At 32.6% G+C, this 117,664-nt stretch overlaps 8 protein-coding genes and 5 pseudogenes across 8 annotated transcripts; 12 read left to right on the top strand and 1 right to left on the bottom strand.

Annotated features, from left to right (window-relative positions):
• Positions 1-3,461: 3,461 nt before the first annotated feature.
• Positions 3,462-5,102, top strand: LOC114726114 (pentatricopeptide repeat-containing protein At2g46050, mitochondrial-like). Its single transcript, XM_028912675.1, has 4 exons — positions 3,462-3,505; positions 3,673-3,834; positions 4,230-4,603; positions 4,915-5,102. Exons 1-4 carry the CDS (start codon positions 3,462-3,464, stop codon positions 5,100-5,102), a joined length of 768 nt encoding a protein of 255 aa, XP_028768508.1.
• A 5,246-nt stretch (positions 5,103-10,348) lies between these two features.
• Positions 10,349-16,807, top strand: LOC114726113 (TMV resistance protein N-like). Its single transcript, XM_028912674.1, has 8 exons — positions 10,349-11,006; positions 11,153-11,480; positions 11,607-12,260; positions 12,767-13,039; positions 13,130-14,423; positions 16,081-16,239; positions 16,474-16,574; positions 16,670-16,807. The coding sequence occupies exons 1-8, from the start codon at positions 10,516-10,518 to the stop codon at positions 16,805-16,807; spliced, it is 3,438 nt and encodes a 1,145-aa protein (XP_028768507.1). The 5' UTR covers positions 10,349-10,515.
• Positions 16,808-22,034: 5,227 nt separating this feature from the next.
• LOC114726111 (pentatricopeptide repeat-containing protein At1g31430-like) lies at positions 22,035-22,448 on the top strand. The gene has a single exon (XM_028912673.1). It carries the CDS (start codon positions 22,035-22,037, stop codon positions 22,446-22,448), a length of 414 nt encoding a protein of 137 aa, XP_028768506.1.
• Positions 22,449-22,865: 417 nt separating this feature from the next.
• LOC114726110 (pentatricopeptide repeat-containing protein At2g20540-like) lies at positions 22,866-23,498 on the top strand. Its single transcript, XM_028912672.1, has one exon. The coding sequence runs from the start codon at positions 22,866-22,868 to the stop codon at positions 23,496-23,498; it is 633 nt and encodes a 210-aa protein (XP_028768505.1).
• A 3,636-nt stretch (positions 23,499-27,134) lies between these two features.
• On the top strand, positions 27,135-27,857 carry LOC114726109 (pentatricopeptide repeat-containing protein At2g20540-like). Its single transcript, XM_028912671.1, has 2 exons — positions 27,135-27,342; positions 27,463-27,857. Exons 1-2 carry the CDS (start codon positions 27,135-27,137, stop codon positions 27,855-27,857), a joined length of 603 nt encoding a protein of 200 aa, XP_028768504.1.
• A 4,452-nt stretch (positions 27,858-32,309) lies between these two features.
• On the top strand, positions 32,310-33,848 carry LOC114726121 (UDP-glycosyltransferase 13-like; annotated as a pseudogene).
• Positions 33,849-47,577: 13,729 nt separating this feature from the next.
• On the top strand, positions 47,578-49,302 carry LOC114726108 (UDP-glycosyltransferase 708D1). The gene is made up of 2 exons (XM_028912670.1): positions 47,578-48,354; positions 48,637-49,302. The coding sequence occupies exons 1-2, from the start codon at positions 47,578-47,580 to the stop codon at positions 49,300-49,302; spliced, it is 1,443 nt and encodes a 480-aa protein (XP_028768503.1).
• Positions 49,303-60,804: 11,502 nt separating this feature from the next.
• Positions 60,805-66,559, top strand: LOC114726103 (alpha-dioxygenase 1-like; annotated as a pseudogene).
• A 1,518-nt stretch (positions 66,560-68,077) lies between these two features.
• LOC114726105 (probable metal-nicotianamine transporter YSL7) lies at positions 68,078-70,461 on the top strand. The gene is made up of 6 exons (XM_028912665.1): positions 68,078-68,282; positions 68,367-68,521; positions 68,641-68,738; positions 68,832-68,966; positions 69,038-69,227; positions 69,324-70,461. Exons 1-6 carry the CDS (start codon positions 68,093-68,095, stop codon positions 70,425-70,427), a joined length of 1,872 nt encoding a protein of 623 aa, XP_028768498.1. The 5' UTR covers positions 68,078-68,092; the 3' UTR covers positions 70,428-70,461.
• A 7,619-nt stretch (positions 70,462-78,080) lies between these two features.
• On the top strand, positions 78,081-80,432 carry LOC114726104 (probable metal-nicotianamine transporter YSL8; annotated as a pseudogene).
• Positions 80,433-97,239: 16,807 nt separating this feature from the next.
• On the top strand, positions 97,240-102,456 carry LOC114726101 (probable metal-nicotianamine transporter YSL5). The gene is made up of 6 exons (XM_028912664.1): positions 97,240-97,918; positions 99,401-99,555; positions 99,832-99,929; positions 100,036-100,170; positions 100,549-100,738; positions 101,090-102,456. The coding sequence occupies exons 1-6, from the start codon at positions 97,510-97,512 to the stop codon at positions 102,191-102,193; spliced, it is 2,091 nt and encodes a 696-aa protein (XP_028768497.1). The 5' UTR covers positions 97,240-97,509; the 3' UTR covers positions 102,194-102,456.
• Positions 102,457-103,292: 836 nt separating this feature from the next.
• Positions 103,293-108,754, bottom strand: LOC114726106 (DNA-binding protein RHL1-like; annotated as a pseudogene).
• A 1,658-nt stretch (positions 108,755-110,412) lies between these two features.
• Positions 110,413-115,620, top strand: LOC114726100 (septin and tuftelin-interacting protein 1 homolog 1-like; annotated as a pseudogene).
• The last annotated feature ends 2,044 nt before the right edge of the window (positions 115,621-117,664 follow it).

The following is a 117,664-nucleotide window of genomic DNA, read 5'->3' as shown; positions in this document are numbered from 1 at the left end:
GTAACTGATCCTAATGGCTGAATTTCAGTCATAATCTTTATTGGAAAACTTCAACAATATAATGAAAAAGGGACCCTTGTATGGGGAGCCATTACAATTTTAGAATGTTGGGTGTTAAGTTCTTGGAGCTACGTGACGTTTGCAATGCTATCCCTTAATCAAACTTGTCGGTCTTCTTGCTTAGAGGTTAATTTCTAGAAGTTATGGATGCATCTCATACTTTTATGGTGAATCAATCGTTCCCATCTTGTAGTAAATATTTGTCATTATGATTGAAGCCAAAAAAAATAAGAAAGAAAGCGCGAAGTGTGCAAGATTGGACGATGGTGGTGATTATGCAAAACTTGTGACGGTGCGGCCTTTACTACCGCTAATTGTGTAAGAGGTCCAATGTTCAAAGAAAAGTTCAGTGTCTGTTATAGCGGTTGTCGGTGACAGACCGCTGCTAAAACACATTAGGAATGCAAGCAGTTATAAATGGCATTAATATAACTAAAAATGATAAGTTTGATAAAAAATTTTCCTCTATTATTTTAGTTAGTTAATTAACAAGTTGTTGAACTAAAATAATAACAAATGTTGAACTGACATTCACAAATTGAACTAGAAATGATAAGTTTTGTAACTTTTTTTTGTCATATTTGGGTAATTTCACAACATTTGCAAAATGTCAGTCAAGGCTCAATTCGTTTCCTATTATTTTGAAGTGTTAGCTGCCTGAATTAGAATTTCATGTATTCATGCTTTTTTTTTAAAGATTTTCTCAAACATTCATTACAACCCAATAATTAATTATTGAATGAGGACATCGGGGAAAAGGACTGTACACTTGAAACATATTTATTGAATCCAACTCCTTTAGCTATTAGTATCCTTCAGAATTATTATTTATTTCTTATAAAAATGATAAAGGGAGTATAACAGAGCTGGTGCTACTATTGCAGCGGCGAATTCAACTCCTTTACTTAGTTTTGAAGAACTTCGGCCGATACTTGGTTTTGAAAACTCGAGGCTGCTGTTTCATGTGGCTGACAACTTGGATCGGTTGGGGTGTGGGACAAGACTACTCTGGCTTCTAAGCGGGGGAGGTGGCGGGATAGAAGGTAAGGTGGACAACTATTTATTCAATCTTAACCAATAACTTTATCTGAGCGTTATTGACGCCACGATATTGTGTTGGGTGTTGCCCCCAGCTTGAGGGATTTTATCATTGTTTTTCTATCTTGTACCTCACCAAGTAACATAGTACTCCTAACATTTGTTCCCATTGTGTGCGCATGTAATGCATATGTTGTCTCAGCTAACAAAACCATTGCATTTAATCATCCAGTAACTAATGTATTATGTGTACATATAGTTACACGGGAGAATATACATATGTCCAAGAAAGGGTCGGTGGATGCCACCTGTCACAGTGATGATAGTGATGTTCCGGGTGCCGCTGTTGAAATTATCGCCGTAAGTTGGGAATAGCCAGTGAGGGAGTTAAATAAAGTAATGAGAATGTTTGAACTGCATAGTGCTTAGTGCATTTTATTACGTGCATGTTGCAGGATGCCACGGCTAAGGAGCGGGGGGAGGGAATATCTTCTCACCAGTCCATCAGCCACCAGAAGGAACGTTGCTATCGGGTGACCCTCTTTGGATTGACCGACGAACTTATTGAGCGGCGGCGTCGTTTGGTACAAAAAAAACGGAGGGCAAGGGAGATGAGGGAAAATTTTGATGAGCTCATTTAAAAAATTGAAGAAGTGGAGTTAAAATTTTTTTGATTTATTTTAATTATTCTTTTATCTTACATGTTCTTCTTATCAAAATTTTATAACCCTACTTCTTCAATTTTTTAAAATGAGCTCATCAAAATTTTTCCTCCCCTCCCTTTTTCTTTATTTATCTCGTACCAAACATATCCTAAAGATGTTTAGAACAACTTTATGATTTAAAGAATAGATTCTAGAAAAAAAAAAACATTATGTTGAGAATAGTTTTTGTAAAAAAAATAATTTTGATAAAATAAGAGTGTTTGAATAGTTGATATTAAAAATACTTTTTGATGTGCAGATTACTACAGAAGATATAAATTAATGTAATAATTATATAAAAGATATATTTTAATTTATATTTTTTTTGAAATAATAAATTTTTAAATAATTTTTTTACCAACATGATAAATCATATTACCTCTGGTCCTAATTTATTAGTTATATTAATGAATAATTACTATGTAAATAAAAATAAAATTAAATACATTTTTAGAAAATTGATAATTTCATATTAAAATTATAAATAGTGAGCACTATAAATAACTCCACTGAACCTTCCCTCTTTTTTTTTTTGGCAACACACCTTCCCTCTGCTTTTTATAGGCGTCAGAATCTTCTTGTTATGATAAAAGAAAACCAAATTTTCTCTCTCCACCTGTCCCAAAAACACAAAAAAGCGAAAATTTTTCATTTCTTCGGAGACCTTAGTTTCTCATACTAAAACTATGGTTTTAAGCCAAACCGGTTTAAAACCTAAAAGTTTTTTTTTAAGTTTACCAAACACCTCCTTAATATAAAACTAACTTAACTTATTTAAAAAAGTTAAAGAAGTTAATAAATTAACTTATTTAAAAAAATTAAAGAAGTTAATAAATTATCTTAAAATATTTATATTTATTATTTAGTTTTCTCCAAATTACTTCTCTTGTTTTATTTATATGACACTCCCAACATGTTTCACATGTATTATATTAACTCTCTATTAAAATATAATAAATTTTCAACTTTATCTCATTTAATATATACATGTTTAAAAAAAATTAACCTTCTATATTATAATAATTGAAGGACCTAGTAGTATATTCATAATAAAAATTTAATGAATTGACTTATAAATAAAACTAAAAAAAAACTGCATCTCTCTTCTTTATAAATAAGACTAAAGGATTAATTTGTTACTCTTATAAATTACTTCTTTAGTCCTTAATATAAGACTTATTTAACTAATTTGATTAGATTAAGAAAGTTAGGTAAGTTAATTATAAAAAATATGACATGTTTTCCTAAAGCACCATAATAATCTTTTTTAATATCTTTTCTCTCTTTTCTACTTGACTATGGTTGGGAGGTTTCTATAAGGGTACTTTAGAAAAAAATTGATAAATATGAGAAATAGGTCTTATATTTAAGACCAAAATCAATTCAACAATTAAATCTTATATTAAAGACCAAAGGAGTAATATTTAATCTAATAATACATGATCATGATCATGTAACAAATATTATAATTAAGTGATTTAATAACTCTTTAAATTTGTCTAAATTACGCAATTAAGTCTTATATCAAAAACTGAACCGCGAAGGAAGCAGTAAATTTCCTCATTTCGCCATCAACGATCCCGTCTATACAAAGAAAAGAAAGGGACTCTGCGAGGACCCAAATAAATTGCAAGACAACAATACGTTATACGACAACAAATGGAGCTTCTCAGAATGATTAACTTCGCAGTCACCGACGAAGTGTAGCCGAATTCCTACAGTGCTCTGGATTTTCAAACCCGCAAACTTGTGGGAATGGCATGACCAGCTTGAGCAGATGGAGGTGTTAGCTGGCACAATTCATCCCTCCTCGGAAGGAAGTCCAAGGTTCTTGATACTGACGATTGATAATTATATTGGTCTTCTTCAGCGCGCTGCTTGAAGGGATTTACAAGACCAACGAGCAAGTCAACTATGTAAACTACAATCTTATTACCCCTGAATCATCAAAGCGTAACTTCTCTCAAATCCTGTGTGAACTACAGTCTTGCATTGTGGAGGCATCTCGTGAATGTATCAAGTATCAGACATGGTGTGCAAGAGTAAGATGTGCAGGGATTTTTACATGCGCAGGGGAGCTTTATATGAAGCAAGTGGGCAATTTTATATCCTTATACTTTCAACAAAATGGTTGAGATCCAGTATTTTTTTTTTATATAGGGTTGATGGCAAGGATAATCTCTTTGTTCTGGATCTTATTTACTTTAGGAGAATTGAGCATGAGTAAGACAATATTCGTTAAGGGTAACTATTGCTCCTAGTTTTTACCAAGTGTTCCAAAGAGCTCAATATCCATGTAATGTCAAAAATTTATAAATTAGATTTCTACTCAATTTATGTCATTATCATTCACATTTTCTATGAATATCTGCGTTGTTGACTCATTTCTAATACTGACGAGTTTCTCACTTTATAATCATCTGTCAGCTTTAAGCAGCTCAAGCGAATCCATGCCCTCTCTGTGACGCTTGGAATTCTACCCAATTTCCAGTCTTTGGCTTGCAATCTTTTAGAAACTTACAAGAATCTGGGCAAGCTACGAGACGCTCAAAATATCTTCAACCAGATTCAACGTCCAGACATTGTGTCTTGGACATCCCTCCTTAATCTCCACCTCCACTCTAATCTTCCCGCCGAATCCCTTGCTGTCTTTTCCCTTTACATAGACAGTGGATTCAGACCGGACAGCTTTTTGGTTGTCGAAGCTTTATTGTCATGTGGTCGTGGCAAGGATTTGATCAGAGGAAGGGCCATTCATGGGATGATCTTAAGGAATCATTTAGACGTGAATTCTATTGTGGGTAATGCACTGGTTGATATGTAGTGTCAAAATGGGAAAATTGAAGTGGCAGTCTTAGTCTTCGAAAGAAAGAGATTAAAGGATATCTTTGCTTGGACTACTCTATTTAATGGGTATATTTTGTCCAATGATGTGCATTCTGCACGTCAATTGCTCAACGAAATGCTTGAAAGAAGTGCGGTTTCTTGGACATCAACGATAACTGGTTATGTTAAAGGAGGAGCTCCAGTTCAAGCTCTTGGGGGGCATACTCTCAAATGTTGAAATCAAAGGTAACTCCAAATGAGGTTACCCTTTTGTCACTTTTGACAGCTTGTAGTCATTTAGGATTAGTCCTTGAGGGAAAAATGTTGTTCAACAGAATGAGTCATTACCATCATTTGAAACCCAACATTCAGCATTATGGATGCCTAGTTGATCTTCTTGGCCGAGCAGGGTTTCTTGAAGAAGCAAAAGATGTGATTGAAATGATGCCTATTGAACCTGATGCTGCAATCTGAAGGTCCTTCCTCACAGCTTGCTTAGTCCATGGGAACTTGAACTAGGCTGTAATAGCAGGAAGGATGGTGATTGAGCTAGAACCAAGTGATGATGGTCTTCATATGCTTCTGTGGAATGCTTATTATGTTGCAAACATGTGGAAAGAGGCGTTAGAAGTAAGGAAGCTGATGAGAACTACTAAGGTTAGAAGAAAGCCTGGTTGTAGTTGGGTTGAAGTGAATGGTATTGTTCAAGAGTTTCAAGTTGATGATACATTGCTCCATTATAGCTCTGAGTTTTGCTTATTGCAAGAACTGAAAGAGCTCTCAAAAACCGAGCTATTTTGAAAAGCCTTGATTTTTAGAAATGACTGGTGGTTAGGTTTAATTTGTAGATTCATTTATTATATCTAATCAATGTGATATGAGTGCGCACTAATATTGATATCTACAAGAATTTTCATCTTAATAAAAATTAATATTAGAGCAATTTTAACTGAACTCTTTGATACCTAAAGAATATTAGAACTATTGTTTGGGATTTTGGTTTAAAAAATATTATATCTAATTTTCTATGACTTCTTATAAATAGAATTTCAAAATACTATTGAAAATAATTTGTGTTATTTATAAGTCACATTCTGAAATTTTGTTGTATTTAAATTTTTTGTATGAATGTAGAATTTTACCTTTAACTTATTATTCTGTAAATTTGGTTCCTATAGGTAAAATTTAAAATTTATTAAATTTTAAGACATAGTTAATGATATTTATTTATTTTTGTTTTAACAAAATATGCTGTGAATGATTTATAAATAGGACTAGAAGAATATTATAAAAAAATGAAAAATAAGGGGAGTATTAAACATATTCCAACACTATAAAATCTAAATGCTAGGTGTACGAGTAAGTTTGCCCAAACTCGTTGATACCAAAGGGATTTTGCTCAGGTGAAATTTGATTAGAGTGCAAATATTATATTAGGGTAAAAACCGAAGTCGATCATGCAGATAAACGATTTTAGTGGTTTAGATATAAGCAACGCGGAATGAATGGGAAATGATTAGGAAAACTTTGAATATGATGATAATTAATTATTAGTATTTAATAATGATTTGAACGCATAAAATTACTTATCTTATCAACTACACAGTTACTTATTACTTCTTCACACAGGAACAGGCCAGCTTATGCCCAAGCCAAACGTGAGAAGGAATCGATTATCAATATAAGGCTGAGGAGATTGGTGCGCGTATTTCAACTAACACCTTTTGCCTACCATTTTCTTTTTTGAGGTAATTTTCATCACTTAAATTTTAGTTTTTCACTATTTATTTATCACACGGTCACTGTTTATAAGTCCCTTGTATACAAACAAAATTAATAATTTTTTAATATTTGCCCTTATTAAAAAAACTATTAAGAATATGATTTATATTTTTTCTTATTTATTTGTTTTATCTTTCTATAAATTTATTAAGTCAACAAATAGGAATAAAATTGAAAAACATCAAGTCAACTGCCAGACTTTTTCTTTACAAAACTCATTTGTTAAGAGTACGCAACTTCGAATTATAATTTTCTAACAACTAACGGTTTTCGTTTCGACAAAATCTGTTACATTTCCATAATTAATACTTTTGTCCTATTTACATAGAAAATTTCGCAAAAAATACATTTATAGTTTTTTAATTTTACGTAAGGATTTAATTTGTTTTGTTAACTTTAAAAATATATTTTTAATCATTTAATTTAAAAATTATCAACAAAAAGTTAATGACATTGAGATTTTAAATGTTGATTAAAATATTCTAAGATACTAACATATTAAATTTAAATTTTAAAATAACCATAATTGTTCGAAAAAAATCATCACTTAAAATTGATAATAATTTTAAGATTAAAAAACTAAAAATATATTTTAAAGTTAATGGATCAAATTCAAATCTTACACCAAATATATACTTTTGGCTGAAAAATTTTAGAATGGAATGTTTTCATTTTTAAAAGACATTAATAATTTATCAAAAATTTTAATATAATTCTTTTTATTTTTACCTCGTTAATTATTTGTTAATCTTACTACATTAATTATCTCACACTACCTCCCTCTGAAAAAAAAAGTATTTTTAAAAGATAAGGTGCGTTTTTTAGATATTTACTACTTTTAATTAATTTTAATCACATATAATTCGATCACTTGTATCCTGTAAAAAGAATAAGTTGAAGTAGAGTATTAAATATTAATATCGATATAATGAAGATGAAGAATAATCTATTAAAGGGATGAACATTCTTAGATTAATAATAATTTAATTAGACATCTCATGTGCCGAACCAATCGAAAAATTTGTATGCTTAAAGTCATTAACAGATTAAGGCCATCCTCTTCATATATAAGACGTATGTGTGAATTAAGAAATGCAAGAATAAAGTTTAAGCATATTTTGCTGATTTTAGGTGTAACGACTCCAGTGATTCAGTTTTAAGCATATCATAATCACTTGAATAGTAAAAGGTTCAATTTAAAATCATGTAAGTGATGGTTTTATTTAATAATGCATTAATTTTAATTATGGAATGGATGGTCAATAATAAGTTTGCGGGTAGGGCTTAATTGCTCATCACCCAAAACGAACGAATATTATACTAAAATGGATGACTTTGTATTTTACTTATTTGAGTAGATTAAAAAAATTATTTAAGTTAGTTATTTGTAATAAATAGATGTTATTTTTCTTAAAATATCCTTATTAATCATATCTATTAGTTAGAATTATCATCTGGTAAAATATTTAATATGTGTAATTACTACAAAAACTACTTTATGAAAAAATAGATAAATATAAGAAATAAAGTAAATTGAAGTCTTAAATTTAAAACTAATTTAAATATTAAACTAGTTCTTGTATTGAAGATAATGCATATATAAATAAGATATTCTTGGTGGATTTTGCAGGTTCGCAGTGTATCAATTGGTTTGAATTTATTATGAATATCATTTTGTCTTCGGTCCCCAAAAAAAGAAATAAAGCGTTCCAACGGATTCGGTCCCATGCTTCATTCGTATTGAGATACTCTCATTCTTTACAGCTGGGGATTTGCACTTAACGTTAAATATAACATTTTTTTATATTTATTATTATTTTTAAATTAATTTACTTAACTTATAAGCTTATACTACCAACAGTTCTTGATATAAGATTCAGTTCAGTAATTTAGGAATATTAAGAAAGTTACTAAATTATTTAATTATATCACATGTTACGTGATTCTCTAAAAAAGTTTATGTAGATCATTAGATCATATATCAATTTATAAGTGAGGCAAATTTGTGTGGAGAAAAATGATAAATACAAATAGTTTAAAGTAATATAATAACTTCTTTAATTTTTTCAAATTAATGAACTGAGTCTTATACTAAGAACCGAACATAGTATTCCCTCCAATCTTAAATATAAGATCCATTTTATAGTATAATTTATACTATAAAATAGATCTTATACTTAAGACCGGAAGAGTATAATTTATTGTTATACATGAGTATCTTGCAATTTACAAATTTATATTATATTTCGAGAAAATTGCAGTAAAGTTTCACTCAAGAGAATTAAATATAAAAAGATTTTTTGAAATCATCAAATTATTTTGAAGTCCCAAATTGCCCTTTTTTAAAAGTATGAATTGACAACTGAAAGAACAGTCATTATCAATTTAAAAGGTAACGATTAACTATTATCGCTGTAGGTATTAATAACAAATTGTTTCAACGCATCACAAAAATGTAATACATGAGTGGTAAATAGCTGCTGCAATAGTTATTAATCATTACACCTTAAATTGTTAACTACTACATTTTCAGATGTTAATGCATATTTTAAAAAAAGATGATTTTAAAGGATCTTTTTGTAATGAGGTCCCTTAGGACTTTAGAATAATTTGATGATTTCCAAGGATTTTTTGTTTTTAATTCTCTTAGGCAGGAGTTGATTGTAATTTTTCCTTATATGTTTCATAATTAATTAATTAATTTAATTTTCTTAATATATTTAAATTAATTGAATAGAGCTATGTTTAAGTAAACAATGACCAATGAAAATGTGATAAAAATGGTGAAAAGCCTAGAAGATCTTGTTCTTTAAGTAAATTTCAAAGTTCAATATATAAAGAATCTAGGTGAGAATTATTATTTTGAAAAAAACCTAGGTGAAAAATTCGTCTGTACAGAAAATGCTGATTTGGTAATATAAATAAAATTGTATTGAGAAAATGTCTCTTGATTTTAAGAAATTTTAAGGATATCGACGTTTGCTGTAACCATGATATGAAGAATTATCTTCAGGCAAAAAAAAAAAAAGATATGAAGAATTATCAAGCACCAACTAAAATTAAAGTTTTGTTGGTTATGAGCAAAAGAAAAATCTGTTAAGCGACAACACATACGAGCTACCGAGTTAGGAACAATAATCATAATAAAAATTCATATATCCATATTAATATATGAACTTTAACAAATCATATTCTTTACTTATTATATGTAATTTTTAAGGAATATAAATTTATCAGAAATTCAAAATTAAAAAAAAAACTCAAATTATTATGGTCACTCTCAACAAATTATCTAAGTGACAGGTTTTTTTTTAATACATTTTCAACGCTTGCATGCACGCAAAGGGATCAATGTCGAATTTGAGCATAGGGAAGTCGTTCTATTTGCAAATTTAATTTATTACTAATTTTGGCTCCATATTTGCAAATTTAGCTTATTTTTACTTGAAAAAAATATATAAAACTAATTTTGGCCCCATTTCCATGAATTCTTTCACCCAAACCAAAAGGAGTTATCCCCAGGATTACATGCCATGAACATATGAAGCCAGGATTGAGAGGAAAATTAAAAGACGGAAGCATGAAAAACGAAAAATTGTGATGCATGAGGGTTTTGCCCCTGTAATGCCACAATTGCATGGCAGGTTACTACCCTTTCATCTTTCTGTCAGCTCTCAACTTGTGAGTCTCTCAGCTGATATCAGAGTTCAGAGGCATACGTAGTTCCTGGCAAACACTGGCTCCTGTGTTGCTCTTGAAATTAACTCGAACTTGGAGGGGCTGGAAGTAAAAAAGAGGAGGGGAAAAAAAAAAGATAAGGGAAAAGTCTTTTGGTCAAGTCTTCTCAGTCAACCGTTGGTGGGGAAAAGTAGTTGTCACATTCAACTATAGAAACTGATAAGTTGTGGTGGATGGTGAATTATAATTACAGAGAAATGAAACGAAACTTCCTTCCTAGATCGCCGTTGCTGCTGTGTAAGTTCTGCCGCAGGTTAGTAAACTTTGATTGATTACCCTCCTATCGAACTTTGAGTCTCTCAGCGGACGCCAGTGCCATCCGTAGTTCCTAGCAAAGTAGCAGTACCAGTCCCAGCGTTTATTTATCATGGCAAGTCAAGGGCTCCTATCCCCCTCCTTTTCCGGTGAATGGACTTACGATGTATTCCTTAGTTTTAGAGGTGAAGATACCCGCACCAATTTTACTGGCCATCTCTACAATGCTCTCAAGCTAAAGGGTATTCTAACTTTCATTGATGATGTGGGTCTCCAAAGAGGGGAAGAAATCACTCCAGCTCTTCTCGAAGCCATCCGACAATCGAGGATTGCCATCATCGTTTTCTCCAAAAATTATGCATCCTCTACTTTCTGCCTTGATGAACTTGTCAACATACTTCACTGCGTCAGAGGAGAAGGTCGGTTGGTCTGGCCGGTTTTCTACGATGTCGATCCATCAGAAGTCCGACACCAGCGTGGGAGTTACGGACAGGCGTTGGCAAAACACGATGATCGATTCCAAGCCAACAAGGAGAAAGTGAGGGAGTGGAGGGAGGCTTTATGTGTGGCAGCTAACCTATCTGGCTGGCATTTCCAACATGGGTACATTTCACCGCAACTTTCTGTTTTTTTTTTCATACTTATTTCTTCAAAAAGTGGAACTAAAATAAATCCTGATGTAGGGAGTGTACACTAAATTTGACTACTAACTTTGGATTCACTTCACATGATTTTCTGCCCTGTCGCAGATCTCAACCTGAATATGAATTTATAAATGGGATCATTGAAGAGGTATCCAAAAAGATCGATCGCGTTCCTTTACACATAGCTAATCACCCTGTTGGACTGGAATCTTCTGTTCAAGAAGTGATCTCACTTCTGGAACTTGGGTCTGATAAGGGGGTTAACATGGTAGGGATATGTGGAATCGGTGGAGTAGGTAAAACAACAGTTGCACGGGCTGTTTATAACCTCATCGGTGATCAATTTGAAGGTGTCTGCTTTCTTGCTGATGTTAGAGAGAAGGCTATTGGCAAGCATGGACTTGTGCAACTTCAAGAGACGCTACTTTCTCAAGTAGTTGCAGAAAAAAATCTCAGACTTGGAGATGTTCATAGAGGAATTCCAATCATAAAAAGAAGGCTCTGCCTGAAGAAGGTTCTTTTGATTCTTGATGACATTGATAAGCTTAAACAGTTGCAGGTACTTGCCGGACGACCTGATTGGTTTGGATTTGGCAGTAGGATCATTATCACGACGAGAGATAAACATTTGCTTAGTGCTCATGGGGTACAAAAATTATATGAGGTGAAGGGGCTAAATTTCAATAAATCCCTTGAATTGCTGAGCTGGAATGCCTTTAAGAATAACAGGGTTGATCCAGATTACATGGACGTTTCTCACCGTGCAGTCTCCTATGCTGCTGGCCTTCCGTTGGCTTTGGAAGTAATAGGGTCTGACCTATTTGGTAGAAGTATAGAAGAATGGAATTCTCAGCTAGACAAGTATGCAAGAATCCCTTGTAAAGAGGTCGATGAAATCCTGAAAGTAAGCTATGATAGTTTGGAAGAGAATGAGAAGGAAACTTTCCTTGATATTGCTTGTTTCTTTAATAAATTAGAACTGACTTACACCAAGGAAATGCTGTATGCACATGGCTTACACGGAGACATTGGAATTAGAGTCTTAATGGACAAATCTCTCATCAAGATGGATAGTTCAAATTGTGTGAGAATGCATGACTTAATTCAGGACATGGGCAGAGAAATTGTTAGACAGGAATCAACATTTGAGCCTGGCAAGCGTACTAGGTTGTGGCTTGATGAGGACATCGTTCATGTTTTGGAAGAAAACACGGTAAATTAGAATGGTCTCCATGGTTTTACCTTTTTCTTTTTATGAATTATTTCGGTGAAGATGAAACGGACCGTTGTTTTTTTAAAAAAAAAAAAAACAGTTTTTCTTGCCACTTTATCATGCTGTCAACATTTTCTTGAAGTGCGACATACTCCTCTGCTCGTTAAAATAAAACCTAATTATCTAATTTGAGTAGATTAATGATGTTGGTTAAATAAGTCAATATGATACGTTTTTTCTAAAAACACATAAGTATCTTCCTTAATTCGCTCTTTCTCCTACTTGATTATTGTTAAAGAAGTACCGATAGGGTTAACTTGAAAAAAAATTGATCAACATGTTAAATATGTCTTGTATATAAGACCAATATCAACTTCCCAATTAGGTTCTATATTAAGGACTGGAGAAGTATTATAAATTAAATTTAGTTAGTTAGTTAATGTGACAATATGGATATGACATTCCTAATAAATCTCTGAGTTTTGTTTATGCTTTGGCATTCAAAGGGAACTGAGAAAATTGAAGTCATTATGCTTCACTCATGCAAATATATAGAAGTGCAATGGAGTGGAGTGGCATTCGAGAAGATGAAAAACCTGAGAATCCTTATTATCGAAAATGTACACTTCTCCAGGGGCCCCGAATATCTCCCTAATACTTTGAGAGTATTGGACTGGAGAGGATATCCATCATCATCTTTACCATCTGATTTTAAGCCCAGGAAACTTGTCATACTCAGCCTACCTGAATGCTGCCTTCAAATTTTTAAACCATCAAAGGCATGTATTAGATTTTATTTTTTCTACCTACGTTCATATATTCTGCTGGTCTTATATATTAGTGGTAAGTTAATTTTGATCATTTTGCAGGTGTTTCATTCTTTAGGTCTCATGGATTTTGAAGGTTGTAAATTCTTAACACAAGTACCTAACCTATCTGGACTGCCTAACTTGGGAGCATTGTGTCTTGATAATTGTACAAATCTGATTAGTGTTCATGAATCAATCGGGTTTCTTGATAAGCTCAGATTGTTGAGTGCCCAAGGTTGCACTCAGCTTGAAATCTTAGCAACTCGCATCTATTTGACTTCTCTTCAGACTCTGGATCTCAGGGGTTGCTCAACGCTTTGGAAGTTCCCAGAAGTACTGGGACTCATGGAGAATATAAGAGACATTTATTTGGATCAGACTGCCATAAAAGAACTTCCATTTTCAATTGAAAACCTTATTGGATTGAAACGGCTATACTTGAGGCGTTGTCCACAGCTTAGACAGCTGCCAAGCAGCATATTCTCAATCCCCAAACTCGAGGTGGTGCTGGCTTACCGAAGTAGAGGATTTCAATTATTTAGAGGGTATGAAATTCAAGCAAAACAGAGGCCAGAAGTGTCTTTTGCCACGATTCAACTCTATTCTCTACCAGATTCTAGCAATCAAAGCACAAGGGACGCTCAGTTCGATTTTTACCTTAATGGTTACTGTATAAGCAAAAGCGAAACAAATTTCTTTCAAATATTTCCTCTTCTAGAAACTTCGGTTAGTTTTGTTCGGCTTTCCAGCACTAGCATCGGATTTCCTCCTTTTAGGGGCCGCTCTACTATCCTCCCAGTGATTGAGAACCAAAAGACAATATTAACAGCCTTCTATGCAAGCAGGGAATCATCAGTTTCTTTCTGGTTCTGTGAGAATTTCCCAAAGATAGGCATATATGTGATTGGGGGATCAGGCACAGAAATAGACTACTCAATCTTGGACGTTAGGCTGAGAGTGTTTGTCAATGGTTCTGAACAACTTGTTTATTTGGGTAATTACATAGTTTGTGAACGAAAAATGGCAAAACATATGATTTGGTGTGGCTTGCGATGCAAACACAATAGGGTGATTTCAACTCATAAATGGAATCATGTTCATGTTTCGTGGGAGTTGAAATACCTCAGGCCATATGATCCTCGGGTAATTTCGGACGACAATGGAACCCCAACAATCGAAATAGATTGGTCTGGAATTCATGTCTATGAGGAAGAAAACAGCAGCATTGAAAATATGCGGTTCACAGACCCTGATATCTCTCTGTCTCAGGTTGAAACGATGAGGAATGACTATATAATCTGTTTTCAGGACACATCAGATTACTGGGAAAGCGAGTTGCTCACACTGATGAAAGGTACCATCTTTTTCTCTAGCTTGATTTAATCACCTTGCTTGTATCTTGTTCATCGCTTGAGGGATGCGTTCTTGCTGGCAGACCACTTTAATAATGAGTTATTAATATAAATGAAATCAGTTTCTTTGCTTGCTTGAAACCGGTTTTTCGCTCAATGCTAAAATTGTTACCCTTTGCTGCAAAATTATCCTGTGTTTTTTACACCCCTTCTCAACTAGACTCAAATAATTTCCTGTCAAGTTTGATTCATGAATTCAGTTATTAATAGAGCTAATTTAGATTTTTATGTGCTTTATGTAAACACAAGAAGTATGATTCCAGCTTGCAATTTCTTGTGAAGATGAATGCTCTTTTATTGATAAATATTCTAACTAATTTGCTAGTTGAGTTTGAGTCAAATTTTGAGTCTTTGAAATTAATGAAAGTATGCCTGCAGGCATAGATCTATGTTCCATCTTTTGCAGGACAATATCTTTATCAGTTACATAAATGAATATATCGGTTCATGTTTTTTCTTTTTCTTTTTTTTCCTTTTCTTTTTTTGGCCCATATATCAGTTTATGTGTATGTATTGTTATCGTATACTGATCGAATATGCGCTAATTAGTAGATATCAATGTAACTGATCTTAATGGCTGAATGTCAGTCATAATCTTGGGAAAACTTCACCAATATAATGAAAAAGGGACCCTTGTATGGGGAGCCATTACAATTTTAGAATGTTGGGTGGTAAGTTCTTGGAACTACTTGACGCTTGCAATGCTATCTCCTAATCAAACTTGTCGGTTTTCTTGCTTAGAGGTTAATTTCTAGAAGTTATGGATACATCCCATACTTTTATGGTGAATCAATTATCATTATGATTGTTACAAAAAACACGTTTGAGAGGAGTGATAAAGATTGAAGCGGAAAAAAAGAGAGAAGCGGTGTGTGCAAGATTGGACAATAGTGGTGATTATGCAAAACTTGTGACGGTGCGGCCTCTACTACCACTATGTAAGAGGTCCATGTTTAGAGAAAAGTTCAGTGTCACTTACAGCGGTTGTCGGTGACAGACCGCTGTTAGAACACATTAGGAATGCAAACAGTTATAAATGGCATTAATAGAACTGAAAATGACAAGTATTGATCTGAAAATGATAAGTTTGGTTTTTTTTTTTATTTGCTATTATTTTAGTTAGTTAATTAACAAGTTGTGAGTTGGAAATAACAAGTGTTGAGCTTACACTGGCAAATATTGAACTAGAAATGATGAGTTTTCTAACTTCTTTTTTTTTTCACAAAAAAAGCATATGGGTAATTTCACAATATTTCCAAAATATCTGGTGAGGCGTCGCTTCATTCCCTGTTATTTCTAAGTGTTAGCTGTCTAACTTGGGATTTCATATGTTCATACTTTTGTTTTAGAGATTTTCTCAAACATTCGTTACAATTTTCTTTTTTTTATCCAGATAAAAAAAAATTGTATTTATTATTGAGATCAAATAGTGAAACCCAATAATTAATTATTGAATGAGGACATTTGGGGATGAGCTCTACATTTGAAACATATTTATTGAATTCAACTCCTTTAGCTATTAGTATCCTTCAGAATTTGTTATTTATTTCTTATAAATATGATAAAGGGAGTATAACACAGCTGGTGCTACCATTGCAGCAGCGAATTCAACTCCTTTACTTAGTTTTGAAGAAGTTCAGCAGAGACTTGGTTTTGAAAACTCGAGGCTGCTGTTTAATGTGGCTGACAACTTGGATCGGTTGTGGAGTGGGACAAGAGTACTCTGTCTTCTACGCGGGGGAGGTGGCGGGATAGAAGGTGAAGTGGACAACTACTTATTCAATCTTAACCAATAACTTTATCTGAGTGTTATTGACGCCATTATGTTGTTTTGGAGGGATTGTCATTTTTTTCCCTATCTTGTACCTCACCAAGGAACACAGTACCCCAACATTTGTTCCCATTATGTGTGCATGTAATGCATATGTTGTCTCAGCTAACAAAACATTGCATTTAATCAGCCAGTAACTAATGTATTATGTATACATGTAGTTACACGGGAGAAGATACATATGTCCAAGAAAGAGTCGTTGGATACCACCTATCACAGTGATGATAGTAATGTTCTGAGTGCCGCTGTTGAAATTATCGCTGTAAGTTGCAAATAGCCAGTGAGGTAGTTAAATAAAGTAATGAGAATGTGTGAACTGCATAGTGCTTAGTGCATTTTATTACGTGCATATTGCAGGATGCCACGTCTAAGGAACAGAGGGAGGGAATATCTTCTCAGCAGTCCATCAGCGACCAGAAGGAAACTTGCTATCGTGTGACCCCCTTAAAGTTGCCCCTCCAACTTTTTGGGCGGCCGATTTGGGAGGATATTTAGTAAAACTAAACCATGATTAAGAGAATAGTTTATTAAAAAAAAAGTTTAAGAATAGATTTTGTTTTTAAAAAAAAGTGATTTTGATAAAGAAGGGTGTCTCGATGGTTGTTATTAAAAACATTTTTTTGATGTGCAGCTGACTACAAAGAACATAAATTAATATGATAATTACATAAAAAGTATATTTTTATTGTTATTTTTTTGAAATAATAAATTTGTAAATAATATATTTTTTTGCCAACATAATAAATCATACTACCTCTGGTCCTAATTTATTGTTTATATAATTAATGAATAATTACTATGTACATAATATAAAAGAAAATTGATAATTTCATATCAAAAATATAAATACTGAGTATTATAAATAATTCTACTGGACCTTTCCTCTTTTTTTCTTTTTTGGGTAATAAATCTCCCTTCCCTTTTCTTCCATGCGCATCAGAATCTTCTTGTTATAGTAAAAGAAAAGCATAGCACTTGCACATACTGGCCACATTTTCTCTATCCATCTTGTCCCAAAAGTCACGAAAAAGTGAAAATTTTTCACTTCTTCCAAAACCTTGGTTTCTCATACTTAAAATGGGTGGTATTTGGATGGTTTTCAAGCCAAATCATGGTTTAAAACCCAAAAATATTTTTTTAAAGTTTGCCAAACACTTTTTTAATATAAAACCCATTTAATTTATTTAAAATGAAAGAAAAGTTAATAAATTATCTTAAAGTATTTATATTTATTATTTAGTTTTTTCCAAACTACTGTTCTTGTTCTATTTATAAGGTACTTCTAACATGTTTCACATGAATTGCAGTAACTCTCTATTAAAATATAACAACTTTTCAACTTTATTTTATTTAACATATACATGTTTAAAAAAAATTAACCATCTATATTATAATAAATGAAGAACAAAATAATATATTCATATTAGAAATTTAATGAAATGACTTATAAATAGAACTAAAAAAAAGGTATCTCTTTGCTTTATAAATAAAACTAAAGCAGTAATTTGTTACTCTTATAAATTAGTATATAATATAATAATATATGATCATAATCATGTAACAAATGTTATAATTAAGTGATTCAATAACTCTCTAAATTTTTCTAAATTAGTCAATTAAATCTTATTAAAAAAAAACTAAAGCTCGAAGGAAGCAGTAAATTTTCTCGTTTCGCCATCAACGATCCCATCTATACAAAGAAAAGAAAGGGACTCTCTGAGGACCTGGATAAATTACAGGACAACAATACGTTATACGCCAACAAATGGAGCTTCTCAGAATGATTAACTTTGCAGTCACCAACGAAGTGTAGCCGAATTCCCACAGTGCTCTGGAGTTTCAAACCCGCAAACTTGTGGGAATGGCACGACCAGCTTGAGTGGATGGAGGTGTTAGCTAGCACATTTCATCCCTCCTCAGAAGTAAGTCCTAAGTTCTTGATACTGACGATCGATAATTATATTGGTCTTCTTTAGCGTGCTGCTTGAAGGGATTTACAAGACCAACGAGCAAGTCAACTATGTAAATTACAATCTTATTACCCCTGAATCATCAAAGCGTAACTCTCTCAACTCCTGTGTGAACTAGAGTCTTGCTTCGTCGAAGCATCTTGTGAATGCATCAAGTATCAGACATGGTGTGCAAGAGTAATATGTGCAGGGATTTTTTATTTTGAACAAAGTATATGTTAGATATGATTAGTTTTGATGATATCAAATAATAGAGCAAAAAGTTTACATAAATTATTTATCTCATGCTTTGACTAATTACTGTATTTAATATCTTGACTAGTTTCCTCAAGCAAAGAAAGGAGCTATTATGTTGGACTTTGAGTTATAGAGAATGATCAAGAGGAAGAAGAAGAAGAAGAGATTGAGAAAAGAAGAACTTACAAAATCAAATAGAAATATCAAGATTCAAATTCATAAATTTGATATTAGAGATTGCTATGTTCAATTAGAAGTTTGAATGACTCAATCGGAAACTAAAATGCACAAGCTAGAAGTTATATCATTATATATTGAGTCACCCTTCATATAAGCATTGAAAATAAGCTTCAGAGATGATTTCATGGGCATTACTCGATCAACAACTCGAGTATACACTTATCGATCAATTTATTGAGTAAACACATACTCTGTTATGCCCTGTTTTTCGTTCAGCTCTGACACAGGTTCGGTATTTCTCTAATATCTCTTAAACCACAAATCTGTTTGAGGTGAAACTTGATTTATATAAAATTAGACTCAAAACACGGTTCATGGACGCCAAGATCAACTTCAAAGACTTTCATATGAGGGAGATATATTGTTCAAAACATTGCAGTTAGGTTTAACACCTTTATTCTGACCTTCAGTCACTATGATGAAGATAACTTTGTGAGTACAATGAATTTTGGGGTGATTTTTGTTACATTAGAAAGTAGACTCAAAGATCTTTTTGGGGATAGGTCATTTGTAAAATTTGGAGTTGAATTGGAAGATTCATGATCACTTAAAGTTGACCTTCGTTTTGCTTGAATTCGAATTCGAATTTATTGAGGCAAAGACCAGAAGTTCTACATTGATCGATTAAGCTCTCGAGCAACATGCTACTCAAACATATTATTGAGTAAAAGCACTAGAAGAAATGAGAAAATGAAAAGCCACTATCAGATGTCACTCGAGCCAGTTATCGAGTAAACTAATGTTCGAGTTGATGATCAAGCAACTACATACTCGATCACTTTATTGAGTTCCTAGTACTATCTCTTCAATTCTTCTCTTTTATCTTCATATGTATTACTAAGGTGCTCAAGCTATAATCTATCTTTGAAAATCTGAAAGCACAAGTAATCAATAACATTATTGATTAAAGGTTAATTGATAAAGTTATCGAGTTACTGAGGAATATTTTTTTTTACATCTGCAACTTTATCAATAACATTATTGATAAAGGGATTTATCGATAAAATTATCAAGCAAATTTGAAAAGTTTTAATCTCCATATTTGTTAAATTATTGATCACGTAATCGATCAAGTCATAATTGATAATGACTCAGATAATTTGGTAAGCTTCCTTAACTCAGGTATTGTGTTAAATAGTTTATGTATTATCGATCATTTCTTTATCGATAACTTGTTCGAACATTGTATGATAATTTACTTCTGGTTAATTGATAATATGTTGGGTGAAAGTATTCTTTCAAGATCTTTAATCGATCAATCATTTATTGATCAAATAATCGATCATCAACACCTTCACTGCACTTATCTGTTTTGAGCTATTTTCATATCACTTTTCGATCATTCATTTATCGATAGAATGATCGGTCATCAAGACCTCTGTATTTTCTTTTCACATAACTTGATCAATCAAGGTCTTTCCCTAATCTTTTCTGAAAACATCTTTCAACAAACATTTATCGATCACTTAATCGATTAATCATTAATCGATCATCATCTATTTTGTAACTTCATTGTGAAAGTTTCTTTAAAATCTTTTTCCGATCACTTTTTCTATCAACCATTTATCGATAAGGTATTCGATCAACACACTTTGAAAATATATTTCTCTCATACTTAGCTTTATCGATAATATGATCAATCAAACATTTTTTGATCATTTGTTCGATCATTAAACCAATTTATTTCACAATAGCTATTCACAATAATCTTCAAAATCTTTTATCTCTTTATCTTGAAGCTTTTTTTAGCCTTCCTTTGACACATAACTCTCTATTGAAAGAATACGAAGGCAAACATAACTTGAAAAAGATAGTTCTTGCATAATTCATTTAGAGTTCACTATATTCATGTTTTATCATTTATCGATCATGTGTTTGATCATCGTATGATCCATAATCTATTCGATAAATGCATATATCTAATTCAGTCTTTTTTCTGATATTTAATCGATAACTTGATCGATTAAGGGATTATCGATCCAGACATCGATCAAATTATTTCAGGTAAAGAGTCACAACGAATTTATGACATGAAGAATAAACTTTTGTCAAAAGCTTCCAACGGCTAGTTTCAACTGTCATACTCTTTGAGTCAAACGGGAAGAAGATGCTCAACGGTCAAATGCCTAATATCATCTATAAATAGAAGAGCATTTAAAATGAGAAAAAGCAAGAGAGTATGAGCTTACAACATCAAATGCTAAAATGCCAAATCAACATATTTTGATTTAGAGCTCTAAGAGAAAACTACATTTCTTTGTACTTCAAAAACTATAATATATATATTCGTAAGATAGAGAGGAGAGTTTTCCAGATGTGCTTAAGAGTCATCTATCACTTCTTTGAGAGAAGAAATATTCAATCTTCGTTATCATTATCAGATTATATCCTTACGGTGTGTAAGGGGGAGTATTTACCTCAATGTGAGGTTGTTGTTGAATAGATTGATTAGTCTAAGGATTGTAAGTGGCGTCACAAGTACCTAGATCAAACTTGTGGTTATAGCGATTCTCAAGTACTTGTGTTAAACTTGAGGGAGATAGTGGATTGAAAATCTCAGGAAGAGCCTGGGGACTGGACGCAGGTTAGTGAGAACCGAACCAGGATAAATTACAGTTTGCATCTTCTTTTCCCTTACCTCTGTATATTTCCCACTAAACTATTTTACTATTGTGATTACGCTTATGTCAATTTATTGTTTTTATATTCAGAATTTCTTATGAATTTCATTACATTATGAAAAGGTTTTTAATTTTAATTAACATCCAATTCACCCATCTTCTTGGATGATCAACCATTCTTATAGTACATGCACAGGGGAGCTTTATATGAAGCAAGTGGGCAATTTTATATCCTTACACTTTCAACAAAATAGTTAAGATCCAGTGATTTTTTTTAAAAGGGTTGATGACAAGGATAATCTCTCTCTTCTAGATCGTATTTACTTCAAGAGAATTGAATATGATTAAGATAGTATTCGTTAAGGTTAACCTTTGCTCCGTGTTTTTACCAAGTGTTCCAGATAGCTCAATATCCATGTGATGTAAAAAAATTTATAAATTGGATTTCTACTCAATGTATGTCATCATCATTCACATTTTCTAGGAATATCTACATTGTGTTGAGACCGTCTTCCCTTGTCTCATTTCTAATACTGACGAATTTCTCACTTTATAATCATCTGTCAATGATCGATGAACTATAAATGCTTGCAAAGATCCCTAGAGAAATGTACCAGCTTTAAGCAGCTCAAGTGAATCCATGCCCTCTCTGTGATGCTTGGAAGTCTACCCAATTTCCAGTCTTTGGCTTGCAATCTTCTAGAAACTTACAAGAATTTGGGCAAGCTACGAGATGCTCAAAATATCTTCAGCCAGATTCAACATCCAGACATTGTGTCTTGGGCATCCCTCCTTAATCTCTACCTCCGCTCTAATCTTCCTGCCGAATCCCTCGCTGTCTTTTCCCTTTACATAGACAGTGGATTCAGACCCGATAGCTTTTTGGTTGTCGGAACTTTATCATCATGTGGCCGTGCCAATCATTTGATCAGAGGGAGGGCCATTCACGGGATGATCTTGAGAAATCATTTAGACGTGAATTCTATTATGGGTAATGCGCTGATTGATATGTATTGTCGAATTAGGAAAATTGAAGTGGCAATCTTAGTCTTCGAAAGAAAGAGATGAAAGGATATCTTTGCTTGGACTACTCTGTTTAATAGGTATATTCTGTCCAATGATATGCATTCTGCATGTCAATTGTTTGACGAAATGCCTAAAAGAAACGTGGTTTCTTAGACAGCAATTATAATTGGTGATGTTAAAGGAGGAGCTCCAGTTCAAGCTCTTGAGCTGTTTTAGAAAAATGGAGGTCTGTCCTAGCGCAGCTACAATAGTGGCAGTACTCTTTGCATGTGCCGATACTAGCGCTCTTAATTTTGGTCAGTCCATCCATGGAAATGTCAACAAAACAAACCTCGAGCTGGATGTCACAGTGAAGAATGCTTTGATGGATATGTACTCAAAAAGTGGGAGGCTTGGGTTGGCTTGGCTATAAGAATATTTGATGAGATCTTGGATAAGGATGTATTTTCATGGACAACAATGATATCAAGCTACACATGTCATGGACAAGGACAACATGCTTTGGAGGTATACTCTCAAATGTTGAAATCAAAGGTAACTCCAAATGAGGTTACCCTTTTGTCACTTTTGACAGCTTGTATCCATTCAGGATTAGTCCTTGAGGGAAAAATGTTGTTCAACAGAATGATTCATTACCATCATTTAAAACCCAACTTTCAACATTATGGATGCCTAGTTGATCTTCTTGGCCGATCAGGGTTTCTTGAAGAAGCAAAAGAGATGATTGAACTGATGCCTATTGAACCTGATGCTACAATCTGGAGGTCCTTCCTCACAGCTTGCTTAGTCCATGGGAACTTGAACTTGGCTGTCATAGCAGGAAGGAAGGTGATTGGGCTAGAACCAAGTGGTGATGGTCTTTATGTGCTTCTTTGGAATGCTTATTACACTGCAAACATGTGGAAAGAGGCATTAGAAGTAAGGAAGCTGATGAGAACTAGTAAGGTTAGAAGAAAGCTTGGTTGTAGTTGGGTTGAAGTGAATGGTATTGTTCAAGAGTTTTATGCTAATGATACATTGCTTCATTATAGCTATGAGCTTTGCTTATTGCTAGAAGAACTGAAGGACCTCTCAAAGACCGAGCCATTTTGAAAAGTCTCAGTTTTTAGAAATGACTGATGGTTAGGTTTAATTTGTAGATTCATTTATTATATCTAGTGCTTAGAATCAATGTGATATTAGTGCACACTAATATTGATATCTACGTGAATTTTCATCTTAATCAAATCAAAATTAATATTAGAGTAATTTTAACTAAATTCATTGATACCTAAAGAATATTAGGACTATTGTTTGGGATTTTGGTTTAAAAAATATTATATCTAATTTTGTATGACTTCTTATAAATAGAATTTCAAAATACTCTTTAAAATAATTTGTCTTATTTATAAGTCACATTCTTAAATTTTTTTGTATTTAAATTTTTTGTATGAATATAAAATTTTACCTTTAACTTATTATTCTGTAAATTTTGTTCTTATAGGTAAAATTTAAAAGTTGTTAAATTTTAAGATGTAGTTAATGATATTTATTTATATTTGTTTTAATAAAATATGCTGTAAATGATTATAAATAGGACTAGAAGAATATTATAAGAAAATGAAAAGATGAGGGGAGTATTAAACATATTCCAACAATATAAAATCTCAATGCTAGGTGTATGAGTAAGTTTGCCCAAACTCATTGATACCAAAGGGATTTTGCCTAGGTGAAATTTGATTAGAGTGCAAATATTAGTGTAAAAACTGAAGTCGATCATACGGATACATGATTTTTGTGGTTTAGACATAGGCAACGCGGAATTAGGGGTGTTCATGAGACGAGACGGGACAGGAACGACCCGTCTCAGTCCTGTCCCGATAATTGGGATGGGACGGCTTTTTCGTCTCGTGTCCTGTCCCGTCCTAATAGCGTCTCGTCCTAATTGGGACAGGACCGAGACGTCCTATCTCTTTTTTTTTAATTTGAAAACTAACAATATAAGAAATGTAGAAACTTATAATAAAAACTGTGAGGAAACTATAAAAAAATGACGAAACAATGACAAAGAAAAATATTTTTTGTAATCATGAGAGACAAAAAATAAATAAACCTAAAATATTCACTACAAAGAATATTATGTAATCCATACAAAAACAACTTATAAACAAATAAAAAATAACAATTGATAAATATCATTACCAAAATACTATTACAATAATAAATAAAATAAATATATAACAATTAAAAATAAAAATAATATATTGGGACGGCATACTTCCGTCCCGCATTCCGTCCCGTCCCGAAACAATTTTGTTTTATCCCACTTTCGTCTTGTCCCAAAAGCTTTTGGGTGGGACACTGGGACGGGACACAGTTAAACATCCCTACACAGAATCAACGGGAAATGATTAGAAAAACTTTGAATATGATGATAATTAATTATTAGTATTTAATAATGATTTGAGCGCATAAAATTGCTTATCTTATCAACTACACAATTACTTATTACTCCTTCACGCCCAACCAAACCAGCTTACGCCCAAGCCAAACATGAGAAGGAATAGATTATCGACATGAGGCCGGGGAGGCTGGTGCACGCATTTTAACTAACACCTTTTGCCTGCCATTTTCTTTTTTGAGGTAAATAAATATTTAAATTTTAGTTTCTCACTATTTATTTATCACACAGTCACTATTTATAAGTCCCTTGTATACAAACAAAATTCATGATTTTTTTAATATTTGCCCTTATTAAAAAAAGTATTAAGAATATGATTTATATTTTTTCTTATTTATTTGTTTTATCTTTCTCTAAATTTATTAAGTCAACAAACAAGAATAAAATTGAAAAACATCACTTATTTATTTTATTTTTTTCCCTGTATTTTAAGTCAACTGCCAGATTTTTTTCTTCACAAAACTCATTTGTTAAGAGTACGTACGTAACTCCGAATTATAATTTTCTAACAACTAGCGGTTTTCGTTTCGACAAAATCTTTTACATTTCCATAATTAATACCTTTGTCCTATTTACATAGAAAATTTCGCAAAAAATACATTTATAGTTCTTTAACTTTATGTAAAGATTTAATTTGTTTTGTTCACTTTACAAAATATATTTTTACTCATTTAATTTAAAAATTAGCAACAAAAGTTAATGACATTGAGATTTTAAATATTGATTAAAATATTCTAAGATACTAACATATTAAATTTAAATTATAAAATAATTATGATTGTTAAAAAAATCATCATTTAAAATTAACAATAATTTTAAAATTAAAGAACTAAAGATATATTTTTACATTAATGGATCAAATTCAAATCTTATACCAAATACTCCTCCGGTCCTTAAGATAAGATAAGACCTAATTGTTGAACTGGTTTTAATCCTAAATATAAGATCCATTTTTCATGTTTATCAATTTTCTCTAAATTATCCCTATAGATACTCTTTCAACCATAATCAAGTAGAAGAGGGAGAGGGGGTACTAAAAAATATGATTATGATATTTTAGAAAAAATGTGTCATATTTTTATAATTAACTAACTTACCTAACTTCCTTAATCTAATCAAATTAGTTAAATGAATCTTATATTAAAGACCGGAGGAGTATATACTTTTGGTTGAAAATTTTTTAGAATGGAATGTTTTCATTTCTAAAATACATTAATAATTTATCAAATTTTTTTAATATAATTCTTTTTTTGCCTCGTTAATTATTTGTTAATCTCACCACATTAATTATCTCACACTACCTCCCTCTGAAAAAAAAAAGTATTTTTAAAAGATAATGTGCGTTTTTTAGATATTTACTACTTTTAATTAATTTTAATTACATATAATTCGATCACTTGTATCCTGTAAAAAAGAATAAGTTGAAGTAGAGTATTAAATATTAATATCGGTATAATGAAGATGAAGAATAATCTATTAAAGGGATGAACATTCTTAGATTAATAATAATTTAATTAGACATCTCATGTGCCGAACCAATCGAAAAATTTGTATGCTTACAGTGATTAACAGATTAAGGCCATCCTCTTCATATATAAGACGTATATGTGAATTAAGAAATGCAAGAATAAAGTTTAAGCATATTTTGCTGATTTTAAGTGTAACGACTCCAATGATTCAGTTTTAAGCATATCATAATCACTTGAATAGTAAAAGGCTCCATTTAAAATCATGTAAGTGATGGTTTTATTTAATAATGCATTAATTTTAATTATGGAATGGATGGTCAATAATAATTAATAAGTTTGCGGGTAGGGCTTAATTGCTCATCACCCAAAACAAACGAATATTATACTATTTTGAATCCTTAATAAAAGATTTTGTTTGACTTTTATTTTGACTTATTGATATGTATTGTCCAAATGGGAAAATTGAAGTGGCAGTCTTAGTGTCAGAAACAGAGATTAAAGGATATCTTTGCTTGGACTACTCTGTTTAATGGGTATATTCTGTCTAATGATATGCATTCTGCATGTCAATTGTTCGATGAAATGCCTGAAAGAAACACGGTTTCTTGGACAACAATGATAACTGGTTATGTTAAAGGAGGAGCTTCAGTTCAAGCTCTTTAGCTCTTTCAGAAAATAGAGGTTCATCCTAGCGCAGCTACAATAGTGGCAATACTCTCTGCATGTGCCGATACTGGCACTCTTAATTTTGGTCTGTCCATCCATGGAAATGTTAACAAAACAAACCTTGAGTTGGATGTCACAGTGAAGAATGCTTTGATGGATATGTACTCAAAAAGTGGGAGGCTTGGCTTGGCTATAAGAATATTTGATGAGATCTTGGATAAGGATGTATTTTCATGGACAACAATGATATCAGGGTACGCATATCATGGGAAAGGACAACATGTTTTGGAGGCATACTCTCGAATGTTAGAATCAAAGGTAACTCCAAATGAGGCTACCCCTTTGTCACTTTTGACAGCTTGTAGCCATTCAGGGTTAGTTCTTGAGGGGAAAATGTTGTTCAACAGAATGATTCATTACCATCATTTGAAACCCAACATTCAGCATTACGGATGCCTAGTTGATCTTCTTGGCTGAGCAGGGTTTCTTGAAGAAGCAAAAGAGATGATTGAACTGATGCCTATGGAACCTGATACTGCAATTTGGAGGTCCTTCCTCACAGCTTGCTTAGTCCATGGGAACTTGAACTTGACTGTAATAGCAGCAAGGAAGGTGATTGAGTTAGAACCAAGTGATGATGGTCTTTATATGCTTCTGTGGAATGCTTATTATGCTGCAAACATGTGGAAAGAGGCATTAGAAGTAAGGAAGCTGATGAGAACTAGTAAGGTTAGAAGAAAGCCTGGTTGTAGTTGGGTTGAAGGGAATGGTATCGTTCAAGAGTTTCATGCCGGTGATACATTGCTTCATTATAGCTATGAGCTTTGCTTATTGCTAGAAGAACTGAAGGAGCTCTCAAAGACCGAGTTATTTTGAAAAGCCTCGGTCTTTAGAAATGACTGATGGTCAGGTTTAATTTGTAGATTCATTTATTATATACTTGTTTTATTATGAAAGGAGTGTACATGTAGGAAACATAACATACTTGTTTTTTCCCCCCTCAATTAAACGCAAAAATCCTTCTATTAAAGACTTATTTGAAATACTGGTAGGTGCTAACATATTTATAGCTTATCTGAGTCTCCAACCATATTCACCGTGTTCATTTAGCTTGATTCTGACCGTTAATCGAAATTAAAAAAATTTAAAACTCATTAATTTGATTAGTGAAATAAAAAAATAGAGACGAATCATAACAAATGATAAAAATTAGAAACTAAGAGAAATTTAACAACTCTATATGTGTCCAAGTATGCCGACATATATGAATGGTATTTACTCATAGAAAGTTTGAAATTAAAGGGGGCAGACAATAACTTAAAGAGAAATAAATAAATAAATAATCTGATGGTCTTTCTTGTTTTATTATAAATCGTAAATTTGATACTTGTGAATAAAAAATTACTTTGCCCAATTTTTTTGGACAAAAATCAAAATATATTAATAATAAAATAAAAGATACTCCTCCGGTCCTAAATACAGTAGGACCGGAGGAGTACAAAGTCAAGTCAGAAAACCAGCGAATAACGGACAAGAATTAAGACAAAAAAATTTCCTAATTCTATCCTAGAAGCTAATTTTACACAAGAGAGAGGGGAAAAAAAAGCAAGTAAAGATGAAATAATATTAAGGAAAAATTGATCTGCAAGTCCTTATGATTTCATTCAAATTTAAATTAGGTTCTTGTAGTTTTTTTTTTATCCCATTCTTATAATTTATTTTGGTAGTGGTGTTAGTCCTTCTGTCAAAAAACCTTAAAACCGCCGTTAATTAATTTGAGTTAACATAAATGAAGTGTCCTAAATAAAATCTGACTAAGCACACACATATAATCTTCATTTGCCTCCTGGCACGTGAAAGCAACTGGCGCAGTGTTGTGAGTCAGTTTGGGGCGAAGGAACTATTAAACTTCCAACTCAATTGACCTCACAAAGTCCCTCGCAGGGTCACTCACTACCCTGTTCTTTGTTTCAAAAAACAGGGTAATATTTTGTGGAGCATTTGTCGCGCTGGAGAAGACAAGCCCATCTCATGTGTGAACACCTTATTTACTAACTTGACCCCTTAAAGCTGGAGTTCATATCAAGAGCTACTCTATGATGATTCATAAGATTGTTTCTCCAGCTTTTCCATCGCACTTTTATTATATGTTCGTTCATAAGTGACATCCAAGAAGCAAGTGTGTGCGCGTTATATATTCCCCACCCTGAGATACATAAAAAGTGAACCGCACATGAATACAGATTTTTCATCTTGTTCTACTTCTCCGCAGAGTTTGAGGGAACAAACTACTGAAATTTTTCAAGAGATTATATATATAAAAATCAAATGCAGAAACAGAGCATATGTTTTTTTTTTTTTCCTGGCATTGAGGCAAAGCATATGTTGAACTCAATGTATGTGTGTATTGAATAATGAATGGTTTGTTAAGAAGTAAGAAACGAGTTTGGGATGGAGCAGGTTAGTGTGGGGTTTAAATAAACCTTGTTACAAAGAAAGAAGGAAAAGCGTAGAGGCGTGAATTATCCTGGACTAGCTTCATCAATTGCTGATAGGCGGTGAACGCAAAGAACTAGGTAACGAGGGGCTCTCCAAGAAGACTTTGTGAAATCCCTTGGGTTCCCGTAGTTCCTTCGCCCGAAACTGACCCACAGCACAATGTGCTTAGTCAGGTTTTATTCAGGCCACTTCGTCCCCATTAACTCAAATTAACGGCGTTTGTAAGTTTTTTTTTTTTGGACAGGAGGACTAACACCACTAACTAGAGCCGGGAAACCGGGCCGAATCCGTCATGCCGGCCCGTTTAGGCCCTGAAATTATGAGGGTCGGGTTTAATATTTTTCCCTTCAAATAAAAAATAAGTCCTTGAGGGTTGGCCCTAAAAGGCCGAGGGCTTAAAAGGCTAGCCCTGGAGGGTCACGGGCCGGCCCTTTTAAGCCCTTTTATAATTTTTTTTGGTTTTTAAAATTTTTTATATAATTCTAATATTATTAATTTTTTACATTGTTAATAATATTTCAAATATTTAGTTATTATTATCATTTTAAAATTAAATTTAGTTTTAGACAATAATTTATCCAATTAAATTTTTAAAAAATAGGTTAATTTAGACTTTAATAATAATTTGATTTATATTATATGCGTTGATATTTTTAAACTGTATATATATTTGATAATAGAGTATTTTTATACTTATATAACATGTGATTCTATAATTTGAATTAGAAATTCATGAGTTTCAACAACAATGTTTCTCACATTAAAGTAAAATAATAGTTAGATTGCAAAATTTAAAAGTAAAATTTCTATAAAGAAAAAAACTTGATTTTTTTTGTTACAAAAGAAAAGCATATTTATGAAGAAGAGTAATTAATTATAGTAATGATGAAGTTTCAAAAGATTAATGATAGTGTTTATTTATTACACAATTGCACTATAGATAAAACTTTTGGATGTTGTTATCTTATTATTAATGAATGTTTTAGATGTTCTTGGATGTTGATAGATATTTATATATAATGATATTTTATATTTGTGACTTAATTTTATTCATATTTATGTCTTTTATTAATAATTTCATTGATTTATTTTTATTTTTTATAAAAAATATGATAAATATAAAAAATAGCATTTTTTTTAAACGGGTCAAAAACCCGCGAGCCGACCCTGAGTCCTGTAGCTTAAGGGCCGGGCCTAGCAAAATGGGATATTTTTAAAATTTCAGTCCTGGAGGGCCAGTCCTGATTCCCACCTCTACCACTAACAGAATAAACAATAAGGATGGAATAAAATAAAAAAACTATAAAAACCTAATTTAAAATTGGATGAAACTATAAGGACTTGTAAATTAATTTTTCCAATAGATTATCAATATGAGGTTGAGGAGGTTGGTGCACGCATTTTAACTAACATCTTTTGCCTACCATTTTCTTTTTTGAGGTAATATCTATCACTAAATGAGTATCTTTCTAAATAAATATTTAAATTTTTTCTTATTTACTAGTATTTGTTTTATCTTTCTCTAAATTTATTAAGTCAACAAACAAGAATAAAATTGAAAAACATCACCTATTTATTTTATTTTTTTTCTGCATTTTAAGTCAACAAAAGTAAAATTTAAAAAGGATTATTAACGACACAAAAAAATGAAAAATCGAATCGAACCAATCGATTCACACCAAAAACTGATAAACCGGCCACTAGTCCAACTTTACTAGTGTTCATGGTCGTGATGTCATCTTCACTCCTTGCTCCATCATCGTCATTCACACTCCATGGTTGTCCATACTAGTTATCTCCATCTTAGTATTCAACTTGGCTTGTATTGCTAATGGAAGGCGAGGAAAAAGAGAGGAGAGAGAAAGAGATCCACCTTGGATGGAAGGTAAGGAGGAAGAGAGAAAAGAGGGAAGACTTGAAGGGAAAGGAGACGAGAGATTGGCGTGCAGATGAGAAAAATAACAAGCAAATACTGCCTTTGTTTTTAATTATAAAATCTTATTTATAAACTAAAAATAAAATCTTATATTTAAAATAAAAAATAGTACTCCTCCGGTCCTTAATATAGGACCCAATTGTTGAGTTAGTTTTGGTTCTAAATATAAGATTCATTTCTCATATTTATCAATTTTCTCTAAATTATCCCTATGGATACGCTCTCAACCATAATCAAGTAAAAGAGGGAGATGGGGTATTAAGAAAGATGATTATGGTATTTTAGGAAAAACATGTTATATTTATTATAATTAACTAACTTACCTAGCTTCCTTAATCTAATCAAATTAATTAAATGGGTCTTATATTAAGGACCGGAAGAATATATGATTTGACAGGTGCGTGTGGGAGGAAACAAAGATGAAAGACCGGAAAAAAGTAAAAAACTGAAAAAGTAAAACAAGTCACGTGAGGAAATGAGGATAGAGAATGAGAAATGAATATACAAAAAATAATTAATTTTTTTTATGATAATACATAAATAAAAAGAAAAGAAAATAAAATGTTACATATTACTTTTCCAATCCTTAATATATGACTCAATTATTAAGTTGATTTTGGTCCTAAATATAAAACCAATTTCTCATATTTATCAATTTTCTCTAAATTACCCTTATGGATACTCCCTCAACCATAACCAAGTAGAAGAAGGAGATGGGGTATTAAGAAAGATGATTATGGTGTTTTAGAAAAAACATGTCACATTTCTTATAATTAACTAACTTACCTAACTTTCTTAATCTAATCAAATTAGTTAAATGAATCTTATATTAAAAACCGGAGGGGTATATTTTTTTGTAAGATAAGCTTTGCACACATTTTAATTAATTGACTCCCGGGAAGATCTATAAATAGGAAAATAGTATGCCCTCAAGAAACCACCATCTCCGACGACCAATCTGGACACACCAAACATGTCTGCTTCTAATGCTCACGTCGCTCTCCTTCCCAGCGCCGGCATGGGCCACCTCACGCCGTTTCTCAGACTCGCCGCTCTTCTTGCCCATAACAACGTCCGTGTCACCGCTTCTCTCTCGCTTCCGATCCTCTCTTCCTCAAGTCAACCTCCTTGACTTCCACCTTCTTCCTCTCGATCCAGCCACCGTGAATTCCTCCGACCCGTTTTGGCTCCGATTCGAGGCTATTCGCCGCTCCTCTCACCTTCTCTCTCCTCTCATTCTCTCCCTACAGCCCCCTCTCTCTGCTTTCGTTCTCGACATGACGTTGATTTCTCCTGTCATTCCTGTCACTCGTGCTCTTTCGCTTCCTTCCTTCATTTTCTTCACCTCTTCTGTTAGAATGCTCTCCTTCTTCTCATACCTCCCTACTTCTTCGTTCGCCGGTGATGATGATGATCATCTTTGCATTCCAGGGATTCCACCGATCCCCAGATCTTCAATCCCTCCTCTGCTTCTCGTTCCCGATAGTCTCTTTGCCAAAATCTTCTTCCAAGACAGCGCACACCTCTCGAAACTTGATGGGGTTTTAATTAACTCCTTCAAAGGGCTAGAACCAGAGACCATAGAGGCCATTAATGGCGTCGAAAACCTCAGAAAATTACTTCCTCCTTTTTTTGATATCGGTCCATTCACGCCGTGCGAGTTTGAAAAAGTAGATACTGGCAACTCAGTGGATTCTCCATTAAAGTGGCTAGACGAACAACCTGAAGATTCGGTGGTGTACGTAAGCTTCGGCAGCAGAACGGCCCTCAAAAGGGATCAGATCCGAGAAATAGGAGAGGGGTTGGTGAGAAGTGGATGCAGATTTCTGTGGGTGGTGAAGGATAAACCAGTGGACAGGGAAGAAGAAGAGGAAGTAGAAGAATTAGTAGGACACGGGCTGATAGCGAAGTTGAAGAAGAAGGGTCTGGTTGCGAAGACATGGGTGGACCAGAGAGAGATTCTGAGTCATCGGTCAGTGGGTGGATTTGTGAGCCACTGTGGTTGGAACTCTGTGATCGAAGCAGCTTGGTATGGAGTGAGAATTCTGGCATGGCCGCGGCATGGAGATCAAAGGATAAACGCAGACGTGGTGGAGAGGAGTGGGTTGGGATTGTGGGAGAAGAAGTGGGGTTGGGGACAAGAAGTGAAAGGAGAGGAAATTGGAGACAGAATCAGAGATATGATGAACGATGAATCCCTAAAGAAATCTGCAGCACAGCTGAGAGACGCGGCGAGGGAGGCCGTCGGTGATGGAGGAACAAGCAAAGTTGCGTTTCAGAGACTAATGGGAGAATGGAAGAAGGTGTCTGCAACTGCCGTCTGAGCGACTGATAGGGTCAACGTTGCTTTATTTTATTAAAATAAAATAATTAATAATATTGCGTAATTTCACTGAATTTATTTCTGTTTCCAATATTTCCAGCTGGATAAATTTTTTGCCGCGCCGAGCTCACGCATTCCTTTTCTATTTTTCCGGAGAATTACAACGCTTCAAGAAAGAAAAAAAACTAACAAACAAATTTTAGAGGTTATGATTTTCTACTCTAAAATTATCATTATCCGGTATTTAATTGTTATTGAGATTTTTCAGTAATTATTTTTCAAACTTTATTGTAATTCTCTTTTTTCTTTTTCCTTTCTTGCCGACAAACTCATGCATTCATCCAATTATACGGTTATACCACACGCATTAATTAATATCATTTCTGGTACAAATACATCCATGCAGGGGTTAATATTCAAAGTGGACAAAAATATAAATTGAATGTTAATCTATATGCATAAATACATGCATGCCATCATAAAAGAGAAAACTCGACTCAGCATCCTTCACAACAAATCTCAACACATAGGTATGTGCCCCATTTTGCCTAGTAATATCCAAATCCTATGAGCTGACCAGAAGACCACAGATATCTACATAGCCAAAAAAACAGGGAAAAAACTTCTCTACATTTTCAGAAAAGATGAACTTCATAAAACCATTTTTAAAAAAAGAGAAACGAAACACGCTACTTACTTCCTCATCAAAAACCACCATATCCAACCACCAAGTGCCTAGATTGACTGGCAACGGAGTCGTTCTAGCTTAACCAGAGGTCTCATGTTCAAGCCCTGGGTATGCAGCAGCGATAATAACTCAGTGAGAGTGAGGTGCCCTCCGTAGTAAGCCCACATTCTTGCGATCCGGATTAGTCGATTGACAAAGGCGGCGGATACTGGAGGTAAATCACTGGGGAAAAAAAAACCACCATATCCAGCAAAAGCAATTTCTTCAAATAGCCACAATCACGATCATATACATCAAAATTAATACACATAAAAAACCTGTCAACTTTGACAATGACTCTCCATAGCTCAACCGAGGAATACACAACATCCAGTCTTTCATATTTTTCGACCATTATGAGCAACGGATGGCTGGGATGCAGAAATCCTACCAAAAAAGAGAAGAACTTCATGAAGTTATGAAAATAAAATGGAATGCCCGGAACAAAAAATTGGAACTCATGCAAGACAGTGACTAGAACGATATAAATACACAATAAACCATTAAATTTTTTCCACTAACCACACAAAAATAAACCACCAAACTGCATTAAGGTTCCATCTACTAACAATGATGGTACAAAGGACTAATATAACATAAAAGGAGGAATTGTATAAAGGAATAGAAAGTTAGTACCTGGCCTAAAACTTTTCCCTTCAATTTTAACGATGGAAGTAACGCAGCAAAATGCTAGACTCGCCACTCATATAGCATGCCTTACAAAGTAACTCTCCTACATTACATAGTGGGCAATAACTGCCATGCACGTGTCAAATTTAAAAAACAAGAGGGAACTCTCTATGACACTTAGGGGGGTGTTTGGGAATTAGGAGAAGTACTTTTTAAAAGCACTTTTTCGTAAATTGAGAGAAACTTCTCCATATATTTACTATATATATCGTAAAATTACTTCTGAAATCATAGTTTGATCTCCATTCAAATACCTCCTTAGTCACATAAAGTTAGTTGTTACTGTTTAATTAGCTATCACTGTTCATAACACAACAATTTGAGTGATTAGCCATTGAGGATGATAATAGGGCTCGGCCTGTAACTGATTTTTATTTGTAATATAGAGATAGATTGATGCATTAAACTGTTAAAAAATTTTAAATTTTGTTCTTATCAAATTCATGTCTCTATATTTACAAATTATTTTCAAATCTCTTCATTTTTTCTCTCTTTCTAATGAGAATTAAATAAGGGTGAAATTAAAAAATAAATATTAAATATATTATAAGTGACTTATATCTAGGATCAAAACTTTTTCACGTAAGTAATTTACATTTAGGATTAGAACGGTATAACTCCAGCTCACATCCCACATTTTAAAAGAGAAGTGCTTAGGTAGCATCATAGGATTATGCTCCAATAAATAAAATATGTATATTTTGATAGACTAGTTTCTGTCGCAATTTACTTAGTTTATTCGGCTGGACAAAAATAAAAAAAAATAAAAAACACCTCTATAAATCTGCATCACATATTATAGAATTTAATAGTCACTCCCCACTTTCCACGTTTTCCCATGATCATGAGTGCACAACTTTTCCCATAGGCCATAATCAAAACAATGGGTTGAAACTTGTACGTTTGAATTAGCTTTTAGATAATGGATTCTGAAAAATAGATTTGCGGAAAAACTAATATTGATAATTGAAAATGTTCTGACAGTGGTTATAATTAGAATAACCATTTTATGTTTAAATTACTCCAAAAAAACATAAATTAATATAATAATTACAAAAGAAGAAAAGGGTTTGCGGTTGAAAGAAGGAAATTTTTTGTATATTAAACTCTGCCGACGCTATTATTTTTCTCAAAAGCCGATCACCATTATAAGTTTATAGAAAACAATGGTTTTGGTGTGATAATCAATTTTTGAATTTTATAAGGTGTTTGGCCCATGAAAAAAAAAACACTTTCCAAACACAGAAAATCATGGGACTCCATTTAAAATACATAAAATAAAGGAATAATTAATATGCAAGTCCTTGTAGTTTCAACTGGTTTTTAATTAAGTCCTTATAATTTTTTTTCTTTTTATTAGGTCCTTATACTTTCACATATTTTTAATCAGGTCCTTATAATATTTTTTCTTTTTATCAGGTCCTTATTGTTTTACTTTGTTTTGTAATTAGGTCCTTGTAGTTTTTATTCTTTATTTTATAAATAATAAAATTTTAAAAATAATAAATTATTGTAACAATCTTATGTTAATATTCTTTTAAATTTTAGTCAAACAAATATATTATTTATTTTCAATTCTAATTTTTATAATTATAAGATTCAAATTACAATAATAAATTTTTCTAAAATTAAAATATAATTATAAATAATTTATATTTAAGTACAATTATTATTCTGATTATTTATTAATTACTAAATGATTATATTAATTATTTTGTCTAATTATGTAATTATTAATTTAAAAATGAAATTAACTTTTAAAAATAAAGTTAATAAATAATTTTTTAAAAACTACAAAGGACCTAATTAAAAAATAAATAAAACTATAAGAATCTAATAAAAAGAAAAAAAATAGAAGGACCTAATTAAAAACACACAAAAGTAAAAGGACCTGATAAAAAGAAAAAAAATTATAAGGACCCAATTAAAAATCAAATGAAATTATAAGGACCCAGAGATTAATTATCCCTAAAATAAATAAATGAGGCTTGGTTCTATACAAACTTATATTTATCTATTTTTTTCAAAATAATTTTTATTGCAAAATATTCTGCGGCTGTCTATTTGCGGTTCCCGCAAATTTGACGCTGTCCTATTACGAATGTCTAGCTATGTTTTTAAGGAAAATTGTAATTAAGTTTTAAATCAAAAAGTTAATCATTTTTTAAGAAAAAGCATCGCCATGCATTTATTGACTACTCCTCTTATACTATTTATAAAGTAAAAAAAAAAGTTTTGATCCTATTTATAAACTGGTCAAAAAACAGTTTTCATATAAATGTATAATTTAACTTTTTATTTATTATTGTGTTGATTTTATTTTTAAAGAATATAATCTATCTTAAAGGGTAATAATATTGAAAAATTGTTAAATTTTAAATAAGAGTTAATAACATTTAAAATTTTTCTTAATATACGTGAAAAATGTTGAAATTGGTTGAAGTTTTTTTTAAAAAAAAATGAAGGAGATAAACATGGTGAGAAAAAAATTAGAGGGAGGTGGGATTTTTTTTGGGAGGAGGGAGAAATAATTTGATTTATTTTGATCAGAGTGCCCATGCGAGCTTTTTAATATTACAATTCTGCCTACGACATTTTAAAATGTCTTCCCTTTAGGCCAAAAGAAAACCATTGTTTCCCAACTTCTTCACTTCAGCGTCGTCCCCCCCCCCCCCCCCAAAAGTCCACCAATTTATTGAATTAAGTTTTTTGTAATATCTAAAAAGCTAAGATAACTTCAGCGTCCCAGTTAAAACAAAAAATTTTCATTGCTTACCATCCAACGTCTAACTGCGTGCTCCTCAGCTTTCTCAAATCTTTTTCTATTTTTTCTCTTCAATTTTTTAAATATAAATTGCATTTTTTCTGACAAAATTTAAAGGAAAATTTGTAACAAGGTCCTACCTAAGAGAATTTAATATAAAAGATATCTTAAAATTATCAAATTATTTTGAAATCCTAAGGAATTTCATTGCAAAAGATTTTATTTATTTAATTATCAAATTGCTCTTTTTTTTAAGTATGTATTGATAACTGAAAGAGCAGTTTTTAAGGTGTAATGATTAACAACTATCATAACAAGTATTAACAGCACATTTTCTCAACATATGACAAAAATGTAATGCAAAAGTTGTTTATTAATAATTACACCTTAACTTGTTAATATCTTCACTTTTAGTTATCAATGCATATTTTTTAAAAACATATATAATGGCAATTTGATAATTAAACAAATAAAATCTCTTACAACGAGATTTCTTAGGACTTCAGAATAATTTTATAAATTTAATAGATTTTTCTGTATTTAATTTTTTAACGTAGGACCTCATTATCATTTTCTCAATTTTAAATTGCATTTAAAAAAACAATCTAAGACTCAAAGCAAAAGCTTCCATAAAATACAAGAATAAAAAAACAACAGAGAAATCTAAATAAAATTATGAGAATACATATATTTGTCAACTTTTAACTAGCTCTTCATCTTAACATAATTTCCACTTCCCCTCCCCTCTTTTTTTGAGCCAAACAAATAAGCCATAAACTATTTTAATAAATAAAATTATTTAAAAAAACAATTGTAAGACTAGAACATGTGATTTACAATTTTATATTTATATATTTAATATATTTAATGAGAATGAAAAAAAAACCAACGACAAAACAGAAATAAAATTAAGAAATAAGTTTTAAAAAATAACTCTTGAATTTCAAAATCCAATAGAAAAATATGTTGTCATTTGTTTTTAAGTATAATTAGTTTCTATTAAAATATAATAAATAAGGCTGATTTAAAATTTTAAAGTTTAAGAAGTTGTTTTTTCTTTAATTTTCTCTAAAATTAAAAGAAAAAAAGATTTGGACATTTTCCAAGAACAAATTCCACGTTCGAAGGATTACACCCGTAGTCCCCCGGGGGACAACATCCTCTAGGTCGACAAATATGCATTGAAACTCACGCATCTCACACACAGATCAACAATTCAGCGGCGTGTTCACGTGTCATCGGAGTCTCTATGAAATTTATGGAGAGGTAATAAAATTTAAAATTTTTTTTATTCTTGCAAAAACATGTTAAGAATAACTTGTAAATAGAATTATTAAAAGTGACTTATAAATATAATTAAAGAGTTTATATAATCTAGCATTACCAACTTTGGATCCTTAGCTTCTTCAATAATGAAATGGCCACCCAATTGCCTCCTCATGCAAGAAATCCCCCTTTCGGTTCAATTTGGATTTGTCTTGATATCCAATGTATTTTTTAATGTACTAATTATTTTTCTCTTACACGTTTTTTCACACATTTTCTTTTATTTTTTTATTTATTATAAGGATATATTTAAAAATAAAAATTTATTTCTGACTTATTTATTACTGCCTCCGGTCCTATTTATAAGAGTTAGTTGACTAATTTAAGGAGATTAATGAAAGAAGTTAAGTTAGTTATTTGTAATAAATAGGTGTTGTCTTTTCTAAAATATCTTTACTAATTAAATGTATTAACTAAAACTATTATTGTTAGAAGGACTATATTTAAAAAAATGCATAAATACGAGAGATAAAATAGATTGGGATCTTATATTTAGGACCAAAATAAAAGTCAAATAAAATCTTATATTAAAGACTGGAAATAGTATTTTTTAACTAATTTTAATTATTTATTTATTATTCGTGAATTAGTTATTTAAAACTTATAATGAAAATAGGAGAGAGTAATTAAGAGTGGAGTGAATCGCCTGTAAATTAATAAGCTAAGCCGAAGTGGAAGTAGTATGATTTTTACTGGGAAAGAAAAATGGATTCTTCTTTGGGAAAATCCCAATTAGATCTATCTAAAATAATGAAATTCCAATCAAGGCTTATACTTTTAACGAATTCCGAATTAGGCTAAGAGGCCTTATTAGGGATTTTCAAATGTTGCTAAAAGACCGGAATGCCTCTTTGTAATCAAAAAGGAAAATTGAATGTAGGTGTAAATCTAATTTTAGTTTTAATTATTCTAGTAAATTTACTGTGACAACCGCTCTTTCAAAACCATTTTAGATTAAATCCAACAATTTATTTGAATGATTAACCATGATAGAAAAGAAGAAACCTTAAAATTTTAAAATCGCTATCATGGTTAAAAGAAATAAACTTATATTACGAGCCACATCAATCGTTCACTTGGGCCTTGGACTTTCAAAGTCCAGAAATATCATTCAACCGTTAGCCCAAACCAAACTTACACTTTCAAACACACGAACTGATAAAACGTTTTAATATAAGTCATAGAGCCCATTAGTGAAAAATCAACACTATCAAATCAGTGTAATACGCAAAGTCTAAAATGTCTCGGACCTCCTCACGGCCCTATCATACCAGATAGTAGTAATTAAAAGTATTATTTTACATCATGATAGTAGATGAGCCCTATGTGGCAATATATAACAAGTCAGCACATATAACAAAAGCAGGGAGGCTATACAAGCTGTAAAGCACACTATGCCTCCGGAGCCTTCCCTGATGGGCCACCACCTGAACTATCGCCTGAAAATGTTAAACCACGGGGTGAGACAAACGCCTCAGTAACCAACTTTCCAACTCATCATACATACTAACACGTGCTCGTAAGGTGTCAAGTGGGACAGTTATAAATTCTCGAGAACTATAGATATATCCATAGAAATATAATTTCAATCATCCAAACCCTCACTATGGGGGCCAACACACAAGCCACATAAGTCTATCCCTCACTCTGGGGGATCAATCAAACATATGGGCCTATCCCTCACTCTGGGGGACGAATAAGAAGCCACAAAGGCCTATCCCTCACTATGGGGGACGAAAGAAGAAGCCAACCAATGTGCACCAATGGCGGCCTTACCACGTGGTAGGATAGGACTCAATCCAAAATCCAAATAACAACCAATCATTCACAATATAATAAAAATGTCTCAATCTTTTCTCAGTATAATCCATAAGATATAAATCATATATCTTTTCCAAACTTCTCAATCACCATTCCAAAAATCCCACAAGACAATTTTCAAAGCTCAAAAGATATAACATATCTACTCAAGTTCCAAATATCAAATATTATTCTAAAAATAGCAAAATACTCACAAACAACATATTAGCACATATAACAAGTGGAAAGTGGTTACCTCTCGCCAAAGCAATACTTAGGATTACCACAAGGTCAATCCTTTGCTCAACCAATAATTAATCTACACAATTAATATAACCACATATTAATATAAATTAATTAATTAATTAATTAAACTTCTCTATATTATTTAAATTTTTACTCTAAATTCCTGCAACTCTCATAACCCAAAAATTATTAAGTATTTTAGCAACAATTTAAAATTTCTAACAACCCCAAATTATTTATTTACCACCTCCAAATTATTTATTTTAATAAAAAGGATTTTCAACAATCTCCAAATATAAAATTATTATGTTATAAACTCTAAAAATCCTCATTTAAGTTTAAACCTCAAAATCAAACTATCAAAAATTCAATAATATTTCAATATTTATAAATAAATAATCTAATCAAAACTTTAATGGTATAACTACCATATATATATTTCCATAAATAATAAACTTTTTAGCTACAATAATTATTTTAAAACCTCCAGTCACCCAATAAATAAAAATAAATCGATAAAAATCTTAATAATATGTTAAACACCTCAATTAAATTATTCAACTTAATTTTAATCGGTAAAATATGATATAAATCATATATCACATATTTTTCAACTAGAAAAATCCATTTAAGCACTAAAACCAACAAATGGACCAATCCAAACCGATTAAAATCTCAATAATATATCAAACAATCCAAATAAATTATTTAACTTAAATTTAATCGGTAAAAATATAATATAAATCATATATAACAGGTTTTTCAACTAGAAAAATTTATTTAAATACTAAAACTAACAAATAGAGAAATCTAAACCGATTAAAATTAACAACTCATTAACTTCTAAATTTCTATAGTCATCTTTTGTCAAAACTCAGTACTTAGATCATATATAAGTCTCAAAAATTTTTCTAATAACTACAATAATAATGTAAATATGAAGTTTAAAATATACAGGAAATATTTATAAAGAAAGTTTGATAAAAAGAAGTAATTTTATGTACCTAAAATATCTGCAAAGCTTGCCCTCTCCTTCACCGGTATGCTCCTCTCTCTCAAGCACACTCCAACTCTCTTTCTCTCTTCTCCTCTTTCTCTCACACATTCTCATCTGCCCCTTACTCGCTCTTTTATCTCCATCTTCCCAACTACCTTTTTCATTTTTTTCTTCTAGCATTAAATCCTTCTCCCCAAAGTCTTCATTCCTCCCATTTTTTCCACACGTCTCTCCCAAATTTCCACCGTAACATTTCAACTTTCCACCAAAAGTTGGTGGAAAGTTGACTCTATATATATATATATATTTTAATTTTTTTTTAAAATAATAGGATATTACATTTACTAATGAGGACGTGGTCTTTCTTAGATTTTATGTCAAAGGTGTGTTTTTTAATTGTGAACCTTATGTCAATTCTAGAATTTATAGCCTTTTATTTTTTTATATAATAAAAATTTGATATTGAATAAATGTTGAAGACCGGAAAATTGAAGATGAATTAATGAGTCTCACTGTAAGTTGTGAAATAGTAAAATTAATTTTGATAGATATTCAAGAATTCCATGAATCTTTGATTTGGTCTTTTTCTCATACAAAAAAAAATATTTGATCTTGTTAATCTTTTACATTTGAAATCGTAAAATTTTTATTAGTTCCCATATTTTTGCAATTCTATAGATATCTAGAAATTATGTATTTTTTTATCTTAAATTTTCAATTATTTTTTATGGGCTATAATCGTTATTTTTCTTTTTTTGTTTTTTATATGATAATGTTTTTGGCCAAATTTTCATGTGATAATGTTTAAAGAAAAAAACATGTTAGTTAAATTCAATTAAAAGAATTAAAACTAAAATTAGGCTTTTTAATTATGAAGGGCATTTTGGTCTTTTAGCAACATTTAGAAATCCCCAGTTAGGCCTCTTGGCCTAATTAAGAATTTGTTAAAAGTGTAGGCTTAAATTAGAATTTTGCTATTTCAAATGGATTTAATTAGAATTTTCCCTTCTTCTTTCCATTTTGGAAACTGAGAATGAGAATCTGCCGGCAAGTATTGTCATTCATTCTTACGAGACCAATTATAAAGATTAAATAACTAATTTAATAATATCAAGAAAATAAGTTGAATTGATTATTTGTAATAAATATTTGATTAATTTTTTTAATATATTTTTTAATCACGTGCATTATTTAGAACTACTCCTATATACAATTAATATGAATATTTTAAAAAAAAATTAAAAATTTAAGAGATAAAATGAATTGAAATCTTATATTTAGAGTGAAATCCAAATCTCCCAATGAGGTAAACTAAGAAGCACTACCTCCTGTCCGAAATATAAGAGCTAGTTGACTAATTTGAAAAAATTAAGAAAGTAAGTTAAGTTAGTTATTTCTAATAAATAAGTATTGTCTTTCCTGAAATATCCTTACTAATCAAGTGTACTATCTCTGTCCTTAATATAAGACCTTGTTTGATTTTTATTTTGGTTCTAAATATAAAACCCCAATCTATTTTATCTCTCGTATTTATATATTTTTCTCAAGATAGTCTTTCTAGTAATAGTAATTCTAGTCAATACATTTGATTAACAAGGATATTTTAGGAAAGACACACCTATTTATTACAAATAACTAACTCAACTTCTTTCTTTAATCTCCTCAAATTAGTCAACTAACTCTTATAATTAATTAGGACCGGAGGTAGTATTAAGTAGAACTATTATTATTAGAATGATTTCTTTGAAAAAAAAGAATAAATATAAGAGATGAGGTGAATTTGGGTCTTATATGTAGAATCAAAATAAGAGTCAAACGAGATTTTATGTCAAGGAGTAAAAGTAGCAATATACTACCTCCGTCATAATTATAAGAGCCAGTTAACTAATTTGAGGGGATTAAGAAAGTAAGTTGAGTTAATTATTTGTCATAAATAGGTGTTGTTTTTCCTAAAATATCCTTGCTAATCAAGTGTATTGATTAGAATTATCATTGTTAGAAGGACTACTTTGAAAAAAAAAATGTATAAATACGAGAGATAGAGTGGATTGAGGTTTTATATTTAGAATCAAAATAAAAATCAAATAAGATCTTATATTAAGGAGCGGAGATAGTATTATGCTATGCGAAGGAGATGTCATATTTTATAGAATGGAAACTAACTGATAACAAGGAGCTCAAAAGAGAAGAATGAAAATTCACGGTATTTTATCTGTGGTAGGTATTGTTTTGTGGGTTTCCAAATTAAGTAAGAAGTACATTAAATGCTGCTTCAGTGACGTTATATGTTTAAGATGTGTGCAGGAGGTAGGTAGAACTCGTATTTATGCTGGTAGTTAATGTGAGAATACGTGTATCCACCTCTGAAGTTTAAGTCGCTTCACGCCCAACTCACAGCACGTGGACGTCAACAAATCCATTTATCATTATGGATCCTTACATTGTTATATGGGAAAATCGTTAAACAAAAAAAAAACACGCTGAAATTAACAAAAATGGTATGCTTGAACCTGTTTACAAAATTATTGTCACAACCAATATTAATGTTATAACGGGTTTTTATTTATATTTTTTTATTTTTGAAATCTTTTTTTGGCCATTTTTTTCTTATTACATTACTGATCAAGTGTACTATCTCTGTTCTTAATATAAGACTCTGTTTGACTTTTATTTTGGTTCTAAATATAAAACCATAATTCATTTTGTTTTTCATATTTATATATTTTTCTCAAGATAGTCTTTCGAGTAATAGTAATTCTAGTCAATGCACTTAATTAACAAGGATATTTTAGGAAAGATAACACATATTTATTACAAATAACTAACTCAACTTCTTTCCTTAATCTCCTAAAATTAGTCAACTAGCTCTTATAATTAGGACAAGAGGTAGTATTAAGTAGAACTATTATTATTAGAATGATTTCTTTGAAAAAAAGAATAAATATAAGAGATAAAATGAATTTGGGTCTTATATGTATAATCAAAATAAGAGTCAAACGAGATTTTATATTAAGGAGTAAAAGTAACAATATACTACCTCCGGTCCTAATTATAAGAGCCAGTTGACTAATTTGAGGAGGTTAGGAAAGTAAGTTGAGTTAGTTATTTGTCATAAATAGGTGTTATCTTTTCTAAAATATCCTTACTAATCAAGTATATTGACTGGAATTATCATTGTCAAAAGGGCTACTATGGGAAAAAAATGTATAAATACGAGAGACAGAGTGAACTGAGGTCTTATATTTAGGATAAAAATAAAAGCCAAATAAAATCTTATATTAAGAAGCGGAGGTAGTATTATGCTATGCGAAGGAGATGTCATATTTTATAGAATGGAAACTAACTGATAACAAGGAGCTCAAAAGAGAAGAATGAAAATTCACGGTATTTTATCTGTGGGTAGGTATTGTTTTGTGGGTTTCCAAATTAAGAAAGAAGTACATTATATGCTGCTTCAGTGACGTTATATGCTTAAGATGTGTGCAGGAGGTAGGTAGAAATCGTACTTATGCTGGTAGTTAATGTTATCCACGTGTGAAGTTTAAATCGCTTCACGCCCAGCTCAAAGCACGTGGACGTCAACAAATCCATTTATCATTATGGATTCTTACATTGTTATATGGGAAAATCGTTTTAAAAAAAAAACACGTTGAAATTAACAAAAATGGTATGCTTGAACCTGTTTACAAAATTATTGTCACAACCAATATTAATGTTATAACGGGTTTTTATTTATATATTTTTTTATTTTTGAAATCTTTTTTTTGCCATTTTTTTTCTTGTTACATTCCTTTATCACATAATTAAATTATTAGTAATCCAAAAGCCCAATTTTCTTTTGCATTCAAAGCAAGTGAGCTTTCACATATACTTCTCTAAACAGGAGTAGCTCACTGTATAAATAGAACTAAACTTGCCTCATATTCATCTTGTATATAGTTTATATCCTAAACTCGGTTCCCTAAGCTAATCCAAAGTGTCAATGCATTTAATCCTCAGGAGGGATTACGCTTGAGGGGGAGTACTGGGCTTATGAGGTTGGTGCGCACGTTTTAACTACCACTCTTTGTTGAACGAGCGTGAGAATATTTAGTACGCCCTTCAGAGTACAGTGAACATCACAAAATACTTCTTCCATTCAATACCTGAAGAATATAAGATTTAATTTGTAGTTTAAATTAAATGATAAAGTATTGCCTTTCTGGTCGCATTTCCGAAACCATCGGCAGCATCCTTTTTTGGACAGAACATCAGCATCATCATTGAATAACCTTTACAACAGAACAGGCGTCAATTTATTTTTATTTTTTTTAAAAAAAGGATTTGGATATGTTCGAAGACGAACCCATGTGTACAATCTTCGTCCACATTCCGTACCAAACCAGTTTCAATACTTATCGGTTTAATGAACATCTTAAACTTATTAGGTTTGGATCATTCAGATCTTAGTTAAATAATTCAGATTTTAAATTTTTACTTAATTATTTTTAAATAGAAAAAAATTATTTGTTGAAAGAAATTAAATCTGAATCATCTAAGTGAAATCTGAATAATGTAAATCTAATAAGATTAGAGTACTCATCAAAGTAATGAACATTTTAACTAGTTCCCATTCAGAATTAGTTTCTTTGCTTATCGCATTAATGATGAGCACCATAATACTCATCGCTGCGGTGAAATCTAAACCATTCAAAATCACTTCTAATAATCTAAACTTAAAATTTTTAACTAGTAATTATGTACCTATTAAAAAGAAAATATTTTTCAAAAAACAAAAATATTAAATATTAAATCTTAACCATTCATATTAAATTTAAATAGTTGAGATTTGATGAGTATCATAATATTTATTACTGTGATTCGCATTGAAATTGGTTACCTGAAACATGAAACTAGTTTCATTACTCATTAGCAGTAATGAACAACATGATACTTATCAAATCTTAACCATTCAAATTTAATATGAGCAGCTGAGATTTAATATTTAATATTTTTGTATTTTAAAAAATATTTTTCTTTTAATAGATACATAATGCAAAATAAATATAATTTCTTACATGTAAGTTTTTTAAAAAATAAATTTTTATTTAAAAATTTTAAATATACATCATTAAAACTTTAGATTTCACTGGATGAGTATCATGATACTCAACAGCCACCATCAGTGCTGAAACTAGCCTCGGGAAACATCTCCCGCATTTATAAATATGCATTGGAGTTTGAAAGGCGTGCATGTAACCAAATCAAGAACCCGACACCATATTCGCAAAGTAAGCCAACAGAGTAACATGTCATCGGGGTCCGACATCGTTCATGTGGCCTTCGTCCCGAGTGCAGGTTTCGGACATCTCGGCCCATGTCTCCGACTCGCCGCCTTGTTCCTCCGCCACCGACACTGCCATGTCACTCTGATCACTCCCAAGCCCACCGTCTCCCTCGCCGAGGCCCACCTCATCTCTCGCTTCTGCTCTTCATTCCCCAGTCAAGTTTCCCAAATCGATTTCCATCTTCTTCCTTTTGATCCTTCCACTGAAAACTCCTCCGATCCTTTCTGGCTCCAGTTCGAACGCACACGTCGCTCTGTTCACCTTCTCATCCCCATTCTCTCTTCTCTTTCACCTCCTCTCAATGCTCTCATCCACGACATTAGTTTGATTTCTCCAATGATTCCTGTCTCTGAAAGCCTCGCTGTTCCTAGTTACATCTACTTCGTCGCCACGGCAAGAATGTTCTCGTTTTTCTCGCACCTGTCTGTTCTTGATGCGGCTAATAAACAAGCCCAGGGCCACCCTGCTTCGTTTATCGGCGATGCTGTCGAGATCCCAGGGATTGGTTTGCCAATACCCAGATCTTCGATCCCTCCTCTACTACTTCAACCAGGAAGTTTGTTCGAGAAAATATTCATGGAGGACAGTCCCAAACTGACGAAACTTGATGGGATTTTCATTAACACGTTTGACGAAGTGGAAGCTGAGGCTATGGCGGCCCTCAATAGCGGAAAAGTAGTTCCAGGGTTGCCTCCTGCCCATGCCGTTGGCCCTTTCATGCCTTGTGAGTTTGAGAAGGTAAACTGGAATCTGTCAAAAACTACTCCAATAATCTGCATTTACAGAAATTGCTTTTTATATGTGTTATTTTCTGTTTTGCAAACTGAGAGCCAGGGTAAATGTTTCTTTTCTACAAGCCCTTTTGGCCTTCAAAAAGCAGAATCCAAACATAACTCTCAACAGGAAGTGAGATGATTTTTGTTATGAACTATATATAATTATTATAGCTTGCATCAGGCGCCAGAAGAAGAAAACTCAGATAGTTTATGAACTATATATAATTATTATAGTTTGCATCAGGCGCCAGAAGAAGAAAACTCAGATGGTTCACTAATGAAGTGGCTTGATGGTCAACCAGAAGGGTCAGTGGTGTATATTTGCTTCGGCAACAGGACGGCGACAACGAGGGAGCAAGTAAAAGAGATGGCAGAAGGGTTGCTGCAAAGTGGCTACAGATTCCTATGGGTGGTGAAGCTCAAGATGGTTGACAAGGAAGACGACGAAGATCTGGAACAAGTGTTAGAACCAGAAGTAATGAAGAAGATAAAGGAGAAGGGTCTTGTGGTGAAGACATGGGTGAACCAAGGGGAGATTCTGGGCCACTCTTCAGTGGGAGGGTTTGTGAATCATGGAGGATGGAACTCCATAGTGGAATCCGTATGGAATGGAGTGCCTGTTCTGTCATGGGGTCAGAACGGAGATCAGAAGATAACGTCGGAGGTGGCGGCGGAGAGTGGGGCCGGAATATGGCCGGCGGAGTGGGGTTGGGGCGGAGAGGTAGTGGTGAAAGCAGAGGAGATAGCCAAGGCAGTGAAAGAGATGATGAACAACGAATCTCTCAAGTTGAAAGTGTTGCAACTCAAAGACGCTGCAAGGAATGCGGCTGCTGTTGGAGGGAGCTGTGACATTAAAATCAAGACGATAATTAAGGAATTGAGGAGGAGCAAGAAGAAGACTGTTCATTGATTGACGAACAGTTACAAATTTCCTGTACTTTAATCTCCTTTAATTTGATGCCTGCAGCAACAAATTAAATATCATGCATCTTCCATCATACTCCTTCCGTTTCTTATTATAAGAGACAAATAACGGAAGTATGTTGATCAAAAAAACAGTTAAAATTAGTTAAGAACAATTAATGTGTAAAAAGTATAATTTTTTTCCAAAAATGCCCTCATTAATAAGGAGAGAAAGCATAAGAGAGAATAATTAAATTATTAAAAGAAAGAGAAGTGAGAGGGAGAGAGAGTGTGAGTTGGAGATAATAAATATGAGTAAAATAATAAACCAACACAAAAAAGTAGAGACAACTTGTAAGTGTCTCTTATATATAGGAACATACCATAAGCATCAAATGTCTCTTATAATAAAGAACGGAGGGAGTATCATATTTGTTTGACTTCTTAATCTAAGTTAATTAAATATCTCATTACATTACAGATTAGGGGAATATCGCAACATCCCAAATTCAAAAAGCCTAATTCGTGGTGAAAAATTTAAAAAGATGATTAACTAAATCATTTAAGGCTAAGAAATTTGGGGGAAAATCGAAAATATTTATTTCTCTAATTATACGCGTTATTAGAACTACCTCTTGGTTGGGCCCTTAATATACATTTAAAATATAAATATTTTGTCTAATTATACGCGTTATTAGAAGTTTAGAACTACCTCTTGGTGGGGCCCTTAATATACATTTAAAATATAAATATTTTGGAAAAGGGAACCTAAACATGAAAACTCGGCCCAGCCTGGGTTTTTTATTGTTGTTTTTTTTTTTTCCTTCATGAAACTGGTTGTGTTGCCGAAAAATTGCGGAAAAATCCTCTATTAGAATATTTATTGCCTAAAAGTATTTGAAATTTGTGAGCTCTTAAGTGGTTGCAACTTTTTATTAGTTATGTCCAACGTATTAACCATATGCAAATATCTTTCGTTTCACATTAAAATAAGATGCGTGCAACTCATTTTTAGCATATATAATTTTTGTTTAACCATATAGAAGTTAAAGCTATATATAACTCATTTATGAATTATGTATAAAATTTTTTCTAACCAATAAAATTTTTAATAAAGGATTTTCCCTTAATTTTCCCTTTTTTTCAAGCACTTAACACGCGTCATGTCCTAGTTAGCTAGAGAGTAGAGAGTTTTTTTAAAAAATATAAATTACCTCACTAAGTTTATTATGTAAATATAAATATAATTTATATTAAGGACCAAACTGCTAAGAATCAAAGTGTTTTATAATTCTGAGGCAAAAAAAAATTTATAATTCTAGTAAAATATATTAAAAATATTTTATAAATACTCCTCTAATTTATTTATAAGGCACTTCTAACATGTTTTACACATATCAAGAAAAATTTAAACTACATTAACTCTTCATTAAAATATAGTAACTTTTCAACTTTACCCCTATTTAATATATACACTTTTAAAAAAATAACTATCTACACTATAATAAATAAAAGACAATATAGTAAATTCATGGTAAAAATTTAATAAAGTGATTTATAAATAGAACAAAAAAAAATCCTCTCTCTTTACTTTATAAATAGAATCAGAAGAATAGAACCAAATGGAAGCACGCGCACATCTATTATATACTTGTACGCATGAAGTGTCATAGATTAATTCAAATAACGGCTTCTCAGAATGGGTCCGTGCAGTCAAAGAGCTTAAATTTGATTAATTAATTTAGTAATTCTTCATTGCATCCTAATTCAAACAGAAATAACACAATTATAAAATTTAAAGGCACAATTTGTCACATAAATCACTTTTTTAAAATATGGAATAAATCACTTAAAAAAGAAGAAATGTGCCGTAAATTTTTGTATCTTATTCCTTGTTTGTTCACCCACTTCCAGATGCTGCCACCATCATATTTAAATTTTTGTATTTTTATGATTGTAAATTAATTAATTATTATAAATATCATCAACAAATTACAGAAGTCACGTCGATCAACAGAAAAAAAAAAACAATAAAGAACGTGGTGGGTAAGGTTGATAAAAAAATATTCAAAGATCGGAAGGTCCGAATTTATTATTAAAAAAATATTAATTTATCATATCATATGATTATGTTGTAATGTCCGCTTTTCGCGCTCCCAAACTGCCTCAACAATGAGTCATATTGATAATGACTCTTAACACTTTTGTTGGATTAAACGAATATGACCATTTGGCATTTGTTTATTTTAAAATGTTAATAATTAAAATGATGGAAAAATTAAAAAATCCTCTTGAATAAATCCAACGATATAAAACTTCAATTTGATTCATATATATAAAACTTCAATTTGATTCAAATTTATATTTCTTTCCTAAAATATTCATACCACTATACCTACTAAGAGTATCGATAGTTTTAACAAGCATGATTAAATATAATAATTTAAAAAGTTAAGGGAAAATTAATTTGCTACTCCTTATAGTTTGATCAAATTTTGAATAAGGTCCTTATAGTTTTTTTTCTTTTTAATTCCATCCTTAATGTTTATTCCGTTAGTGATGTTAGTCCTTCTGTCAAATAAACTTGCAAATGCCGTTAATTTGGGTTAACAAGGATGAAGTGACCTGAATAAAATCTCATTAAGCGCCCTCATGTATCTTCGTTTGCCTCGACGCCCGCAAATGCCAATGGGTTCTGTGTTGTGGGTCAGTTTCAAGGCAAATGAACTGCTGAACATCCAACCCAATCAATTTCAGAAAGTCTAGTGTAGGGCCACTCATTACCCTGTTTTCGGCTTCAAAAAACAGAGTAGCATTTTGTGGAGTATTTGTCCGGTTGGAGAAGACAGGCCCATCTTATGTGTGAATACCACATGTACTAACTTGACCCCTTAAAAACTAGAGTTCTCAAAGGTTACTCTATCATGAATTTTTAATATTATTTCTCTAGCTGCTTTTCCATTACAATTTTATTATATATTCACTCATGAGTGAAAGCCAGAAGCATATGTGTATAATATGCAACCCCCATCCTGAGATATATAAAAAGTAAACGACACATAAATACACATTTTTAATCTTTCTCTGCTTCTCCATAGAGTTCGAGGGACAAACTATTGAGAGTTTCCAAAAGATCATACATATAAATCAAATGTAGAGGCAGAGCATTTTGTTTTTATGGCACTGAGGAAGGGTGCATGTTGAACTCAACGTGTGTGTATAGTTTGTTAGAGATTTGGAGTCATTAAGGGGGGTAAGAAACGGCTTTGGGATGAAGCAAGTTAGTGTGGGTTTATGTTAATGAGCCTGGTTGCAAATAAAGAAGGAAAAGCACAAACACGTGGGTCATTAGCTTTTGTCTTTTGATTGTTAAATTGGTCAAAATGAATAAAGAAAATAGAAGGCTACGATGTCGGAGCAACCCTGATACCCTGGACCAACTTCATCAATTGCTTATAGGCATTGAATGCAAAGAACTAGGTAATCAGAGGCTCTTCAAGAAGACTTTGTGAAATCGGTTGGGTTGGAAGGTCTGAGTTCTGACAATGGCGAATTCTACCTTGTCAATGAGTTCCGGCACTTCCATTGCTTTAAATTGACCCACAACACACCCCCCGTTGGCTTCACGCGTGTTTTTAGTCAGACTTTATTCAAGCCACTTCATCCCTCTTAACTCATATTAACGGCGTTTACAAGTTTATTTGACAGAAGGACCAACATCATTGACAGAATAAACACTAAGGAGATAAAAAGAAAAAAAACTATAAGGATCTAATTCAAAATTTGATCAAACTATAAGGATTAGCAAGTTAATTTTCTCAAAAGTTAATACATATTTATTATAAATAACTAAATTAATTAATTTTTTAATATTCATAAATCAAGAGCTGCTGAAAAGAAGTAGTTAATATATCGCGTTATATAAAGAAGACAAACCCCTCATTTGAATATCTTAGAATCATATGGAGAATAATATATCACACTCACTATAAAAAAACATGGTTTTAACGACGGAATTTTGAATTTAGCGACGGATTCCGTCGCTAATTACCGACGTAATTTTTCTGTCGCTAATTACTGACGGAATTTTTCCGTCGCTAACTCGATTTTTTAAAAAATAAAATAAAATGCCACGTGGCATCTCGACCAATTGCCACGTCATCACTAGGACCACCTCATATCTACTATCACGTGTGCTGCCACCTCACCTCCGCCTGCCACGTGTACGCCATATGTCACCACCACATAATTCCCTTCTCAAAGAGACTTCTCCATGGCTTGAACCTAAGACCTCATCTGTGCGCATGTACGGCTTTACCAGTTGAGTTGCAATGAACCTGTTGACTTATTATGTAAAATTAAATATATTATATTATTTTACACAAACAATTATATATACATATATATTATTAAAAACTAAAAATATATTATATGATAATTTTAATCATAACTATTTTAATGAAAAAATAATTTTTAAATATTTGTTTTACTATTTTTATAATTTTTTATTTTAAAAAAATATTTTTAATATAATTTTAATTTCTAACGACACTAATTTTGAATTTTATATCATAAATAATTTTTCATAAATATTTTTTAAATTTATTTTTTAATTAACATTGATAAGATATACAATTTAATTATATATATATATATATATATATTATATTACATTATATTATATTATGTATATGTGGTTTACATATTTGAAGAAAATCATTTACAATTAGTCAAAAAATCATGTTATTCAAAAAATTCAAAAAATAACTACTATAATAAAATCTAATAAATTATTCTATATGAAAATTAAATGATTTAAATAGATTATGATAAACAGTATTTTCCTACTTGTATATATATCCTATGTAATTTATTTTCTTAGAATTTGTGACGGAATTTGTGACTAAAACAAATTCCGTCGCTAATTTCTGAAGGAATTGTGACGGAATTTTCGTCGTTAATTTTTTGATGGATTAGCGACAGAATTGTTTGATAGAAAAAGATTCCGTCACTAATTCCGTCACTAAATACGGACTAGTGACGAAATTTAACGACGGACAGAAATTCCGTCACTAATCAACTATTTTTTTGTAGTGACTGCTCTTGTTCTATATATTTGCAAGACAAAGTGACAATTTATATAGACATAATTGACAAATAAATGAGTTGAAATTGATAAGGAAAGGTGTTGAGAGTAATAATCAGTTCACAATTGCAATCTTTCACGCACAAATCCTTTTGGGGAGAGCTCACTAGTAGAGATTGATTATTTGACAAGCTCTTAAAAGTTAAAAAGATAGTTACTCTTCCCGTCCTTAACATAAGACATATTTAACTAATTTAATTGGATTAAAGAAGTTAGATAAGTTAGTTAATTATAAGAAATACGATATGTTTTTTTAAAACACCATAATCATCTTTTTTAATATTCTTTCTCTCTCTTTTACTTGATTATGATTGAGGGAGTATCTACAGAGATAATTTAGGAAAAACTGTAAATATAAAAAATAGGTCTTATATTTAGAATCAAAATTAACTTAATAATTAAATCCTATATTAAGAACTAGGGAAGTATAAATTATTTGGTATTGAGAAATTCTTATTGGCGATGAGATCGATTCCAGCCTCTACACTTTTATAAGGTGTGAGTTGCATCTGGATGGTTTTTGTTAATCTGGGCCAGTTTTATATTGCGAAATTTTTTTAATAAAATATAGGGAGTATTTATTGATTTTTTTTAACTTGTTTTTTTCTCGTGAAGCGTGTGCCCGCCGGCCATCCGAATTAGGCGAACAAATCTTATCATGAAGCGGTTAATAGTTTAGCCTTAAAACCTATCCATCAATTTTATTATAATTTGTATTTTATTAAAACTGTGCTTTCAGAATTCTCCTCCCCCCCCCCCCCAAAGAGCTTTCAGAATTTTCTTAGTTCTTAAACTTTATTCAAAAAAAGACTCCATAAAACCATAATAAATTATAAGAGTAAAAATACAGAAAACATTATTAACTCAAATCAAGTCAATCCCGCAGCCACTCCTTTGTTTGAATTGATAAATAAAGTAAAACGAGAATCAATCAATAAATTAAAATTATTAATGATTTAGCCTTATTAATTTAAATAATTGTTCTGCTGCTTGAACTTTGCTGCTCTGTAAACCTATACATTACATTTATTTTATATATAATTTTTTATATAAAAATTAAGATTATTAATTTTTAATTACACGAACGACTTCATTTATATAGCAAGTGGTGAAGCAAAATTTTCTTATGATTAATTTTATCATCAATAATTCAACTGTAGATTTGTTTGTTAGTGTTCCAATTAGTTAATTACAGCGGTTTCTTTAATTAAATTACTCGTTAATCAATTTTACTTATAAGTTAAGAAGCAATTTTTCATCCATTAGATAAAACATTTTAAATAATCAATAAACCATTAAAACATTGTTTTCAAATTTTTACTTCATATATAAATATTTCTCCCATAGCTTAACGAAGGTATTAACAAATCGAATTTAATTAACAGGTTGGGCTAATTTTTAAAAGCTTTTAGTACTATAATAAGATCAGAAACACACACACACACACGGACACTTAATATGATAATATTATGCCTATTACATACTTAAAAATGAGAAAAAAAATAAATGATCGAAATATATCAATTAAATAATTAATCAAGAAAACTCATTCAGTCAAAAGATTAAAACTGGAAATTAAATGCTACACTTCTTTTTTTGATAAAAAAATGCTACACTTCTATTTATATTCATCCGATACTTTTATTTCACTATAATTAAGAAAAATTTTAAATCTCATTAAATTTATTTTAAAACTTTAATCATTTTTTAACTTTTATTATTTTAATGATTTGTTTCTATGAATAATAAACCAGTTACTTAATTATAAATGGGACCCAAAAAAAACTATTTTTCTGCAGTATAATGGGATGAGAAAAGCACAATAGTGTTCCCATACTTATCGGGAAGAAAAAAAGTTAAAAGCACAACAATACTCTATTGATTACAGGCGCAACTTTCCAAGTGAACAAAACCGATCATTAATTAATTAAGGGGCCATTTGTTGACCAAAACAAAAACAAGGTGTCAGTTTGCCCTCCAATTAAAAATGATCTATTGTTAACATATTAATTGTTTAAACAGCTCCATTTTTTTTTTGCCGGAAAACAACTTTAATTTATAAAAAGGGTTAAGAAAAATCAAATTTCAGGTTTTTATAAAAAGATAGAGGAGTAACTCTTAAGTTAAGAATTTAAAACTCTAAATTTGCGCCATTAATCAATAAACTGATCTCTTTTTGGTTGAAAAAAATTTGCAAATTTTGGATATGTTTTATATGGGATGAGATCCATTTAGTAGAACTTATTAATACAATTTTTTAATTTTCGTAAGTAATTATTTTGTATTGCCAAATATGTATTTGATAATTAGTATGAAATATAAACATAAAGATTTTTCAGCTCAAATAAATTATAGGGTTAATATAATCTTTAGCCTCTCAAATTGACTCTCATTTTGGTTTTAATCCCTCAGGTTTCAAACTATGAATTTTGGTCTCTCAAGAGAAAAAATGGTCCAAGCATTTATTGGATTATAAGAACCAATATTTTAAATGACTTGATGGACCAAAATCAAAATGAGAGTAAATTTGAAGGATTAAAGTATGTATTAACTCTAAACTATAATATATAAGTTTTATTTTGCTTGTTGGGTGGAAAGTGTAATTTCGTTCACCAAAGTTTGAAATCCTGAATAAGGAGTTATGATTAAATCTAAAGATTTTTTTGAGTAGAACAGAAAATTCTTTTATTTTTTCAAACTTATTGGTTCGTTAGTTTTCAAATAATCAAAATTTCTCATCATATAAAATTTCTTACTACTACTATATTATATTCTAAGTAATTAAACCATAAATCATAAAATAAACCAGAACAAGCATCGTAATAAAGCAACATTGTATTGCAAACAATGCAATGAACACACATTAAAAAAAAAGGGATTATATGTTTCGTAATGGGTTAAACAAATCGCTGGAGCCTGTGATGCTTTATCTTTTGAATCACTACTTTGTTCAACCCTAAATATAAAAACTAAATAATTAATTTATATAGATTTAAAAATTAATTAATTAAGTTAATAATTTATAAGAAATATATGTTACTATTTTTTTAAAAATATCCTCTTTAATCATTAACACTCTCATTAATGAAAACTTGCTTCAATCAATAGAATTGTTTAGTAAAAATTTTATAAATATGTGAGATAAAATAGATTAATATCTTATAATTAGGATTAAGACAAATCTCTCTAGTTCTTATATTTAAGATTGGACAGATTATAATTTATTTCAACCCATATATTGTCCTTTTTAATATTATATATATATGTATCATCTCAGATCTAGAATCACATCCACATCTTTGCACTATTGTTAAATATTCAGAAGAACTGCATCCAGTATTGTCAGAATTAATTAAAAGCGTACTCATATATTTTTAATTTGTAATTTGAAGATGTAGATCATATATAAGAGTATATTATATCTCATTCTCAGCGTTATTTTTTCTTCAGCCATAAAAATCAAATTTATATCTCAAGTTGTGAAAAAGAATTTTTAGGAACTAGTACTTGATCATTAATCATCGTGCGAGCACATATATTATTTAAAACATCAGCTACTTGTCTCTTGAAGTAAAAGACTAAAGGGTAATTAATGGAGGGAGTAGTCTTTTAAGATGTTTGACAAATTAGAAATAAGGATATTTAATGCATGGATATTTTAATAAAATATTGTGGATTAGATTTTACAATATAATAAAAATTATTAATAATAATTGTTTTAATCTATGTATGAAAATCCAAAGTCAGTAAGTCACACTCATCTTGAAATTGACAGAGTATATTAAATTAGATGTTTGGTGTGAGCCGCCCCCATTTGTCATCATCACAAATTTCTAAACTTTGAATTATTGACAGATTACTATTAAATATTTAATATTTTGATTATATTCCACGTTATCCATGGCACTTGTATATAATTGCATAGCATCGACGCATTAATTATTATATGCTAAATATCGCCCATTTCCCAAACGTAACTCTTACCGGGAGCATATCATATCTACAACTAGCTGGCAACATTGAAATAATTAATTAAATATTCCAAGAGGTTGATAAGATATCGTAAAATAATCTCCTATGGAATATAAGATCTATTTATTAAAATTTATTAGTATAAAGACAAGTAAGCACATTATGTAATAATTATGCGACAATTCATATTAATAAATTTTTAAAGTAGTTGTATATCATATTGCGAAGTATAATAATATTTAACGCAATATGTACAATATGTGTGTGTATGTGTTTTTTAATATTTAGTACGACATAATATAATTTTATATTGCCAACTTATTATTTCTTTGGTTTTTGGGTTGGAACTTGGAAGTATAATTTATTTGACCAAACTATGATTAAATTCAAGGAAAACATTTGTTTCAGTTCATAATGAAAAACCATTCAGCATTTGAAATTACATTAAATTCCAACTAATCTGACTTTAACTTGAGCTAGTTCTGGAGTGGGAGTAACTCCCTCAAAAATATTTTCTACTATAAATACTCAAATTTGAGATCTCTTCTTTAAATGATCACAGCCCTTTTATTAAAACTAATGCATGTTTGCTCATTTCTTCTTCTTGTTTTTTTTTTGGACATAGAGAAAATCTTATATCTATTATATCTTTTCAAACTAGCTTTCTAAATCGTAAAAATGTTTATATAGTTTTAGTTAATATTACACCATTATCCTTTGTTCAGAGAACCTAAACATAATATTGATTATACATATCTGATCACATCAAGTCGGCAAATTATTAATTTAAATTTATGTAAACAATTTCACCAAAAATAAAATGTTTAACCTAAAATAATTAAGCGAATGCATTTACAGAAATATATAATCTGCAGGCCAAAATCGAAAGTATGATTATATATATCTCTTTCATATCTATTTGCATTAATATATCATTATTTGTAGAAAACGTTGTTGATGAGTAATGTGTAAGTACCTCCAATAATACTCTCTGAATTCTGAGACATAACATACCAATCTAGAGCACTACTTAATTTTTTTTTTTTGAAACTTAAGTATGAGAAGGTCACTGTCTTTTTTTAACATTTCAAAATACAGAGCAAAACATTGCAAGTTTCCCCACTTTTCCCTTGGCCGCCCACGATATCGCATATTGGAAGTCGGGATAAGCAAAATTTTATTATAGGACTCCCTTTGTGATAAATACCCGTGAGAATACAATATTTTTAATACTATAGAAAATACAAGGTAACTTAATAGTATGCCACGTTATTAATTTGGATGATATTCTTCCATATTTCCAAAATACTAGTAGTATAAACTCGATTTATAACTTCATTAGATTTGGCTTTTCACTACTATGCTAAAAGGAGTAAAATTATTATACTGCTGAAATTCATGTATAGAACATTACCTCTTTCCTTTAGTGAGTGTTAGACTTTAATTTTGAAGATCTCGGAAGGTTAACCCAAAAAAAAAAAGGACTATTCGTAGTTTTTTGTCATTAATACCATTTCGATACCATAATCGCACACGACATCCGAAAAAAAAATACTACTCCCTCCGTTCCTTATTATAAGAGACATTTGATGCTTATGGCATGTTCCTATATATAAGAGACACTTACAAGTTGTCTCTACTTTTTTGTGTTGATTTACTATTTTACCTATATTTATTATCTCCAACTCACACTCTCTCTCCCTCCCACTTCTCTTTCTTTTAATAATTTAATTGTTCTCTCTCATGCTCTCTCTCCTTATTAATGAGGGTATTTTTGGAAAAAAATTATACTTTTTACACATTAATTGTTTTTAACTAATTTTAACTATTTTTTTGATCAACGTACTTCGGTTATTTGTCTCTTATAATAAGGAACGGAGGGAGTAGTATATAAAACTCAAAGCATGGTGTGCATCAATCTCAAAGCAATAACACGTGACGGGAGAGATCATGGTTTAATAAATGTAATCTTATAAATAAATACTACTTCATCTCTTATTATAAGATCCTTTTAACTAAATTACGCGGTTTAAGAAAACAGTTAAAATTAGTAAAAAAACAATTAATATGTAGTAAATACAATTTTTTTTACAAATACACCCTTATATATAAATGGGTAGATGTGAGAGAGTAATAGTAAGATAAATAAAAAAAGATAATATATTAAATCCATTAAACTAGGAGTAAAATAGATAATAATGCATTAAATGTTCAGACAAACTCAAAAAAAATTGTTATAAAAAAGGATAAACATATTAAAAAAATTAGATATTATAATAAGAGACGGAAGGAGTAAATAACAGTTATTGCTTGAATTAACATGGTGGTGTGTGTATATAAATATAGGTCCTTGTTGAGGCACCAATGTGTGTCCAAAGCTTCTAAATCTGATTGCTTCATTATTCTCTTCATCATGAGGAATCCAATTTGTGAATTGGTGGATATGGTAGTGAAGACTCTTTGGGGTTTCATTCTCAAGAGCCTCATCCACAAGGATTTCCATGAAGCCTTTCATAAGATGACCGTCATTGATCGCTGCCTCTTCATTGTAATAAACCCTAACCAACCATCTTTATTACTTATATATGTTGTCTTCATTAATCAATCTTTTTCATTTTCCCCTTTATCAAATTATAGTCTTTGTTTCTCCTTCCCATCATCATCATCTTCCTTTTCTGGCACTCTTATGTGTGTGGGTTTCAAATTTCTCAGTCTAACAAGGCTCTCAAAAATGCATAGTAGATATGACCTTTCTTCTAATATTTGCTCCCTATTTAAAGTCTTTTGACTCTTTTTTTTTTTTTTTTAAAGTTTCTCATGACGTTTTCTTGTTTTCAGGGAGTTCTCTTCATGAGATTTTCTCATTAAACTTGTATTTTAAATATTTTATCGTCTGTAATTTTTGATGCGTTATCTACTGTTATATCATATCATTCGGCCCAAACTTCAAAATGGCGCCAAATGATTCATTTTAGCCAACGAATGACATGATATTACAAGAGATCGATGGCCAAAAATTTGTCCCACACATGATGAGAGAGACTAAACTTCACCCACTGCTCGTCATCAAAAAATTAATTAATGCATATGCACATGATATGAAGAAGGCTAGCTAGCTAATGAAATGGATGATTTGTTGGTGAAGTTTGTGCACTACATAGACCGGCTGGGGATATGGCACCGGATGCCGGTGTTCATGGGGCTGATCTACCTGGCGGCCGGCGACATCTGCATCAAGAATACCATTTGCTGAACGTAGGGCTTAGTCCTGTCAGTGTCCGGAGCAACCCAGCCGGAGTGCCTTATAGGACTGACGATGGATCCTACACTGACCCCTTCATTGAAGATGCTGGCAGCCATGGATCATTCTTTGGCAGAAACATGCTTCCTTTTGATCAGCAAAATAAGGTGTGTGCATATATATATATATATATATATATATATATTATATATCTTCATGATCATATGATAATGAATTAATGATATATATATAGAGTTTGTTGAATTAATTATTAAACGAAACGAAATGAAATGAATGAATAATATTTGCAGCTTCAAGATCCTCATCCTATATTAGTGGCTGAAAAGCTTTTGGCTCGGAGGAATACTTACAAGGACACAGGGAAGCAGTTCAACATCATAGCAGCTTCTTGGATTCAGTTCATGATTCACGATTGGGTGGATCACTTGGAGGATACCAACCAGGTTGGTTTTTTTTTTTTTTTTTTTTTATTTTAAAGAAAAACTGTATCAATCTAAATATTATTCTTGCAGATTCTCTCCTGCACAGTAGCCTAACAGATCTAGGCAGAATTTCTATTAGGGTAGACATAACAAGAGAAAATCGAGACCTAGTGATTCTCACTTCGGAGGCTCCTACCTCGTTTTTAGTCTCTTTCATACAAATACGTGCGATCTCTTGTTCCAATAATAAATTTATTTGAAAATAAGTTTCTTTTGTTTTTCCTCCCAAATTTACTCATATTTAACACCATGAATTATAGCCAAACAAAGTAAATTGTATTTTAGAAAAAATATCCTACCCGGCGGCTTACAATGACAACTTATTTTTTTAAGGCACTCTAATGCGGATCCCTGAGGGAGTACATAATGTTAAACTATTGCAATATGACAATGAAAAAGATTTAGTCCACATATGCAACTTGTAATGCTGCGGGGGAAATAGTTAAAAAATTATTAAATAAGATTCTATATATATTCTGAGCCGGCCTTTTGTTTTCTTACAGTATTATTACATCTTCCTCTAGTCTTTTTGGCAAGGTACTTCTAGCATGTTTCATATAGACAAAAAAAAAAAAAACTCAAACTGTGTTAACTTTCTATTAAAATATAACAAGTTTTCAACTTTATCCCTATCTAATATATACACTGCACATTTAAAGAAATAATTATTTATGCTATAATAAATGAATGACAAAATAGTACATTTATACTAAAAATTTAATGAAGCGACTTATAAATAGGATCAATAAAATCTTCCTCTCTCTGTCTTATAAATAGGACCAAAGGAGTATGAAATAATTAATTCAGGATTTATCACCCCCGGTCCTAATTATAAAAGCTAGTTAACTAATTTGAGGAGATTAAGAAAATAAGTTAAGTTAGTTATTTGTAATAAATATGTGTTGTCTTTCCTAAAATATCCTTATTAATCAAGTGTATTGGCTATAGCTATCATTGTTAGAAAAACTACCGTGAAAAAAAAACATAAATATGAGAAACAAAGTGGATTGGAGTCTTATATTTAGAACCAAGATAAAAGTAAAAAAAAGTCTCATATTAAGGATCAAAGGTAGTATTATATATATTGGGAGTTGTTATACAGCATATGGAAGTATTTAATTTGCGGATTAATTATGTCTTATGAATTCTGGCAGGTTGAGCTAGTAGCGCCAAAAGAGGTGGCTGGCCAATGTCCTTTGAGTTCCTTCAAATTCTTCAAAACAAAGGAAGAAGCCACTGGCTTCTACGAGATCCAGAAAGGCCATCTCAACATTCGCACTTCTTGGTGGTATGAAGCTGTGACATATTTCTTTATTAAACATGCCGCATCCTTTAGATAGATATGTGCTCACTCGGATACTTCATATAAAATTAACTAACTTATTTAGGGAGATTGAAGAAGTTAACAAATTATTTAAAATATTTATATTTATCGTTTCCTCTAAACTAATTTGTTACTATTATAAATTTATATATAATCTAATGATAAACATAAGTACTTTAGAAATATCATATAACATATGCTCTAATTAAGTAATATAGCAACTCTTTTAATTTTTTCAAATTAGTCAGTTAGGTCTTATACTAAGGAATGGAGGTAATAATAAATACATGTGTGTGTACTTTTGTATAATAAGCAAGTAATTAAGCATATGGAGGAAAATGTGTATATGCCCATCAGGGATGCAAGTGTGATATATGGAGCCACAAAGGAAAAGGTAAACAAAGTGAGAACAGGGGTAGATGGGAAGATTAAGATAGCAGACAATGGCCTTCTTCCTCATGATGAAAATGGCATTGCTATCTCTGGCGATGTCCGAAATAGCTGGGCTGGTGTTTCAACCTTGCAGGCCCTCTTCATCCAAGAACACAACCTTATCTGTGACGCCATCAAGGTATCTATATCAATATATATATAAACGAAGTTTCTAATTAAATACATGACTAGTTTAATTAATTAATTAACAAATCTTGTTGGCTTAATTTGATTAATTTCAAATGTTGCAGAAAGAAAATCCAGAGTTGAGGGACGAAGAGGTGTATAGGCATGCAAGGCTGGTCACTTCTGCTGTGATTGCAAAGATCCACACCATTGATTGGACCGTGGAGCTTCTCAAAACCGATATGTTGTATTCTGGGATGCGTGCTAACTGGTGAATAATTAATCATACCCCTGCTCAAAAGCTCATATTATATTATTTAACTTAAAATTAAAATTAAGGTTAAAATATACATTTAGTCTTTTTAACTTCATACAGGGTTTTAATTTGATCCTTAACTTTAAAATGCATACTTTTAGTCATTTAGCCCTAAAATCGTTAATGTTAAAAGATGATTTTTTATAACAACCATGATTGTTTTGAAAATTAAACTTAATATGTTAACATTTGAAAATGTTTTATCAACATTTAAAATCTTAATATCATCATTTTTTATTAACAATTTTAGGATTATAGGACCAAAAGTATATTTTTCAAAGATAAGGAACCAAATCAAAATTCTCTATAAAATTAAAAAACTAAATGTATACTTTAACCTAAAATTAAATATCCCCAGAAAGATAGAGAGAGAGAGATTCAGTTGATGGAAGAAACTTGAACCCATTTTTTCAGGTATGGATTACTGGGGAAGAACTTCAAGGACAAGTTTGGGCATGTTGGAAATTCCATTTTGGGAGGTCTGGTTGGAATGAAGAAGCCAGATATTCATGGAGTTCCATACTCTTTGACAGAGGAATTCGTGAGTGTTTATAGGATGCATCCTCTTCTTCCGGACAAGCTTCAGATCCGAAACCTCAAAGGCGCAATAGGAGAAAACAAACAACCTCCTTTGAAAGAAGAGTATGTCTCTCTCTCTCTCTCTCTATATATATATATATATATATATATAATGCCTTTCGACTTCTTGATGTATGTGTCACTTTTTTTCATTAATTTCTTCGTTGGAATTAATGTATGGGTCGTTGTGATGATGACGATGGCAGGATCGAGATGGAAAAGTTGATAGGATTAGAAGGTGAACAAACCTTGAACTCAGTAGGATTGGAGACTCAAATGGTGTCAATGGGTCATCAAGCTTGTGGAGCCCTTGAACTTTGGAACTACCCACAGTTTCTAAGAGACCTCGTAGCCCATGATGTGGATGAAAAGCCTAGGCCAGATCATGTGGACCTCGCTGCCCTTGAAAGTACGTGGGGAAAAAAAAGCATGCTATGTATAAACGCAGGTTTTTTAATTAGTTATGATATAATAATTCAGGCACTGAAAATATACTGTTATATATTTATATGTATATGCAGTCTATAGGGACAGAGAGAGAAACGTGCCAAGGTACAACAACTTCCGAAGAGGATTACTTCTGCTTCCAATCTCAAAATGGGAAGATCTGACAGATGATGATGAAACGATTGTATCACTGAGAGAAGTGTATGGTGATGACTTTGAGGAGCTTGATCTTCTTGTGGGTCTCTTGGCAGAGAAGAAGATCCCTGGCTTCGCCATTAGTGAGTGCCTTCATCATTTTCCTCCTCATGGCAACTAGGTACGCATCTCTATTTATCTAAACTAAGCACATATATACTGATAAAGATGTGGCTAGAGATATTAAGTCTCACATTAAGTAGTATGAGATACTCTTCCAGTCCTTAATATAGGACCCAATTCTTGAGTTGGTTTTAGTCCTAAATATAAGACCCATTTCTCATATTATCAATTTTCTCTAAATTATCCTTATAGATACTCCCTCAACATAATCAAATAGAAGAAGGAGAGGGGTATTAAAAAAGATGATTATGGTGTTTTAGGAAAAATGTGTCACTTTTCTTATAATTAACTAACTTATCTAACTTCCTTAATCTAATCAAATTAGTTAAATGGGTCTTATATTAAGGACCGGAGGAGTACGAAATTAGGATATTTAAGTGGGTTGGTTCTATCATATCAACCAGCTAACTCTTGGGGCGGATTCCCTATTCCAGTTAGATACACATCATAAACTTGAACACGTAAGAGCTGATCAGTAAGAGTTGATTTTGTGCAGGAGGTTAGAAGGTGATAGATTCTTCACAACAAATTACAACGAAGAGAGCTACACGAAGGTGGGATTGAAGTGGGTGAACACTACTGAGAGCCTTAAAGATGTTATAGACAGACATTACCCACAAATGACAAGCACATGGATGAACTCTGAGAGTGCTTTCTCTGTTTGGAATGACACACCCAAACCTCACAACCCTATCCCCATCTGGCTTCGTATTCCTCATTAAGTAATTAATCAAAGCCCTTTTGCTTTGGCTTATATATGTCTTCATTAACTTCTTAGGTTTGTGTTTCAAGCTGTGTCTTCAGTTTTATGGGCTACCTACCTACTTGTCTTGTCCTCCTCTACTAAGGATGCTGCCGTCTTTCTGGTCCTTCCCATAAAATTTCGGGCTTCTAATGTATGATCTGAAATGCTTATATGTGGCATCTTTTCAATAATGTTATTTGATGCAAGATAGGCAAAATTGCACCTCTATCCTTCAATTTTGCACAAAATTTTTATTTTGGCCATTTAATTTTATATTACGAATAAAACTATTATAAAATAAAAACATTTCGTGGAACTACCGTTAACTACGTTAGAATAGACTTTTGTTTGTTTCCAATTAATTATAGCATCTTGTTCCAAATGAATTAACGCAAGATTCTCAACTCTTCCTTAACGTTCCGTCAAAACTAGAATCAAAGAAAACTTAAATAGACTAAAAAGAAAATAAAACTTAAATAATCAATGTCAATACAAACAAATAAAATCGCTATAATTAGTTAAATTACTCTTCTATTCCATTTCATTTACATTTAATATAATCTCCATATTTATAATATAAAAATTTTAATTTAGTCTTCCTTAATTTTTATTAAAATATTCCAGAATATTGTTATAAACTCATATGCTTAACTCTATACTACTCCGATTCTAATTATAAGCCGTTATTTAAGCTCTTATGATTAGGACTGGAGGTAGTATCTTCGGTCCTTAATATAAGATCTAATTATTGAGTTAATTTTAGTCCTAAATATAAGACCTATTTGTATATTTATCAATTTTTTCTAAATTACCCCTATGCATACTCTCTCAATCATAATCAAATAGAAGAAAGAAGAAGGATATTAAGAAAGATGATTATGGTGTTTTAGGAAAAAATATATCATATTTCTTATAATCACCCAATTTACCTAACTTTCTTAATTTAATCAAATTAGTTAAATAAGTCTTATATTAACGACCAGAGAAGTATTACTTAAACATTTGCATAAACATAAAATTCAAGTTAAATTATATCCTCTGCTATAGGAGGGGCGATGGATAATTTATCGTCTAAAAATTAACTAAAGATGGATGAACATATATGCAGAATAAAACTCTAATCCTCGTAGAGTTTTGTACCCAAAAAAAAACAAAAAGAAAAGAAACTGGAGTTATAAATCAAAACGGTGTGCTGGTCAATTCCACTTCCTCAAAATGGCCAATCAATTCAATTGCGTTGGTTTGACTCCTAAATTGTATGTGAAGCATCTATGAATGATATCATAGATAAATACCCAATAACCCTTCAAAGCATACTAACTTCTATTCGACCTCCATTAAAGATTCTGAATTTCGATATCCACAATCCCCTTGGATACCAACATCTATCTACATTGCTTGTAAAACACAGTTCAAGAACAGAGAAATGGCTTATAATGGAAATGGGGATACAGTAGAAAGTGGGTTTGATGGTATTGGGGAAGATGAACAAGTGCAGAAACCAAACCAGAAGGGCATGGAGTTCAAAGAAAAGGTTTCATTGGAGAGAGTGTTCGTGAGCCAGGTGGTGCTTCCATGGAGGAAGCAACTAACGTTGAGAGCCCTAGCTGTTAGCCTATGTCTGAGCATACTGTTTAGTTTCATAGTGATGAAACTGAATCTCACCACTGGGATTATTCCTTCCCTCAACGTCTCTGCTGGTCTTTTGGGTTTCTTCTTCGTCAAGACATGGACAAAGTTGTTGGAAAAGTCTGGCATGTTGAGACAACCATTTACTAGACAGGAAAACACAGTCATTCAGACCTGTGTTGTCGCTTCCTCTGGCATTGCCTTTAGTGGTACCATCTTTGTCCCTATTAACATGTAATCTTGTTAATTTTTGGAAGAGATTAAGTTAATTTGCTCTAATCTTCAATGAACAGGAGGTTTTGGAAGCTACCTCTTTGGAATGAGTGAACGTATAGCCAATCAAACTTTAGACAAGAGTGACTTCAAAAACCCTTCATTAGGATGGATTATTGGGTTTCTCTTTGTTGTCAGCTTTATTGGCCTTTTCTCAGTTGTACCTTTGAGGAAGGTATATATGATTCATCCATTGACTGACTTCACTATGCAAAATGATTCTTACATGTTGCTGATGCTTATATAATACATGACTTCATTACAGATTTGTTTTATTTGTGTTATTGGTTGCAGATTATGATTATTAACTTCAATTTGACATATCCAAGTGGTACTGCAACTGCTCATCTCATCAACAGCTTCCACACTCCTGAAGGAGTCAGACTAGCAAAGTAAGGCATTGTAATGGACCCTTAATAGTTCACATTTGACCTATGTGGGAATTTAGACATATAAACTGATATATATTCATATTCTACCCTCAGGAAGCAAGTAAAAGTATTGGGAAAATTCTTCAGTCTCAGTTTCCTATGGGGTTTTTTCCAATGGTTCTATACTGCTACTGATCAATGTGGATTTCAAGCCTTCCCTTCTCTAGGCCTCAAAGCATATCAGTACAAGTATGTTCTTACATATCTATCTTCAAACATTTATCTCTCTGTAACTAACCCTTTACTATTTTTTGTTTCAGGTTTTATTTTGATTTCTCTTCAATCTATGTTGGAGTAGGAATGATTTGCCCATATATCATAAATGTATCAGTGCTCCTTGGAGGAATTCTTTCTTGGGGAATAATGTGGCCTCTCATAGAAAAGAAAGAAGGCCAGTGGTACCCCCCCAACCTTGATGATACTGACATGAATGGCCTTCAAGGTTACAAGGTTTGTTTCCTATGATCAAGCAAAAGTAGTTCTGCCGTTTACATGCTTTGTGGTTTTTCCAACCTCAAATTCACTTGCCTTCCTCCTTAATTTCAGGTATTTATAGGCATATCATTGATCCTAGGAGATGGTTTATATAACTTATTCAAGGTTCTAGGTCATACTCTTATTGGTATCTACAAACAAATCAGAGACAAACGAAGAGAGAATGTTCTTCCTGTTGCAGATCAGAACTCACCCTCACCTACACAACTTTCCTATGATGATCAACGTCGAATCGAATTCTTTCTCAAAGATCAAATACCCTCATATTTTGTAGTTGGAGGCTATGTGGCAATTTCTGTAGTCTCCATGATCACAGTCCCACACATCTTTCCCCAACTGAAATGGTACTACATACTGGTGATCTACCTGTTTGCTCCTGCATTGGCATTCTGTAATGCTTATGGATGTGGACTAACGGACTGGTCTCTAGCATCCGCTTATGGAAAGCTAGCCATCTTCGCCATTGGAGCTTGGGCCAGTTCCTCACATGGTGGCATTCTAGCTGGGCTAGCAGCCTGTGGAGTGCTGATGAACATAGTCTCCACAGCCTCTGACTTGATGCAGGATTTCAAGACAGGCTACCTCACACTGTCATCACCTAGGTCTATGTTTTTCAGCCAAATTATAGGCACAACAATGGGTTGTGTGATCTCTCCTTGTGTTTTCTGGGTCTTTTACAAGGCTTTTAAAGACCTTGGCACACCCCATAGTGAGTATCCTGCTCCTTATGCTATAGTGTACAGAAACATGGCCATGTTGGGTGTAGAAGGTTTCTCTTCTCTTCCAAAGCACTGTCTTTTGTTTTGCTATATTTTCTTTGTTTCTGCCATTGTGATAAACTTGATTAAAGACTTGATGGGTAAGAGAGGTTGGTTCATACCACTTCCCATGGCCATGGCCATTCCATTCTATATAGGGCCATACTTCGCCATTGACATGTGTGTTGGAAGTCTGATACTGTTTGTGTGGGAGAAGATGAACAAGGCTAAAGCAGATGCTTTTGCTCCTGCGGTGGCTTCTGGGCTGATATGTGGGGATGGGATATGGACTTTGCCTGCTTCAATACTTGCTCTTGCTGGAGTTAAGCCACCTATTTGCATGAAGTTCTTGTCCAGGGCAACGAATGCTAGGGTTGATGCTTTCTTAGGTTCTTAGAGGTTTAGGTTTGGCTTCAAATTAATATCTTGTTCAGAGACTCTAGTTTATTAGTGCCTTGTAAATCTTTGCCTTTCAAACATTATGCAAAGTAAGCCTAGAGTTGAATAAAATGTGATTGTAAAAATGGGAAGAAACTAGCTAGAATCTTACACCAGAAAAGCACGCTTCCTTGGGGTGAGTTGGGATGTTCATTGTATGTATAATCTGGTTATAGGTATTGCATTTAGCGCTCTTTGTTCCTAGTTGAAGATTAGTGAAGATACGAGTAATTGTTTGGCAGTAACTCCGAGTATTTATTTTTTATGGGCTGATTACCTATTTATATTTTTCATCTTTTTTTTTTTTTTTTGGGAAAAAGCTGGGTTTCTTAATTTGCTGCTCCACCTCCTTTTGATTGAACTAAAAATAACAATTTTTATCCCCACATTAAATGAAGTTTTTTTCTTTCCATAAAGACATATGCTAATATCCGGTAAGATACTTCAAAAAGAATAAAAAAATCATTAACTTATTTAAAGCTTTATTAGGAATGCTTATTGAAAAGTGAAGTAAGCATTTTATGTTTTTGAAGAATGCGAATCACTATTAATTACATAAATATATTTATATCATTTTTATTTTTTTTCTAAAATTGTTTTACATATCAGTATTCTAAAAAGATTAATAATACCACGCAAAAGCCAGCAGGTTGTATTTCAAATACACAAACCGATGATGGTTGTTAAAAAGGAATTTCTTAGAGAATTGGGTAACAGTCAACTAAAACATCGTCCCCCATGCTTGCTACAACAGATATTTAATTCTCTACAATAAAACTCCCTTCGTTCACCTTCCATGCATCTCCATTTCTTTTCTATAAATCATTTCCATCCTTTCTTCACCATATCACAATGATATATATATCTCCCGCATGAACTGGTGGGTGAGAGGTGTGTCAACCTTCTTTAGCCATCACATCAGCAATTTTAGGAGGAACAACAGCATCCCTTTACTTGCTTGAAATTGTGGCATCATCCCTGTAATCCAGATCATAAGCTCAAGCAGTCCAATCTTCATCACTTTCATCCACATCCTATGTAAAACTTCCATGAGAGCAAATTAGTGTAACAGCAAGAAGAGGACGGGTATATGAGATTCTCAAGTCCTTCAAATGTGTTGTCAGATTATTCAACAAAAATATGTTTATGAATTTAATGAAACTCAAGTTTTGTACTTGTAATCGTCAAAGCCCGGCTTTATGTCTTCGAATGAAATCCATGAGACAAGAACAATTACCTATGAATCACCTGAAACTTCTTCAATCTCATCAAGTTCATCTTCAACCTACATTTTATTGGTACAATGTCAAATTACTTGATTCAAAGGCAAGCTTCTTGATTGACCGGTGCCAGGGACCAAGTCGTTGGCAAATTATTCGTCCTCTTAAATTAATGCTATGAATAAAGAACAATCATGGGAAACCACTGCTAAACCCATACCAATCTTGCGTTGTTAACCCTTTGCCGCCTTATTTCCACCTAAAAAAGTAGAAAACATAATAAGCAAACCCGCCAAAGCTTCATAAATGCAAGTACTTATTAACGATAAAGAAGTTTTGAACCACAACGTTTTAGACACGTCAAAAACATAAAAGCATTCAGTGCATTGGAAGGCTAGACTCAAATCCATTTAGATTTTCAGTCGGATATCCATTATACGACTATGAACATATCACATAAAGCGCTAGTAGTTTCTTGTCTGGAGCTGGGGATTTGAAGGCAGACGTTCCATCAGAAACAAATTTTTACTTCCTTTGACACTGCCAACAAAACAGGACTTCAATTCGTTGATCAAGTACGACGTCAAATCTTGAACAGATCTACAGTTTCTTTTTTCCAAATATAATATCCAAAGTAAAAGTTTATTAAACACTTAATGGTGACTCAATAATGCTGACATGAGCAAGAGTAGTCTATATGCATGAATTCTAAAATTTCAGCACTTGTGGATCCCCTATCAAGTGTTTGATGGCGGGGTGCGCATTAAACCCAGCCAAACAAGTGCCAATGATCAATAATTCTCCTCTATGCATATGGTCAGGCAAATACCCGTAGATGCATTATACAGAGCTTGAAAAATGAGCTGCATTGCCGACAACTTGTGAACAGTGCAGCAAGCCACAGGTTTTATATTTTATATTGATCTGAGATTCTTTTTTAAAAAAATTAATTTTGTCCCCTAAACATTTAGAGGGAAGAGAGGGAGAGAATAGTAACCAGCATCCTTGCCCTTGGTCTTTCTAACTCTTTCCTTGGACACTTCATCCTGCAACAAAAGCCAAAAAGACCTCAGCTTGCATTCTACCTTAATAGGAAGCAGTTTGAGCCTTAATGGAAAACCTATCCCCAAACAAAGTGAAAGAGATTCAGAAAAGTAGTTAAAGAAGAAGATGAGGAAGAAGAACCAGATCTATGATCCTCTTTGAACAAGCATCCTGCAAATTTTTGGTGGAATCTGGAAAACATCAATAACTTCAATTATCCAATTTCCGTAATATAACTACCCAAAAATGTATAAACTAGCTACCTTTTGATGATGAAAGTTTCTTTTGGGTTCTTGGAGCTTTCTGAAAAAGGAAGAGTTTAAAGAATCAATCAATCTGACCAATAACTACCACAATAGAAAGTAGGATATTATTAACGAAGCACTAAGGTTGTCAGACTGACAGAAGACGGACGTTCATGATCTAGTTATCTCCTGTTTGAAAGGTTCAATAGAAGAAATAAACAAATTATAGCATAATTTCAAGTTTGAAGATTATAATTTTGCACAATTAAGCTATATAGGGAGGCTTACAATATCCCAGACTGAGACACAGAACGACAGTCCCTCGTTTTCTTTTCTTATATCTCTTTAACTACATTTTAGTCGTGCAGTTCAACAGATTGATCCATTTTCTAAAACTTGCTGGTACAGAATATTAGATATCCATATTTTTAATCAGTATTCCTTTCACACACACACACACACAGAGTAAACACAGAACAATCCCAATGATTTACAAACCGCGGCAAACATGTTCTCCATTGGTAAATGATTACCTAAAACTGACCCCATAGATTAGACCAAGTAGAACTTCCTGTTAGAAATTTCAGGGCTAAAGAAAATACTATTACGACTAAAGATATAACCTGTGATTGTCTTGCGAATTACATGCAGATCATGGAACAAGTGCAGAATGCATGGCACTGTTCTATTAACACAGTATTCCATAAAGGAATGTGATGTACTATTATAATTATTTTTAAATAATTAGATGGGTAACGGCCACTAGCCGTTAGCAAGGATATTTAATTAGTAATTAGTTCTGTTAGCTCGGCCTATAAATAGATATGACAGGGTATCCAGTTGTACAGAATTGATTTTCAGGAATATACAGTGCACTATTCAGATATGATCTTGCCTTCTCTCTGATTTCTCTCTCGCTTCATCTCTTCGCTAGCTCTCCTCTCCTAATCCCTACCTTTCTTTATCTTTCGTCTTCCCTTAACCCTCTTCCACCTTCCTCTTTTCTATTTCTATCATATCAGAATGCTTAGCTACATACCCGTACAAAGACCCAAGTTGACATTGCACGCACGACTTTTAGGTAGATCAGAAGTAAAACTATCTCGTGTATGACAGTTCATAGTTTTTGGTCCTCACATATCCCACCAAAACCTATGCAATAATGAGAAAATGCATCCTTAAATCTTCCAAAAGAATATTGAAACAGAGAGTCGAAATTCTTTGTGTACTTAAAGACTAACCTAAGATTGACAAGCAAAATAGAAGTTGCACTAACATATAATATACAAGGGGAATTGGAGTATCCTAAAATTTGTCTTCAACACTTCTCTACATTTTGTTCCCATGCCAAAATTTAAAGAAAAAGCTCACCTTTTCTTCCACCTTTTTGAATAATGTGGATAAAGTAGCTTGGACAGTGAACCACGATTACTGCTCCAAACTTCCTTAGTTGCAGATGTGGAAGAAACTTGAGAGACTTTTTTAGATAGAGATCCTGAAGCACACTTTCTATTTTCCTCAGGGAGCTGAATTTCTTCTGCAGCATCCTCATTAACATCACCAATCACCATGTATGGACTTTCTTTCTGCATCAATGACTTAAGGGACATCACATACAGGTGCACATAAGATATATACTGTATGTTCAATGAAGTTCTAAAATTCTAGGTCAATTAGGTATCAATAATATCAAACTCCAAAGGAAAAAAATGAAACTGAACACCGCTAGCCAACCAATTAGAAGGATATTTATGATATTATGACCACTGGCCGCAGTATTAACCTACTTTTTCCTCATGTTCGGAGAGATCTGGCTGCTTTCAGGAGATTCATCACTGGAAGCATCTGCAAATCTGAACCAACAATAAAGTTAAATGACTGGCCTTTGAAGTTTAAATCAAAGGTGGCATAAAATTTAACCGCAACCAGGCAATTTTATACACTTTGAATTTCAGTCATGTGTTACTTTGTTGAACACACGCGCACACACATCCCACACTCATCTCCAAATATTAGAAATTGCACGTCCTGTATCTTGTTATGCCCAACAAGCATACTTATTTAAGTGCTTCTTAGCTCAATACTTAAATATAAGCAGACACAATTTTGAGTGAAATTCTTAGTTCCTTAGGAAATAATTATTTCTTCAGTTGTTGCAACTTCAGGGCAGGAAGGCAACAGTTACAAAGTGATCTTATACAGAAAAGGAGGCTGGTACTTCTATGATTTTCTTGGGGTTCTTTCTGAGCGTCGAACTGGACAAACATCCTTTGTATCTTTTGCATTGTTCTCACTGTCAGATAAATCATCCTCAGTGGGGGTCTTTGGTGATTGTTTCTCAGCACATTGCATCCTATTTTTGGGGACACCTTGATTAACTGCAGAAGCAGCACCTGCACCACTTCAGCTGGTTGTCCCTGAAATGTAGAGTTAAATCACAAGATGCTTCATTCTCTCACTATGCCGAACTAGAAAAGTAAAAGTTGCAAGTAGAACTAATGTTTTTAAAATGTACTGACCTCATACAATTCCATAGGGAATTCAAGTCTGGCTTCTTCTGGGTTCTCATCTTTTGTCCCAATACACCATGCGTCCGAAAATACAATCTTGTATATTCAAGATATTGTCAATAATGCATGTAAGTATAACTGACTGAATTCCCAATTCCAGAAGATACAAATTTGGAATTGAAGAAGTAAAAATAGATGCATGTAATTTTTAGTCCCTGACCAACAAATCACAAAGAGCAAAAGGAAAGAATGCTTGCTGCCGGTACACCTAAACTGGAATATGATACAGGGGAGAGAGGTTAAATAAAACATAGGTTGAAAGCCTATCATAAGCATAGGCATGAAAATTACAATCGAATCACAAAGCTTTAAAAGAAAGAAAAGAAATTTCGAGAATCTTTGTTGGAAAACTACTTCATAGATTCTCAAAAGAACAGGAACAGGCCTTTAGTCAACTCCACTCACAAAAGTTGGTGCAGATGCTTCAGTTATCCCTTTAGTTAAAGATGTTGTAGACAGACATTACCCAAAAATGACAAGCACATGGATGAACTCTGAGAGTGCTTTCTATGTTTGGAATGACACACCAAAACCTCACAACCCTATCCCCATCTGGCTTCGTATTCCTCATTAAGTAATTAATTAAGGCCCTTTTGCTTTGGCTTATATGTGTCTTCATTAACTTAGGTTTGTGTTTCAAGCTGTGCCTTCATTTTTATGGGCTACCTACCTACTTGTCTTGTCCTCCTCTACTAAGGATGCTGCCGTCTTTCTGGTCCTTCCCATAAAATTTCGGGCTTCTAATGTATGATATGAAATGCTTATATATGGCATTCTTTCAATAAAGTTATCTGATGCAAGATTGCAAGATAGGCAAAATTGCACCTCTATCCTTCAATTTTGCACAAAATTTTTATTTTGGTCTTTTAATTTTATATTACGAATGAAAATATTTTTAAAATAAAAACATTTCGTGGAACCACCGTTAACTATGCTAGAATAGACTTTTTGTTTGTTTTCAATTTCTTATAGCAATCCCATTCCGAATGAATTAACGTAAGCTTCTCAACTCCTCCTTAACGTTACGTCAAAACTAGAATCAAACAAAACTTAAATAATAATTCCAAGCTAAAAAGAAAATAAAAATTAAATAATCAATATCAATACAAACAAATAAAATCCGCTATAATTAGTTAAATTACTCTTCTATTCCATTTCATTTACATATAATCTAGTCTCCATAACTATAATACAAAAATTTTAATTTAGTCTTTCTTAATTTTATTAAAATATTCTAGAATATTGGGGTGTTGGATAAAACCAAACCATGGTTTGGAGAATAGCTTCTGAAGAATAGATTCTGGGAAGAATAAATTCTGTGAAAAAGTGATTCTGAGAAGTGAGAGTGTTTGGATAGTTGTTATCAGAAGCATTTTTTATATATATAAATTACTAAAAAAAGCACAAGTTAATATGATAATTACATAAAAGATAGATTTTATGATATATTTTAATTTCAAGGAATAAAATTCTTAATAATATATTTTTTATCAACATAATTAATAATACATAAGATAATATAATTAATAAATAATTAATATGTGTATATATATTTATAAGATATAAGATTACATATGCTTATAAAAAAATAATTGAAGGGTATTAAAGTCATATTATTGTTGAGATCTACTCTCAGGCTCTCCCTCGTACTACGTCTGAAACAATGAGAAAGAGATGAATAATTGGAAAGGGTATATTCGTCTGGGCAAAAAAAAGAACAACAAAACACATCCCATAAGCTCTCACACTCTCTCTTTTTTCCTCAAAAGCAGAAAATTTTTGCTTTTGCCAAAACCATTGTTTTGGTTTTTTTACGGTGTTTGGGTAATTTTTCCCTGAACCATGGTTTTGGTCATCACCTAAACACCCCCATAAACTCATATACTTAACTATATATTACTTAAATATTTATATAAACATAAAATTCAAGTCAAATTATATCCTCTAGACCTCTATTATAGGGGGCCGATGAATAATTTATCCTCTACAAATTAACTAAAGATGGACGAACATACATACAGAATAAAACTCTAATTCTCGGTGGAGTTTTGGGAAACTGGAGTCATAAATCATAACGGTGTGCTGGTCAATTCCACTTCCTCAAAATCACCAATCAATTCAATTGTGTTGCTTTGACTCCTAAATTGTATGTGAAGCATCTATGAATGATATCATAGATAAATACCCAATAACCCTTCAAAGCATACTGAGTACTAACTTCTATTCGACTTCCATTAAAGATTCTGAATTTCTATACCCACAGCCCCCTTGGATACCAACATCTGTTTACACTGCTTAAAAAACACAGTGCGAGAACAGAGAAATGGCTCATAATGGAAATGGGGATACAGTAGAAAATGAGTTTGATGGTACTGGGGAAGATGAACAAGTGCAGAAACCAAACCAGAAGGTCATGGAGTTTAAAGAAGAAGAGGTTTCACTGGAGAGAGTGCTCATGAGCCAGGTGGTGTTACCATAGAGGAAGTAGTTAACGTTGAGAGCCCTAGCTGTCAGCCTATGTCTGAGCATATTGTTCAGTTTCATAGTGATGAAGCTGAATCTCACCACTAGGATTATTCCTTCCCTCAACGTCTCTGCTGGTCTTCTGGGTTTCTTCTTCGTCAAGACAGAGACAAAGTTGTTGGAGAAGTCTAGCATGTTGAAACAACCATTTACTAGACAGGAAAACACAGTCATTCAGACCTGTGTTGTTGCTTCCTTTGGCATTGCCTTTAGTGGTACCTTCTTTTGTCTATATCAATTATATGTACTCTTGTCAATTTTTGGAAGAGATTAAGTTAATTTGCTCTAATCCTCTATGAACAGGAGGTTTTGGAAGCTACCTCTTTGGAATGAGTGAACGTATAGCCAATCAAACCTTAGACAAGAGTGACTTCAAAAACCCATCATCAGGTTGGATTATCATATTTCTCATTGTTGTCAGCTTTATTGGCCTTTTCTCAATCGTACCTTTGAGGAAGGTATATATGATTCATCCATTGACATCTGACTTCATTTAGCAGAATGATTCTTACATGTTACTGACGCTTATATAATAGATGACTTCGTTACATATTTGTTTTATTTGTGTTATCGTTTGCAGATTATGATTATTAAATTCAAGTTGACATATCCAAGTGGTACTGCGACTGCTCATCTCATCAACAGCTTCCACACTACTGAAGGAGCCAGACTAGCAAAGTAAGGCATTGTAATGGACCCTTAATAGTTCACATTTGACCTATGTGGGAAACTAGACATATAAACTGATATATACTCATATTCTAACCTCAGGAAGCAAGTAAAAGTGTTGGGAAAATTCTTCAGTCTCAGTTTCCTATGGGGTTTTTTTCAGTGGTTTTATACTTCTACTAATCAGTGTGGATTCCAAGCCTTCCCTTCTCTAGGCACCAGAGCATATTAGTACAAGTATGTTGTTACATATCTATCTTCAAACATTTACCACTCTCATAAATAACCCTTTATTATTTTTTCAGGTTTTATTTTGATCTCTCTACAATCTATGTTGGAGTGGGAATGATTTGCCCGTATATCATAAATGCATCAGTGCTCCTTGGGGAATTCTTTCTTGGGGAATAATGTGGCCTCTCATAGAAAAGAAAAAAGGCCAGTGGTACCCTCCCAACCTTGATGATACTGACATGAATGGCATTCAAGGTTACAAGGTTTTTTTCCTATGTTCAAGCAAAAATAGTTCTGCCGTTTACATGCTTTTTAGTTTTTTCGACCTTAAGTTCACTTGCCTTCCTCCTTAATTTCATGTATCTATAGGCATATCATTGATCCTAGGAGATGGTTTATATAACTTATTCAAGGTTCCAGGTCATATTCTCATTGGTATTTACAAACAATCAGAGACAACCGAAGAGAGAATGTTCTTCCTATTGCAGATCAGAACTCACCCTCACCTCCAAAACTTTCCCATGATGATCAACGTCGAATCCAATTCTTTCTCAAAGATCAAATACCCTCATATTTTGCAGTTGGAGACTATGTGGCAATTTCTGTTGTCTCCATAATCACAGTCCCACACATCTTTCACCAACTGAAATGGTACTACATACTGATGATCTACCTGTTTGCTCCTGTATTGGCATTCTGTAATGCTTATGGATGTGGACTAACAGACTGGTCTCTAGCATCCGCTTATGGAAAGCTAGCCATCTTCGCCGTTGGAGCTTGGGCTAGTTCCTCACATGGTGGCATTCTAGCTGGGCTAGCAGCCTGTGGAGTGCTGATGAACATAGTCTCCACAGCCTCTGACTTGATGCAGGATTTCAAGACAGGCTACCTCACGCTGTCATCACCTAGGTCTATGTTTTTCAGCCAAATTATAGGCACAACAATGGGTTGTGTGATCTCTCCTTGTGTTTTCTGGGTCTTTTACAAGGCTTTTAAAGACCTTGGCACACCCCATAGTGAGTATCCTGCTCCTTATGCTATAGTGTACAGAAACATGGCCATCTTGGGTGTAGAAGGTTTCTCTTCTCTTCCAAAGCACTGTCTTTTATTTTGCTATATTTTCTTTGTTTCTGCCATTGTGATAAACTTGATTAAAGACTTGATGGGTAAGAGAGGGTGGTTCATACCACTTCCAATGGCCATGGCCATTCCATTCTATATAGGGCCATACTTCGCCATTGACATGTGTGTTGGAAGTATGATACTGTTTGTGTGGGAGAAGATGAACAAGGCTAAAGCAGATGCTTTTGCTCCTGCGGTGGCTTCTGGGCTGATATGTGGGGATGGGATATGGACTTTGCCTGCTTCAATACTTGCTCTTGCTGGAGTTAAGCCGCCTATTTGCATGAAGTTCTTGTCCAGGGCAACGAATGCTAGGGTTGATGCTTTCTTAGGTTCTTGAGGCGAAGTCTCAAGGTATAACTACCTGTGTACTTGTACATTTTTTACCTTTCATGAACTAAATTTTTTTATTATGTCGTCAAAATCCCACATATCACGTGTTATGCTTCTTAATTTTTTTATTGTGTCCTCAAAATCCCACATATCAAGCATGACATCGTATGCTTTTTGGGGGAAAAAATCAAGAAAGAATTACTATAAGTCTCGGTAAATGAGATATAATTACCAAAAAGTCTAATAACAATTGATGGACATGCAATGACAAGTTCCAATAGAAAAAATAACAACAGGTTTATGTTGCTCACTTGTTACTAAAATTGTTTGGTAATTAAATTCCTTTCTTAGAACCTTAGTATTTTTCAAAGCGTCTTCTATACTTACTTACCATTCACATGTATAATTTCCCAGTAAGAATTTTGTTGCCCCTAAAGCTTCTTGGACATTTCCTGTAAATATAATATTCCTTTTACTGCTTTGCTGGATATCGTAAGGTCAGGTGATGTCTGATTTAGAAAGACCAGGAGGGAGAGGGGGGGGAGAGAAGAGAGAGAGAGAGAGAGAGAGAGAGAGATAGAGAGAGAGAGAAAGAAGAACCTTTTTGGATGAGTCAATGATTGTCAATAAACTTGTGCAGCTTTGCCTAGTGCTCTTCTGTCACGCCATAATGATAGAGGGTCTGATTTCAAAATGGCTAGAACTTGACAGACTGACAGACACACCGCGCACATCCAATCGTAAAAATCATATATGGTTGATCCCACATCCGAAAAGGATGGGCACTAATCTCTTATGCTAGAGAAGAACCGTAAAAGATAAGGATATAATTCTACTTTCTATTCTCCACTGAGATTATATTACATTGAAGAGCTTCATGATGTTTTATATATTGGAAGCCACATTTTCCACAAAGCCATAAACAGTCTTTTAGTTTAATTGAGGGTAATGTTATTTTTAAATGATAAAAATGAAACTGTATTATCTTCCAAAAAAGATAAAAGTAAAAATAAAAATAAAGCAAAAAAAAAACTTTTAAATGACGAAATATGTTTTCGATATTAGGAGTGAATATATGATATTAAACTAATGGCTGGCTAGTAATGGTAGCTAACATGTTACGGTGCTAGATACTACAATTTTTTTGTATTTTTTTTTTTTCAAATTTCCTTAACTTATGGAGTGCAATTATTGGGTGTGGAAAATTTAATTAGGCTAACCCAAGTCGTCAAAGCCCACAAGATTTAATTAATCTTTTGCATCTTGCTTTAAGCTCACGCTTGGGGCATCATTACTATTGGATGGTCAATGACTCAATGTGATGTATATATAAAAAATAACCATGAAGTCAAAAAAAATATATTTAACTAATAAGTAAATTTGACTGGTGTCAAATAAATTAAAGTTTGAGTATCCGTTTACTTCAAAGAATCCTATAAAGAAACGTAATGTAATGGAATGACGATTGTTGAGTATGCAACCAAGAAATCATAAAAATATATATATTATCTAATAAAATAAAAATAAATGTAAAATGGTTTTTTTTTTAAAATTTATCAAGACAAACATGGAATGTATAAATGTTGATTAGGGTATTTATAGTCATAGGTTGATTCGTTTAAGTTTGAATCTGGAATACATAGCCAAAATTATGTAATGAACATCAATGGATTTGATTTAGTTTGGTATAATTAGGAATGCATTGGATTATTTTACTGTGCCAACCAAATACCTTAAATCAGTGAAATTATGCTGGTGCATGGAATTAAACTAAACGAAACATGGGTAAGCATAGTTAGGAAACAAGTGACCTGGAATTTTGTTATAAGAACTTAATATCGTCTTTAATCTCAAAAATTTGATTTCATTTTAGTTTTGATCCCTAAAATTTGATTTTGGTTCTTAAAATTTGAAACAAATAGTTTTAGTCTCTAAAATTTAATCTTATTTTGATTATGATCATTGTTTCAAAGCCCAAAAACATTGTTCTAGGAATCAAAATTCTTAAGGTGGAAAACATGAAGTCAGATTTTAGGAACTAAAACAACTTGTTTAATTTCAAATGTCAGGAATCAAAACCGAAATAAAGTTAAATTTTAAAGATCAAAACTGCTAGTTTTAAATTTCAGAAATTAAAACTAAAATGAAGTCAAATTTTACGATTAAAAATTTATATTAACACAAAAAAATTAGTGGAAGTAATAATCCCTAAAGCAACTCGCTAGTCGCTTGTAGGTTGTGGTCCTTTTGAGGACAATGTGCTCATGACCACAAACATTCTCGCTGGAAATTTTCCTCACTAAAAAGCTGAAAATATCTTAGATATCTTCTAAAAGTTCTTGTTGTTTTAAAATATGAGATTTACTGCTGGTAAAACAAAAGATTTATTCTGAAAAATAATTAAAAAATTTATTGTCTTTTTTCAAAAATTACCCCTCATTAGCGTGTTGCAACCTCATTTATTGAAAAAGAAAAAACTGCATTAATCTACACTTCACTATTTTTAACCAACAACTTTAAAGAGAGAGAAATGGATGGAATAACTTTTTTAAATGGAATTACCTAATATCAAATCATATTTGAGTATAATTAATGCCACATGATAATATTCTGACAACGTAATTTTTTATATCCACAGGGATTTAAATCCACGAAGTTTCATAGGATCCGACGTATTCGTGCCTGTCACGTGTTCCCAACAAGGAAACTGATACCCTTCTTATCCTTAGCATGCTGCTTAATTTGAAAAGCTGAAATTGCTTTTATATATAAAGTCTATTATACTTCTCCAGTTCTTAATATAAAATCTAATTATTAATTTAATTTTGATACGAAATATAAGATTCATTTATTATATTTATCAATTTTCTCTAAATTATCCTTATGGATACTCCATCAACTATAATCAAATAGAAGAGGGAGAGGGGGTATTAAGAAAGATGGTTATGGTGTTTTAGAAAAAACGTGTCACATTTTTTATAATTAACTAACTTACCTAACTTTCTTAATCTAATCAAATTAGTTAAATAGGTCTTATATTAAGGATCGGAAGAGTATATGTTTATTAATTTTTTAAAATTAATCATGTTAATATTTCTTTAATAATAATTAATAGAAAACAGAGGAAAGGAATTATGGAGGATTAAAAGGGTATTTTAAAAATTATATTAATTAATTTAACTAATATTTTTAATTAACTTAAATTAATTAATTAGCTTACATATCTTAAATGCTGGTACTGGTAGTTTTGTGACTTTGCTCCTATGACATTACATTTATCGGATAAGGAAGTTGTGGGCGGGCCAGACAAATTAATTTTCAGGATCCATATTAAATATTTGTCATGGTATTAATGAATACACATACGTCAAGAAGGGATATTTTAATTAAATTAAAGGAAGCTTGTGAGAAGGAAAGTGAGAGGATGGATTAGACGCAGCATGTTCATGTTACAGGGGACGATTCTCTTTTCTAATCAGCCTCTCAAATCAAATCTCGCTCCCCGTCGCGTCTGACCAAAAAAATCTAAACTGAGTTTGGGTGCCCCAAACTCATTTTAATGAAATGGAAATAATCTATTTTTAATTTATTTTGATAAGCTGATCAAAAATACTATCTTCGGTCCTTAATATAAAAATTAGGTAACTGATTTGAGTAGATTAAAAAGATTATTTAAGTTAATTATTTATGATAAATAAGTGTTGTAGTTCTTAAAATATCCTTACTGATCAAGTATATTAATTAGAACTGTTATTATTACAAGAACTATCTTTAAAAAAAAACAAACCTAGGAGACAAAGTAGATTGGGAGCTTATATTTATGATCAAAATAAAAATCAAATGAACTCTTATATTAAAAATCGGAGGTAATATATTATTTTTCAAAAAGTTTTCCTCTAACCCCCTAAACCCTTGCTCTCTGCTCTAAACGCGCTTGAGTCATACTGAAAGTCACTTCATATAAAGCGCAAAAGTTGATAACATTATAATCATGCATCACAAATAAAATTAAAGAATTAGATACTACTAAAAATAATATCAGGATACTATCATTTATTTGTTTCTTGTATTTTTTTTTTGGGTCAGACATCTATTGTATTTTGTTAACCAAATATTTTAGGCTAATTTTTTGCTTCGAAACATATAAAACATACTTCGGCTAGGAGCCAAGGCTCGTTAATTTAGTTTATGACATGGAGAAAAAAAGGCAGGCTCGTCTTGATTGGATTTGCTTCATATGCACAAGGAAAAAGTTTTGAACTGTAACCATTTGCTTTAAAAAATGTTAGCTTTTATACGCGCATGATTGCATCAACCTCAATGGATATATATTAATAAAATGAAAGAAATAATTTAAAAAAAAAAAGTGGAAGTAATCAAATTTAAAAGAAGAAGATGCACGCGAGGATGATAACGACAATTAAGCATGATTTGTCGGACGTTGGCGTCGGTTTATCGTTGGTCCATCATTTCTTCCATATACAGGTCTTTAACACTTTCACACTAATTGCCCAGAAGAAAAAACAAAATAAAAAACCCATGCACCTTTTACCCTTCTCGTCATGCTTATCTTTATGCATAAATTTTGGTGGGTACCTTATCTTTACACGTGTACAGATTGTTTATTTTTTAAAAATTTAAAAAGGCATGTTATATTAATAATCTGAAAATACAAGCGAGATCGCCTCAGCAATCTCTTACTTATTGGAGAGTTTTCTTGCTGTTAGGCTGTAAGGTCATTAATAGATTGTATTTTCAGTTTTCATGAATTAAATTTGAATAAATTACTAGATTTCAAATAATCTAATTTATTTTGATAATAAAAAAAATTCAAACACATAGTGCCATGCATGCAACATAAATAGGGAGAATCATTGTGAGGTCCTAATATAGAAAAATAATTACTCAAAAATTCTAATAACAAGTGAGCATATGAAATCTGTTATCATTTTTTTTTTAGAACTTGTTATTATAGACTGTCTAGTTACTGTGAGATTTTTGCGAATGTGTTCCTTTCATAAGATCTCATGAATATACTGATTTTAAAATTATAAGTATGAGGCTGTACATTGGCATGGTTGTCAAATTTGAAGTCAACTGAGTTTTTCAGGCTAAATGTTGCTTTAAAAACTAATTTTTTTGGTAACAAAAGAACTAATTGATTAATTTAATCACTCGACGAAGCGATGGTAAAAGAAATTAAATTTCAATAATGAGAATATTTTGGCAATTTTAAGAAATTTGTACTGTAACGATTTCATATTGCAGTAAGATAAAATTTTAACAAAGTGATAACAATTTATATGAAAAAAATAATTGGAGCAATTTTCGTCCTTTTCATGACAAAATAAGTTTGTGGACTCTCTAATTCTAAACATTTTGAACGAATTATAATAACCATCAAAACTGACTAAGTTTTAATAAAAGCCGTTGATTATACTATTCCTATTTACATCTTAACATTTCTAAACGGATCATTGGGGTCTTTTTTTTATGATTGACTTTAAAGGAGAATATATTACTACTAAATAAAAATATTGTTTTAAAAAAAATAAACACCGTCCAAATCCCGTCCAATCAATTTGACGTATCCGCCAAATTTTTCTCGTCTTCTCGAGGAATCCACGGGCGAAACAAGAAAGTTAAATTAATGTTAAAGTCAAATTTCCTTCACATCTAAAAGTTGCCTTAAACTACATTTAATATATTCTTCTAATCTTCAATTAAAAAAATTAAATAAGTTAATTATTTATAAAAAATAACATGTTTTTAAAAACACTATAATTATCTTTCTTAATATCTTTTTTCTTTTACTTATTTGATTATGGTTAATTTTAAAAAAAATTAATAAATATGAAAAATAAGTCTCATATTTAGGATTAAAATTAACTTAATAATTAGGTCTTATATAAGAATCGGAGGAGTATTATTTTTTTAAGAATTATTCTTCCATTTCTTTAATGTTTAATATGAACTTCTTTTGTTTTACTCTAATAAAATTGTTAATTGTCGTTTTATGCCTGATGATCGTTCTCACTTTACCATAGATTAAATAAATGCATTTATTTTTTTTATATTGGAAAAATGCTCAGTGACTGCGAGGGGAGATTAAAAAAATAGTTGGAAAAATTGCAACAACCAAAAAACCTTAAAAATTAAAAAATTTCATACAGGACCCATTCATAAAAATTGTTATCATTTGATTATTAATTGTTGTCAAAATCAATACCAATATTGTAACAGGTCCCTATTTATAATTTTTCTATTTTAAGGTCTTTTTTTATGATTTTTTAAAAAATAGTTCAGTTCATAAAGAATAATGGTTTTTTTAATGGTAGCTCACATGTTATGGTGCTAGATGCTATAATTTTTTTTGCATTATTATTTTTTTCAAATTTCCTTAACTTATGGAGTGCAATTATTGGGTATGGAAAATTTAATTAGGCTAACCCAAGTTGTCAAAGCCCACAAGATTTAATTAATCTTTTGCATCTTGCTTTAAGCTCACGCTTGGGGCATCATTGCTATTGGATGGTCAATGACTCAATGTGATGTATATATAAAAAATAACAATGAAGTCAAAAACAAAAAAATTAATTAATAAGTAAATTTGACTGGTGTCAAATAAATTAAAGTTTGAGTATCCGTTTACTTCAAAGAATCCAATAAAGAAACGTAATGTAATGGAATGACGATTGTTGAGTATGCAACCAAGAAATCATAATATATATATGTATATATATATTTATGTAATAAAATAAAAATAAATGTAAAATGGTATTTTTTTTTAAATTTATCAAGACAAACATGGAATGTATAAATGTTGATTAGGGTATTTATAGTCATACGTTGATTCGTTTGAATCTGGAATACATAGCCAAAATTATGTAATAAAGATTAATGGATTACTTGATTTAGTTTGTTATAATTAGGAATGCATTGAATTATTTTACTGTGCCAACCAAATACCTTAGATCAGTGAAATTATGCTGGTGCATGGAATTAAACTAAACGAGACATGGGTAAGCATAGTTAGGAAACAAGTGACCTGGAATTTTGTTATAAGAACTTAATATCGTCTTTAATCTCCAAAATTTGATTTCATTTTAGTTTTGATCTCTAAAATTTGATTTTGTTTTGATTTTGGTTCTTAAAATTTGAAACAAATAGTTTTCGTCTCTAAAATTTAATCTTATTTTAATTATGATCATTGTTTCAAAGCCCAAAAACATTGTTCTAGGAATCAAAATTCTTAAGGTGGAAAACATGAAGTCAGATTTTAGGAACTAAAACAACTTGTTTAATTTCAAATGTCAGAAATCAAAACTGAAATAAAGTTAAATTTTAAAGATCAAAACTGCTAGTTTTAAATTTCAAAAATCAAAACTAAAATGAAATCAAATTTCACGACTAAAAATTTACATTAACACAAAAAATTAGTGGAAGTAATAATCTCTGAAGCAACTCACTAGACGCTTGTAGGTTTTGGTCCTTTTCAAGGCAATGTGCTCACGACCATAAACATTCTCACTAGAAATTTTCCTCACTTAAAGCTGAAAATATCTTATCTATCTTCTAAAAGTTTTTGTTGTTGTAAAATATGAGATATTTATTGCTGGTAAAAAAAAAAAGATTTATTCTGAAAAATAATTAAAAATTTATTGTCTTTTTTTTATAAAAAAAATACCCCTCATTATCGTGTTGCAATCATATTTATTGAAAAGGAAAAACTGCATTAATACTCCACACTTCACTAATTTTAACCGACAACTTCAAAAAGAAATGGATGGAATAACTTTTTTAAATGGAATTACCTAGTATCAAATCATATTTGAGCATAATTAATCCCACATGATAATATTCTGACAACGTAATTTTTTATATGCACAGGATTTAAATCCACGAAGTGGGATTCGACATATTCGTGCCTGTCACGTGCTCCCAACAAGAAAACTAAGAGCCTGTTTGAAGCTCCGTTTAAAAAGCACTTTTAAGTAAATTTATATAATCTGAAATAAAATTCTCATCATATACTTATCTTATATTTCGTAAATCACATTTGAAAAGTTATTTATAAGTCAATCCAAACAAGCTCTAATACTCTTCTCATTCTTAACATAGTACTTAATTCAAAGTTGGTATTGGTAACGTCTATTCTATATATTTATTATTATTTTTAAATTAATCATATTATATTTTTTCAACAATAATTAAATAGAAAATGGAGGAAAAAAATTAAGAAAGATTAAAATGATGCTTTAAAAAAAAGGTACTACCTCCGATTCTAATTATAAGAGCTAGTTGACTAATTTGAGGAGATTAAGAAAAGAAGTTAAATTAGTTCTTTGTAATAAACAGGTATTGTTTTTCCTAAAATACATTTACGAATTAAGTGTATTGGCTAGAACTATTATCGTTATAAGGACTATCTTGAAAAAAAATATATAAACATTAAAAATAAAATGGATTGGGATTTTATATTTAAAATCAAAATAAAAATAAAACAAGGTGTTATATTAAATACCAGAGATAATATTATATTAACTAATTTAAATAATATTCTTAATTTATTTAAATTACTTAACTAGCCTCTATATCTTAAATACTGGTACTGGAAGATTGTGACTTTGTTCCTATGACATTACATTTATTGGATAAGTAAGTTGTAGGTGGGCCAGACGAATTAATTTTCAGGTCCATATTTAATATTTGTCATGATATTAATGAATACACATGCGTGTGAAGAAGAGATATTTCAATTAAATAAAAAATTAAAGGGAGCATGTGATGTGAGAAAGAAAATGAGAGGGTGAACTGGAAGCAGCATGTTCAAGTTACAGGGGACGAATATCTATCCCAATCAACCTTTAGAAGCAGCATGTTCATGTTACAGGGGACGAATATCTATTCTAATCAGCCTCTCAAATCAAACCTCGCTCCCTGTCGCGTCTGACCAAAAACCAAAATCCCGCCAATTAAGGCTTTGGGGAGCGGGAGGATGGGGAGAAAATTTTGAAGAAAATGCGGGGAGACCCAAAGACCCGGTTACTCATTGGATCTTTAATTTGGATATTTCAAATTTAAAATTTTTAATTGATTATTTTAAATAAAAAATTAATTTTGTAAAAGATTATTTTAGATTCTATATTCATTAAAATAATTTTTAATACATTAAAAAATTAAATCTAAACTGAGTTTGGGTGCCCCAGACTCATTTTAATGAAATGGAAATAATATATTTTTAATTTATTTTTAAAAATACTGTTTCCAGTCATTAGTATAAAAAACTAATTGACTAACTTGAATAGATTAAAAAATTAGTTAAGTTAGTTATTTGTAATAAGTACATATTTTTTTTCTCTAAAATATCATTGCTAATCAAGTGTATTGATTATAACTACTATTATTATAAGGACTATTTTGGAAAGAAAAAAAAGAGATAAATATGAGAAACAAGTAAATAAGGATTTTCTATTTAAAGTCAAAACAAGAGTCAAGCAAACTCTTATATTAAAAATCAGAGGTAATATATTATTTATCAGAAAGTTTTCCTCTAACCCCTAAACCCTTGCTCTCTCTCACTCTAAACACGCTTTTTTTTTTTTTTGACCAGACACTCTAAACACGCTTGAATCATACTGAAAGTCATTTCATATAAAGTGCAAAAGTTGATAACATTATGATGCTAAATGCATCATAAATAAAATTAAAATGTTAGGTACTACTGAAAATAACATCATAGCGCTATGATTTATTTATTTTTTCATCTATTGTATTTTATTAACCAACTATTTCAGGCTAACATCATAGCGCTATGATTTATTTATTTTTTCATCTATTGTATTTTATTAACCAACTATTTCAGGCTAAGTTTTTGCTTCGAAACATATAAAACAGATATCATATGTTAATATTTTATAATATTTAAAATACTTCCAGTGGGAGCCAATGCTAATCAATTTAGAGCCCGTTTGGGATCACATTTGAACCCCCAAACGTACGTCCCTATCTGACTTCTCATGTGACTGTGTTTATGTCATGTTTGGAGTGGCGTTGGCGGTAGATCGGCTTATGGTCTAAGAAGAGCTTTTTTCCAGAAGCTCAAATTCATTGCTTCTGACTTCTCCACAGCAAGTTTGGATAGGTGGAATCCATGAGTGAGGGAGGAGAGAGAATATTTTATGCATGATGTGCATTTTTGTTTTTATCCTAGCCACTTAAGGTGGTTCTTAATACTATCTCCAGTCCTTAATATAAGATCTTATTTAATTTTTATTTTGATCCTAAATATAAAAACCTAATCCACTTTATTTCTCATGATTTATATATATTTTTTCTTTATAACAATAAATTAAATTTTCTTATTTTTAATAATTTTATTTTTATTACTTCATTTAAAATGGTCACATTATATATATAATTTCTTTCTCATAATAAATTAAATTTATTTACTTTTAATAATTTTTATTTTCCTTACTTCTTAAAAAATAGTCACATTATATATATATATATCTAATATTAGATATGTACTATTTAATAAAGTTCATGTCCTTTTAAGTCATTTTACATCCAAACTTACTTTTACATTTATCATCTAAACAAGTTTTAACTTCTTAAATTGACTTTTTTCCAAAATCTAATCCAAACATAAATCACATTATCCTATCTGACTTTTACTCAATCTGACTTCTGTAGAAGTCAGATTCAAAAAAAGTTACTTCTACCACCGCTATTCCAAACACACCCTTAGCTTATGATATAGAGAAAAAAGGCAGGCTTGTCTTGGTTGGATTTGCTTCATATGCACGAGGAAAAAGTTTTGAACTGTAACCATTTGCTTTAAAAAATGTTAGCTTTTAGTCATACATGATTACATCATCAACCTCAAAAGATATATATTACTCCTCTGGTTTTTAATATCAGACCTATTTAACTAATTTGATTAAATTAAAAAAGTTAGGTAAGTTATTTAATTATAAAAAATGTGACACATTTTTCTTAAAACACCATAATCATATTTTTTAATACCTTATCTCCCTCTTCTATTTGATTATGGTTGAGGGAGTATCTATAGGAGTAATTCAGAGAAATTTGATAAATATGAGAAATTGATCTTATATTTAGGATCAAAATCAACTCAATAATTAAGTCTTATATTAAGGACTGAAAGAGTAATAAAATGAAAGAAATAAAAAAAAAGTGGAAGTAATCAAATTTAAAAGAAAAAGATGCAGGCGAAGATGATAACGATAATTAGGCTCATTTGTCGGATGTTGGCGTCTGTTATCGGGGGTCCATCATTCTTTCCATATACAAGTCTTCAACCCTTTCACACTTATTGCCCAAAAGAAAAAACAAAATAAAAAACCCATGCCCCTTTTACACTTCTCATCATCCTGGTCTTTATGCATAAATTTTGGTGGGGGCCTTATCTTTACACGTGCACAGATTATGTATTTTCAAAAATTTACAAAGGCATGTCATATTATTAATAATCTGAAAATACAAGCGAGATTGGCTCCGCAATCTCTTATTTATTGGAGAGTTTTCTTGCTATTAGGCTGCAAGGTCATTAATAGATTGTATTTTCAATCTTTCATGAGTTAAATTTGCATAAATTATTAAATTTCAAATAATCCAATTTATTTTGATAATTAAAAAAAAAACTACTCAAACACGTTGTGCCATGCATGCAATATAAATAGGGAGAATCGTTGTGAGGTCCCAGTATAAAAAAATAAATAAAATTCTAATAACAAATAAGCATATAAAATCTGTTATTATTTTTTATTTTAAAGTTTATTATTATAAACTGTCTAGTTATTATGAGATTTTTGTGAACATGTTCTTTTTATAAGATCTGATGAATATACTGATTTTAAAATTATAATTATGAGGCTTACATTGGCACGGTTGTCAAATTTTCAGTCAACTGAGTTTTTAGGCTAAATTTTGCTTTAAAAACTATTTTTTTTGGTAACAAAAGAACTAATTAACTAATTTAATGACTCAACGAAGCGGATGGTAAAAGAAATTAAATTTTAATAATGAGAATATTTTTGGAAATTTTAAGAAATTTGTATTGTAATGATTTCATATTTCAGTAAGATAAAAATTTTAACAAAGTGATAACAACTTATATGAAAAAAAATTAATTGGAGCAATTTTCGTCCCATTCATGACAAAACAAAGTTTGTGGACTTTCTAATTCTAAGTATTTTGAACGAATTATAATAACCATCAAAATTGACTGGAGTTTTAATAAAAGCAGTTGGTTATATTACCCGTGTTTGGGAGGGTATAAAAATTATTTTATAAACATATTCATATAAGTTAAAATAAAATTTATCTCACATACTTATCTCATATTCCATAAGTTACTATTAAAAAACTATTTATAAATTATATATAAGCTGTTATAAACAGATCTATTATTTCTATTTACATCTTAACATTTCTAGATGGATCATTGCGTATGAGTTGGTTTCCAAGGAGAATATTATTACTAAAATAAAGATATTGTTTATAAAAAAAATAAATAAATAAACGCAGTCCAATCCCGTCCAATCAATTTGACGTATCCGCCAAATTTTTCTAGTCTTCTCGTGGAATCCACGGGCGAAACAAAAAAGTTAAATTAATGTTAAAGTCAAATTTCCGTCACATCTAAAAGTTGGATTAAACTACATTTAATGTTTTTTTTTTCCCGCAGAATTATTCTTTATTTTTACCTGGTTTTTAAGAATTATTCTTCCATTTCTTTAATGTTTAATATGAACTTTTTGTGTTTACTCTAATAAAAGTGTTAATTGTCGTTTTTGGCCTGATGATCGTTCTCACTTTACCAAAGATTAAATAAATGCATTTATTTTTTATTGAAAAAAAAGTTCATTGAGTCCAGAGGAGATTAAAAAAATAGATGGAAAAATAGCAAAAAAAAATTTATTGAAAATATTTATACAAAGACCCCGTTTAAAAAAATTATTATCAAAACCAATACTAATATTATAACATGTCTATATTTATAATTTTTTATTTTTAAGGTTTTTTTGTGATTTTTTCAAAACCGTTCAATTCACCGAAAATAATGGTTTTTTTAGCCAAAAAATCATTGAGGTTTTTCTTTTGAGTAAAAATAATGGTTTTTAAGTTTAATTCCTTGAAGTCTAGACTTGTAAAATATCGTTACTCTAGCTGACCCCACACCAAATTATACAAATTTATAAAATCCATCTCATTTACGGACACGCACACACATTGACACGCACAAATACAAAACCCTAGTTATTAAACTTTTTTTTTTGTTGCCAAAAATCTCACTCAAGAGGATTAAGTATAGAGATTTTTATTAAAATCATCAAATTAATCTGAAGTCTTATGAAACTTTATTATAAAAGATTCCATTTCTTTAATTATTAAATTATTTTTATCTTTTTTTAAATATGTATTGACAACTGAAAGTATAGCTATTAACCACTTAAAGTGTAACGATTAATAATTATCGTAACAGATATTGACAACTCATGTATTACATTATATTTTTATTAAAATATAGAGATTTTTATTAAAATCATCAAATTAATCTGAAGTCTTATGAAACTTTATTATAAAAGATTCCATTTGTTTAATTATTAAATTATTTTTATCTTTTTTTAAATATGTATTGACAACTGAAAGTATAGCTATTAACTACTTAAAGTGTAAGGATTAACAATTATCGTAGCAGATATTGACAACTCATGTATTACATTATATTTTTGTTATGTGTTGAGAAAATATGTTGTTAATATCTGCCGTCATAGTTGTTAATCATTGCACTTTAAGTTTTTAATGACTACTTTTTTATTGTCAATACATACTTAAAAAAATAAGAGTAATTTGGTAATTAAACAAATAAAATTTCTTACAATGAGTTTCTTTGAAATTTTAGAATAATTTGATAATTTTAAAAGACTTTTTTATATTTAATTCTATTGGATGAGAACTTAGAGTTAAGGTACGCCCAATACCTTAAAATATTTTCTTATACGTATCCAGTGTCTCAAAGTTACTTATAGTGTAATTTTGCCTCTGAAATGTTTAAAATGGTGCACTCACGTCCAATTCTAACAGATCCGTTTTATTTGACTGTGAACTAATGACTCAGTTTTAGTATGACCGAAATAATTCTAGCTGGCATGTTACATAAGCAGTTGATGTGGCTATTTGGATTTTTTTTTTGGGGGTTAAAAAGCATGTTTTATCTGAACCTGTACTTTCACTTCCCTGGTTACTATACTCCTCCATGGAATGATCCCAACACCTCCAGAGAAACATCGATATAGAAACTCAAGGAAATTACATCGCCCTGTACTACTCCCAGCATCGTTAGTAAATGATATCAATCCTACAACTTACACCAAAGCAATTCAGTTAAAAAAAAATTTAAAAAGCTGCGCAATTTACTGGTGCGGCTGATGAAGATGCCTTTCAATTATACACTGTTTAGAATCAAAATCAAAAGAAACTACGATAGAGAACCAGTCATGAATGGGGAAGGGAGTAGAAACAGTGGAACAGGGAAGAGAAAAGAAATCTGTTCCATCCCCAAAAAGATGGAAAAAAGAAGGGTATGAAATCTCAACGAATGACTCAACTGAAAGAAGGCAAACTAGGGCTATGGCCCCCACCTCACTTTCAAAGACACCTTGGAGCTTTTGAAGCCATTGTCATTGAGGTCAATAATCCGGCATAAGCTGACAGATTTTTCCTTCTTCCAAGTGCCATCTTCTATTCCGTAACTTTTAATTATATACAGACTCCGGTGAAACTTAGCACCGGATTTGCGAGACCGCTTCCTAACCCAACCCCTGCAACAGCTAAAACGGACAATCCTTTATTCCTAAGCGGCAATAAAAGGCATTCGTAGAGATCCTTATTTCCTCAGAAAGACGTGGCTTTAAATCTTGGCAAGTAGCAGCTGCTGTTGGCTAACGATGCTGAAATTGGACCTGAGAGACGATTGTTGGAGCCGTCGAAAGCTGAGAAGCGAACAAGCCGGCTCGTCAATGAAAACCTATTCAGGTAAAACATAACAAAATAAAAAAAATTCCAAATATCCACGTCAGCTGCTTATCTAACATGCCAGCTAGGATTATTTTAGTCAAACCAAAACTGAGTCATCGGTTCACAGTCAAACAAAATGGATCTGTTAGGATTGGATATGGGTATACTATTTTAAATACTCCAAAAGTAAAATTGCACCATAAATAACTTTAGAACACTAGATACACATAAAAAAATACTTGGGGTAACGTGAGAACTTGTTACAATTTTTCGTTAACTTTTTGCCCACTTCATTTGTAAGCATACACTCACAGAGTATAAAATCTATTAAAAAAATTCCAAATATTTGTACAGTCTATCTTAAATCATACACAAAACAATCATACACAAAACACAAGGCTGCAGTCTAATTGAATTCAAATAACACAAATTCTCTTTTATCCTATTTATAGCATATAAAAAAAATTTCTATCTTATTTATAAGTTGTATCATTAAATTTTTTTACATGAATGTGTTATTTTATCTTTAATTTATTATTATGTAGATTGTTATTTTTTTAAGAAAATTGAGTATATTCAATAAAGGTAAAAATTAAAAATGGTTAAAATTTAAGGCTAATTTGATAAAATTTAAGATTTTTTCTGAGTCTAGTGTGTTAAAAATGATTTATAAATAATAAATGCATGTTATATTTGGATCTTCCCAATAGTTAAGTTCTTTTTTTTGGGGGGGGGGGGGGGGAGGGGAGACTAAAATAGAGTAGGAATTAGGATTCATGGAAGTCCTATAACAAGAGGAGGTCCCCCTTTATTTTTATCTTTCTCTATATTTGAACACTTATTAATTGATTGATCCAAAATTGTTAAACCCCGTGTTCTTGTTGGCCCGGAGAAAAAAAAAAACCATGGTCTTATCTTTTTTTAGGAGATCTTTTGGAGATTTATTTATATATGTGTTTTTTCTTTTCTTCTCTTTTTTGGCCAACTATATGTGCATATCTCGTTGTCTTCCTGTATAAGAATGTGCGATATTTTAATTTCAAACTGTCTTGTAGTTTCTCAATAATTTATAGAGGCTAATGTGTAAATGATTCCCTACCATATGTGGAGAAGGCATTAAGTGTATATCTATGGTGGTCAGATCAGATTGTTTTAAAAAACTCAATATCTTTTAACATAAGATATGTAATTTATTAAAACTATATATATGATTCATTATTTTTAAATTGGTCAGTCTTAATCATGTTCTAGGAACATTTATTCATTTCTAGTACGGTAAAATCCGGAGAGGAACCAGCCTATAGGATGTATCCAGAAATTATTAGTTTATCTCTAATCCTTAATATAAGATCCGGTTAATTAATTTAAAAAAATTAAAAAATTACTAAATTATTTTAAAGTATTTATTTATCATTTTTTCCAAACTAATTTACCTAACTTATAAATTGATATAGTATAATCTAATTATATACATACCTATTTTAGAAAGATAATATAATATATGTTATAATTAAGTAATTTTATGATTATTTTAATATTTTTATATTAGTCAACCGAATCTTATATTAAAAACATGAGGCAGTGTGTTGCTGGTATTGCTTGTTTCTTTTTATTTATTTGTTAGGTAAATAATGATATGAGATTTTTTTTTAAAAAAAAAAAATATTGAACCCACCGTTTCGTGAGATATGCGGTGGTCAATTACTACTGTCTCACTCTGCTCACTCATTTGCCGGTCAATTCTTTATCACGTTGGCCCCAAAAGAACCTCTCCATATCACGTTCTCGTCACTCACAAACGCGCTATCTCCTTAATTATCCCTCTATCTTGCTGATGCCGATCTTCATCTAACTGGAAAATAATACTTGTAATTACCCAATGGACCTACCTTCTTTGCGTCGGCCAACTTTCTCCTTGTGAGAAAGGAGCCAACTTTAACTGTTTTCATTCGGATCTTGTAAGATACATCCAACCTTTTAAAGATTCCGAACTCCCCATTCCTCAATTCTGGGATTCTCAATCTCCACACGCTCTCGAAATGGCTCAAAATGGAAGTGGGGATAGGGTGGAAAAAGGGATTGCCGGGGAAGATGAAGATGTGCAGGACCCAAACCAGAAGGACTTGAGGCATAAAGAAGAAGATATTTCAGTGGAGAGGTTGTTCCTGAGTCGAGAGGTGCCGCCATGGAGGTATCAGCTGACCATAAGAGCCCTTGTGGTGAGCTTATTGCTGAGCGTTCTGTTCAGTTTCATAGTGATGAAACTGAATCTCACAACTGGGATTATACCGTCCCTCAACGTCTCTGCCGGCCTTCTGGGTTTCTTCTTCGTCAAAACTTGGACTAAGTTCCTGGACAAATCTGGCATGTTGAAGCAACCATTTACGAGACAGGAGAACACTGTCATTCAGACCTGTGTCGTCGCTTCCTCTGGCATAGCCTTTAGTGGTACCTTATCTAACTCTATCCTTGTTATTTGCGAGTATTGGAGTTTCAAATGTGGTTAATTTAGAAACTATGCTTCTTTTCTGTGGAAATGAATCTCAATTTAAGATTTTGCTTTGTTCGCTTTTTAAGTGGCAATCAACTTCACTATTTTGGAATTGAAATCTGATCATCAGGTTCATGTTTGGATCTGTACCCTGTTGAAGTGACAATTTCATTCACCATTTTAGGAATTGAAATTCGATCTGTGCGTAATTTAGAAACTATGCTTCTTAGTATCGTTTATCGAACAAGGCAAGTTAGTCTGAAAGTTATCATTTGGATTGTATTATTCGGAAGTGACAATAACCTTCATTGTTTGAGGAGCTAAGCTTTGATCTGTATTTAAACTAGAAACCATGTTTCTTAGCATCACAGGTAAATCTTAAGCTAATATTATATGTTGATTTAAGGGGATACGGTTGAACTAGGCCAAGCATAGTTTGTAGTAATGATCTCAATTTTTGATCTGATTACTCTGTTGTTTCTTTTTTTTTTTTTTAAAAAAAAAAAACTCTTGATGTGATTACTTAGAAGAATGATATCCCCAACATTCCGGCATGACATGAATTTTCATAAATGATGATGACGATTTTTGAAGAAAGTTTAGAGTTGATTTTATGTTTGAAAAAATGGGCAAAATTTTCCGGGTTAGATACAACTCACTATCTCGAAGTCAAGGATTACTGTATTTGTCCCTGTTAGGCTGTCTTCTAGAACCTTGGAATAACAACGGGGTCACAACTGTAAATTTTGGTCCACACCTTGAAAGGGACGACTATTTTTGGTTTTCAACATATGCCAAGGGGAAAACTTCAGAAAATTATGCTCTAACTATTGGAATCAAATTTGAGAGAACTTAACTTTTCTCTCCTTGTGTTATATTCACTGTATTATTTACCATTAATTGTTATAAATTAACTAGCTGGCACAGTTTATCAAGATTTGGGGTCATTTGTAGATTTGTGAATTTTGCATATTTTGAATTGAATTTTTCAACTGGAGTTTCATAAGCACTATGAGGAAACAACAATTTCCATCTGGCAAAATCATTTGGTAAGAGTTTTTATCAATATTATGGTTTGATAAATCTTTTAAAAAACTAATTTCCGCTATCAAAGTACTAAAAACAACATATTTATGAAGGTAAGGAAAAATGGACAGAAGTAATTGCGGTAATTAATGATTTTGGGCAGGGATACAATTATTCAAAAAATTAGCTTTCTGCTTTTGCTTTGCTTCAAAGGAGAAGTTCAATTTTCTGATTCCTTCTTGCATGATTGACTTTTTTGTCAATCTTGTTTGAAATGTACCTCGCACGGGAATGAAGTATTTAACCTTTTTAATCCTGGTTAAATATTTGTAACTTAAAATTGAAAAATTCTCGTGATAAATATATTCAAAAGGTTGCATTTTCCCTTTGCATTGCTGACTTTGTATCAACAGGTGGTTTTGGGAGCTACCTTTTTGGAATGAGTGAACGTATAGCCAGGCTATCCTCAGACAAGAATGACTTCAAAAATCCATCATTAGGATGGATTATTGGATTTCTCTTTGTTGTCAGCTTTCTTGGCCTCTTCTCAGTTGTACCTCTAAGAAAGGTATCATGTATGCTTCCTCTACTGGCTGCATCGTCCCATGACATCCAATTTGACTCATTAATGTATTAAAAATGAATTTATCAAACATAAATCAAGTTGTGGTAGCCCATTTTGCTGTAAATTTTCATCTCGGAGAACGCAGGAGCCTTACAGATACTGTAATGGTGAAGCGGATCATCTTTACCATTTTTACATCCTTAGAATTTATGTAATTCTATGTCAACATATTGCTTTCCCTAACCTTGATTCAATTTTTTTTTCTACCATTGGCTGTAGATTATGATCATTGACTTCAAATTGACATATCCGAGTGGTACCGCAACTGCTCATCTTATCAACAGCTTCCACACTCCTGAAGGAGCCAAATTAGCAAAGTAAAGCACTGTCAAATGTGATAGCATGATAATTTATACACCCTTTTTTTTTTCTGCCATCGAGAATTTATACCCCACTGCCTGACTAATTACTTTTTGCTCTCAGGAAACAAGTGAGAACATTGGGAAAATTCTTTACTCTCAGTTTCTTATGGGGCTTCTTTCAGTGGTTCTATACTGCTGGTGATGACTGTGGATTTCAAGCCTTCCCTTCACTGGGGCTCAAAGCACATAAATACAAGTATGTTGTCACTTTATTTATTTATTTTTGGGTGGTATTGTGATTAAATGTTGTCTATCCAACTTTCATGTTACCTTAATTAAGCATCCACCTCCTTAGTCCAGTCAAAGGCAAGCCACCTACCTTAAGATGAGGGATTTTCTCAGGGAAAGCCCTTGCGCTTGGCCTCAAAAACTTTGGCATGATTAAGATTTATCACCTAACCACACATGACATATTTGCTTCAACTACTAGACCCAACACTTGGTTTCATCTCCTTATTTTGTTGAAAAACTCATTTAACTTGATATAAAAAATAATCATAATGTACTAAAACATGCTTCATATAAGAATCACTTTCAATTTAAAGCGTTTAATCTAAATTTTTATTATTTGCAGGTTTTATTTTGATTTCTCTACGATTTATGTTGGAGTGGGAATGATTTGCCCATATATTATAAATGTATCAGTGCTCCTTGGAGGAATTCTTTCTTGGGGGATTATGTGGCCTCTCATAGAACGCAAAGAAGGCCAATGGTACCCTGCAGACCTTCCTGATTCAAGCCTAAGTGGCCTCCAAGGTTACAAGGTTAGTTTCCTATCGTAAAACACTCTTGGTGCTAATATTTACTTTAGAGTAAGTTATAGAGGAGGATGAAAAAAAAAGGAGAAAAATATTTCTTTTCACATTTCCCTTGTTCCAACTTCCAAGTCCTCCTCCTTTTATATTTTTGAGTTCATGAAATTTGGAAGATTTTTTAAGGGAGATTTTTTTCCAAAGAGGAAGGAAAATTATCATGGAGCCATCCCTCTTCCTCTCCTCTCCTCTTCGGACTCTGTCCCTTCCCTTCTGTTCTGAACTCCTAACATATACTTTTGCTATTTATATGCTTTCTAGGGCCTGCCAATTAATTGACTTTGTCTTGCCACTTGGAATTAGGTATTTGTTGCCATAGCCATGATCCTGGGTGATGGCTTGTATAACTTCATTAAGGTGCTAAGTTATACCCTCATAGGAATGTATAACCAAGTCCGAGAAAGACAAAGGGAGAATGAACTTCCTGTTGCTGATCAAAACTCATCGAGGACTTCACAACTTTCTTATGATGATCAGCGCCGCACACAACATTTCCTCAAAGATCAAATACCCTCATATTATGCTATTGGGGGCTATGTTGCAATAGCTGCTGTCTCAGTAGCCACACTCCCGCACATCTTTCATCAACTGAAATGGTACTACATATTGGTTATCTACTTTCTTGCTCCAACTTTAGCATTCTGCAATGCTTATGGAGCTGGGCTAACCGATTGGTCCCTTGCATCCACCTATGGAAAGTTAGCCATCTTCACAATTGGGGCTTGGGCTGGAGCTTCGCATGGTGGGGTTCTTGCTGGCCTTGCAGCCTGTGGAGTGATGATGAACATAGTATCCACAGCCTCTGACTTGATGCAGGATTTCAAGACTGGCTACCTCACATTATCTTCACCTCGGTCTATGTTTGTGAGCCAGATTATAGGCACAATAATGGGCTGTGTGATCTCCCCATGCGTTTTCTGGATTTTCTACAAAGCTTTTGATGACCTTGGTAGCCCCAAGAGTGAGTACCCTGCTCCTTATGCAATCGTATACCGAAATATGGCGAAGTTGGGGGTGGAAGGCGTCTCATCTCTACCAAAGGAGTGTCTTTTGCTCTGCTATATTTTCTTTGGTTCTGCTGTCCTGATAAACTTGATTAAAGACTTGATGGGTAAGAGAGGGTGGTTCATACCACTTCCAATGGCCATGGCCATTCCTTTCTATATAGGGCCATACTTCGCCATTGACATGTGTGTTGGAAGTCTGATACTGTATGTGTGGGAGAGGATGAACAAGGCTAAGGCAGATGCTTTTGCCCCTGCAGTAGCTTCTGGTTTGATATGTGGGGATGGGATATGGACTCTGCCTGCTTCAATACTTGCTCTTGCTGGAGTTAAGCCACCTATTTGCATGAAGTTCTTGTCCAGGGCAACGAATGCTAGGGTTGATGCTTTCTTAGGTTCGTAGCGGTTTAGGTTTGGCTTTAAATTAATATCTTGTTCAGAGCCCTTAGTTTATTACTGCCTTGTAAATCTTTGGCTTTAAAACTCGTGCAAAGTAAGCCTAGAGTTGAATAAAATGTGATTGTAAAAGTGGAAAGAAACTAGCTAGCATCTTACACCAGAAAAGCACGCTTCCTTGTGGTGAGTTGGGATGTTCATTGTATATATAATCTGGTTATAGGTATTGCATTTAGCTCTCTTTATTCCTAGTTGGAGAAGATTAGTGAAGATACGAGCTCTTGTTTGCTAATAACTCAAGTATTTATTTTTTATGGGCTGACTATGTTTTTATCTTTTTCCTTTTTTTTGGGGGAAAAAGCTGGATTTCTTAATTTACTGCTCCGCCTCCTTTTGATTAAACTGAAAAACAATTTTTATCCCCACATCAAATAAAGTTTTTTTTTTATAAAGATATATGCCAATATCTGCTAAGATACTTTAAAAGGATTAAAAAAAATCATTAACTTATTTAAAGCTTTATTAGGAATGCTTAGAGAAAATGAAGTAGGCACTTCAGGCTTGTGGCTTGCCGGGGAGGGTGCTCCACTCCTGTCCAGGAAGTTGAGTTCGAATAGGCAATGGACCAAAATAAGAAAAATGAATTAATTTTTTATTAGGTTTATCATCTCTTCGAATTTAAGCAATAATATTTTTTCTCTGTATTTCAAGAATGCGAATCACTATTAATTACATAAATATATTTATACCATTTATTTTTTTTCTAAAATTGTTTTATATATCAGCATTCTAAAAAGACTAATAATGCCACGCAAGAGCTAGGATGTTATAAAACAGCTTCAAATACACAAACCCATGATGGTTGTTAAAAAGGAATTTCTTAAATAATTTAGTAAGGGTCAACTACAACATCGTCCCCCATACTTGCTCCAACAGATTTAATTCTCTACAATAAAACTCCCTTCGTTCATCTTCCATGCATCTCTATTTCTTTTCTGTAAATCATTTCCATTCTTTCTTCACCATATCACAATGATATATCTCCTGCATGGACTGTGTGCGCGAGAGTGTCAACCTTCTTCAGTCATCACATCAACAATTTTAGGAGGGAAATAGCATCACTTCACTTGCTTGAAATTGTGGCATCATCCCTGTAATCCAGATCATAAGCTCAAGCAGTCCAATCTTCATCGCTTTCATCCACATCCTACGCAAAAGATCCATGAGAGCAAATTAGCGTAACAGCAAGATGAACATAGGTATATGAGATTCTCAAGTCCTTCAAATATGCGTCATCAGATTATTCAACAAAAATATGTTTCTGAATTTAATGAAACATAAGTTTTGTACTTGTAATTGTCACAGCCGGCCTTTATGTCTTCGAATGTAATGCATGAGACAAGAACAATTACCTCTGAATCACTTGAAACTTCTTCAATGTCATCAACTTCATCTTCAACCTAAATTTTATTGGTACAATGTCAAATTACTTGAGTGAAGAAAAGCATCAGTAAGATTTACTGCAAATTCCTTATTCAAAGGAAAGCTTCTTGATTGACTGGTGCCAGGGACCAAGTCATTGGCAAATTATTCTTCCTCTTAAATTAATGCTATGGCCTATGAATAAAGAACAATCATGGGAAATCACTACTAAACCCATACCAAGAAGCCTCTGGACTTTCGAGAACAAGAAAAACATACCTTCCGTTTTTTACCCTTCACCGCCTTATTTCCACCTACAAAATAAAAACATAATAACCAAATCCGCCAAAGCTTCATAAATGCAGTTACTTATTAATGATAAAGAAGTTTAAAATCACAACGTTTTAGAGACATCAAAAACATAAAAGCATTTTATCTTAAACAGATCTACAGGGCATTGGAAGGCTAGACTCAACCATTTGGATTTTTCAGACGGATATTCATTATAAGGTCATGAACATATCACATAAAGCACCAGTAGCTTCTTGTCTGGAACTGGGAATTTGGATGTTCCATCAGAAACAAATTTTTACTGCCTTTGACGCTGCCAGCAAAACAGGACTTCAATCCGTTGATCAAGTACAATGTCAAGTCTTAAATGGATCTACAGTTTCTTTTGTCCAAATATAATATCCAAAGTAAAAGTTTATTAAACACTTAAGGGTGACTCAATAATGCTGACATAAGCAAGAGTAGCCTATATCCATGAATTCTAAAATTTTCAACACTTGTTGATCCCTATCAATTGTTTGATGGCATGGTGCACATTAAACCTAGCCAAACAAGTGCCAATGATCAATAATTCTCCTTTCTGCATATGGTCAGGCAAATACCCGCAGATGCATTATACGGAGCTTGAAAAATGAGCTGCATTGTCGACAACTTGTGAACAGTGCAACTAGCCACAGGTTTTATATTTTATATTGAATGATCTGAGATTCTTTTTTCAAAAAAAAAAAAAAATTGTCCTGTAAACATTTAGAGGGAAGAGAGGGAGAGAATGGTAACCGGTATCCTTGTCCTTGGTCTTTTTCACTCTCTTCTTGGACCCTTCATCCTGCAACAAAAGCCAAAAAGACCTCAGCTTGTATTCTACCTTACTAGGAAGCACTTAGAGCCTTGAAGGAAAACCTATCCCCAAGCTAAGTAAAAGAGATTCAGAAAACAAGTTAAAGAAGAAGAAGAGAGGAAGAAGAACCAGATCTATGATCCTTTTTGAACCAGCATCCTGCAACTTTTTAGTGGAATCTGGAAAACATCAATAACTTCAATTATCACAATTTCCGAAATATAACTACCCGAAAATGTATAAACTAACTACCTTTTGATGATGAAAGTTTCTTTGGGGTTCTTGGAGCCTTCTGAAAATGGAAGAGTTTAAAGAATCAATCAATCTGACCAACGTCTAGAGGGACTGAGCGGTAGATTAAATTTTATGTCACTAGTTCTGAACGAAGCACTAAGGTTTTCAGACTGACAGAAGACGAACATTCATGATCTAATTATCTCCTGTTTTAAAGGTCCAATAAAAGAAATAAACAAATTATAGCATAATTTGAAGATTATGATTTTGCACAATTAAGCTATATAGGGAGGTTTACAATATCCCAGACTGAGACGCAGAACAATAGTCCCTTGTTTTCTTTTCATATATCTCCTTAAAGCTCTACATTTTAGTTATGCAGTTCAAAAGATTGATCCATTTTCCAAGCCCACCTGGTACACAATATTTGTAGATATCCCTGTTTTTAATCAGTATTCCTTTTACACACACATTAAACACAGAACAATCCAATGATTTACAAACCACGGCAAACATGTTCTCCATTGTTAAATGATTACCCAAAACTGACCCCATAATTAGACAAAGTAGAACTTCCGTTAGAAATTTTAGGGCTAAAGAAGATACTGTTACGACTAAAGAGATATCACCTGTGATTGTCTTGCGAATTAAATGCAGATCATGGAACAAATGCAGAATGCATGGCACTGTTCTATTATCACAGTATCCCATAAAGGAATACTTAGCTATATACCCATACAAAGACCAAGTTGATATTGCACGCATGACTTTAGATGGATCAGAAGTAAAACTATCTCGTCTATGACAGTTCATAATTTTTTGTCCTCCCATATCCCACCAAAAGCCATGCAATAATGAGAAAATGTATCCTTAAATCATCCAAGAGACTATTGAAACCGGAGAGTTGAAATTCTTTGTGTACTTAAAGACCAACCTAAGATTGACAAGCAAAATAGAAGTTGCACTAACATATAACATACAAGGGGAATTGGAGTATCGTAAATTTTGTCCTCAACACTTCTCTACATTTTATTCCCATGCCAAAATTTAAAGTGAAATCTCACCTTTTCTTCCACCTTTTTGAATAATGTGGATAAAGTAGCTTGGACAAGTGAACCATGATTACTGCTTGAAACTTCCTTAGTTGCAGATACGGAAGAAACTTGAGAGACCTTTTTAGATATAGATCCTGAAGCACACTTTCTAGTTTCCTCAGGGAGCTGAATTTCTTCTGCAGCATCCTCATTAGCATCACCAACCACAATGTATGGACTTTCTTTCTGCATCAATGACTTAAAGGACATCACATACAGGTGCACATAAGATACGTACTGTGCAATGAAGTTCTAAAATTCTAGGTCGATTAGGTATCAATAATATCAAACTACAAGGGAACCAATTATATATTTATGATATTATGACCACTGGCAGCAGTGATAACTTACTTTTTCCTCGTGATCAGAGAGATCTGGGCTGCTTTCAGGAGATTCATCACTAGAAGCATCTGCAAATCTAAACCAATAAAAAGTTAAACCGACGGGGCTTTGAAGTTTAAATCAAAGGTGGCGTAAAATTTAACTGCAACCAGGCAATTTTATCCACTTTGAATTTCAGTCATGTGTTAATTTATTGAAAACACACACATCCCATACTCATCTTCAAAGATTAGAAATTGACATCCTTTATCTTGTTATACTCAATAAGCATACTTATTTAAGTGCTTCTTAGCTCAATACTTAAATATAAGCAAGCATAATTCTGAGTGAAATTCTTAGTTCCTTAGGAAATAATTATTTCTTCAGTTGTCACAACTTCAGGGCAGGAAGGCAACAGTTACAAAGTGATCTTATGCAGAAAGGAGGCTAATACTTATATGATTTTCTTGGGGTTCTTTCTGAGCGTCGAACTGGAACAACCTCCTCTGTGTCTTTTTATTGTTTTCACTGTCCGAAAAATCATCCTCAGGGGGGGTCTTTGGTGATTGTTTCTCAGCACATTGCATCCTATTTTTGGGGACACCTTGATTAACTGCAGACGCAGCACCTGCACCACCTTTAAAGTCATATTCAGCTGGTTGTCCCTGAAACGTAAAGTTAAATCACAAGATACTTCACTCTCTCACTATGCCGAACTAGAAAAGTAAAACTTGCAAGTAAGAACTAATGTTTTAAAATGCACTGACCTCATAGAATTCCTTAGGAAATTCAAGTCTGGCTTCTTCTGGGTTCTCATCTTTTGTCCCAATCCACCATGCATCCGAAAATACAATCTTGTATATCAAGATGTTGTCAAAAATGCATGTAATTATAACTGACTGAAGTCCCAATTGTAGAAGATACAAATTTGGAATTGAAGAAGTAAAAAGAGACGCATGTAATTCTTAGTCCCTGACCAACAAAGTCAAAAAGAGTAAAAGGAAAGAATGCTTACTGTTGCTACAACTAAACAGGAATACGATACAGGGGAGAGAGGTTAAATAAACATAGGTTCGAAGCCTATCATGAGCATAGGCATCAAAATTACAATTGAATCACAAAACTTTAAAAGAAGAAAAAGAAATTTCAAGAATCTTTGTTGGCAAACTACTTCATAGATTCTCAAAAGAACAGGAGGCCTTTAGTCAACTCCACTCACAAAATTTAGTGCAGATGCTTCAGTTATCCCTTTAGATGGAAGTGACAAGGTCTTTTAAATACAATGGCTAAAATTGATAGGGTTTTTAGCTGCAATTCAGGTCCAGCTTTATGATTTTCAACGAACACCTGATTTTTCTAATACAAAAGCCACTCTTGAAGTCAAGGGCTCTACAGGTGGAAGTTTTGTCAGGCATGCTATGAACTATAAATGTAGAAGTAGTTAAGTCGGTTAATAGTAGTTGATAGCATCATAACAGCTAAGGGATTGAGTTATTTGAAATTCTAACTAACTCTGGTATAGCCATAAAAAGACCATTGTTGAACGTTATGTGTATGATGGAATCTGATTTCCAAGTCTCTCTGCCTGTTCTCTATTTTCCGATCATTGTTCTCTTTTCAACTATTGTCTAACTAACTAGTTCCCTTACAAGTGACACATCAATCCGAAGTATGTTGAGGGTGGGGAGAACCAACCATATTGTCAAAATAATCCTCGCACATTGCATTCTTTCCGCCTCGGGAGAACTGCAAAGTCAGGTATCTGTTCTTTGGATATACGATAGTCCCAAATAACTTCATTTGGCCTGAAAAGGAAAAGGCAGAAATAGATTATAACATGAAAATGCATATTGCTAGAATCCACCGTAGCCCATGAAAACTTCATAACTTCCTAGGGTTCACAAGTTTGAAAAATGCTCCAAACTAAGTAAAAGCCAGTAAGCAATTGAACATAAAATGACCTCTTTCTTAAAAGTATAACTGCTTCAACGCTTAGAAGGGTGTACTCATATTGGCACAAGCTTCACTTTCACAGTTCTATTGCATAGGATTTCTTGTTTTTCTTTTAAAATGATTTCTACGCGAAAACAAAATGAACAAAAGAGACCACGGGTCTGGGAATATATCGACAATGGAAATTTGCAATCACAAATAGTAATGTGAATAGAAGGTTAACGAAATTACGCCAGCAGAAACTCCTGAAATGCGTCAGTCAATTCACATGCAACTATATTCTTTTCCTGTTGACTAATTACTAATATACTATGATCACTTAGATCCACAACATAGCACATATGTAAATCAAAACCTCAAGAGTGAGTCAAACAAAGAAATGAAGAACCTGAGGAAAGTCGAGGTAGAGAATGGGGTTTTAGTTCCCAAATCCTTAAGCTCGCCAATCTTTCCACCGCCAGTGGGGGCAATGAGGCCCGGAAAGGAGAATAAGTACCTGTTCTTCTCTGAGATTTTCTGAGAATGTCTGAACCGTGATGCTTAACTACTGTCTTAGAAGGCTCGAGATGAACATGGCTCTTCGCGGGCGTCTCAGAGAGTATGCTCTTAGAAAGGGCCAACCCTTTGAGCCTCTTGCGCTTGATCGCTTCCGGATTTGGCTCCCCACCTGCTTCCCCCTTCTTCGCTGCACGCACCATTCTGATTTCTGATGACTATCTCTTCTCAATGGACTCCGAACTGAAGCGGAGACATTTTGATTCTCGGATTCAGATCACCTGAAGCAGGCGTCTCAAAGTGCACCCGAATAAAGGGAATGTCAGCCGTTCGATAGACCGAACCGAACATATTTCGACACGTCTTCAGAAAACTTCAAATACCAGAAAAACCGAAAAATTATATTTTTTTTACTGAAAAATAAAAATTATTTCATTCAAAGGATTTTTCTAAAAAATATTATAACAAACATATTTTTTCGCCAAATAACAAACTTATAAGGTAATAAAAAAAGGCAATTCCAAAAATATGACAAATAAGTAATTTTTATTAAAAAATATAAAATTATCGTTTCTAGGTCCAATAACACAATCATCTTCCCGCTTCCACCTAGTATCTATTATTCTGAGTTACAAAATTTACAATCAACGCTCTAATAAGTAATAGCTGATGTTGGCACCAAAAAAAAAAAAAAGCCTGATTTTGGCTTCGCCCTCATCACTCTTGCGTGCTCATGTATTTTATCAAAAAGATTTCTTTCACTCCCAATTCTAAGAGATGTTTAGTAAACCCAAAAATACTGTTTTTACCAAAGTGAAGATAAATTTTTTTTATATATATTTATTGCGCACATCATACCCAAACATTCTCTTAACCTCATCTCTTTATATAAAGCAAGTTTGTAACATTAAAGGTGATTGGATGAGTGTCTTAAGAGTAATCTTTCGATGTTGGAGATAAACATGTATCCGAAAGAAACACTGCCAATGATTGAATCAGGGAATCTTGCCATCTATTGGCACTGTTGTACTTTCTTATGCATGGCTATCGCATAAGGGGACCCAGAAAATTTAGTATAAAAAGGTTTTTGGCCATAAAATGCGGTTTCAGACTAGCCTGTAGCTTTTTTTTATTTTTAGAAGTATTTGGATAGAAACCAAACTATAATTTTAAAAGTGATTTTATAGTTTACGAAATAAATATATGAAAAAAATTTGTTTTATTTTACAGAAAAATACTTTTTAGAAGCACTTTTGAGGGATGCCAAACACTCCTTTATTTTGGAATTCCATTATCCTTTTTTTAATAATAAAAAAAAAAGGGGTCCACCAATCGGACTGGCGGCGGGACTCTCTCTCGGCCTGTTTTGCAAGGTCCAACCATTCCACGTAGGCTGGGCCACATCAAACCGTGTGTTGAGCCGAGAGCGGGTATTAAGCCGTGCTTTGAGTGTGGGATGGTTCAGAAGTTGGGCCCACTTTTCTTTTGAAAAAAAGAAAACTTGGCCCATTGTGCTTACCAGTAAAAAAAAAAAAATCTGCCTCTCCCTCCCAACCTCGAACCCCCTCAGGCCCTAGCCTCCCGAAAGTAACTCTGGAAATCCCGCATCACGCCATTGGAGACACCGGACCAGACTAGAGACCTCGAAATCGAATCGCCTCACTCACGCCGTTTCCATTCGAATCCTCCTCACCTCCGTTGCTTAGCTTCTGAGTTTCAGCTTTCCGGTTTACAGCGTCCTCTCCTCCCTCACCTGCTGGCTGCGCCTCCGGTTCGTGACTCCGACAACGTCTCCGAGACCTGTCCATTGCAAGGGTGTTCGTCGTTCACCTTACTCCTCCATTCTCCCTGCTTCGTCTTCTTCCTTCCTACCTTGTAAGTTTATCTTTTCTGATTCTTTCAATTGTTCAGCTCTAGCTTTCAGACTTAAAAATTAGGATGATGTAGTGGCTGTGGACCAAAAGTAACTCCTTTTATTGGGAACCAAATCCTTTGTTCACCTGAAGTCCTTAGATGCTCAATATTGCAGAAGTATGGTTTCGATATTTCAAGCAACTTAGCAATGCAAAGCAGTAGTAGCAAGTTTTAGGGCTATAGGAACGCATAAGCACAACTCATAATTATGAGATGAATCAGTACTTGGCTTGTATTTGCTCTATGGAACTAGTGTCTTCATCTTGTTAATTAATGCAAACCAGATGGGTAGGATTTTTTATATAAGATCATTGTGTTGTTATTCAGTACTCATTATCTGTTTGATGGCTTTTCCTTTATGAATATACAGAGACAATAGCAGACAATATTATAACTTATAAGCATTTTCATAGGCTTCGTTTTGCTGTTACATTGCGTGGGAGTTATTTTGTTACCACCTGCTGTAGAATCTGTACTAGCTTTTGCCTTATAAACTCTTATGCGATGGATAACTCTGGCGCATTCATTGACTTGAGAATTATATTATGTTTCTTGATTACATGTGCCCCCCCCCCAAAAAAAAAAAAAACATAATTATAGTGTACATGTGTCTTTGTCTAAGGGTTTTTCTTTTTGGTGTTGAATCTTCAATGTAATGCATTAGTTTGTTGCAAAATCAAATAATTAGATAACATAATGCTGGTTATAAACATGGCAAAGATAAGAAAAGCATCACTTAATTGTGGTCAGGATAGTGATTAAAATACATAAATACTTATCGTGCGAAGATTTCAGCCTGTATGTTTCTTTTTTTTCTCCTCAAAACAATTTTATAAAACTGCTTTTTTAAAAATAACTTTTGAAAAAAAAAAAAAAAAAAAATCTGTTTGGACAATTGTTCTAAAAATTACATTTCAAAATAAACATACTGAAAACAACATTAGATGATTCTAGGATTTGTGCCCCCTTAGCATTCTGCTTTTGATTAATATCTTTATCTTCTTGTAGAAAAGCAGTTTGGATGGTCCTCTATTGGCTGGTAATATAACTTCAGGAATTTAATAGGTTATTCTTGAAAATGGGTTTTCAATCAGATACGGTAACTTTGAATGGGTCACAAGAATCAGGAGTATTGATTGAACCATTGGCTTAAAACAGTTTAATTTAATTGATGCCATATAAACTTCTATCCTATTGGCAGTCATTCTGTCTCAAGGTTTTGTTGCCAATTTAATAGTGCTTTTATAAATTTAAAGCCAAAATATTATGGGGTCAGGCTTCCGTAAAGCTGGCAATTCTGCAGTTGGAAAAGGACTAACTCGGCCTCCTTTGAGGGCAGCAGTGTCCCAGGTGGCCCTTATTAATGGCCTGATCGGTATTCTTCACCCCATTGTTGCTGCCTCTTACTCTCCCTACTGACACCTCCTCCTTCTTTCTCCATTTTCTCCCTTCTCTAGCTCTCCTAGTATTCTGTAAATTTCTTATCCAAATTAAAAAGAACAGACACACACACATAATTACTGAATTAAAATAAACTCCTGATTCCCACTAGCGAGTCCTCATTCATAATTGCGCTCAGTTTCTTTCTTTCTTTCTTTCTCTTTTTTTTTTGACGGTTTTGCAAAGTAAAAAGGGTTTGAGTTGCTTTATTGTGTAATGAATCTCACTTTTTGCTAGCTATAGGTTAGCAAAGGAAACCTAACCAACCCCCCCCCAAAAAAAAATGTTTTTCTTAATTTCTTGGTGTTGTTCTTGCTAAATTCTCCCTGCTAATTCATGCATGATTTATTCTGTTATGCCAGATGTATTTAATGAATCCCATTTTGTTTGTCATATGAAAAGCATCAAGTGAACGAGATTTATCTATTTTTCTCGAGTCTGAATACCTTTGGATTTACTAATTTCTTTGGGTTATTCTTTTAATTTTTAGGTTTTCTGCCTCTAAAGATGGATGAATATCAAGAGATGGAGAGATTTGGTATGGATAATGATTTTGAAGGCGGTGAATGGATTGGTGGTGAGTTCTACTATCGAAAGCGCAAAGAAAAACGCACTCAAACTAGAGAAGATGTTCTTTATGGGGTGTTTGCAGACTCTGATGATGACGATGATGATTATTCAAGCAGAAAACGGAGAAAAGATCGTGACTTATCTAAGAAGCCTGACCTCAGCAAGCCTGTGAATTTTGTCTCTACTGGAACTTTTATGCCTAATCAAGATGATAACCATTCTAAAGAACAGATTGAAGAAGAAAGTTATGCTAGTGAGGATAGGCCAGGTTTAGGTCTTGGCATGGGGACTTCTAGCACTTCTGGTTCTGGGTTAGGTTTTAATACCAGTCATCGTGAAAATGCTTCTGATGGTGATAATGATGATGATGGTTTTTTTGCCTACAGCGTTTGGAAAGAAGATTCATGAGGGAGCAATGAGAAGGGAGAAGGAAAAGGAGAGAGCAAAATTGGAGAAGAAGAGAGCTCAAGGGAAAACTCAAGCTGAAGATGGATTTTCAGATGTGGGGAGTTTGAGAAGTATACAAAGGGGATTGGAATGAAGTTGTTGGAGAAAATGGGCTATAAAGGAGGTGGTCTTGGGAAGAATGAACAGGTATTGTAGCTCCTGTTGAGGCCCATATGAGGGCCAAGAATACAGGCATTGGATTTAATGACTCGAAGGCCACAACTCCTTTGCCAAGTGTGCAAGTTGAGAAGACAGCATTGCCAGGAGTTGCTCAACCTACGACTGTCAGAGCAAAGGAAAGATTATGGTCAAAGAAATCAAGGTCAAAGAAGAAGAAAGATGAGGAAGATTATATTACTGCTGAGGAATTGTTAGCAACCAATCAAGAACAGGGTCTGGAGGTTGTTCAGAAGGTTTTTGATATGAGAGGGCCACAGGTTCGAGTAATTACAAATTTGTCTGATTTGAATGCTGAGGAGAAGGCTAAGGAAAATGATGTTCCAATGCCAGAGCTTCAACATAACGTGGGGTTAATTGTTAGGTTGGCTGAGGCAGATATCCAAGAGATTGATAGAAATTTGAGGGGAGAGAGGGAGACGGCACTTAGCTTGAAAAAAAAGAAAAAGAGAAGTTAGAAATTGAGGCAGCACACCAAAAAAAGCAGTTGGAAGATTTGGAGCAAATAACAAGTGTGCTGGACCGAGTCGGAGAAGAGAACTCAATGGGGACATTGACATTGGATTTGCTTGCCCAGTGCTTTGCTGACTTGCGGAAAAGATACACTCATAGCTACAAGTTGTGTAACTTGTCATGTATTGCTTGCTCATATGCTTTGCCTTTGTTTATTAGAGTATTCCAAGGATGGGATCCTCTTCGAAATCCATCACATGGGTTAGAATTGGTATCACGGTGGAAAACATTGCTTCAAGAAGAAGAGTGCCTTGATATCTGGGATGTAACATCACCTTATACTCAATTGATTTCTGAAGTTGTATTACCAGCTGTTAGGATTTCAGGTATCAATACCTGGCAGGCACGCGATCCTGAGCCAATGTTACGGTTTCTGGAGTCATGGGAAAAGTTGCTTCCTTCTTCAGTTCTCACAGCCATGTTGGACAATATAGTCATGCCAAAATTATCAAGTGCTGTAGATACATGGGAACCACATCGTGAGACAATTCCTATCCATACTTGGGTGCACCCATGGTTACCTTTGTTAGGGCACAAGTTAGAGGGAATGTACCAGATGATACGCTTCAAATTGAGTACTGTTCTTGGTGCTTGGCATCCAAGCGATGGCTCTGCGTATGCTATATTGTCACCTTGGAAGACCGTATTTGATTCAGTGAGTTGGGAACAGCTCATGCTTCGATTTATTGTGCCAAAGTTGCAGCTTGTCTTGCAAGAGTTCCAAGTGAATCCAGCTGATCAGAAACTTGATCAGTTTTATTGGGTGATGAATTGGGCTTCTGCTGTCCCAATTCATCTGATGGTTGATATAATGGAAAAGTTCTTCTTCACCAAGTGGCTTCAGGTTTTGTATCATTGGTTGTGCTCAAACCCTAACTTTGAAGAAGTAACAAAATGGTATTTGGGTTGGAAAGAGCTTATTCCAAGGAACTTCTGGCTAACGAAAGTATTAGGTATCAGCTAAACCGTGGTCTTGATATGATGAACCAGGCTGTTGAAGGTATGGAGGTGGTCCAGCCTGGCTTGAAAGAAAATATCAGCTATCTGAGGGTACTTGAGCAAAGGCAGTTTGAGGCTCAGCAGAAAGCAGCAGCTAATGCTCAAACCCAAGCTCCTTCAGGCTTGGGGGGTGCTGCCCATATGGAGAGTGCAGCAGGTGTGCATGAGATGAGCTTAAAGGAAGTCATTGAGGCCCATGCCCAGCAACATGGTTTGCTATTCAAGCTGAAACCTGGCAGAATGCATAATGGTCATCAAATATATGGGTTTGGTAATGTCAGCATCATAATAGATTCCCTAAATCAAAAGGTATATGCCCAAACTGAGGATGCATGGTCTTTGGAATCTCTCCAAGGCTTACTGGAGCTGCATAATAAGTCCATTGGTCGGAGACGAGGATTGTAAGGTGACTTCTAAAGGAGTTTGTGTAAAAGTATCCTTAAGTCGTAGTTGGTTCTATCTCAGGAGTCAATTTCGTCAACATTACTTGTTTTAAGAGAGTTTTATAATATTTCTGACACACACAGCTTTCTTTCTTTGTTTTTTTTTTTTTTGGGGGGGGGCCCTAAAATGGGCACTATGTTTTCTGTAATATGCTAGCTTTTTGTTGTCCATACCCATTGATAGCAACTTGCCATGTTATTGCAACCTACTGAAATTTTGTAAACTTCCTTATTTTGGCCAATCTACTAACTCCGATGGTGAATCTCCTTTTTATTAGCTGCACTCACGTGTTATTCCTTGAAGCTGCATCAATATCAGAATTCAGAAATCTTGGTTCCATCTACCTATTCACCAGGCTCAATGTTTTTGAAGAATGTAGAATGAAATGATTTGCGATTTTGATTTAGAACTTGAAATGATGATATCTGGTCTCCAGCTAATACTTATCTTCTGTACGTGTCCGGTGTTTGTCGGCGTCTAATGTTATTGGAGACCCACGGATATCAAGAGTTACGTTTTTCTTCTATGCTTTGTATAAATGAAGAGTCAGCTTAGTATAAATGAAGGGTCAAGAACCTTGATTGTCAATGGATAATCTTGAGGTTACAAATTCATGCCATACTGCCGATCATTGACTTTGAAGAGTAAACTTTTGAAGCACGATTTGTATATTTTGTTGAAGGACTGTTCATCCACAATGGCTTATCGTAATGCTGGAAGGAGAAGCCTAAAGTGCAGTTCCTGTGTAAAGTATGAGCTTGGTGTACCCTCCTGCATACTTGACATTTTTACTTGTATATCATGAATAAAAAATGGTATATAGCATAATTAAGACCAGAGCAGTGTGACATTTATTACAGCCTGTAACATCTGGGGTAGTCTCAATTAGGAAATCCGTTTGAGGTATGCTTGTCCAGCTCTGTCCTTTTGCCCTTAAGTGGGCTTAGTCCTGACTAACGGTATTTGTAGGTTCTTTTTCTCGTTTTCGTGTATTACTGGTCTGGTTGTTGATTACAAGTGTTTATCGCATTGCTTCTCAATCGAACCCGAGTTGAATTTTAAGGACTTGCTTCATTCGTCTGGCATGTTGCTTCTAGTTTTTACTAATCTTTTTGCCCCCTTAATGAAAAAGGCAGAGCATCTGATCTTATTTGTAGTGAAATTATCTCTGAATTATTATTGTTTTGCCTCCAGTATTTCTAATGCTAATGGATCTCATTCGCTCTCTAAGACAAGTAATTACTTCGTCAGAATTTTTTCCACACATTTAATATTTGTAAATATTGGAAAAAAATGCATTTTATGATGTCCATGTAATGGGTAAAATGCATTTACAAATTGAAACATATTTAGCTCTTGTAATGCCCTAAGTTAAGTTAATTGTTTTTTAAATATCTTGAGATTTTAAATAACGAGGATTATATTCTATTGAGCGTTAGTAAAAAAATGTGCACGGGGTGTGCGTGCGAGAGTTTAAACTAATTAAAAGAAAAATAATATTCTTCCGATCCTTAATATAAGACCATTTAACTAATTTGATTAGATTAAGAAGTTAGGTAAGTTAGTTAATTATAGAAAAATGACATATTTTCCTAAAACACTTAATCATCTTTTTTAATACTCCATCTCCCTCTTCTACTTGATTATGATTGATGAGTATCTATAGGGGTAATTTAGGCAAATTAATAAATATAAGAAATGGATCTTATATTTAGGACCAAAATCAATCAAGAATTGGTCCTATATTGAGAACCGGAGGAGTATAAATCAGGAATTAAAATGGGTGAAATTTTTTTTTTTTTTACCAGGAAAGCATATTAGATTACTAAAGAGACTGAACAAGAGTTATACAAAAAACAACAGAGATCAAAGGGCAGAACACCGGCCCACAAAAAGCAAAAGGTGACGGATATTATCCTAGCCTTCACACTTCCCTTCAGCCTCAAATATGCTGGTAAAACTGCAATCTATCAACAAAGGTGGCTTCACGAAGGACGATAGTAGCTGGAGGAGGTGGAGGATAGATTCAGAATCAGACCGTTAGGTCCCCAACTCCCTTGAAGCTAAGGCAGCCAACAGATCGGCAGCATCATTTCCTCACGAGGAAGAGAAGAAGAAGGGAATAGGAGCTTCGATCATTCACCCATTCAAAGATTTCATTGCATTTAGCATAAACATCAGATCAGCAAGCCAGGGCCATCGAAAAGATTTTGAATTAACGCATCAAAGAGTACTATACATATCCATTCAATGACAAATGGAAAACATTGCCAGTGCTCGGCTAGGACAACCGCTTATGGACAGCAAGGATTTCAGCATGAAAAGC

This window comes from Neltuma alba, unplaced genomic scaffold (genome assembly GCF_004799145.2).
Source record: "Neltuma alba isolate B1F8T4 unplaced genomic scaffold, ASM479914v2 tig00012340_pilon, whole genome shotgun sequence".
NCBI lineage: Eukaryota > Viridiplantae > Streptophyta > Magnoliopsida > Fabales > Fabaceae > Neltuma > Neltuma alba.
The sequence above is the reverse complement of the archived record's forward strand: the minus strand, read 5'-3'. Positions and strand labels throughout refer to the sequence as shown.

Excerpts from the sequence above, each read along its gene's own strand:
- LOC114726105 (XM_028912665.1), top strand. The coding sequence starts at position 68,093 with ATGAAACTGAATCTCACCACTGGGATTATTCCTTCCCTCAACGTCTCT. Across the intron at positions 68,967-69,037 it reads CTCAAAGCATATCAGTACAA|GTTTTATTTTGATTTCTCTT; the intron begins GTATGTTCTTAC and ends TTTTTGTTTCAG. Across the intron at positions 69,228-69,323 it reads ATGGCCTTCAAGGTTACAAG|GTATTTATAGGCATATCATT; the intron begins GTTTGTTTCCTA and ends CCTTAATTTCAG.
- LOC114726113 (XM_028912674.1), top strand. The coding sequence starts at position 10,516 with ATGGCAAGTCAAGGGCTCCTATCCCCCTCCTTTTCCGGTGAATGGACT. Across the intron at positions 11,007-11,152 it reads GGCTGGCATTTCCAACATGG|ATCTCAACCTGAATATGAAT; the intron begins GTACATTTCACC and ends GCCCTGTCGCAG. Across the intron at positions 16,240-16,473 it reads GGGAGGTGGCGGGATAGAAG|TTACACGGGAGAAGATACAT; the intron begins GTGAAGTGGACA and ends GTATACATGTAG.
- LOC114726108 (XM_028912670.1), top strand. The coding sequence starts at position 47,578 with ATGTCATCGGGGTCCGACATCGTTCATGTGGCCTTCGTCCCGAGTGCA. Across the intron at positions 48,355-48,636 it reads TGCCTTGTGAGTTTGAGAAG|GCGCCAGAAGAAGAAAACTC; the intron begins GTAAACTGGAAT and ends AGTTTGCATCAG.
- LOC114726111 (XM_028912673.1), top strand. The coding sequence starts at position 22,035 with ATGCTTGGAAGTCTACCCAATTTCCAGTCTTTGGCTTGCAATCTTCTA.
- LOC114726110 (XM_028912672.1), top strand. The coding sequence starts at position 22,866 with ATGATATCAAGCTACACATGTCATGGACAAGGACAACATGCTTTGGAG.
- LOC114726101 (XM_028912664.1), top strand. The coding sequence starts at position 97,510 with ATGGCTCAAAATGGAAGTGGGGATAGGGTGGAAAAAGGGATTGCCGGG. Across the intron at positions 99,930-100,035 it reads GAAGGAGCCAAATTAGCAAA|GAAACAAGTGAGAACATTGG; the intron begins GTAAAGCACTGT and ends TTTTGCTCTCAG. Across the intron at positions 100,739-101,089 it reads GTGGCCTCCAAGGTTACAAG|GTATTTGTTGCCATAGCCAT; the intron begins GTTAGTTTCCTA and ends ACTTGGAATTAG.
- LOC114726109 (XM_028912671.1), top strand. The coding sequence starts at position 27,135 with ATGGATATGTACTCAAAAAGTGGGAGGCTTGGCTTGGCTATAAGAATA. Across the intron at positions 27,343-27,462 it reads TTTGTCACTTTTGACAGCTT|GGTTTCTTGAAGAAGCAAAA; the intron begins GTAGCCATTCAG and ends TTGGCTGAGCAG.
- LOC114726114 (XM_028912675.1), top strand. The coding sequence starts at position 3,462 with ATGGAGCTTCTCAGAATGATTAACTTCGCAGTCACCGACGAAGT. Across the intron at positions 3,506-3,672 it reads TTCGCAGTCACCGACGAAGT|CGCGCTGCTTGAAGGGATTT; the intron begins GTAGCCGAATTC and ends GGTCTTCTTCAG. Across the intron at positions 4,604-4,914 it reads AGACGTGAATTCTATTGTGG|CTTGTAGTCATTTAGGATTA; the intron begins GTAATGCACTGG and ends CACTTTTGACAG.